At 38.8% G+C, this 134,595-nt stretch overlaps 1 protein-coding gene and 2 pseudogenes across 2 annotated transcripts; 1 reads left to right on the top strand and 2 right to left on the bottom strand.

Annotated features, from left to right (window-relative positions):
* Positions 1-16,554: 16,554 nt before the first annotated feature.
* On the bottom strand, positions 16,555-17,481 carry LOC137763850 (small ribosomal subunit protein uS5 pseudogene; annotated as a pseudogene).
* A 28,056-nt stretch (positions 17,482-45,537) lies between these two features.
* On the bottom strand, positions 45,538-132,606 carry EGF (epidermal growth factor). Of its 2 annotated transcripts, XM_068543304.1 has the most exons (24): positions 132,026-132,606; positions 110,947-111,146; positions 108,712-108,893; positions 108,070-108,297; positions 106,602-106,804; positions 93,101-93,226; positions 91,892-92,014; positions 89,458-89,580; positions 88,454-88,579; positions 87,217-87,353; positions 84,038-84,186; positions 79,546-79,650; positions 78,072-78,295; positions 74,625-74,792; positions 73,769-73,918; positions 70,895-71,014; positions 66,610-66,726; positions 65,422-65,547; positions 61,778-61,900; positions 59,985-60,129; positions 54,625-54,792; positions 51,444-51,561; positions 48,583-48,688; positions 45,538-46,627 (listed from the first exon to the last, which is right to left on the bottom strand). In XM_068543304.1, exons 1-24 carry the CDS (start codon positions 132,150-132,152, stop codon positions 46,377-46,379), a joined length of 3,645 nt encoding a protein of 1,214 aa, XP_068399405.1. In that variant the 5' UTR covers positions 132,153-132,606; the 3' UTR covers positions 45,538-46,376. The 2 variants fall into 2 exon arrangements, with proteins under 2 accessions (XP_068399405.1, XP_068399406.1); XM_068543305.1 differs by lacking the exon at positions 66,610-66,726.
* LOC137763849 (large ribosomal subunit protein eL30-like) lies at positions 90,127-91,020 on the top strand (annotated as a pseudogene).
* Positions 132,607-134,595: the final 1,989 nt, after the last annotated feature.

Below are 134,595 nucleotides of genomic sequence, written 5' to 3'. Positions count from 1 at the left end.
TTTAGGCTTCAGGAGTCAGACCTGGGGGGGGGGGGAGGACCAGGGATGGCTGCACAGAGACAGCCTGAAGGGGCTGGAGTGTGTCTGTGGAAGAAACCTGGGCCCGCCAGAGAGGCAAGGTGCCACTGTTGGAGCACATGCAAGGAGAGGGGTGGGCCCACCATAGGACCTTCCTTCCCCCTGCGCATGCTCTCAGGGAACAGGACACTGCCTACAGGAGCTCCAGGGGTGCACATGAGCTGCTGCTGCCATCATGGGTTCCAGAGGTAGGCACAGGCCACTGCCTTTGAGAGACTCCTGAGCAGGCACCAGTTGCTGCCCTCACCACCTGAGGAGCGTGCACAGGCCGCTGCCACAACCACTGAATGACCCACGAGCAGGCACCAATTGCTGACCCCACCCAGCACAGGCCCCGGGAGCACGTGCAGGCCACCACACCTGCACACTCCCTATCAAGGGGATAACAGCCAGCACACACTGAGGAAAGAGGCAGCAAGCATCCAAACTAAAAGCAGGCTTCTCGCCAAAAGTACTAAACCCACACAAGTTATGCAGGGATGCTCGCATATATAGTCTTCCAAGACTACAGAAGATAATTATTTCTCCTAAACTCACAGAGTAAGAGAAATACGAGTAAAATGAAGAAGCAGAGGAACCACTCCCAGTTAAAAGACCAGAGAATTCCCCTGAAGGAACAAACAATGAAACAGACCAATTCAGTCTAATAGACAGAGTTCAAAAAGGAGGTAATGAGGCGAGGAACCAAGACGGCGGAGTAGAAGGACGTGCTCTCACTGCCTAGTGTGAGAACACCAGAATCACAACTAGCTGCTGGACAATCATCGACAGGAAGACACTGGAACTCACCAAAAAAGATACCCCACATCCAAAGACAAAGGAGAAGCCACAGTGAGACGGTAGGAGGGGCGCAATCACAGTAAAATCAAATCCCATAACTGCTGGGTGGGTGACTCACAGACTGGCGAACACTTATACCACAGAAGTCCACCCACTGGAGTGAAGGTTCTGAGGCCCACGTCACGCTTCCCAACCTAGGGGTCCGGCAACGGGAGGAGGAATTCCTAGAGAATCAGACTTTGAAGCCTAGTGGGAATTGATTGCAGGACTTCGACAGGACTCAGGGAAACAGAGACTCCACTCTTGGAGGGCACACACAAAGTAGTGTGTGCATCAGGACCCAGGGGAAGGAGCAGTGACCCCAGGGGAGACTGAACCAGACCTACCTGCTGGTGTTGGAGGGTCTCCTGCAGAGGCAGGGGGTGGCTCTGTTTCACCATGGGGACAAGGCCACTGGCAGCAGAAGTTCTGGGAAGTACTCCTTGGCGTGAGCCCTCCCAGAGTCTGTCATTAGCCCCACCAAAGAGCCCAGGTAGGCTCCACTGTTGGGTTGCCTCAGGCCAAACAACCCTCCTTCAGGGAGGGAACCCAGCCCCACCTATCAACAGTCAAGTGGATTAAAGTTTTACTGAGCTCTGCCCACCAGAGCAACAGTCAGCTCTAACCACCACTAGAGCCTCCCATCAAGCCTCTTAGATAGCCTCATCGACCAGAGGGCAGACAGCAGAAGCAAGAAGAACTACAATCCTGCAGCCTGTGGAAAAAAAACCACACTCACAGAAAGATGCACAAGATGAAAAGGCAGAGGGCTATGTACCAGATGAAGGAAAAAGAAAAAAACCCAGAAAAACAACTAAATGAAGTGGAGATAGGCAACTTTCCAGAAAAAGAATTCAGAATAATGATAGTGAAGATGATCCAGGATCTCGGAAAAAGAATGGAGGCAAAGATCGAGAAGATGCAAGAAATGTTTAACAAAGACCTAGAAGAATTAAAGAACAAACAAACAGAGATGAACAATACAATAACTGAAATGAAAACTACGCTAGAAGGAATCAATAGCAGAATAACTGAGGCAGAACGGATAAGTGACCTGGAAGACAGAATGGTGGAATTCACTGCTGTGGAACAGACTAAAGAAAAAAGAATGAAAAGAAATGAAGACAGCCTAAGAGACCTCTGGGACAACATTAAATGCAACAACATTCGCATTATAGGGGACCCAGAAGGAGAAGAGAGAGAGAAAGGACCCGAGAAAATATTTGAAGAGATTATAGTCGAAAACTTCCCTAACATGGGAAAGGAAATAGCCACCCAGGTGCAGGAAGTGCAGTGAGTCCCATACAGGATAAACCCGAAGAGAAACATGCCAAGACACATAGTAATCAAATTGGCAAAAATTAAAGACAATGAAAAATTACTGAAAGCAGCAAGGGAAAAACGGAAAATAACATACAAGGGAACTCCCATAAGCTTAACAGCTGATTTCTCAGCAGAAACTCTACAGTCTAGAAGGGAGTGGCATGATATACTTAAAGTGATGAAAGGGAAGAACCTACAACCAAGATTACTCTACCCAGCAAGGATCTCATTCAGATTCGATGGAGAAATCAAAAGCTTTACAGACAAGCAAAAGCTAAGAGAATTCAGCACCACCAAACCAGCACTACAACAAATGCTAAAGGAACTTCTCTAAGTGGGAAACACAAGAGAAGAAAAGAACCTACAAACAAACCCAAAACAATTAAGAAAATGGTAATAGGAACATACATATCAAAAATTACCTTAAACGTGAATGGATTAAATGCTCCAACCAAAAGACACAGGCTTGCTGAATGGATACAAAAACAAGACCAATATATATGCTGTCTACAAGAGACCCACTTCAGACCTAGGGACACATACAGACTGAAAGTGAGGGGATGGAAAAAGATATTCCATGCAAATGGAAATCAAAAGAAAGCTGGAGTAGCTATACTCATATCAGGTAAAATAGACTTTAAAATAAAGAACGTTACAAGAAACAAGGAAGGACACTACATAATGATCAAGGGATCAATCCAAGAAGATATAACAATTATAAATATATATGCACCCAACATAGGAACACCTGAATACATAAGGCAACTGCTAACAGCTCTAAAAGAGGAAATCAACAGTAACACATTAATAGTGGGGGACTTTAACACCTCACTTACACCAATGGACAGATCATCCAAAATGAAAATAAATAAGGAAACAGAAGCTTTAAATGACACAATAGAACAAATAGATTTAATTGATATTTATAGGACATTCCATCCAAAAACAGAAGATTACACTTCTTCTCAAGTGTGCATGGAACATTCTCCAGGATAGATCACATCTTGGGTCACAAATGAAGCCTCAGTAAATTTAAGAAAATTGAAATCATATCAAGCATCTTTTCTGATCACAACACTATGAGATTAGAAATGAATTACAGAGGAAAAAAACGTAAAAAACAAAAACACATGGAGGCCAAACAATACATTACTAAATAACCAAGAGATCACTGAAGAAATCAAAGAGGAAATCAAATAATACTTAGAGATAAATGACAATGAAAACAATGATCCAAAACCTATGGAATGCAGCAAAAGCAGTTCTAAGAGGGAAGTTTATAGCTATACAAGCCTACCTCAAGAAACAAGAAAAATCTCAAGCAAACAATCTAACCTTACACCTAAAGGAACTAGAGAAAGAAGAACAAACAAAACCCAAAGTTAGCAGAAGGAAAGAAATCAAAAAGATCAGAGCAGAAATAAATGAAATAGAAACAAAGAAAACAATAGCAAAGATCAATAACACTAAAAGCTGGTTCTTTGAGAAGATAAGCAAAATTGATAAACCATTAGCCAGACTCATCAAGAAAAAGAGGGAGAGGACTCAAATCAATAAAATTAGAAATGAAAAAGGAGAAGTTACAACAGACACCGCAGAAATACAAAGCATCCTAAGAGACTACTACAAGCAACTCTATGCCAATAAAATGGACAACCTGGAAGAAATGGACAAATTCTTAGAAAGGTATAACCTTCCAAGACTGAACCAGGAAGAAACAGAAAATATGAACAGACAAACCACAAGTAATGAAATTGAAACTGTAATTAAAAATCTTCCAACAAACAGAAGTCCAGGACCAGATGGCTTCACAGGCAAATTCTATCAAACATTTAGAGAAGAGCTAACACCCATCCTTCTCAAACTCTTCCAAAAAATTGCAGAGGAAGGAACACCCCCAAACTCATTCTATGAGGCCAACATCACCCTGATATCAAAACCAGACAAAGATACTATAAAAAAGGAAAATTACAGACCAATATCACTGATGAATATAGATGCAAAAATCCTCAACAAAATACTAGCAAACAGAATCCAACAACACATTAAAAGGATCATACACCACGATCAAGTGGGATTTATCCCAGGGATGCAAGGATTCTTCAATATACGTAAATCAATCAATGTGATACACCATATTAACAAATTGAAGAATAAAAACCATATGATCTTCTCAATAGATGCAGAAAAAGCTTGTGACAAAATTCAACACCCATTTATGATAAAAACTCTCCAGAAAGTGGGCATAGAGGGAACCTACCTCAACATAATAAAGGCCATATATGACAAACCCACAGCAGACATCATTCTCAATGGTGAAAAACTGAAAGCATTTCCTCTAAGATCAGGAACAAGACAAGGATGTCCACTCTCACCACTATTATTCAACATAGTTTTGGAAGTCCTAGCCATGGCAAACAGAGAAGAAAAAGAAATAAAAGGAATACAAATTGGAAAAGAAGAAGTAAAACTGTCACTGTTTGCAGATGACATGATACTATACATAGAAAATCCTAAAAATGCCACCAAAATACTACTAGAGCTAATCAATGAATTTGGTAAAGTTGCAGGATACAAAATTAATGCACAGAAATCTCTTGCATTCCTATACATTAATGATGAAAAATCTGAAAGAGAAATTATGGAAACACTCCCATTTACCATTGCAACAAAAAGAATAAAATACCTAAGAATGAAGCTACCTAGGGAGACAAAAGACCTGTATGTAGAAAAGTATAAGACACTGATGAAAGAAATTAAAGATGATACCAACAGATGGAGAGATATACCATGTTCTTGGATTGGAAGAATCAATATTGTGAAAATGACTATATTACCCAAAGCAATCTACAGATTCAATGCAATCTATATCAAATTACCAATGGCATTTTTTATGGAACTAGAACAAATCATCTTAAAATTTGTATGGAGACACAAAAGATCCCGAATAGCCAAAGCAGTCTTGAGGGAAAAAAAACGGAGCTGGAGGAATCAGACTCCCTGACTTCAGACTATACTACAAAGCTACAGTAATCAAGACAATATGGTACTGGCACAAAAAAAGAAACATAGATCAGTGGAACAAGATAGAAAGCCCAGGGATAAACCCATGAACCTATGGTCAACTAATCTATGACAAAGGAGGCAAAAATATACAATGGAGAAAAGACAGTCTCTTCAATAAGTGGTGCTGGGAAAACTGGACAGCTACATGTAAAAGAATGAAATTAGAACACTCCCTAACACCATACACAAAAATAAACTCAAAGTGGATTCGAGACCTAAATGTAAGACCAGACACTATAAAAGTCTTAGAGGAAAACACAGGAAGAATACTCTTTGACATAAATCACAGCAAGATCTTTTTTGATTCACCTCCTAGAGTAATGGAAATAAAAACAAAAATAAACAAATGGGACCTAATGAAATTTCAAAGCTTTTGCACAGCAAAGGAAACCATAAACAAGAAGAAAAGACAACCCTCAGAATGGGAGAGACTATTTGCAAACGAAACAATGGACAAAGGATTAATCTCCAAAATCTATAAACAGCTCATGCAGCTCAATATTAAAGAAACAAACAACCCAATCCAAACATGGGCAGAAGACCTAAATAGACATTTCTCCAAAGAAGACATACAGATGGCCAAGAAGCACAGGTAAAGCTGCTCAACATCACTAATTATTAGAGAAATGCATATCAAAAGTACAATGAGGTATCACCTCACACCAGTTAGAATGGGCATCATCAGAAAATCTACAAACAAAAAATGCTGGAATGGGTGCGGAGAAAAGGGAACCCTCCTTTTTTTTTTTTTAATTAATTAACTTATTTATTTATTTTTGGCTGTGTTGGGTCTTCATTTCTGTGCGAGGGCTTTCTCTAGTTGCGGCGAGCGGGGGCCACTCTTCATCGTGGTGCGCGGGCCTCTCACTGTCACAGCCTCTCTTGTTGCGGAGCACAGGCTCCAGACGTGCAGGCTCAGCAGTTGTGGCTCACGGGCCCAGTTGCTCTGCGGCATGTGGGATCTTCCCAGACCAGGTCTCAAACCCGTGTCCCCTGCATTGGCAGGCGGACTCTCAACCACTGCACCACCAGGGAAGCCCAGGGAACCCTCTTGCACGGTTGGTGGGAATGTAAATTGATACAGCCACTATGGAGAACAGTATGGAGGTTCCTTAAAAAACTAAAAATAGAAGTACCATATGATCCAGCAATCCCACTACTGGGCATATACCCGGAGAAAACCATAATTAAAAAGACACATGCAACCCAATGTTCATTGCAGCACTATTTACAATAGCCAGGTCATGGAAGCAACCTAAATGCCCATCGACAGACAAATGGATAAAGAAGATGTGGTACATATATACAATGGAATATTACTCAGCCATAAAAATGAACGAAATTCAGTCATTTGTTGAGACGTGGATGGATCTAGAGACTGTCATACAGAGTGAAGTAAGTCAGAAAGATTAAAACAAGTATCATATATTAACGCATGTATGTGGAACCTAGAAAAATGGCACAGATGAACCGGTTTGCAGGGCAGAAGTTGAGACACAGATGTAGAGCACAAACATATGGACACCAAGGGGGGAAAACCGTGGTGGGGTGGGGATGGTGGTGTGCTGAATTGGGTGATTGGGATTGACATGTATACACTGATGTGCATAAAATTGATGACTAATAAGAACCTGCAGTAGAAACAAACAAACAAACAAAACAACAACAAATACTAAACTATCTTTGGGTCATTTGTATGGAAATATGTTAGTATAAATGTTTCAGACATTACATGAAATTTCTAAAAATCTTATATGTTCTGGTATAATGTTATAAGTCATAATTCTAGTTATTAATTTAAAATGCATATCTCAGAAATAACTAAATTTCCTTGTCAATTGCATTATAATGAACTTTCATCAAATCTTTAACTGTGGTCATTTTTAAGTCTTTTGTCATTTACAGACAGTTCTGGGTGTACTCTGATGCTTTTGCAAAAATGTTCCTATAAAAGGGTTTCATCTTCAAGGAATTCATGGAAAAGACTCTGACAAGTACAGGTTTCTGGTAACTGACTATACTGCTGAACTGAATGAATAAGCATTTTCAGAACTCTAATGGAAAACTGATGAATTCATAAAAGTGCTAACAATAGATCAAGATAAAAAAAATTAATTACATGGGGAACAAAAAAAGGAGGTAATGAAAATACTGAAGGAATTAAGAAAAGCTATCAACATAAATGTAGATTACTGTAAAAAGGAACTAGAAACTGCAAGGAGGAACCAAGAAAAACTAGAAAATTTGTTTTGCTGAGATGAAAGCTGAGCTAAAGGCAATGAATAACGCAGAAGATCAACTAAGTGATCTGGAAGACAGAATAATGTAAATCACCCAATCAGAACAGCAGACAGAAAGCCAAATGAAAAAAATGAAAGCAATATAAGAGGCCTATGGGATAATATAAAGTGTGCCAATCTACACATAATAAGGATTTCAGAAGGATGAAAAAGAGAAAAGGGGACTGAAAATGTATTTGGCTCGGTGGTTTGTGACCACCTAGAGGGGTGGGATAGGGAGGGTGGGAGGGAGGGAGATGCAAGAGGGAAGAGATATGGGAACATATGTATATGTATAACTGATTCACTTTGTTATAAAGCAGAAACTAACACACCATTGTAAAGCAATTATACTCCAATAAAGATGTTAAAAAAAAAAAAAGAAAAGAAAATGTATTTGAAGAAATTATGGCTGAAAACTTCCCAAACCTAAAGAATGAGACAGATATCCAGACACAGGAAGCACAGAGTGTCCCAAACAAGATGAACCCAAACAGACCTGCACCAAGACACATTACAATAAAGATAGCAAGTTAAAGATAAAGAGGATTGTAAAGGCAGCAGAGAAAAACACAGAGTTAGTTACAATGGAACCCCCATAAGGGTATCAACTGACTTCTCTACAGAAAAACTGTGGGCCAGAAGGGAGTAGCAAGATATATTGAAAGTCTTGAAAGGGAAAAGTATGCAACCTAGAATACTCTACCCAGCAAGATTATCATTTAGAATAGAAGGAGAGATAAAGAATTTCTCAGACCAGCAAAAACTAAAGAATACAGCAATACTAAACCTACCCTAAAAGAAATATTGAAAGGTCTTCTCTAAATAGAAAAGAAGCAAGAAGATATAGGAAAGAGGAAATCACAGGTGGAAAGTAAATCACTTAAATAAGCCAGTATACAGATCAAAAGAAAAAAATATATTTGTGAAAGTGATGATAACAAAAGGAACAGCAAAAGGATAAACATAAAGATGTAAAAGAGGACATCAAAATCATAAAATGTGGAGGAGGAGAGTAAGAAAATGTAGATTCCTTTTTTTTTTAGAATGTGTTTGAGCCTATATGACTATCAGTCTAAAGTAAGCAGATATAGGAAGGGGTTAATATACTTGAAAAGCAGGGTAACCACAAATCAAAAACATACAATCGATTCACAAAAACCAAAAAGAAGAGAATATAAGCATAAAATGAAAGGAAATCATCAAACTGCACAAAGAAAAAGAAAATGAAAGGGACAAAAAAGAAACATAGAATCAACTGGAAAACAAGGTTTAAAATGGCAATAATTATCAATAATTACCTTAAATGTCAATGGACTAATGTTCCAATCAAAATACATAGAGGGGCAGACTGGATAAAAAAAACAAGAGCCTACAATATGCTGCCTACAAGAGACCCACTTTAGGGCAAAGGATACACATAGATTAAAAGTGAGGGGATGGAAAAAGATATTTCATGCAAACGGAAATAAGAGGAAAGCAGGGGTTGCAATATTCATATCAGACAAAATAGACATTAAGACAAAGGCCATAAAGAAATATAAAGGACACTATAAAATGATAAAAGGATCAAGAAGAGGATTTTACACACATCAACATATATGCACCTAATATAGGAGCAACCAAATACATAAAACAAATACCAACAGACATAAAGGGAGAAATTGTTGAGAATACAATAATAGTAGGAGACTTTAACAATGCACTCACATTAATGGACAGATCTTCTAGACCAAAAATCAGTAAGGCAACAGAGATCCTAAATGATACAATAGAAAAGTTAGACTTAATTGATATTTTTTGGACATTACATGCTAAAAAAACAGAATATACATTCTTTTCAAGCGCACATGGAACATTCTCTAGGATTGACCACATACTAGGGCACAAAACAAACCTCAACAAATTTAAGAGCATAGAAATTATTTCAAGCATCTTCTCTGACCACAACAGCGTGAAACTAGAAATCTACCACAGGAAAAGAAATGAGAAAAAACTAATTACATGAAGACTAAATAATATGCTACTAAAAATCCAATGGGTCAACAAGGAAATCAAAAAGGAAATTAAAAAATATCTTCAGGGCTTCCCTGGTGGCACAGTGGTTAAGAATCAGCCTGCCAATGCAGGGGATATGGATTCAAGCCCTGGTCTGGGAAGATCCCACATGCTGTGGAGCAAATAAGCCTGTGCACCACACCTACTGAGCCTGTGTTCTAGAGCCCACAAGCCACAATTACTGAGCCCATTAGCCACAACTACTGAAACCCAAATGCCTAGAGCCCATGCTCCACAACAAGAGAAGCCACTGCAATGAGAAGCCCACACACTGCAACAAAGAGTAGCCCTCACTTGCCGTGACTAGAGAAAGCCTGCATGCAGCAACAAAGACCAAAACTAAATAAATAAATAAATAAATTTATTTAAAAAAATACCTTGAGACAAATGCCAATTAAAACACATCCATACAAAATCTATGGGATGCAGCAAAAGCAGTTCCTAGAGGGAAATTCATAGCGCTACAAGCCTTCCTCAGAAAACAAGAAAAATATCATAAAAAACCTAACCTACCACCTATAATAATTAGAAAAAGAACAAACAAAATCTAAAGTCAGCAGAAGGAAGGAAATAATAAAGATGAGAGAGGAAATAAATAAAATAGAGATTTAAAAAACAATAGAAGGGACTTCCCTGGTGGCTCAGTGGTTAAGAATCTGCATACCAATGCAGGGGACACAGGTTTGATCCCTGGTCCAGGAAGATCCCACATGCCATGGAGCAACTAAGCCCGTGCGCCACAACTACTGAAGTCCGTGTGCCCTATAGCCCGTGCATCACAATTACTGAGCCCACACGCCACAACTACTGAAGCCTGTGTGCCTAGAGCCCATGCTCTGCAACGAGAGAAGCCAGCACAATGAGAAGCCTGCACACCACAACGAAGAGCCTGCACACCCCCGCTCACTGGAACTAGAGAAAGCCTGCATGCAGCAACAAAGACCCAACACAGCCAAGAATAAATAAATAAAATAAATAAAAATTTTTAAAATCTGTTAAAAAAAATAGAAAAAAGTCAATAAAACCAAGAGCTGGTTCTTTCGAAGGGTAAACAAAATTAACAAACCTCTGGCCAGGCTCACTAAGAAGAAAAGAGAGAGCATCCAAATAAACAAAATAAGAAACGAAAAAGGAGAAATATCAACCAGTACCACAGAAATACAAAAAAGAATACTATGAACAATTATATGCCAATAAATTTGACAACCTAGAAGAAATGGACAACTTTCTAGAAACATACAGTGCACCAAAATGAATCAAGAAGAAAGAGATAATTTGAACAGACAGATCACTAAAAGTGAAATACAATCTGTAATTAAACAAAAACAAAAAAACAAACAACAAAAACAGAAACAAACTCCCTACAAGCAAAAGTCCAGGACCAGCTGGCTTCACAAGTGAATTCTACCAAACATACAAAGAAGAGTTTTACCAATCCTTCTCAAACTCTTCCAAAAGATTGAAGAGGAGGGAACACTCCCAATGATATTCTATGAAGCCACCATCACCCTGATACCAAAACCAGACAAAGATACCACCAAAAAATAAAATTACAGGCCAATATCTTTGATGAATATAGATACAAAAATTCTCAACAAAATACTAGCAAACTGAATCCAACAACACATAAGAAAGATTATACACCACAACCATGTGGGATTCATCTCAAGTTCACAAGGATGGTTCAACATATGCAAATCAATCAATGTGATACACCACATCAACAAAAGAAACAACAAAAACCACATGATCATCTCAATAGATGCAGAAAAAGCATTTGACAAAATTCAACATCCATTCATGATAAAAACTCTTACCAAAGTGAGTATAGAGGAAACATACCTCAACATAATAAAAGCCATTTATGACAAGCCCACAGCCAATAAAATACGCAATGATGAAAAGCTGAAAGCGCTAAAATCTGGAACAAGACAAGGATGCCCCCTCTCACCACTTCTCTTCAACATACTATATTTAAAATAGATAATGAACAAGGACCTACTGTATATCACAGGGAACTCTGCTCAATATTCTGTAATAACCTAAATGGGAAAAGAATTTGAAAAAGAATAGATACTTGCATATGTATAACTGAATCACTTTACTGTACTGAAACTAACACAACATTGTTAATCAACTATACTCCAATATAAAATAAAAATTAAAGGAAAAAAAAGGATAGGAAAAAAAAGTCAGTCAGGTCTACTTGATCCAATGTGGTTTTCCTGTGTGAAACTCTAAAGCTGTGTTTTTGTTCCCCCTCACTGAAAAGACCATATGGCCTTCATTGTGTAAAGATAGAATTTTATCCATCCAACTCTGTTTTAGCAGAAGTATAAATTCAATTACATTTGATAAAGATAAAAAGGAATCTTCAAATTGTCCATTACACAAAAATAAAATAAAGGACCCTTGTGCTGACTATTTAGCCCATGAACAGAAGTAAAATGTCATGTACATTATGGCAATTTCTACAGATTACAGCTACCATGATTTTATGTGTTACATTTTATATGGAAGTAGAATAAACAAAATTGCAACAACAACAAAAAGCACTTTGTTTCCCTCCATATTTCTCATTGAAATATTTGAAGTACAAAACCGGTTATGGCCTAAGAAGCCTTGTAATATTTGACAACACTAGTGACCACTGCTGAAAAGGTTTGAGATTTTTTTAAACAAACAATCAAGAATGGATTAATTTGATACTAATTTTATCACAATGAAGTTTTTAGTGAAAGATTCCCATTATCAGATTTTTTCTAATTTGTTACTGCTGATAACACAAAGGTTAAAATTTAAAAAAAGAAAAATGAGCAGAAGAACCAAATAGACATTTCTCCAAAGAAGACATACAGATGGCCAAGAGGCACATGAAAAGATGCTCAACATTGCTAATTATTAGAGAAATGCAAATCAAAACTACAGTGAGGTACCACCTCACACCGGTCAGAATGGCCATCATTAAAAAGTCTACAAATAACAAATGATGGAGAGGGCATGGAGAAAAGGGAACCCTCTTACACTGTTGGTGGGAGTGTAAATTGATACAGCCACTATGGAGAACAGTATGGAGGTTCCTTAAAAAACTAAAAATAGAACTACCATATGACCCAGCAATCCCAGTACTGGGCATATACCCTGAGAAAACCATAATTCAAAAAGAGTCATGTACCAAAATGTTCATTGCAGCTCTATTTACAATAGCGAGGACATGGAAGTAACCTAAGTGTCCATCAACAGATGAATGGATAAAGAAGATATGGCACATGTATACATAGAATATTACTCAGCCATAAAAAGAAATGAAATTGAGTTATTTGTAGTGAGGTGGATGGACCTAGAGTCTGTCATACAGAGTGAAGTAAGTCAGAAAGAGAAAAACAAATACCATACACTAACACATATATATGGAATCTAAGAGAAAAAAAAAAAAAAAGGTCATGAAGAACCTAGGGCTGAGACGGGAATAAAGACACAGACCTACTAGAGAATGGACTTGATGATGGGGGGGGAAGGGTAAGCTGTGACAAAGTGAGAGAGTGGCATGGACATATATACACTACCAAACGTAAAATAGATAGCTAGTGGGAAGCAGCCACATAGCACAGGGAGATCAGCTCGGTGCTTTGTGACCACCTAGAGGGGTGGGATAGGGAGGGTGGGAGGGAGGGAGATGCAAGAGGGAAGAGATATGGGAACATATGTATATGTATAACCGATTCACTTTGTTATAAAGCAGAAACTAACACACCATTGTAAAGCAATTATACTCCAATAAAGATGTTAAAAATAAATAATAAATAAATAAATAAATAAATAAATAAGTAAAAAGTCTACAAATAACAAATGATGGAGAGGGCATGGAGAAAAGGGAACCCTCCTACACTGTTGGTGGGAATGTAAATTGATACAGCCACTATGGAGAACAGTATGGAGGTTCCTTAAAAAAGTAAAAATAGAGTTGCCCTATGATCCAACAGTCCCACTCCTGGGCATATGACCAGACAAAACTAATTCAAAAAGATACATACACCCTACATTCATAGCAGCACTATTCACAATAGCCAAGATATGGAAACAATCTAAATGTCTATTGACAGATGAAGGGATAAAGAAGATGTGGTATATATATACAATGGAAAATTACTCAGCCATAAAAAAGAATGAGATAATGCCATTTGCATCTACATGGATGGACCTAGAGATGATCATACCAAGTGAAATAAGTCAGAAAGAGAAAGACAAATACCATATGATATCATTTACATGTGGAATCTAAAATATGACACAAATGAACTTATCTATGAAACAGAATCAGACGCACAGACATAGAGAACAGGATTGTGATTGCCAAGGAGGAGTGGGGGTTAGGGAGGAATGGACTGGGAATTTGGGGTTAGTAGATGCAAACTATTACATATCGAATAGATAAACAACAAGGTCCTACTATATAGCACAGGGAACTATATTCAATATCCTGGGATAAACCATAATGGAAAAGAACATAAAAAAGAATGTGTATATGTGTATAACTGAGTCACTTTGCTCTACAGCAGAAATTAACATAACTGTAAATCAACTATACTTCAGTAAAAAATAAATAAATAAATAAACAAATTGGAAGGGAAGAGGTAAAATTGTCACTATATGCAGATGACATGACACTAAATAGAAAACCCTAAAGACTACACACAAGAGCTACTAGAACTGATAAATGACTTCAGCAAGGTAGCAGGATACAGGATTAACATACAGAAATCTGTTGCATTTCTTTACACTAACAATGAAACATCAGAAGGGGAAATTAAAAACAATCCCTTTTAAAATCACATCCAAAAAAAAAAAAAAAACAGAATACATAGGAATAAATCTGACCAAGGAGGTGAAAGACTTATATGCTGAGAACTATTAAACGTTGATAAAGGAAATTGAAGATGATTCAAAGAAATGGAAAGATATCCCATGCTCTTGGATTGGAAGAATTAATATTGTTAAAATGGCCATACTACCCAAAGCAACCTACAGATTTAATGTGATCCCTATTAAATTACCTATGACATTTTTCACAGAAATAGAGCAAATAATCCTAAAAAGTATATGAACCACAAAAGACCCAGAGTTGTCAAAGCAATCCTTAGGAAAAAGAACAAAGCTAGAGGCATAACCCTTCCAGACTTCAGACAATACCACAAAGCTACAGTAATAAAGAAACATTTGTGTATTGGCACAAAAACAGACATATGGAGCAATGGAACAGAATAAGAGCCCAGAAATAAACCCACACACCTACAGTCAATTAATCTTGGACAAAGGAGGCAAGAACATACAATGGAGAAAAGACAGTCTCTTCAGCAAGTGGTGTTGGGAAAGCTGGACAGCCACATGTAAATCAATGGAGTTAGAACACACCCTCACACTGTACACAAAGATAAACACAAAATGTCTTAAAGAAGTCTTTAAGATAGACATGACACCATAAAACTCCTCGAAGAGAACATAGGCAAAACATTCTCTGACATAAATCATACCAATGTTTTCTTAGGTCAGTCTCCAAAGGCAATAGAAATTAAAGCAAAAATAAACAAATTGGGCCTAATCAAACTTATAAGCTTTTGCACAGCAAAGGAAATCATAAACAAAATGAAAAGACAACCTACAGAATGGGAGAAAATATTTGCAAATGATGCAACTGACAAGAGCTTAATTTCCAAAATATATAAACAGCTCATACAACTCAATAACAAAAAAATCAAACAGTCCAGTCGAAAAATGGGTAGAAGACCTGAATAGATATTTCTCCAAAGAAAACATCCAGATGGCCAATGGGCACATGAAAAGATGCTCAACATTGCTAATTATTAGAGAAATGCAAATCAAAACTACAATGAGGTACCACCTCACACGGGTCAGAATGGCCATCATTAAGGGATCTACAAGCAGGAATTAACACAACATTGTAAAGCAATTATACTCCAAGAAAGATGTTTAAAAAAATATATATCTACAATTAACAAATGCTGGAGAGGATGTGGAGAAACGGGAACCCTCCTACACTGTTGGTGGGAATGTAGGTTGGTGCAGCCACTATGGAAAACAGTATGGAGGCTCCTTGAAAAACTAAAAATGGAGTTGCCATATGATCCTGCAATCCCACTCCTGGGCATGTATCCAAAGAAAATACTAATTTGAAAAGATGCATACACCCCAATGTTTATAGCAGCACTATTTACAACAGTCAAGACATGGAAACAGTCTAAATATCCATCAACAGATGAATGGATGAAGATGTGGTCTATAGATACAGATATAGATAAAATGGAATATTACTCAGCCATAAAAAAAGAATGAAATAATGCCATTTGCAGCAACATGGATGGACCTAGAGATTATCATACTATGTAAAGGAAGTCAGGCAGAAAAAGACAAATATCATGATATCACTTACATGTGGAATCCTAAAACTGATGTAAATGAACTTATTTCCAAAATGGAAACAGACTCACAGACATAGAAAACAAACTTATGGTTACCAAAGGGGAAAGCAGTTGTGGGGGGAGGAGGATAAATTAGGAGTTTGGTATTAGCAGATACAAACTACTATATCTAAAATAGATCAACAACAAGGTCCTACTGTATAGCACAGGGAACTATATTCAATAACTTGGAATAAACTATAATGGAAAAGAAAAAATTATCACTCTTCATCAATTCAGGCAATTTGGGCACTCTAAAATACAATTTATGTAGGAAACTATACAGGTAAGGTAGGATAAATCCTTAATTCTTTCCTTAAATGATGATTATCAGAGTATCAGCCTGGTACAGCAGTGACTTCCAAAGGTGCCAGATGAGTTTTGAGGTTCTTTTTTCCTTTCGCTCTCTTCTTTTTTTTGTTCTTTATGAACTCATGGATTTTTTTTTTTTAAACTAGCTTCATTCACTTTATTTTTCCTATAGAAAACTATGTGGTGGCTACAGCTGGAGCCTGAGTCCTCTGCACGGAAACTCTGGTGTGGGTCTTTACAAGATGGTCAGTGAATTCCTGATATGGAGACTTGGTGAACACCGTCTCTTTCCAGAGGTCAGGAGTGAGATAACTGTAGGTCTTGGAAATGGCATCAAAAGTGGCCTTGGAGAAGTTGCCCAGCGTGGCAGTGCAGGCCCTGGCAGAGGTGTAGCAGTCGTCAATTCGAGCCACCATCAGTAGCTTCTTGGGCACAGGGGCTGAGACGATGCCAGTGCCCCTGGGGGCAGGGATGAGGCGCACCAGCACAGAGCCACAGTGGCCAGTCACCTTGCAAGGGACGGTATGGGGCTTGCCGACCTTGTTCCCCCAGTAGCCTCGTCGCACGGGGAAGATGCAGAGCTTGGCCAGAACGATGGCCCTACAGATGGCAGTGGCTACCTCCTTAGAACACTTCACACCCAAACCAACATGTCCGTTGTAATCCCCGATGGCGACAAACGCCTTGAACCTGGTGCACTGGCCAGCACAGGTCTACTTTTGCACAGGCATGATCTTCAAAACCTCGTCCTTGAGGGATGCCCCCAAGAAAAAGTCAATGATCTCAGATTTCTTGATGGGCAAAGAAAAGAGATAGATCTCCTCCAGGGGCTTGATCTTCATGTCCCTGACCAGGCGGCCCAGCTTGGTGATGGGGAGTCACTCCTTGTCCTCAGCCTTGCCTCCGCGAGCTCCGTGGCCTCGGCCCCGGCCCCGACCGCGACCCCGGACGCGACCGCGGCCCCGGCCCCGGACGCCGCTGCAGAAGCCTGCGCGGAAGCCACCGCAGCCTTCCATTCCAGGGCCCCCGAGGCCTCCGGGGCCTCCCGCATCACCGGCGTCATCTGCCATTTGGTGTTTTTACGGAAAAAAAAGCAATGAACTCATGGATTTTTATATTTTCCACATGTGTCAACCAATTGTAGTCATTATTCTTTTTTGGCTGCTCAACTTATCGCATCTTTAGGCAGTGGGCACCCTTTAGAACGGCTGCTATGTCCCTTTGGCGTGTCCTCAGACATCTCTGAGAGCTTCCTCTCCTTTGGGCAGAACAGGAAGTCCCAAGCTCACCTGAGCTTTTCCTGACCCAGACCCAGAATCAAGCATTTCTCCAAGGAGTCATAGTTTCTTTTAGTGGGGGAAATTTCCAATTTTTTCTACTCTAAAATACCTACATTTCAAAATGAAGCTGAATTTAACTACATTATCAAGTTGAAAATCAACTTGTTTCAAAGACTAAAAACCCACTTACGTGCTGCTCACGAAAGACATTTTAATTACTATCACCAGGCACACACAAGTAAGATTATCAAAGCACTTTGGGCATTTCCTCACTGGTTCTGCAATATTCCTGTTAAGTTGGTACAAAATAGTTTATCCCCATCTAACAAGGTGAGCTGAATAGAAAAGCAGAAACTTAATTGTACAGAATATTAGAGGCATGTAAACCTTAAGGCATCAGTTATGTTCTCACTATTAACAAAAACCTAGTCAAGACTTTAAAGAAATTGTACAAAGCGGTCAAAAACTATTATGCAAATGATACTAACTGGCAGTTATTTAATTAAATGTTAGTTAAGTAACTTAAAAGAAGTGTTTTGATCATAATTTAAACATTTTATTTCACATAAAAATAGATCAGGATTAGCCAGGGATGTAATGTACTGGCTAGAGCAAACATTTATTTGGTCAGTAAATATTTATGTGCCTAGAAACATGGGACACTAACATATAGTCTTTTGGGCTGTGATGTTTTAAATTAATTTTTAGAGATAGGATACTTTTCCTGTGACTTTAAATCAATCACAATCGAACTATTCCACAACTGTCAAAGGTAGGATTACAGTATCATGATCTCTTCAAAAGACAGACATATGAAGAGGAAATTGGCCTAATTTCCAGAGATATCAAATCCCTTGAGGTCCTTGGCATTTGATAATCCCTTGTTTTACACTGTGGTTCGGGTTAGGTTTTCAAGTTATAAATCTGGATTATTCTTATTTTGGTTGCCAACTTGTCATTATCACCATCCCAACCAGCCCCAGCCACCTCATTGTCAGGCATCTATTGTACTAAAGAGTAAATTTGAGCCAAACGTATTCCTCCCCGAGGGCGCTCTCTGGATGAATGGCCCAGGAGACTTCTAATAGGACAATTTCACTATTGGATTCTGCCTCTTTGTCAGCAAATGCCTTGTCACCAGAGCTGTTACTTTTCAGCTTCTTCAGGTCACAGGGCACCATTGTGGAAAGGGCTCTGTTCTGGAAAGCGAGCATCCTAGGTTCCCTTGAAGCCCCTCCTTGAACCACTGTGTGTGATCCTGTGCAAGTCTCTGACCCTCAGTGATCCTCAGATCCCTCATCCCCAGATGATCTCTGAGGATCATGTTGACTCCAACTTTTTCCCAATTAAAGTTACACACGTGTCTCCAAATTCCACATTGGCAAAGAGAAATACGTTCAAGGTTAGATCCAGGCTACTTCATTTGCATCACTGCACTTTGGTTCTTTTTAGCTGGTACAAACTCAATCAATACAATGAAGTGGAGAATTTAGGAAAACAGGTGAAAAAAAGACAAAACAGTAATTGAGGACTTAGACACCATCATCAACAACTTGACTGTTTCAAAATAGATGGGTTGACAAATAGGATTGACTGAATTCACCAGAAGATAATCCAATTCCTCACTTAACTTTTTTGCTGGGACACTGTCTCGCTTCAGTGTAACCTGAATGATGTAAGCCTATAAGTGCCTCCTCCTGGTTATGCCCTTGGAGGCTGTGTAGCAAAACAGTAAAGAGCGTGTGCTCTGCAGTTAAACTATCTAGATATAAATCTTACTCTATCACTAATTAGCTATGTAACCATAGGCAAGTTACTTAACCTCTCTTTGCCTCAATTTCCTTATCTATCAAACATGGTTAGTAAAAGTACCTCCCTCATAAGTAAATACATTTAAGTTCTTAGATACTGCTTGGTACAGCCTGAGCCCTCAGTAAATATTAGCTAGTATACATCAAACCAAGCTACCATTCCTGACCTAAAAAAAAGAGTTTTGATTTCTTTCAGCATATCACCATCACCCTTCATCACCCATCGCCAAAAGCTCATGAGCCACTACATTTTTTACAGATCACACAGCACCTGTGGGGACAGTTAAATTTTCAAGGCAGTCCAATAGAGAAACCATAACTTCCAAATATTTCTGGAACACTTTCTTCCCGTGAGTACCTATCCAGTTGCAAATCAATCAAACCCCTGCTGGACCAGTATTGCTCTCCTGAGAGCTGTACAAAAAATTCTCTCTCCTGGCAGGGGAAGCAATCCACCTCTTTGGCATTTTTTTCCCTGAAAGGTCGTATCTACTTGTGGTCTTAGACTTACACTGAAATGTGTAAGTCTCCCTTTTAACAAGATTCTTCAGCCCACTCCTCCTATACCACAGACCTCAGCAGCTCTCACTTCTAATACTCACAACCAATGACTTGAACAAAGATTGAGCACTTCCTGTCCCCATGATTGCTGCAACCGGTATACTATTTTCATAAGAAAAATTTATAAATGGGTTTCATTAAATGCAAAATTTCCCCTAAATTCCTTCACGTCTGCCGAATGTGGGAAGAAAATTAAAGTTACCTTCAGAAAAGTACTTTTTTTCCTTTTCTGCCATGAGGACTAGTCAGAGTCGCTTGAAACCCTAAGAACATGCCTGAGACTTATTTGCTTGTCAATTACAAATAGATTCACATTTATAGTTCCATAGATCACTCTGGAAGTTTCCCAGCAGCTTTCAGAAAAACAATTTCTCAGGTGTTTACATGAAATGATTGAGGCAAAATGGATTTTTCTACCCAAAATGTAAATTAATTCTGGTTCACATATTGAAGCGTGTATTTTGGTAAATATATAATGTGATACTGTATCCTTCTTAGCCAGCTGTAAGCAGGAGACAGTGGATTAATTCACAAACTTGGAAACCTTTGCCTGGATTACAGCTGACCAAAAAAAAAAAAAAAAAAAAAATGTTTTCTTACCTCAGAAGCCAGCAGACAGACATGCTTAGGAGAGGAGTGTCAGGGGAATGCATTAGGAGGCCTGTGGGGAAAAAGAAGAGAAAAATTACTACCATACACCTTTTTATTAACACTCTATTTAATAAATTCACTTGCTTTTCCCCTTCAAATTAAAAGGCTTTTCCAGTTAGAACATTCCGGTCTAACATTAAGGAAAACATCGCCTTTAGCAAAAGGAAAAAAACTACCGTCAGCTTCACATCAACCGTGAAAGGGAAAATTTTTCCAGTTGTAAAACGACAAAATGCTCTTCAATAATATCATCCATCCTGATAATAACGACAGCCGTGAGGGAGGTTGCTGGCGCCCCACTCTCTCTACCACCTGGAGCGCCCCTCCCCCCAGCTGCTGTGTTAAAAGATGATTCAGGAAAACAATGTCAGTGACACAAACAACGTCATGACGCAGTCAGTCTCCACTTGAAGAAATGAAAATTGGGTCAGAAGGCGGGAAGCTTTCAGAGGATAAAAAATAAAGAACAAGGAAGAGACAAATAGAAAACACCTGATTGGCAGGGGCCACTAGTCAACCTGGTCTGGGGTGAGAAAGAACAAGGAAATAAGTAGAGTCCGGAGTTGGCTTGGCGTTAGGGGATTGGCTGGCTGGATATACTGCATTTCCGGTCAGGCGAAGCATGTACAGGGACACACAAGTTATCTAAGTGTCTGTTTGCTGATGTGGCACCCCAGGAAGGAGTGGCTCCATCTTGGGCCTAGAAATTCAATTCAACAGCTGACAGCAACTCACCGGAGAACTGCCCACTCTCTCTGCGTGTGTACTGGGGCTGTGGGCGTGGGCACAGACAACGCAGACCGCCATCAGTTACCGACTGATGTTGAAACAAAAGATGGGCACACTCACCCCAGGGCGGGTCAGTCCTGCAGTGCAATTCCTGCCCCAGCTCTTCCACAAGGGAAAGCTGGTCTCTAGCTTACATCACACCCTTGTTTAGTTTTTCCTCTCTGCCCTATCCCTGATTCCTTTACTCCTCTTCTCCAGAAAGCTTTCTTCCAATAAATAACCTGAACAAGAAACTGCACATCAAGCTCCTTCCAGGGAATCCAACCTAAGCGGGGTGGTATTGCATTTGGTCCCAGGAAGCAATGCTGAGGGTGGAACGCTCTGCATCCCTACCTGGCCAGTTGGAAAGGAGGCTCACGTCACTGGTGGGAGGTGGAGGGCTGCTAGTTCCCAGCTTGGTGATTGCTAAGACCTTTACCCGTGGAGAACCGGGTTGGGATTTGGGTGGAAAGCGGCGCATTAACTTGTTCAATGAGACAGGCATTTAGGGTATGTGGGAAAGAGTAACTGTAAGGCCTGGGGAATTTAAAGAAGAGAAAGTGACTGGCAGATGTATTAATCAACAGTTTAAAGCAAAGTATGAGAGCAAGAAAAGAAGGAACCTCTGGCAGCTTTTTACAATGACCCTCATCTCCTGCAGCTGGAAGACTTAATGGTAAGAACAGCAGAAGTTGAGAGAAGGTTGGATTCCCAGCAAAGGCCAAAGTCAGGGCCTTGATGGGGAAGAAGTGGGAGCCTGAGAATTGGCATGGGGATCTCTGGGTAGATGCACTTGAGAACCTGGACAGACCCCCCCTCCAGATTCCTATGAACTCCCGGGGCTTGCGGTGGAGGCCCCTCCCCAAACACACACATTCTTACTTGAAGAGGTTTGGCCTTCTCAGCTGCCTCACTGCTTGCCCTTGTCGTGATCTGCCCCCCGCATTTCCTCTTGGCCATCACACCCACAATTAGGGTCAAATCTCAGCATAACCAACCGAGGAACTGCTGGGTTTGCCAGGATGGAGGGGGATTGTCTTCCCAAGCACCACAGGGCCAGGCTGACATGAATCAGCAGGAGCCAGTGGATGCTGGCGGGGCAGGGATGTGGATGAGGGAAGACAGGAGGGTGTGGAACAGGACTCACCCTGTTCAGGGTGTTCGTTCAGGGTTTCCACGGCTACTTTCCGTTCATTTGAGAGACATCACTTTATTCCTGGGGTAGCAAACTGTTTGGTCAGCATGATTTTTCTTATACATGTAGTTTGTGATTTGAATGTTTTTATGCAGAGCCCACAACTCCCTAGTCTGTTATATGCGGTGGAATTATATGGTCGTGTTACTTCCCTGGCCCTTGAAGATATTTGTTAGTCGTCCTGCTCGTCTCTCTGCCCCTTTGCTTTCAAGCATCAATTAAAATTCTCTTTATTGCTTTTTGAATCCCCTGAAAAGACTTATTGCCTTTCTTTTAACATCTCTGTTTATTTACCCATTTAAACCTGGCTGTTTGTCTTATTATATTTAAATTCTATCACAATTTAACTGTAATTAATTCCTTATTTATTCATTCTTATCCAAACTTCTAATCCTTCAGATTGCCTTCCAAAACATCTATATATTATCTACTGTTTGTGTGTGAACTTGGTTTTCTGTCATTTGTCACATATGTATTTATAAAATGGTATATATTACAATAAACATGAAATTTTTCACAATCTATTACAGTGGGAAAGATAATTTCCCACTAAAATGTTTGTGTTAATTAACAATTGATTGATCATATGCTATTTACCAGACACCTTGCTTAAATGCATTATATCATAATCCTCACAACAACCCTGTGAAGTAGTTAATATTGTCTCTGTTTTACAGATAAGAGAAAACAAGAGAAAAGTTAAACAACATATTCACTGTCACACATCTAGTGATTGAAAAAAGCTGGGCTTGAACTTGATTAACCTGAGATCAGAGCTCCTGCTCTTAATCACCACATTGTTCTAAAATTCCAGTTACTACCTTATAAATGTCGACTTATTCTAGAAGAGACTCTTAAATCTCAGTTATAGCCGTAAAAATTTAACAAAGTTTGGAAAGACACCTATTTCGCAAAATAGTTTGACAGCTTTTGTTTGCTATTTTCCAAAACATGCAAATAGAAAAGGAAAAAATACTTCTAAAATGGCGTAAGGGAACAAAGGAAATTCCCAACTCCTTTCTTTTAAGTTCTCTGTCCTTGTTGGCCTACTTACTAATTCTTTTGCCTCATAAATTCCTCTGCCTCATATTTACTCACAGGGATTAAAACTACAGAATGAAAGGCAAAGAGTCTCATGTGTATCTAACACAAGATAAGGTGCAATCATAAGAAAACTTACAATTTCCCATTAAGCCTGCCAGCTTTTAGATAAAGTTTAGCCTCTGACACACGACCAAGAAAGACTCACCGGCTCCAGCTCCAGCTCACGGCTCCAGCCACCACTGCCTTGTTCCCCTTCCTTCAATCATTCTGGTATGTTCTCAGTTCTTCCAAGGAGTCAGCTGCTGCCCATCCCAGGGCCTCCACGTTCACCTGTTCTTGTGGTCAGAAGTGGTCTTTCTACCTCTCGCGATGGCGTGTACCATGCTCACACCATGCCTCCTTGAGCTGTGTATGAGCAGGCAGTGCCAGTCCTGGGTGATTAACCCCCATTCAAGCACCCTCCATTCGTCACTCAGTAATAGGCACAATCCTTGGTACCTAGATTTTCTCATTATCTGTAATTACTCTTTGAGGCACATGAAATGTTAACAGGAATAAGTACAATTATCCAGCTTTGCAATGAGAAGCCATACTTACTGACACTGTGGTTAGGAAGTCACTGAATATAGATGTGGTCATCTTAGGCTGAGTGCCAGTGCAACCAAATGATCGAAAGGCACCTTTTCCAGATGGCTGGGCTGATTGAAATCAGATGATTACATCATGTTTTTTTACTGCATATTTGTCCAGGAATATAAGGGAGTATTGTTATCAGAATGTTATCAAAAAGTGTTGAGGATTGGAGGCACAGGTCTAGTAGTCTGAGTAGCAACAACTGAGAGAAGTGGACTGAGAAAAGAGAAGGAAAGGAAAGCAGATCTCTGATCTCCCCATCCCACGGGGAGTGCCAGGGAAATACCTACGGAGGGTAGATTTGCCCGAGAATCCTACCCTACCCCTCTCCCCCATCCCATTCTGCTCCACGGAATCCAGATGACCCTGAGAACGAAGGGTCTCCTCCTGGTTCCCACGGCTGCTACACAATAAACTGATTGGCATCATTTCTCTCTACACCTGCCTCCTGATCTGTTGGGGGATTTCATAAACCTCACTCTGGCAGTGTCTCCATGTAGCCTACACAAACAACCTACAGAAGTTTCAGCGGAGAAAGATATTTACGTAAACACAGTAAAGCCTCCGAATCTCAAAGAAATTATCTTGCAAAAATGTGCCCTTGATTATAAAAGATGTATTCATCAGGATCCTCACAAATAATAGAAACCGAGCTCACGATGGCTTAGGCGAAAAAGGTACTGATTAGTCCACAGATGGTAAGGTCCGATCAATAGAGCTGGAGCCAGCTGCTAAAATGTCAGTGATCTTTCTCCGTCTCTGTCCCTCTATGTCTCTCTCTTTCTCTCCCTCCCTCTCTCACTCTCACTCTCACTCCCCAGTGCTGCATTACTCTTTGTGGGATTCCGGTCTCTGGCAGGCTCTCCCCAGGGGGTGGCAAAATGACCCCCAGCTGCACCATCATTATGTCTTATCAGCTTCGCATCTCTGGCAAAAAGAGAGGGAGTAACTCTCTCAAGAGCCCCTGCAGAAATCCCAGGATAGAGTATGATTATCCTGATTGAGATCAAGTGTCCATCTCTGGGACCAGTCAATGTAAACTTAAGGATGAGAAATGCTGATTGGCCAGGCCTGGATCACATGGCCAGGAAATGAGCTCAGCCCCACCTAAGTTGAGAACTGGGAAAGGCTGTTGCCCAAAGAAAGAGCAAGAAGGAGAAATGAGCCCCAGGCTGATAATAAGAGAGTGCCCATTTCTGAAGGCACAGGGCTTTCTGCTTTCTAGAGGTATCTACTCCCCTGCCTCATTCCTCATTTGGCCTACAGGAATCTTTCCCTTCTTTGGGCTGATTGGTTCTCCTACAACAACAAAAATAATAGTAGCTCACCCTTATATGATACTTACTATGTGCTATTTACATGTTTTTATTTATGTATTCCTCACAGCTTCATATGAAGTTGTTACTATTACCACCCACATTTTATAGATGAGGAAACTGAAACACAGAGAAGAAAATAATTAGCCAGCTTTACACAGCTAGTAAGTGGTGGAACTGAGGGGCAAGTCTAGCAGGCTGGCTCCAATGGGTACTAATGTCTACCTTGCTATTTTGCCTTTGTAATAGTTTTCTTTTGTTGCCATTTTATACAATTAGACTGCTTAAAGCATGGTTTCAAAAGCAAGGGTGATGCTGAAATCTTTTTCACTCCAGGTTTACATAGAATTCTAATCTCAGAACTCAATGACTCTGTAGTGGGTAAAGGTAATTGAAATGTCTTAAAGATTTTTACATGTTGAGTTTTTGACTCGATCCAAAAAAAGAAAAGAAAAGCCTTGGAAATGGAGGAAGTCTGAAAAAAGATCCTCTATAACAGTATTTCTTAAGCTTCACTTATTCACAAATTTTCTATATCCATACACCACCTCAACTATTATTTACTTGGTATTTTTATTGAACTTGATCTTAAATTGACTCACTATTTATTGGCCCTGACTCCAGCCTGAAGTACCTGAAATCATGGAATTGGTGTTCTAATCGTCTTTTTCCTAAAACATATTAAAAATAAGCACCTGGGAAATCAAATTACAATGAGATAACACTCATGTCACCAGAAAGGGTAAAATTAAAAAGACTGACAATAGGACAACCAAACCACTCATGCATTATTGGTGGAAATATAAAATGGTACAAGCGTTTTATATTTTTTCTAAAGTATAGAAAAAATCTGTTCCTTATAAAACTAAAAGATACACCTAGCCTATGACCTGGCAGTTAGAATCCTACCTGGGAGAAATAAAAATATATTTACACAAAAAGACTGGTGTAAGAATGCTCATAGAGGCTTTATTCATGATGGTTAAAAGCTGGAAACAGACAAGAGAATGGATAAACTGTGGTCTATTAACAGAATATTATTCAGCAACATAAGGGAATAAACTACCAATGTGCACAGAAAAACGAATGAAGAAAAAAATTAAGCTGAGTGAAAGAAGTCTTACACAAAAGAATACATATCATATGATTCCAGTTAATTGAGGTTCTAGAATAGGTAAACTCATCTATGGTGAAAAAAACCAGAACAGTGGTTACCTGGGGATGAGATCGGGACAGAGATGAAGGAGGAACAGGCATAAGGGAGCCTTCTGGGGTGATGGTACTATTCTGTATTTTTACAGGAGTTTGGGCTACATAGGTATATGTATTCATTTTGTCAAACTCAGTCAATTTTACTAATATAGAAAAATAAACTAAATAGATAATCAATAAGGACCTACTGAATAGCACAGGGAACTCTACTCAATATTCTGTAATAACCTATGTGGGAAAAATCTGAAAAAGAATAGATATGTGTATATGTATAACTGAATCACTTTGCTGTACCCCTGAAACTAATACAACATTGTAAATCAACTACATCCCAATATAAAATAAAAACTTTAAAAAATGCAAAATCCCCCAAAAAAAGAAAAAGAAAAAGAAACTATAAACAAATATTGAACTCATTAATAACCTGCATGCAGAAGGGTTTTAGGGGAAATGCACCAGTGTCTGCAATGCATTAAAAATAAGATGAATCGATGGCTCCATCAAGGGGTGGCTAGAAGGTTAGATATGTGATGAAGCAAGTACAGTGAAATGTTGATGGAGAATCTAAGTGGTAGGTTTATGGCTGTTCGCTGTAAAATTCTTTCCAATTGGCTGCATTTTGAAAATTTCCATAATTAAATGTTGGATGAAAAGTAAATACCTAACCGTTAAAATCAACTGTTCACTTAGCTACCACTTGAAAGCACTTCATCTCCCTCCAGTGGTACATGTTCAGAGCCTGCAAACACTACTGGAGCGGAAACTTGCTTTTTCTTGACATCTAGATTTGCAAAAGAACATTCTTCCAGCTCTGTTTAAGCCTACAAAGCTGAGTGAAAAAGTTGTGGTTCAGGTTCATATACATCTCTTCACTTTTAAAGTCACAAATTACACATTTTCTCCTATTTGTCTCAATTCCAAGCTTTCCTGAAACAAAGGAACAACTGACTAAAATTTTGTAAATGAGCTCTATTCTCCTTCAGGAAGGTCATTCTTTAGGAAAAGAGAGGGATTTGGCTTTTGGAAGTCTTGGTCACTGAACAAATATGTCTCTAATTTAACAGCATGATGGAAAAAAATGAAAGCTGACCATTATGGAACTTTGTAAGTTTTATAGGTGCCGCCACTTAAACCATTGCCTGAGATACAGTTAAAGTTTCAGTTATAGTATGCAATTATCAAATATTTGAATCCAATAGCAACCCATATCAATAGTGATTTGGACTAAAATATATTTGTGTGACAAATAAATGACTGTCATTCACAAGGTTTAAACAATAGTCCTTAATCAAAAGAAACTGAGAACGCTAGAACAGCAGAGCAAGCAATATAAAACAAATTAGAATAGAAGATTTGGAGCTAGGCAGAATAAACAAAATGATCATTTTTTAAGCCATGACAATTACTATCTTGATCAAGAAAAGAAAAGCACTAACGACAAATATTCAGCAGTCTGAAAGAGTTTGAATAGCTGTTAGCATAGATCAAATTTGTGTAGAAAAAAAATAGCACATGGGCTTGTTACTTGCTATGGTATCCAAAAAAATTCAATTCCTATAAAATGCAGAAATTGTTCTAATTAGGCAATTATAATGACTCTGTTTATTAGAATTGTAATTCAAATGCAAGCTTCTATTTTACATAATCTAGCACTAAAATGAATAAATTAATTGCTGTTAGGAAAAAAGAAACCCAGAGTGTTATTTGCTTTATATCTGTGTATATGTGTGTAAACTAATAGAGGGTAGGAATCAGATCAATGTTTCTTCTTCTTATAATATCTACATGAAAGTTATACTTATTAACTACCTAGATGAGATCTACTCTTAGACAAACAAGTTTAACAAGTTTATTTGAAATTTTAAAAAAATGACAGTGATGCAAAAAGAAAAATTATTGAGCAAACATTAAGACTATAAGCCTTCAAAACTGCCTTCTAAGGGAAGAGGCAAACCTCTGTGGCTATAGCCAAAGATAAATTACAGATCGCTAAAAAAAAAAAAAAAAAAAGGACAAGAGAGGATCCTGCCAAGAAAACCAGAGTAAGGAAACTATGGATTCTGTCTTGATCTCTCCCATTTGGTAAAATGGAAAACTCTTGTTGAAACCGTGTGATGAACAGACGCAACACGAACATGGCTGGGACCATGCATAATGCAGTGGTACAGATGCTGATAGATTCACACAAAGATACTTCCATTTATTTTTCATGGGCTTGAAAACTGAGCTCTACAATGGTCCCAGGTGAGTGTATTTTTGGCTTAACAAATCTCCCAGAGTACTTTGATTTTCTTTGCATACTAAATGAAGCTATCCATCATGGGTATGCCTCTTAATTGGCAAAATCGAAGACATGGAAAGGAAGCCAAGTTTCTGATTAAATTAATGTGCCCATTTGCTGAATTATAGAAGACCTCTTGCAAACCCCAAATGGATCATGTGGTTTTTCTAGGACTAGTTTTTTAAAACTGAATGAATGATATGACCAACTCTGACAAGCCAGGCTTGAAATGAACAGCTATAGGGTTTCTTCCTAGGTTCCCCAAGGTAGAATCACTTCGTTACTCTCCCCAGTCTCCTGCCAGAGAAATTTCTCATTATCCTGTCTCATCATATCCCCGTCAACCCCTCTCCATTGCACACTCACTCAAGTACTTCAGTCTCTAGAAACTACCTATGTACTTAAAACTAAAGAAATATTGAAGCTAATTGGACTAGGTATCACTATCATGGAGTAAGCATCTAGATTAGGCAGTAAAAGTAATAAAATGCTGACATGGTTCCCAGTATCCGTAATGTGGGGAAGTTGGCATCCTTCATGGTCTGTGGGTTCGGGTGTCGGGTATAGGTTTTAGTTCTGAACCACAATATTTCCCCTCTAGACATCATTTGCACAGTTTGGAAATCACACTCACAGATCCCTGGAAGGGCCATACAGGCCCACCTGGGGAAGCTATTGAAAAGGGACATTTGACCATTTGTAATTGCAAGTTTGCACCTAGTTCAGGGCCTGGTACAAAGATAAAGAATGCAACGTAAAGGGTTCCGTTAAGACATCTGATTGAGAACAAGTCTCTTTTCTTCCATCTCACTGAAATGACAGACGAATAGAATCTAAAATATAAAAACTTATTTTAAGAAGATAATTCATAATTTTTTGTCTTTTCTGGAATATTTTAACTTGACAGAAGCCTCAGACATCAGAAACAAGTTTAACTTAACTCAGTCTTGATTGATTTGCTACTCAGAGTGTGATCTGTGGGCCATCAGCATCCACATCAGCTGGGAACTTGTTTAAAATGTACATTCCTTCTCCTAGACCTACTGAACCATACTTTGCATTTTTGACAAGATCTCTGTGTGATTTTGTGGACACAAAAATTTGAGAGACACTGAGCTGGTTGCTGGGGAGGTGGGTACTTCAAATGAAAAGTTGTACAGAACTTGGGCTAAGTTGGTTTCAGGGCACACTGGAGCAGAGGAAAGCCAAAGTTACACAGAAACAGAAATGGCTGGAAGACGCCATGTTGTCAAGGGAAGAGGAAGAGCAGAGCGGAGAGAAGCAGAGACGAGAGGCCCTGGGACAAGGGACTGAGAGAATTATACCAACTCCTTACGTTCCTGCCCAGTCCTCAGACCCAGCAATCTCTCACTTCACATCTTGGATGGATGCCCTATGATCTGTGGCAACTTTACATTTAATGCTTCGTTAGGGCAAGTCTGGTGCTAATCCCTGATCATCTCTGTATGATTTCCCTGTGTGGTGTAGTTGCTATCAGAACTAACAAGATTCGGGAAGTTGAGTGCAAAAAGGGAAATAAATCACTTAGTTCTCCACAGGATCTGGGCCACATCTGGAGTATGGCGCTCAGTTTGGACATCTCATGTCAAAAAGGATCCTGGCACCTCTGGACTTCCCTGGTGGTCCAGTGGCTAAGACTCCATGTTCCCAATGCAGGCGGCCCGGGTTCAATCCCTGGTCAGGGAACTAGATCCCACATGCCACAACTAAGAGTTTGCATGCCGCAACTAAAGATCCTGTATGCCGCAATGAAGATCCCGTGTGCTGCAACTAAGACCCAACACAGCCAAATATATAAATAAATAAATAAATAAATAAATAAATAAATAAATAAATAAATAAATATTTAGGCGGGGGGGGAAAACAGGATACTGAGGGTACTGACACCCTGGAGTCAGACCTCCAAAGAGGCATAGTCTGAACTACATCTGAAAATATAATCGGTAGAGGAACGGGCAACAAAAGCAGGGGTATTTGGCTCCTGGTAAAGAAGATTCTCAAGATACGTCTTGAAAAAGGAGACACTATTTTCTAATATTTTAAGGATTAGATAAAGAATTGATCTTTCTAGATGTCAGAGCCAGCCCAGTGGGTGGCTGTAAACAGCTCACTGTAAGGAAAAATTTTCTTACGACTCCGACGGCATTACAAGCTGTCTTTTGAAGTGCCAAGCTCCCTGTGACCACAAGTCTTAAGTCGAAAGCTGAAGCCAAAAGACCCTCTTCAGAGACTGGGGAGAGAAAATTCTACTTTGAGCATGGAACTAGAAGACCTTTGAGATATGTTGTATCTCTAAGATTGTCCAGTTACAGGGCTAGAATTATAAAGGCTCTTTTCCCTCATCTACCCTTGAGCAGGTAGAGTGACTGCTTTAGTGATCTGAGTGATCACCGAGGTCCAGATTTTTCTATTTGCCTTATTTTCTAAGAACTCTGCTGAGTTTTATGGCAGATTTTGAATAACAAGATGGTAACAATTGTGAGGGAATAAAAAGTCATTTGGAGTCCAAGAGAGAAATTGAAAGAAAGCTATGAGTTTGGAATGAGAAAGGAACAAAAGCTGGTTCCAAGAGTTCTAATATGGCAGAGGGTTAAAAAAGCTGTTAGAGGCAGAGGACCTTGAAGCTTCTGCTTTCTCGCATTTGTGATCTTTATTTCCTCTCTATTTTAATTGCTTAAAAAATTATCCCTATCAACTATCTCACGAAGGCAGGAAGTACAGACATTATCATTATCATTTCCAGCGCAGAGCAAACATAAGCAAGCAATGCTGTATGAATCTGTTGAGTAATTTAGCAAACACAGAAAGTTGCACAAGGATTTGAAAAGCAGAATTTAAAACTTAAAGTTAATGGGAAATCCTAAACGACAAATTGCTAAAGGTCAGATTTGTTAATAGAAGAATGAAGCAAATCAAAGCAGCAGAATTTGAATGACTCTTCTCATCATACTTATGAACATCACTTTTTACCATCCCCAACCAAGTAATTTCTTATGAGACTCCAAATGCCAACTTTTTATTTTTCTATATATTGCCTCCTAGTTTGTACACAGCCTTTCTTTCCTCATAACCTCTGTTATCTCATTCCTCTTTTTTATACCTCTATTTGCCCAAAGCGTTCAGTGTGTGTGGTAAACAGCATTCTCTGCCTCTCTTCAGACTTCCAACTGTGGAGGAAAATTCCCAGCTCAGAAACATGTTAATCCGGCATACATGCTCCATGGCTTCAGGGATCCAGAGTTCAGAAGACCCAACCCAGACAAATGCAAGGAATGTGAATAATTCCGCTTTGGAATCCACGAAGTGCTCAGTAAAATTTAGGGACAATATCTTTTGTGGTCTTTTCACCCTTTTTTTTTGGCAACTGTGAAACGCACATTTTTTTCACTTTTATATTATGATATATGGGTAGTTTACGGAGAAATAATAACAATAGAAATACCTATGTACCTACTACTAAGACTTAGAGATAACACATTACCAGGACCTCAGAAGCCTTGGATGCCCATCACTGAAGGTCTCCTCTCCTAGTGCCAAAGACAACTACCCTTCGGAATTTTTTGTCAATGATTCCCTTGCTTTTCTTTATAAGTTTACCATGTAAGCCTACATCCACGAACAATATACTGTTTAGCTTTACCTGCTTATAACTTTATATAATGGAATTCTTTTGTACATAAATTTTTCTTCTTTTCTGTTTAAATATTGTTTTACAGATTAATCCACTTTCATGTGCGTAGCTATAATTCACTTAACTGCTCTACGGTATTCCATAATAAACCTATACACTGATTTTTTATCACGTTACTGTTGATGGATATTTATATGGGCTCCAGTTTTTTTGCCATTGTAAACACTCTTGTATGTGCCTTGAGATATATTATTGGTGTAAGAGTTTCTCTAGGATATATACCTCAGATTAGAATTGCTAGGTGGTAAAATATGAACAATGTTCAAATTTGCTTGGTAATGCCAACATGGTGATACCAATTAACACCCCACCAGCACAGAGTACTGGTTGTTCCACACTTTTGGACAAAACTTAGACAGGTCTGACTTTAAAATTTTTGCCAATGAGTGTGAAATGATATCTCATTGTGGTTTGATTTCCCGATTACTAATGTGATTAATCATTTCTTCATGTGTTTTTTTTTGTTCGTTTTGTTTTGGTTTTTTTATAAATTTATTTACTTATTTTATTTTTGGCTACATTAGGTCTTTGTTGCTGCCCATGGGCTTTCTCTAGTTGCGGCGAGCAGGGGCCTCTCTTCGTTGTGGTGTGCGGGCTCCTCATTGAAGTGGCTTCTCTTGTTGCGGAGCACGGGTTCTAGGTGCGCAGGCTTTAGTAGTTGTGGCACATGGGCTCAGTAGCTGTGGCTCACGGGCTCTAGAGCACAGGCTCAGTAGTTGCAGCACACAGGCTTAGTTGCTTCACAGCATGTGGGATCTTCCCAGACCAGGGCTCGAACCCGTGTCCCCTGCATTGACAGGCAGATTCTTAACCACTGCATCAACAGGGAAGTCCCTCTTCGTGTGGTTTTTGGGGGCATATTTGTGTTCCCTCTTCTGCCTTTCTACTGCATTTTCTTTCTTGTTCCCTTTAGGAAGTATGTATATATTCTAGGTTTATATCATCCTTTGTCAGTTATATCTATTGCAAACTTTTCAAAGTTACATCCTGTATTTTTACTCTCTTTGTGGTGTATTTTGAGGAACAGAAAAGTTCTTAATTTTAATGATAATTTATTGATATTTTCCTTTTTGAGGTCTTAAGAAATTTTCCTTTAACCCAAGGTTATTAAAATATGCTCCTATAAATATTTCTAAAGGCATTCTAGTTTTGCTTTCCACATTTAAGTTTATATTCTACCTTAGATAGATTTTTTTTTTGTAAATGTGTAAAGTAGGGATCTGTTTCATTATTTCTGCACAGTTAACTGATTTTCTCAGGTGTACTTGCTGATTCTCCATTCTTATCCCACCGATGTGCATTACCTACTCTATCATCTTTCAAGTTTTCATGTATGGGTATTTTATATTCCATTTGTCCATTGTTGTTATATTTCTACAATGACACTACACTTCTTAGTGGCTATAGGCTTATGATAATTTCTGATACCTGCTAGATCAAGTCCTCCTATTTAATTCTTCTTCACGGGTAACTTCTGTTTTGTAAATAAGTTTATTTGTATCATATTTTAGATTTCACATGTAAGTGCTATCATATGGTATTTATCTTTCTCTTTCTGACTTACTTCCCTTAATATGATAATCTCTAGGTCTATCCATGTTGCTGCAAATGGCATTATATCATTCTTTTTTATAGCTGAATAATATTCCATTGTGTGTGTGTGTGTGTGTGTGTGTGTGTGTGTATACAACATCTTTATCCATTCATCAATTGATGAGCATTTAGGTTGTCCATGGATAACTTTTGACTTTTCATAAACAGCCTATATTCATTTAAATTTACCCACATATTTTCCCTTTCAGTTGGTCTTCTTTTCTTATATTTTCATGATTCGACCTGGTATCATTACACTTCTGTCTGAAAAATTACTAGTATTTCTATTGGTGCATGTCTTCTTGTGTCCGATTTTCTGTTTTTGTTATCTAAAGTTTTAATTTTGCCTTCATTTTTAACAATATTTTTTGCTGGATGTAGAAATCTAGTTATTTTCTTTCAATACTTTAAATATATTATTCTATTTTCTTCTGCCTTACATCATTTCTGTTATGTCTTTTGAAATTATGTTTCTTATTTCTGAATGCTTTAAAAATGTTCTTATTTTTGTTGTATTTAAGCTTTTAAATATTTATCTTGTTTAATTTGGTAGCATTTCTTTAATCTGGTTTATTATTTTTCATCTATTTTGGAATATTCTCAGACATTATATCTTCAAATATTGCTTTTACTCCCATCCTCTCTTTTCAACCCTTCTGGAATTGAATATATATATTTGGTGTGTGTTAGAAGTTTTTTTGTGTGTCTCATGTATTGTGTTTTTTGTATTTTTCATTTTTTCTCTTTGTCTTCATGTTTCAGTATAGATATTTTCTATTGACCTAATTTTCTAGTTCACTAATTCTCTCTTCCGCTGTGCCTAATATGTTAAACCCATTTACTAAGTTCTTTATTTCAGTTACTGTAATTTCCAGTTGATTATCTTTAATAGATTCAAATTCTTGCTGAATTCTTTTTTCTCAGCCTTTATATTCTTCAACATGTAAACCTAAGTTAACTTTAAATCCATGTCTAATAACTTCAGTAATTGAATATCCTATAAGTCTGTTCATTTTGCCTGTAATTCTTTTTTCCTCTTCTCCTGGTTTTTGGTCAATTGTTTATCTCCTGGGTTACCTAATAATTTTTTATTAAACGCCAGACATAGCATATAAAAAATTGAAGAAATAATCAGGTTTTGAATAATGTTATGTTCCTATACAGAGGGTTCACTTTTTGCCTGTAGCAAAATTAAAGTTAAGATCACTTTAATCCTATTTGGGAATGAGCTAATTTGAATCTGTGTTTCTTTGTGAGAGCTGGACTGTTTCTAGTTAGCTCTTTTCTTAATCCTATTTGGGAATGAGCTAATTTGAATCTGTGTTTCTTTGTGAGAGCTGGACTGTTTCTAGTTAGCTCTTTTGCCTAGGGTATAGCATTCAAAGATCCTTTATGAAAGCTTGCATTGGTTATCAGGGCCACTCCTCTTTGGCAGGCCCTAAACTCTGATTTTTTTCTCCTAGCCCCATAAAACTGTTGAAAGCTCTGTTAAACCTTTCTTCATTTGACTGCTATTCTCCTCTTATCCTTTTAGTCTTCTGTTTATAGGTTGGCAAATGCCTCAAGAAGAAAAGTAACAATAAATGTCAGTTTCATCTCTTTGCATTTTCCATTCCTTCTCTCCAAGATTTAACCCTTCAAATTCTCACTGCCTTAGTAGCTCTCTGATGCCTTCAAATAGATTGTTGTTTGTATTTTATGCAATTTTCTAATTATTCACAGCAGGAAATTTCTGATATGCTAGATTTTATAACTTTCCATTTAAATTTTAGAATCAGTTTGTCAAGTTTTACTTTAAAAACATGAAATTTTTATTAAAATGTTATTGAATCTAAATATCTGTTTGAGGAGATATATTAAGACCTCCTATCCATGAACATGGTATATCTTCTTTCGGGTCTCTTTTGTATCTTTTCATCAAGTTTTAAATTTTCTCCAACATAGCTTGGACCCTGTTAGATTTATTCATGGTTACTTCATATTTATACTACTATTGTAATTAATATGTATTTTAACTATATTTTCTAATTAGTATTACTGAGGTATAATTTTGTATTACTTCTTGCAATTTAACTGTAGATTCTTTTGTGTTCTCTATGAACAACTGTATCATATTAAAATAATGAGAGTTTAAGTCCCTTGTTTTCAATCTTTACATATTTTAAAAATTTAATCTCATTATTTTTGGAATATTATGGTGCTGTCAAATTACTGTCTACAACGTCTAGTGCCAGGTTGACTGGAAGTGATGCTAGTAGGGCATCCTTGGTTTGACTCTGATCTTCAACATTTCACCATTAACTATAATGTTTGCTGTGTGGGATTTTAGCAGATTTTCCTTCACCAAGTTAAGGGATTTCACTTTTCTTTGCATTTTGCTAAGATTTTTGCCATGCATGGATGTTAAATTTTATTGAAAACCTTTTCTGCATTTATTATTTTTTTCTCTTTTTATTTGTTACTGTTATACTTATTGGTTTAAATATTTAACCAAATTTTCATTTATTATATAATTGCCATTTGGTCATGATATGCTATCTTTTTAATAAATTGCTGAATTCATTTGTTAGTCTTTTGTTCAGGCCTTTTACAACTATACCCATAAATGACTTTGGCTTGTAATCATTCTTTCTTGTGCTATACTTGTCTACTTTAGAAATAAGTGTTATATTAACACCATAAAATGAGATAGAGAGTGTTTTCCTTAAAAAAAAAGACTTTGTTTTTTTAGAGCAGTTTTAGGTTCACAGCAAAATTGAGAGGAAGGTACAGGGATATCCCATATGCCTCTTGCCCCCACACATGCATAGACTTCCCCATTACTGACAGTCCCCACCAGAATGGTACATTTGTTACAATTGATGAAACTACACTGACACATCATAAACACCCAAAGTCCACAGTTTACCTTAAGATTCACTCTTGGCGTTGTACCTTCTCTCAGTTTGGAAAAACGTATGACATGTATCCCTCATTATAGTATCATCAGAATATTTTCACTGCTTTAAAAATCCTCTGTGTTCCACCTATTCATGTCTCTCCCTTAACCCTTGGCAACCACTGATCTTTTTATTGTCATCATAGTTTTGCTTTTTCCAGAATGTTGTATAGTTGGAATCATACAGGTAGCCTTTTCCAATTGGCTTCTTTCACTTAGGAATTTTTTTTAAGGTTCCTCCACATCTTTTCATAGCTTTGATAGCTCATTTCTTTTTAGTGCTAAATAATATTCCATTATCTGGATTATCACAGTTTATTCATTCACCTACGGAAGGATATCTTGATTGCTTCCAAGTTTTGGCAATTATGAATAAAGCTGTTATAAACACAAATGTGAAGGTTTTCGTGTGGACATAACTTTTCAACTCCTTTAAGTAAATACCAAAAAGTTGATTGCTGGATCATATGCTAAGAGTATGTTTAGTTTTATAAGAAATAGTCAAACTGTCTTCCAAAGTGGCTGTACCATTTTGCATTTCCACTAGCAATGAATTAGAGTTCCTGTTGTTCTAAATCCTTGCCAGCATTTGGTGTTGTCTATGTTCCAGATTTTGGCCATTCTAATAGGTAAGTAGCAGTATCTCATTGTTGTTTTAAAATGTAAATTAAAAATTGTGTGGATCATCTTTTTATATGCTTATTTGCCATCAACGTATCTTCTCATTTTCCTTTTTTATTCTATGGAAGTATTTGTATAATATAAGAATTAGCTATATCTTGAATATTTGGTTGAATTTTACTGTTATGTCAGTTAAGATTAAATCAAGGAAGCAAACAACTAGGTATATGGAATAAAGAATTTATTACAGAAATTAGATCTTACCTAATTGCAGGAGGAGCTGGGAAAGTAAGATCCAGAGAGGGGATTTGGACGGTCCGAGAAGTCACTGATCAGCACTCTTGATGCAATGGAATGCATGGATAAGGTGAAGTTTACAGAGAAATCTGCACACCAGGCACTCTTACCTTTCAAGTGGTAGCTGAAGCAGAGCTGGTGGGGAGGTCAATGGAAGACGTCTGCATCTGTGTCTAGTGGTGGAACTGGGATCACTGGTGTGCATCAGGGTCAACAGTCAGGAAAAAGAGTTTAACACCAAATAAGGGAGAGAGAGAACAATCTGCAACCTGGCAGCAATCACTATGGGGAAGAGTGAGGACTCACTGGCACCTGTGCATCTGTCTTTCACTGCATCGAACCATGATGACCAACTGTATCACAAAAACATACAAGGAGGAAATTCTGCGAAACAGTTCCAGTTTACCCAGTTGATACAATGCAAAGCTACCAAATATGTAATGTTTAGTATTTTCCTTGTGGGAAGAATTTTAAATTTTTAAATTTCTTTAATGGGTTTAAAACTATTTCTTTCTCTGAAAGTTTGGTAAGCTGATTTTTTTTTCCCTAGGCAATTGTCCATTTGGCCTAAATTTAAAATTTTATTGTCAAAGTTATTCATACGATTTCCTTTTTTTAAAAAATCATGACCATGTCTATAGTTTTATGCTCTTTTCATCCATAACATTATATAGTTGTTCATTATTTTTTTCCGATTAATTTTGTCATAAATTTGTTAAATCTTTTTCAAACAACTAACTTTTGGCTTTTTAAATTTTCTTATGTTTTTTCTTTATTTCATTAATTTCTGCTCTTTATGATATCTTTGCTTATACTTTCTTTGGATTTACTCTGCTTTTTAAAAATTTCTTCAGTTGGGTGCTTCTTAACTCACTAACTTTCAGTCTTTTTTCCTATATAAGATATAAAGGTTTAAAATTCCCTCTAAATGTCAGTTTAGTTATATACCATAAATTGTGGTATACAGAATTTTCACAATTGTTCAGTTCCATTATGATTATGATTTCCATTATGGTTTCATCTTTCACCCATAAGTTATTTAGGAGTGTTTTTGTAATTTCCAAGCACTCTCATTATCACTTATCATTTAACTCTAACTCAATTTCATTATGGTCAGAGAATATGGTTTATACCACCACATTCATGTGGTCTTTTGAAACTTGCTGAAGATACATTATGGACTAGCAAATACTAACGTTCATGAATTTCTATGTGTACTATATATATCCAATTGGAAAAATTATACTTTAAAGTCTTCTATATCCTTACTAATTTGTCTCCTAAGTTTATTAACTACCAAAAGTAGTATGGTAAAATCTCCTACTGTGATAGTGTTTTCTTCAATACTTCTTGTAAGTTGTCAATTTTTTGCTTTATATATTTGAGGCAGGGTATTAAGAGTACATGATTTTAGAATTATATTTCTGGCAAATTGAACATTTTATCATTATGAAGTAATTTTTATCTCTAGTAATGTATTTTATTATTCATCTTCACTTTCCTTCAGTTTTGGACATAATCTATCTTTAAGAATAAGTAAAATGGAAAGATTATCTGCCTCACTAACTTTATAGTTTGGGTGTGAGAATTAATGAGGTTGAATAAGATAATGAATACAAAAATCCTTATTAAATTACAAAGCACCATGCTACAGCTGAAACTAACACAACATTGTAAAGCAATAATACTTAAATAAAAAATAAAAAGAACTAAATCATTAAATAAATGAATGAATAAATAAATAAATAAAATTAAAAGCACAGTGCAAATGTATGATAGAACTCTGGAGAAAAATATTTTAATAACACAGATACAAAGGCTTTTTGACCCCAGTGCAAACTATCATATATACCCACATCTATGGGACTAGGTAGCTTAAATGAGATTTGGGTATAAATGGTTTAAAAGCTCAGTCACAGTCCAGTCATTACCATAGTTTTTATTTTTTATTTTTTTTAATTTTTAAATTTATTTTTTTTGTGTTTTCAGTTTAATTTAGTTCAAAATATTTTCTAATTTCCCTTGAAACTTCCTGTTTGGACCATAGGTGATTTATAAGTGTATTGTTCAATTTTAAATATTTAGGGATTTTCCTGGTATTTTTCTACTTTTGATTTCAAGTTTAATTTTTTTATAGTCATAGGACATCCTTTGTATGATATATAGTTGACCCTTGAACAACAGTTTTGAGCTGCACAGGCCCACTTATATGAGGATTTTTTCCAATAAATGCATACAATATTATTACATCATTCATGGTTGGTTGAATTTGCAGATACAGAACTTTGGATACAGAGAACTGACTGTGAAGTTGTATGTGGATTTTTGACTGTGTGAGGGGCCAGTGCCCCTAATCTCCATGTTATTTAAGGGTTAATTATATATTTAAAAAAATTTGTTAAGGAAATGTGTGGCCCAGAATATAGTTTATCTCAGTGAATGTTCCATGACCACTTGAAAATAAGGTATATACTACTGTTATTGGGTAGAGTGTTCTGTAAATGTCAGGTTGATCAAGTTGGTTGATAGAGTTGTTCAGGTCTTCTATAGCCTTACTGATTTTCTGTGTACTAATTCTGTCAGTTACTGAGTGAGGAGTCTTCAAGTCTCCAACTATAATTGTGGATTTGTCTATTTCTCCTTTTAATTTCATTGGGGAAATGGTATTTCCTTATCATTGAGGCAACAGGTATAAATACTAAAAGCAGGTAATGATAGTGAAAAATTTGCAAAGTTGTTGTTGACAGAGATCAAGTGGTTCTAGAACTCTAATTATACATTTTCTTACTGATCATTAGAAGCTACCACCTACATCTTTTGTGCTGCTGTCTCCAGCTCTAACAAATTAATAAGCATTTAAAACTAACGTCCACATTCTACAGTGTATTTCTGCTTGGCTTAGCAGCTGCCAACAAATGTTAGAGAAATATCTCACTATAATATACAAGGGGGTTATTCTTACAACACATGGGATATTTAATTACCATCTGAGATTTTTCAGTAGAAGCCTTATGATAGTTTCTCAAGGACCTCTTCTGTTTATAAACTTCCTGCCTTTAAAAAATAGATAAAAACAAACAAATGTTTTTCGCAGTTCTATCAAGGCACAGATAAGCTGCACAGTGTTGTCTCATACTAATATAGTCAAGAATTAATATTCTCATTAATTTCTTTATCCAATGCATAAAACTTGATGAATAAATGACCAACATGTCCCCAATGTAAATGTCTAAGGTAGTGATATTAATGTAAAAATGAAATTGAATGTTTAGTCTGTCTTGATATTTGTGCATAATGCCTCTTAAAATTTTGACCCAGGGGTTTAGGGTTCTGCTCTTTGCCCCATCTTCACATGCCAATTGCCTGGATTAGAAGCAGAAAAAACAAGGTCACCATAATGTAAATTAATGCTATTAAAACAGTGGTCTCAGGAAAGGGCAAAATAATAACTATAATAACACCATTTAATTTTATGGTAAGCATTATGCTAAGTACTCTACATGCATTATTTTATGTAAAAATCACAACAGTCCTCTGACAACAGTACTGTTATTCTCCCCATTCTACAGATGAGGAAATTGAAGCTGAGAGAGATTAAGTAGTTTGAACAAGGTAACAAAGCTAGTTAAGTGACTCAATGGGATTTGAATTCAGTTTTATTGACTTCAGAGACCATCTTCATAACCACTACATTCTGTATTGTCATTAAACGTACCCACACCACCTCCTCTATCTGGAATCGATGTATCTGCACTCTGAGAATGCAGCTGAGAAGAGTAAGGAAAAAATAAAAGGATGCAACATGTCAAAAGTTTAAGGGCTGGGACTTCCCTGGTGGCGCAGTGGTTAAGAATCCACCTGCCAATGCAGGGGACACAGGTTCGATCCCTGGTCCGGGAAGATCTCACATGCTGAGGAGCAACTAAGCCCATGCGCCGCAACTACTGAAGCCCGCACACCACAACTACTGAAGCCCACGTGCCTAGAGCCCGTGCTCTGCAATAAGAGAAACCACTGCAATGAGGAGCCCACTCGCCACAACTAGAGAAAGCCCACACACAGCAACGCAGCCGAAAATAAATAAATAAAAATAAATAAATCTATATTAAAAAAAAAGTTTAAGGGCTAAAACCTAAGTACTTTACATAGGAAATGTACTTACACTCTCCTTCAGGACTATACATGTACTCTTATTTTACTTACAGTGCTAACTTGCTTGGTAATCTGAACGCCAAGTTTACAAAACAGAAGCAACAAGGAAGGTGATAAGGAGCATCTATGGAAGGTAATTGATAGAGTCATGAGAGCTGACAGCTTAAAAGTTCATAAAAGGAATAAAAAAATAACAGGTTAAAGTATTTGGACTCAAGTTCTAAGGATCTTTGTATGCAGCAAAGAAGCTCTGACTCTCACAAAACTGTAACATTATATTATGCCTGGTGTGTAATGAAGTTCTTACGTCATCAAGAAAATGTGTAATTATGTGCAGCGTGTTTCATAGAGTGGTAGAAAAAGAGTGCTATCTTAAATTGATTTTTTTTAGAAAAGAATATTTGGTTTCTAAAGCAGTAAGGCCTTGATTACCTCAATACCTCAGTGGTAGAAATAACACCTTAGTTTGTGTTGGTGTTGCTGTTACTTTAAGTTGTTTCATACAAAAGATGCCTCATTTCAGAGCTAAAGAAACCAGGGTGCAAGCACCTGCCTCACTGTCCAAATGACTCCCTAAAATTCTGAATAATACAGTTTTACTATACTTTATTATTTTGGCAGGTGAGTGATATAAATGAAAAATAACAACCCAAATAATTCAGGCATTAATCTGGGATTGACAACTCTTAGTTTAGAATGCACTCTGAAGGCTTAATTGTTGAGTAAGGCACATCATAATTTTCTTTCTGGCCCACCAGAAATGGAAATTGAACTATGTCAGAAGGGTCAAATATTCACTGTAGAGGAGAAAAAATAGGAAATGACCACCAGCTAGGAAATTTTCCTGTTTGGTAATTTATGTGCTTCCTAAATTCTCCGGTTCAGATATGTGAGTAATTAACTAAGGATCCATGTCCATCACATTATTTTCCTACTGAGCTACGTTGTTGTAAGCATATGCTACTAGCGACAGAAATCCTGTCAAGTTCCAAATGGGGAAGAACTCTGCTTCAGGTGTGTCTGGAGTGAAAGAGCTCAGGATGAAACAATGCAGAGAGGGTTTCTCATTTAAGGATTAAAAAAAAAGAAGAAAGAGAAAGTAAACAACAACAACAAAACGTTGCCTGTCACAGCTGCTTAAATTACCTAGATATTTTCCCTTTCTCCCAGCCTTTTTGTTGGTTTGTTTGTATGTTTTTAAATAACTTATTTAGTGTTTTTAACACATTTTCAATGATCACACGATAATCATTTATTCACATGAAGAGGATATCAGTTGGAAATCAAGGTTAATAGGTGGAACTGGAACCATACGGTTTCAAAAGATTAGAGTATGCTAAGCCTTCTATTAGGTGCTAGAAAAGAGGGCAGAATGCTCATGTTATGTAGCAGGTGACATTTAGTCAAATAGGATCACAATCAGGCATTGTGCACAATGAGACCATGAGATTTAGGAAATAAAAATATTTGAGGCACTTCCCTGGTGGTGCAGTGGTTAAGAATCTGCCTGCCAATGCAGGGAACACGGGTTCGAGCCCTGGTCCAGGAAGATCCCACATGCCTCAGAGCAACTAAGCCCATATGCCACAACTACTGAAGCCCGTGTGCCTAGAGCCCGTGCTCCGCAACAAGAGAAGCCACGGCAATGAGAAACCTGCGCACCGCAACAAAGAGTAGGCCCAGCTCGCCGCAAATAGAGAAAGCCCGCGCGCAGCAACAAAGACCCAACGCAGCCAATAAATAAATAAATAAATAAATAAATGTATAAAAAAAAATTTTTTTGATTTGCATTTTTTCCAGACTGAATATCTTAGATGAAAGTGCTCTTTTAAAAAAATAGATTCTTAAAGGAGAATATTTCTGGTAAAGACGTGGGAGCCTCAGCAAAGGAAAACTCTTTCAGGGTGACTTGCTAAGGACACAAAGTGTGTTTTCTCTCTACTTTGACCAGGGAGACAGTGTTAGATCCTGATCAAGGACACAGGGTCCCAGTTTATGAGGTATCAGATTCACTGGCACAGCTTGAAGACAACGGTTCAAAGCTAATGCTATGTTATGGGCTATTGTGGTCTCATGTCATCACTTTGGTTATTGCTGGAATCCTAAAAGAGGTGCTAAAATACAAAAATGTAATCTAAACATTTAAAGCTTCAAAAATGCTCACTTTTGGAAGAAGAAAAAATATTCACACTTACAAATATAATTTTCCCATCACTGGGAGAATTATGACTACATTTTTTCTGAGGTCAGTTAACTCATTAGAAATAAAAGACCGGGGCTCCCCTGGTGGCGCAGTGGTTGAGAATCTGCCTGCCAATGCAGGGGACATGGGTTCGAGCCCTGGTCTGGGAAGATCCCACATGCTGCGGAGCAACTGGGCCCGTGAGCCACAACTACTGAGCCTACGCGTCTGGAGCCTGTGCTCCGCAACAAGAGAGGCCGCGATAGTGAGAGGCCCGCGCACCGCGATGAAAAGTGGCCCCCACTTGCTGCAACTAGAGAAAGCCCTCGCACAGAAACGAAGACCCAGCACAGCCAAGAATAAATAAATTAATCAATTAATTTTAAAAAAAAGAAATAAAAGACAGATCTTCTGATCCTCCAGGTTATCAACTATCAATTAAAGCAAAACTGAATACAGAAAAATCTGAATTAACTCCACCACGAAATCTTTACCAAAACTTCTAAGAAGTATCTACTTGAGATGTGCTTCAACTCCTTTTCATGCTGACTTCTGGTGTAACCAAAGTCCAAGGAGTTCAAGAGAAAGGAAAGAAAAGATAAGCAAAGGGACTAGTTAATGCGTAAACTGAATAATCCAAAGCCCCAAACAATCCACAGTTACAGTATTAGGTTGTGTAATTTGTAGTAACAGTGTCTTGGTTGCAAGAATGATATTTAATTGGAACACTTTGTGAAATTTTACTTTTTAACGTTAGAGAGAAAGATTTCAAATATGATTTTTTTTGTAAAGTAACAATAGCAAGCTTAGAATATCACTTTGCTTCAACTCTAACATCTCCTTAAACCATAATTTATTACTTAACCAGGTGTACAATAAAATGTTTAATGCTGATTTTATTTAAATAATTAGAAGAAATTGATTGCTGTCCAAAATTAAAATAAATCAGGCAATTTGCTTACAATCTCATATTTTGAAAATAAGTAAAAATTCTGTGCAAACATACAAAGGGATAATTTACCATTTTCATTAGAGAAAAAATTATGTGGGGGAAAGAATAGTAATGTCAGAAACACAGAAGTCTCTTGGGTAATGTTTTAAAAATTAAATGTTTTCATTCAAAGATTTTTAAAGAAAAAATAAGCCATCCAATTTGGAAGAAATCAGGTTCTAAGTTAGTACATTTTTCATTAATTTATCAAAATTCATTCTGCAAAATTACCAGCATGGACCACACCAATGATAAGTTAAATGCCTACTGATGTACTATATCAATAACAATAATTTTAATATTCTAACCATTTCATAAGATTGAGCTAAATGTTCTGTCCAGTTAAGAGAAATTACTTTATAACTGACCCAACCTGTATGATTGATTGTTTTAACCCCAAATTTCTTCTGGGGCTGCAGGAAAAAAAAAAATCTGTCTGTATTGAATATTGAAGACAACACAGTTTACAAAGCACTACTTTCCCCATTTTGGTTTCTAATGAGTTACCCAGTGATTCTCCAGGTTACTTTTACTTGAAAATCTGCAGTGAGACTGCTTGAAGGAAGAAGCAAAAGCACAATACGTATTTGTCTCCGACGCTGAGTAGGTGATTAGTTGTAGAGATTGTAGAATGAAAATCTGTATTTTTTCCTCTACTTTTTGAAATGAAGTATGACTATCCATCAATACAGTTTGTTCCTCTTGATCTTACTTTTAATTCCAGCTTTCACTGAGTCAGCTCCATTTGGTGTGGTGGATCCGGAGCTCTTTGTTGCCACAATGGGTAAGCTGACGGGAGAGAATGGGACTTCTCAACTCCCCCAGTAATAGGCCATGCCCCATAGGAGGGGAGATGAAAGCTACACTTCATTCTCTGGTGACTAGAGCCTTTATCACTGGATGATGAAACACAGCATCCTTGTTCTGTGGCCATATACATCTGGGGCTCCTTTCTCCATGATGTTGGTTGCAATGACCCTATACAAGAGAAAAAAGACATTTCAGTATTCACATCACTCACAATGTCCAGCAAGACAGACCTTAATAGTAGTGGCTGGAGAGTAGGCCTGAAATATGAGACACAAATGAACCCATTTTCAAACCATTCTGGACCCAATTTTTTAAAAATTAAAATAGTTTTGGTTAGTAAGATGATTCAAAGGACTGTGCTACCTGACGTTGCTACTTAGCTTTCTCTGTGTACCTCCTCTGTCCCCATTTGGCCCATAAATGACTTGAGAACAGAGCTCAGGTTTTAAATGCACTTGCATTCCTATCCCCTAGCATGATACTCTGCACTTAACTTGCACTAGTTGATGTTGGCTGAGGTCAATGAATATGGTTCTATGGAGGCACCACTAGTGTAGCCTGTGGCTTAATGGGTTTTTCCAGGGTAGAGAAAGAATTGGCTCAGAGCCAATCTTGATCTTTTATCTCATTTCCCACTCTACCTCCCCACCTCCAATCTCCACATGCACTTTCACAACAGGCATTTATGAGATGGCTGGACATGACTGGGGATATGATCACTCATATTGGGAGACAGGTATTATGAGTGGCTCATAGAGAATGGGTCAAACTGTTTGCAATAGAATGAGTAAAAAGAGAGAGATTCTAATTTATTCCTGAGTATTCAGCTGAGTCCTTAGTTCTTGTCTGAGTTTAACCATACTCTTTTAATTGTGCTACTGAATATCTTACAAAATTACATTATATACACCTCTAAAGGAGATTATCTTCATAACAAAGAATTATTTGCTTTTAGCTCCTCAAGAAAAAGTACTATGTAAAACAAAATATTCCATTACATTCAAAAATGCTACTAATAACAACGAAAACCCAAGCAACTTTTGAAAATGCTAAATGTTTTCATTATCCCGATTAACAACACTTGTAATGATATATATACATATATATAATATTTATTGTAGTTTTAATATTCAATTCTGAAGTATACCTTAATATCCAGAGCCTTCCTCAAATTAGGAAAGAAAGTTATACTGAATTTGGGTTACGTGGCAACACATGTATGAGAGGGGGATTTGGAGTGAGTTTTTTCAAAACAGGAAGCCTATGTTCTCTCTACGAGGAAGTCTGAGGAGAAGAGAACGGTAATAAGCATATTTATGAAGGGCAAATATCAGAAAATATAAGTGGGGCTGAAGCGCCTCTCATTAGCAGAGGAAGTGGTTTTGTTGGCTCAAAGTTTCTCTGAACCTTTCTGAAGGTTTATGATACAAAAAGCATATTCAACGTTGTCCTCTGAGTTAGGAAATACAACTATGATATCTGAGACCCAAGCCCAAGAAATTTATCTTAATACAACTCTTGACAAAAGTACTATGTCGAATCATACGTAACTCCATTTCTACTGGAAGCAGATTGAGCTCCAGAACAGCCTGAAAATGTGGGTTGATTTTACAGCCCCTCTCGCAGGGGTCTGGCTGGATTTCACAGACGGCCAGGCATCTGGTTGAGGGCTAGCTCCTGATAAGACTTAAATACTCCCAAATCCCTAGGAGAACCCCCAGATCAACTTAAATTCACAAGAATCCTTCCTTCTAAAACATGGAACACATTTTCTTGGAGCCACTTGCAATTTCACTGGAACCATACCTACAGCTGCCAATATCGATCCCGAACCCCAAGAATGACCTCAAAACCCAATCTAAATCAAAATAAGGAGTGACTCGTTGTGTGCTTGCTTAAGGGGACCTAGCAGACTGCTATGTGACCAGAGTTTTGGGTGAACATGGTAACCTCAGGTAAACAGGAATCTAGTCTAAACACATTTCTCTAAAGTTCTATGGCATTCCAATACAGCCAGCTGCTTACACAGCTTATACAATTTCACTGTTCACTGTTTCTGTGTGTAGATGAGACTTTTCACATTCAGGGAAACATTCAAGATCCAGGTAAAGATAATCATTCACCAGGCTCCAGGGAAGAAAACTGGCCAACATCTGCCACCAGGCCATCCTTGAGGGCTACAGGTTGACTCCCATTGCTGAAGTTTTGATGTTCCTTTATAACCACAAACTGCAGCAAACAAAAGGGAGAGAGAGGACATTGTTAAAATCCATAAATTATCTCAACATACGTTAAATAAAATCTATGGCTTCATGTCCACCTTATAGAAGGTAAAAGCCAAAAGAAAGGCCCTGTCAAATTTGTCTCTCTGGCTAATGAAAGATTCAGTTTTCAGTTAGAAAGCTTCTGTTACTCTCTATTAAAGCACCTAGCACTACCCATACATGAATCCACAAGTGTTCTAAGCATTGCCCACAGGCCAGACAAATAATATCTCGCACATGTATGTGCTCCAACTTTTCAAATATGTGTGTGTGCTTAATTAGGAAAATTCACTTAAACATGCTATCAAGTTCTGAATAATTTGGGCTCATTAGTGGGTAATAAGAACTAATAATGCAGCTACTATTTTGCAGGGATCCATGAAATGTCTTTTCATGCTTGAACAGCTTGGGAACCAGAATTCTAAAAGGCAGGCTCAGAAAACAACATTATTTCTCTTTGGTCAACAAAATGATTATTTTTGTCATTGTTTGTACTGTCCACATTTGATTGGGCACTTGCAATGCAGGCTAACCAGAGTTCACTGGCTCACATTCACACCAGATAGATTAGAGATTAAAGCAGATCAAAGATAAAAGGAGAGAAAAGAAGTGACCCCATGCCCCAGGATGAAGGATGCAGTTTGGTGACGTCCTTCCTTGCCAATCAGTAACCCAGCAGAGAGACTGCCCCAAGGTTCTGAACCAATGCTCTACTGGTTCAGAAATGTACCCTCCACATAATGAGCCCATAGCTCAGAAATACAACGAGGAAGAGAGAATAGAAACAAATCTCCTTCGTCATATTTCTCCTTGAGAAAAGTATAGGAATCAAAATGAGTAGAGTCGATTAGGGAGAGAAATGTTGGTGAGAGAACGGTGGGTCCTCTGAACACGTTTTCATTTTCTTATTTTCCACAACACTAATCACCCTTCGCCACCTCCTCCTCATCGATGGTCTCCCACAGTAACTCATTGCAAAACGAATACATGACCCACTGTTTAAGGGCACATGCCCATTTTTCTGGCTTAAGTTAAAATCCAGCCCACTGCACTGCCAGTTTTCCAACCACATGCCTCTCTGCCAGAAGAACATAGGTTCCGGGATTCTGGCCTGGGTTGGGGAAGGCAGCTGATGGAACCAAATTTGTTTCTGCTGCTTCTCCTCCTAGTTTGGGTGTTCAGCTCTCACCCACTCCCACTGATATCTGCAGCAGCCGTTGGTGTCAACGACAGTTCTGACGGCTGGGAGACTGAGCCTCTCACCACAGCCCTGAGACAGCATGCTGCTCATGACAGCAGCAAGTGTTTTTGATTTTTTAAGAAATAAGATACAGATTGTATTTCTCCTTCTCTCCCATGATTTAAATAAGATGAACTAAACTTGCTACCCAAAACCCGAAGGAAGTACCGTACAGGCTGACAATGAGATCTGGAAAATTAAAGAGTCCACAAGTCATGAAGCTTCAAAGAACTGAGGACATTCTATAACTAAGTCCACCCAGAACCACACACTTAGGGAATCTCCAGAGACAGGAGGGATCTTAGAGCTCATGTAATCCAAACGCCTTGGAGTCCTGGTGAAGAAACCGGGGTTCAGTGACTTGCTGAAAATTAGCCAACTGGTTAGAAGAGTAAAGCCAGAATTCACATTTCTTATTGTATTTCTGTACTCAAGTTCCACCAAAAACTAAGTATACACTGAATGCCTACAACAGGCAGAGACAGATGGTCACTTGTTAGTCAAAAGCATAGCCACAGGAAAGCTGTTCTCTGAAATGCACATGAAGTAGAGGCTGGGGAGTGGGAGAAGTGATGTGGGAAGGACCCCAAATGATGTCTTTGCCCCTTGACAACCTCTCCCTAATAACCTTTTCCCTATGTGCCCACAGGTTTCAATTCCCCACGGACCTGCCATATAGTCCAGCCTCTTCCACGACATATACCACAAATGATACCAACAACACACACTGAACCAGTCAAGCTATCTCTGATGGGATTCTGAAAAATGGAAATTCCAGCAATTTCAAGAGAGCCTGTCCCAAGTCTGCCCTCTAGTGTTCTAAGATCAATTACTGAAGTGGATGATCTATGAAGCATTTTGAACTTCGCAATTACTATGCTTTTTGGAAAATATACAGGGTTGCCAGATAAAATACAGGATACCCAGTAAAATTTGAATTTAAAATTGAACTTTCAGTATTAGTATGAATTTAACTAGGTGTCCTGTATTTTTATTTGCTAAATCTGGCAACTGTTTTGCTGCTGAAATTTAAGGACTTAAAATGTGTGTGAGAAAAGAAATTTTAACAAAATTAGGAGCATAATCTTGGGTTTTTAAGACATCCATCTGAAAGGGATCGCCTAAAAATGGGGAAAGAGTTTTCACAAACACATAAAAAGCTAAGTTATAGCAAGAAAGTACATGCTAGAAAAAAGATCCCATAAATGTCTCGTGCATTCCATTATGGCACTAGTTTAGCTTATCTGATTACTTTAATTTAGGACACAGTTCCCCCACCCTCACTGCCCACCCAGGACCTCCCACTTGTTGTGGTGTTAGGTAACATTAACACCAGCTGGAAACTATAATAGATTCCAGTCTCTCCGAACTCAGTGAAGAATGAGAAAAAAATGAACTGGGATTAACGTAAAGCTTTATTGCTTTACATTTCTTGCTTCATGTATTTAATTTCTTGCTTCATGTACTGTGGTCACATTACCCAAGGTTGGGGGCAAGAGGACATCCCAGCCTCGTCATCTGCAGGCCTGACACTGCTCACATCTCTGCTCGACTCGTCATAAGGATTCTTTGGATTTTTCGATAGCAGCTTCTGAGTCCTGCCATAGAGCCAAAATATCAGACAATCTCAAAACAAAATAAAACAGTAGCCTACTCAGTGACGGTCAAGGACAACTACTTTTGCTACTGAAATGTAGGTACTTAAAACGCATGGGAGAGAAGAAGTATTAAGGAAACTAGGAGCCTAACTTTGGGCTTTAAGGCATCCTTCCCTGCATTATTTTCCAGATGATGCTTCACTCTTTCCAAGGTACCGTGACAAGGGGTAGGAGGGCATGGGGTGGGCGGGAAGCCATGCATTCATTCATTCATTTATTCACGGACGTATCGATTGAGTACTAACTATATCCTAGGCCCTGTCCTAGTACTGGAGACATAACAATGGAAAAACAACACAACAAAATCTCTACCTAAGTGGACTTAGAATTTGTGGGGAGGGAGTGCCTATGGAAATAGTACCACAGCAATTGTGCGACACACACTATATTAGCTTCATTTTACAAGTGAAGCCAGGGGGACTGGAAGATAGCAGTGATGAACCCAAGGCACACAGCTACCAAGGGCAGCCCAGGAGCCGGGTCACAATGCTGTGCCAACTACATATTGGCACCTGCCATCTACCTCTACAAGGATTATATCACGAGCTGCAGCAGCTGCTGACCTTCAACACCCCCTGAAAGGAGTTGAGTGCGGAGATCAGGAATGAGGCACTCTGTGCTCTGCGAAAAACTGGCAGAACAGGTCCTTAGATAATTAGATATTCTCAGGAAAAGATTTTATGAGCCCAATTCTTGCGTCTCCTTGTATCTAGCAAAGCACTAAAATCCTTCATGGTGACGTCTCCTCCTCATGAGTAGCAGTAACCTTCACGAGACTAGCAGCAACCTTCTGCAAAAAATATGTGCTTGATTGCCTGTACTCCCCCTTCACCAAAGTCACATATATACTGACCTTGCCCCCTACCTCTTTGGAGCAGTTTCTCAGAGCCATCTGAAATGCTGTCTCCCGGGCTATAGTCCTCATTTTGCCCCCAATAAAACTTAACTCATAACTCTCACGTTGTGCTTTTTTTTTTTTTCAGTCGACAGATGCAAAGCCTAGGCTCCTTCCAGGTCTATGCAAGGCATGGTGTCATGCCCTGGGGGGAGGGGGTGAAAGGGAGGGAGACCTAACATGAAAGTGGGATCCCTGTCCTCAAAGCACAGCCTTGAGAGGGAGAGAGACAGGTACATCACATACTGAGCAGCCATTTAAGGGAAGCCAATGAAGGAAAGGTGGTGGGGAAGACCACCAGCCAGCCTCAAGATTCCAAAATAGTGCTGCTATCTCGGGGCAGATGGCATCTTAATTCCCTCTAGAAGTGTAACCCTCAGTCAAACAGGCCTGTCTGACCATTGGAGGAAGGGCAATAAGGAAGGTAAGGGCTGCTGTGGAAGCCCCATTCCAGGAGCTGTGAATTCCATGAAACAGATGAAACCCCATCAGGAAATAGTGTGGGTTATTATTTTTAATCAAAAGCATCAAGGAAAAAAATTGAAGTGGTTAATGTAAACAGTTCCAAATTTGCAAGTTATAGTTTGTGACATAATACTTCCTGTTGATTTTTTTACAAAGCGGTCCTTCCAAGAAATCGTTTTATTTTTTTATTTTTATTTTTTAAAGTCTTTTTTACTGAATTTGTTACAATATTGCTTCTGTTTTATGTTTTGGTTTTTTGGCCGCAAGGCATGTGGGATCTTAGCTCCCTGACCAGGGATCAAACCCGCATCCCCTGCATTGGAAGGCAAAGTCTTAACCATTGGACCGCCAGGGAAGTCCCCAACAAGTTTTATGAAGTAATAATATGACAATAATTTTAAAATTATTTAGTTCCACAAACAATCTTTTCAGAGATACACAAGACAAATAGTTGCGGACAGTCAATCTAGACCAAACAGGTCAGACTGACACAAAGGGAGGAATAACTGATTTTAACTCTTTAAAGAAAATTGCTAAACACACCTAACTTACAAACCCAATGCTAGATCTGTATTTATTGGTGTACATTAGTGATGTGGCAATATTTAAACTGGCAGTTTTAGTTTGAACTTAGCAGCATATTACTTACTATGTCATAGTCCATAGAATAAGAAAAAATACCTAATAATTACAGTACACTTGGACTTGTTTCTTCCTTCCATTTTTTTCTACATTATTTGCCAGTCATTTACTTTCCTTCTGGCATTCTGTCCAATGGGATGAAACGCTGATTATTCAATAGTCTTCCTACAAATATCCAAGATATTGATTGAACACCAGGCTAAAAAGTACAATGGTTACTGATGAACCCCTGAATTAAAATTTCAAGTTTTTGCCTGGGAATCCTGTGTCTCAAGATAGAAAAGGATTTGGAACATGTGACTCCTTGGGGAAGATTACAGTTCATGGAAAATCATAACAATAACGAAAAGCATTTATTAAGTCATATATGCCAGACAAACTACAACAGTGCATAAAATGCTTTTCTGTTTTGAGGATAGCGGAGGATGCTGTCTTACTTTTGAAGAAAGTGGAAAATGAGCAAACAATGTGATGCCCATTTCTTCACCCTAATGTAGTGGGGTTTTTTTGTTTTTTTTTAAAATAAATGTGTAAATATTATCGTTCCACAGTTTTAAACTTTTAACTTGAAATGATTCAAAACACAAAGTCCAAGGACCGGAAACTTCCTTCCAAGTTAGGGAAGATAACTGAGTTTCTTGAACAGAAGTTAATACTTTGTGGGAAATCAACTCAATGGATGGCACCCATGAAAAATTATAGTCATACAGGCTGGGGATGGCGTGAGAGGAAGCACATGATGCTAAAAGAAAAAAAGTGGAATATAAAAACGTGTGAGGTTAAATAACAACCCAGGAAACTATATAGGTTTATGAACAAAGACTGGAATGGAACAGTAAAAGCACTGATGTTTTAGAGCAATGAAATCCTGGACCATTTTTTGTTTCCATTTACTGTTATTCCAGTTTTTAAATGAAATAAGTGTGTAGAAGCAGCTCATCTCAAGAAGCCCCTGGGAGGGGCTAGAAGGAGGTTGAAGGTTCCAATGGAAGCAAAGTCACCTGTATCTCTGAGCCCCGCACAGCCCCAAGAGCAGTAGCAGGACCAGCACCACCACGCAGACGGCCACCGCGGCGGTGCTCCGCTGCCGCCCGCGGCCGGCATGGCGCAGCTCCCACCACTTCAGGTCTCGGTGCTGACACCGCTCCCCGACGTAGCCAACGACACAGCTGTGACAACATACAAACAGAGGTCAGCAGTGAGCCAAGGCCGAAAACGCTTATAGTTTTGCACTCAATATCCAGCCGTCTCTCAACCTCTGCATTTCAGCTTCAGCTCTTTGGACATACGGAAAATCCATCAGGGGTCAGTTGAAAGCACTCTAATTTACAAGTTAATGCAACACAGACTTCCGCCATTGGTCTGTCGGCCCTGGGATTAATGGGGGATTATTTGCATACCGCCTCTATAAGGCACTGCAGAACATTGATCAAAGATCAATTTCTGTTAGGCTAAAATCCTGTGAAGCTTCCTCTAAGACCAACATAAAGCAACCCTGCCCTAAGAGCCAAGGGAGTTTTCGAACAAATGTTCAGCCAGACTGCAATGAGTATAGGTCAAAGGAAGGAAGAATTCAAAGCAGAGTCTTTCACTTGAGACCAGGTTGTAAAAGAATGTTGAGTAGTCTCTGAACTGGAAGCATAGACTAGTCTGCAGAGGAAACCATTTTTCCTCCTTTTTTAAAATCACAGACTCAGAAGGACTCGGTGGTGACACACAAGCATTTGCCTACTTCTTCAAGGGAGAAAAACTAAGTGGAGGAAAAGAGGCATTCACCAACATCCTGCTGTTTCATTAGTGAAATTGTTACTGGAATTACCAGTGGGCAACACAGGCTGCGAACCTTTAGATGAAAGTAAATGAAACAATGCTGCCATCTACTGGGAACACATGCTTCCAGAAACTCTCAGGATCTTGGGTAGAACTATATTCTATTATTCTTTGCAAGATCATAAACTTTAAAAATATTCTATTAGAATTTTTGTGTCGCTCACTTGTTAGGAATTTCTTCACCTTGGCCCTGGATCCACTCTCTGTATATCCATGTCCCCACTTTGTTCCAAAGGGAGGTAAAGGAATGAATACACAGAGAACTGATACCAGTCCCCATGGGGGGAAGAGGCAGCAAGGCAAAAGCATTAGACGAAGCATGCATCATGGATGAAGTCATGGATGAAGGCCCAGAAGGTCTCAAGTCTAGTCCTAGTTCTACCTGAGTTGGTTATAGGAGCTTTGGCAAGTCACTTTCAAAGACAGGAGGGAAAGTAACTAGTGTTTGTTATGCACCTTATGTTTCTGATATTGTACTAGGCACTTTTATTCATTTTATTTTTGATGGCATATTCCCATTTTATAGACGAGGAAAGTGAGACTCAAAGGAGTTAAGTAATTTTTCACACAGCTAGTGAATGGCAGGTTTGATTCAAATGGTTCTCTGATTTCAAAGTCTGTGTTCTTTCTACTACATTGGGCCACTTCCAAAAAGAGTTTTAAGTTCCATGCACCTCTGAAAAACTATTCTTCTAGAAGTGATCCTACCAGAGAATGCAGGATCTGAGTGTAGGAAGCATAAAGGACCATCAGGTTATTCCCGGCTTTCCTGTATGCTGTTTTAATTCTAGCTGTCCTTGGTTATAGACGTTTACTATCAATGCCTAGAAGCCACTTTTAAACTGTTTGATATTAATAGGCCACATCTCCAATCCTTTCATAGATCTTAGGGTCTCAAGGAATATGCCAAGCACGTCACAAAAGAACTGGGAGCCAAGGAGGCTGCAGTATCAAAGCCTCTCAGCCTTATAAGGCCCAGAGCAATCAGCCAGCATTTCACAAGGGCAGGCCATGCTCCACTAGTTCTTTCGGTTTGTTTTTTTTTTTTTTAAACATCTTTATTGGAGTATAATTGCTTTACAATGGTCTGTTAGTTTCTGCTTTATAACAAAGTGAATCAGTTATACATATACATATGTCCCCATATCTCTTCCCTCTTGCATCTCCCTCCCTCGCACCCTCCCTATCCCACCCCTCTAGGTGGTCACAAAGCACTGAGCTGATCTCCCTGTGCTATGCAGCTCCTTCCCACTAGCTACCTATTTTACATTTGGTAGTGTATATATGTCCATGCCACTCTCTCACTTCGTCCCAGCTTACCCTTCCCCCTCCCCGTGTCCTCAAGTCCATCCTCTACATCTGCGTCTTTATTCCTGTCCTGCCCCTAGGTTCTTCAAAACCTTTTTTTTTTTTTTTTTAGATTCCACATATATATGTTAGCATACGGTATTTGTTTTTCTCTTTCTGACTTACTTCACTCTGTTATGACAGACTCGAGGTCCATCCACTTCACTACAAATAACTCAATTGTTTCTTTTTATGGCTAATATTCCATTGTATGTATGTGCCACATCTTCTTTATCCATTCATCTGTCAATGGACACCTAGGTTGCTTCCATGTCCTGGCTATTGTAAATTGTGCTGCAATAAACATTGTGGTACATGACTCTTTTTGAATTATGGTTTTCTCAGGGTATATGCACAGTAGTGGGATTGCTGGGTCGTATGGTAGTTCTATTTTTAATTTTTTAAGGAACCTCCATACTGTTCTCCATAGTGGCTGTATCAATTTACATTCCCACCAACAGTGCAAGAGGGTTCCCTTTTCTCCACACCCTCTCCAGCATTTATTGTTTCTAGATTTTTTGATGATGGCCATTCTGATCAGTGTGAGGTGATACCTCATTGTAGTTTTGATTTGCATTTCTCTAATGATTAGTGATGTTGAGCATCCTTTCATGTGTTTGTTGGCATTCTGTATGTCTTCTTTGGAGAAATGTCTGTTTAGGTCTTCTGCCCATTCACAACCCTTTTTTCATGAAACATTTCACAGCACCGTTATTGGGAGAACTTGGGCTGAAGAAGACCTGCCCCATAGGGTGTTGGGTTGGTTCAAAGCCAAACCAGAATGAACGGTGACCTCTTCTGTGCTCAGGAGGTTTGGGGTCCTCTGAGAATCCCCAGAGCGGGGGATCTGTGAGGAGGACCTTGGGTGTGGAGACTTCCAGTTCTCACATCCTCTGCATACCCGGGGCGGCCAGGGGGTCCTGCATCTGAGGGGAGCTTTTGTTGCCTCCAAACAAGGAAGGAAGCATATTCCTTTATTAACGTGCTCACAACGTTAAGAACACTCTGTGTGGAATGATGCCTGTGAAGTGTTTCTAATAAAAGCTGGACTGGGAAGCACTCCTTAAGGATGTGTTATTATGGAATTAAAAAACTACAAGGTGAGGTCATTGGGGGGCAGAAGGAGGGAAGGGTTGGACATCTGATTAAACCACACTTTTATTAAATATAGAATTCAAAAACAAAGTTATGATCCTGATTAATGGGAACTCTGGTGATATTTTAAATGTTGCTTTTGATTAAAGGTCCTTAAATTTAAGTGTTAGATCCAGCTTAATTGTCATTTTGTAGCAACTCGTGTTTGAAACATTATTAGGGGAGTATAATATATTCATCAGGATTTAATGACAGAAAGGAAAGCAGTGTGCTAAAGAGTTCACAAATCATTTAATGAATTGCTGCTATCAGGTCCAAATGAAATTAACGTGCTGACTGCAATAGGCAACCCTGCAGTACCCTTCTTCTTATTATAATGTCCTTTTTTTTTTAGCATCTTTATTGGAGTATAATTGCTTTACAATGGTGTGTTAGTTTCTGCTGTATAACAAAGTGAATCAGCTATATGTATACATATATCCCTATAACCCCTCCCTCTTGCGTCTCCCTCCCACCCTCCCTATCCCACCCCTCTAGGTGGTCACAAAGCACCGAGCTGATCTCCCTGTGCTATGCGGCTGCTTCCCACTAGCTATCTATTTTACATTTGGTAGTGTATATATGTCCATGCCACTCTCTCACTTCGTCCCAGCTTACCCTTCCCCTTCCCCATGTCCTCAAGTCCATTCTCTACATCTGCGTGTTTATTCCTGTCCTGCCCCTACGTTCTTCAGAACCATTTTTTTTTTTAGATTCCATATATATGTGTTAGCATACGGTATTTGTTTTTCTCTTTCTGACTTACTTCACTTTGTATGACAGACTCTAGGTCTATAATGTCTTTAATAACCCGAAGTTAAAGTATCAGAGAGAAACACAGACCATTGCTAGGACACTTGTTTTCATAATTTCATTATCTGTAACAACAAGAAGCCATGAACAGGTAAAAACAATTTGATTCTTATGATCAAAATCAAGGATGATTAAGTACTAAATTTATCTTCAGTTAGAAAATCACAGCATGAAATATGAATATGAAAGCAGATTTCTATTAGAACTGAGTCATTTTTGCTAATATTCATGAGCATTTTTCACTGTTTGTGTCAGGCTGACGTGATTTATAATGCAAGGCCATATACTTTGTCACAGAATATAACTTATTCTTCTTATAATTTAGACTATGTTTCTGCTGATTATTAGTGATAAAATAATCAAAGCCTCTAAGCTTACAGCATCTATTTGTGAGGATCAAAGTATTTCATCATTCCTTCACTAGGCACAGAGAAAATTATCAATGAGTCAGGAGTCCAGCCATAGGAGACCTATTCATTTTTCAGTATCTATCAATTCTCTCAGATTGCCTTCAAATTATGAAAGTAATTAAAAGTAAGATTTGATACAAAACTAGATCTTCTGGGTGTGGTTTTTACTAAAAACTGAGGGGCATGGTTTCTGAGTGAGTGTGGTGGGAACACCTCGTAGTTCCAGGGCTTCCTTGAACCCTCTCTTCAGGTTGACACTTAGCCCACCGAAACCAACACGGGGACAAAAGCAGAGCAAAGGCAGCCATGGCTGCATCCAGCAGTTGTTACCAAACAACAAAAATGTAAATGCCAACTATTAGGAAGTCAAGAGGGAAAAAATATGTTAGTTTTGAGCATTGAAGGCAAGAAGTCCAGTGTGAATATATATAACACTTTTTAAAATTCAGAAACATAGCGTTGGTGCGCTCCATCTATTTGGCAGAAAATACATCAAAGTTTTAAGAAATTCTCTCAGTTTAATTCCCAGCCTGTACCAGTAGTAACATCAAGTTATTTAAGTAAGAGGGAAAATAACCAGTTCCTTACATTTAATATTTATCACTAGCACCGGGTTAGGGGCGGGGGGTGGTGAAATATGCAGGAAAGGTGTAATACACACACACAATTTATATATGTAAATATAGGGTTACATATATAAATTATATATTTTTCCCTATGGAAAAGCCTAATTATAGAAAAATCTCAATATAAGTTTTCTGAATCTGCTAAAAGTTATGGGCTGCAATATCATATCTCTGTGCCATCAGAAAAATAGCTTGACTTACTTGCAGGCATAGCTGTCGACTGCTTCAAGATACATACACACACCGCCGTGGAGGCAGTACCCATCATGGGACGGGGGACATTCGGGGTAAATATTTCTCACAGAAGAGCGGCCATCCTCCCTGGGATGAGAGGGTGGAGTCGAGTCTAGAAGAAGCAAAGGCATTTCTTTTACTTTCTGAAGTGATTGGGGTCTTTCAGATATCAATATCAGGAAGTAGTTTCTGTGAACAATTTGTGAGATAGAACAATAGGTGTGATATAGGACAACAGTTTCACTTTCTTAACCAGACCTCGTGTCCTTCACCATGGAACCAGCCATTCTTTCCTTAGGTTCAGCATTATTTGACATAAAGCATGCTGGAAGCTGTAAGAGAATGGTCAATCCCAAGACCATATGAATTCCGAGTGCAGATCTCATTATAAAAGCACATCCATCATCCAAAAGCACACGCTGTGTGAAACAGCAGTTAGCTTAAGAGCGTCTCACTGAACAACAGTATCTCTTCATGCCTTATAAACCACCTACCACTACACAGTCTACTACCCCTAGTTTCCTGGGAGTCTCAAAAATTTCTCCCACACGAGACTTTCTTCTAAAAACTATTTAAGTTGCAGGGGAGCCCTCAAAGACAAGACTAGCAACTTTGACAGAAAGGAAATGTTACCATAACAGAGGGGACGCCAAAGTGGGGAAGTCCGTTTCATTGAATGGCTTGCTGCTCTTTAAAAGGAAAACATTAGGGTGTGTAGCTGACTATATAAATATTAGGAGTCTTTCAGTACCTTTAAGAAGAGCAAATTATTTGAGAAAATAACATGCTAAAAAAACAGAGACCCGAGCAAGTGCAGAACCTTCCTTTCTCAGGATGTTTTCTGCTTGCAGAGCTGAGACAGGTAAATAGCTGGCAGTGACTTAGCTGACCCTGGCTTCTAGGGTCTGTGAAGCCAGCTCCCCTTCTGGGTGCTGATGGTGAGAAGATACTGCTATTATGGGGGAGGGTTCAGGAAGCAGGAAGCGACCATTATTCACATTTTTTAAAGTTCTAATTCAGATCAAGAAATACTGACTTTTTTTTTATAAAATTAAATGCAATTTTATTAAGAATTTCAAATTACATATGTCAAATCTCTAGAATGGAATAGAACCATTTTGAAACTGGAGAGATGGCATAGATGAACACTGATATCCCTTGAAACTCCAACTTTATTTAAAAAAACAATTCCTCTGCAAACCATATTCCCCCTTATATAACAAGACGAAATAGTATCTACCTCTTCACTTTGGCAACAGCTATTTCCTAAAGGAATGAAAAAAAAAAAAAAAGTAGTGATTTTGCTACTTCTTTCAGTTCATTAAAAACGGGATTATATCTTCAGATTAAAAATTTTAAGTTCAGAAAAAGCTTATTTTAAAATCCTTGAAAGTGATTCAAAATGCTAAGAGTCCGGACATCCTCCTCAACCTGTCTAGCCCTGCAGAGCTTTTCCAGCAGCCCCCAAAATCAACACTACAAATCAGGACATTAGCTGCATAGTTAAAGAGAACCACCTGTGTTCCCACCTTTATTGAATTGTGAATAATAAAAAAGGATTTATTCCAGATGCTATTAAATTAAGAAAACTTGGGCCATTTCACATTCTCAACCCCAGCATCAATCTAATCAGGAAAGTAAACTCACCAGCCTGATTGAACTGAATGATTTCTAGAAGCTCTAATGAAAATACACTTGGGTACTGATTTTTTTCAGAATCAAGTCCCTCCCCCTTGGATCTGGACCACCCACCCACCTACCAGGGCAAATCCGTCCAGGTTCAGACAAGTTGCCAGCACATGTGCAGGTGTAGTTTCCCTCCATATTTGTACAGGCAGCATTTTCCCCACAGGTGTGCACGCCCAGTTGGCACTCATCAATATCTGTCAGGAAAAGGGAGTAGGAAAGAGAAAAGTGGGGCGCAGAGGAGAACAGAGGGTCGTATAATTGGAAAACCCAATATTCTGGAAAGGGAGCATCTTCAACTTCTGTCGTGCCATATGTTCTCAGAGCTCTATACATGTTTAGATTCAAAAATTCTATTATAAATGTTGGAGAGAGAGATGGACTGGGCCCCCTGGCTGCATGCCCACGCAGGTAAACTCCTGACACGGGGCTGGAAGTTTTCCTACTGCTTGGAAGGAAAGGAAATTTCCCAGCACATGTAGCTCAGTGGGAGAGTTGGAGATGGTAAACTATCTCTAGGTAAACATTTAGTAGTTCAGATCATATCAAATTCAACATTTTTGCCTTTTTTTACATAAATATGAACGAAGTCATCACTTTTTTTCCCAACTACCCATCTTTTCTTTTCTCGGTTACCACCACCCTAACCTTTAGGTCCTTCTCTTCAATTTTCCATTGCTGTAAGAGGAGCAGCCTTACAACATTCCCTGCATCCCATCTCTCCTCCATTTCTCTCCTAAACACCAGTGCCACGTTAATCTTCCCGAACCACATCTCCCGTCACTGCACCACTTGACTCAGATGCTGCCAGTAGCTGTCTGTTTCCTAGAGCTGTGCTGCCTAATATGGTAGCCATCGCCATATGTGGGTATTGAGCACCTGAACTGCAGCTAGTACACACTGAAATGTACTGTAGGTGTAAAACACACGCCAGATTTTGTGGACGTAGTACCAACTGTGAAAGAACATAAAATACGTCAATAATTTTTATATTATAGATAACTAATGAGAACCAACTGTATAGCACAGGGAACTCTACTCAGTGCTCTGTGGTGACCTAAATGGGAAGGAAATCCAAAAAAAGAGGGGCTATACCTATACGTATAGCTGATTCACTTGCTGTACAGCAGAAACTAACACAACATTGTAAAGCAACTATACTCCAATTAAAAAATGATATTAATAATTTTTATATTGATTATACATTAAGCTGTTAATATTTGGGATATATATTGAATTAAATAAAATATTATTAAAATTAATTTCACCTGTTTCTTTTTGCTTTTTGTAATGTAGCTACAAAAAATTTAAAGTTACATATGTGACTGACATTATATTTCTACTGGATGGTGCTGGTCTAGAGAAGTAAAACCCCAATGCCTGACTTTCAGATTCTAGTTTTCCACAAATGTAACTCAACTTACCTGTTATAGACTGAATTGCATCTCCCCAAAATTCATATGTTGAAGCCCTAACCCCCAGAGTGACTATATTTGGAGACAGGACCTATGAGGAAGCAATCAAGCTTATATAAATTCATAAGAGTGAGGCCCTAATCCAACAGGATTGATGTCCTTCTAAGAAGAGGAAGAGATACCAGAGGTATCTCTCTCTCTCTCCCTCTCTCCCTCTCTCCCTCTCTCCACAAGCCACAGAGGAAAGGGCATGTGAGTGTGGAGCAAGAAGGGGGCCGTCTGCAAGCCAGGAAGAGTCCTCACCAGGAACCAAATCTGCCAGCACCTTAATCTGGGACTTACGGCCTCCAGAACTCTCAGAAAATAAATGTCTGTTGTTTAGGCCACCCAGTCTACACAGTACTTTTTATGGTAGCCAGAGCAGATGGAGACACCACCTCGCCAGACTCAGTTTTTGTTCTCCTTCACACAGTATAGACACACAGTCTATACTTAAGGCTCTAGGCTTTTCTCTACCCCCCCTCCCCTAAATAAGACCTGTGATATGTTCATGCCTGGGATGCTCCCCACTCCTTCACATTTCTGCATAATAAAAATGTACTTATGCCCCCAGTTCCATCCAAAATGACACTTCCTCCATGAAGTCTTTCCCAATACCTCAAACAGATATGTCTACCAGTTCTGAACTTCCACTTAGTTTTTACTTCTCTTATGATGCATACCTTTCTTCACCACTTATCACAGCTGCATTTCTTTTAGATCATATTCTCCATGTAAGCAAGGACTGCCTTCCTCATCTTGGTATTCCTCACAGATCCTAGCACTGTGTCTTTGCACTAATAGGGGTCAATTAAATATTTGCCACATTGAATCACTAACCTTGAATAGCCCAAAGGGAGTCTTTTTTTTTTTTTTTAAACTGACATCCTACTGTAATCTCTATGAACTATCACCTTGAGAATGAGCGAGAAGCAAAAACAATGATGTACTGTTGGCCGAGAAACACAACTACTCTTAAGAATAACAACAACAGTTTTATATAGCACTTATTGTGTGCCAGGCATGGTTCAAAGCACTATATCTACTACCTCTCTATATCTACTGTATATACATGGGGCTGGGGGGCAGTGCGGAGAACAAGAACAAGCTCAGTGCTTCCATGTGGCCCGAGACGCCATGCCAACCAGGCAGGCTGGGCCATGACACTCTGCTCCATGGAAGGAGGTGGGTGAGTAACAGAGTGAGAATCCAGAGTATAATGAGTTTAAACATCCAAGAAAGTATACCTTCCTTTTTCTTCAAAGTGAATTAAATATAAAGCCTGTTTGTCTAAATTATCTATGAGCCTGCTTAGTTAGAGCAGTGACATTTTCCCAATTGACAGCCAAATATGTGCTTAAAAGAGCCTTTACAGATGTCTGTGGACTCCACAAAACTAATCTGATAAAGGTCTGATTTAAACCAACCAGATCCAGAAAATTTCATCTTTAACTTCAACATGTGGGAGAAAGCAATGCCATTTTAGTTTGTTATCAAGGTATCTGCCCTTCACAGTGAAAAGATTTTTATGTTTTCAGAAGGAAAGGAAAACGCTGAAAGAGACATGTTAAAGCCCCATAAAACTTGAGATAACTATTTTACTGGGCCAAGATGGCTTCAGGCAGGTCTTCACTTGTACGGTGACGTTGTGTTACACCTGGAATGGTACATGACATCCACTAAGTGAACTCCCAACCCAGCAAGCCACACCCAGACCTTGGCAGAGGATGGTGATTATGAAAGAGGTCCTAATCATTCCTTGCTTGATTCTAAATGTCAACGGCTTGAACTTATCAAGAGCCAGCCGGTGAGCCCTTTCACAGAACCATGCTTCCTTCCCATTACACACAGCCGTGCCTCCAACAAACCCACATCAGCTCTGCAGTTCACCACGGTTCAATTGCCAAATTCAGTGTCAAAGAAAATGCTGTCCCGTTCCCCCCATGATGGCTCGAGGTGTGGAGTTATCAACGAGGCACTGATGTCACTCAACCCCCGGAGAAAGAATTAGAAAGGCAGAGGGGAAAACAGCCTCTGCAGAGTGTAGAAGCTGACTAGTGTGGTCACGGCCAAAGGGCACGCAATTGACTATTTACCAAAAACTGAAATATGTCAGTTTGAACAGATCACACAACTCCTCTTTTAGTCTTAACATGTGTGTCACCGCAATTCTCTCCTGTCTTTTCTCGGCCCGCCACACCCAGTGTTTGGTGACTCTCCAAGGCCTGCCTTCACCGTTGGCCCTCCGCACACAGCTCTCTTACCGAGGCAGTGGATCCCATCTCCCTGGTAGCCTTCTGAGCACCGGCAGACGTGGCCACCTTCAGTATTGATGCACTTGGAGGAGGTGGGAGGGCAAACTGAGATACCCATCTGACATTCATCTATATCTGTGGGCAAAATGATGAGCTAGTGAAATACACAGGCAACCCTGGTATAAAGGAAAAGAGTAGGAAAGGATAGTATAATCGTACATACAATCATCCAGCCATTGACAGGTACTGCTTGCAAATGTGATGCAAACCCTGCATCTTGGATTTAAAGTTCATTTCTGAATCAATTTTTACAGATTTCTCAGTGCTTGACTAGCTAAGTATGTGTAAGTAAATCACTTTGTGCCAGAGTTTCAGACCATAAGAACATTTACAATAACGGCTATCAATGTAAAATAGTAACCCATCCAGCAAAACCTATTTAATAAACTAAAACTTATGACCTAAGCCTTTGGGGGGGAAAGCTGTGTTTTTATTGGAATCGGGGAGTTTATAAATTTGACTTGAACTCAGATTCATGCTTTTAAAGCTAATTATAAATTCTTCTCCCTGGGGCTTCCCTGGTGGCACAGTGGTTAAGAATCCGCCTGCCAATGCAGGGGACACAGGTTTGAGCCCTGATCTGGGAAGATCCCACATGCCGTGGAGCAACTAAGCCCATGTGCCACAACTACTGAGCCTGTGCTCTATAGCCCATGAGCCACAACTACTGGGCACGCGTGCCACAACTACTGAAGCCCGCGTGCCTAGAGCCCATGCTCTGCAACAAGAGAAGCCACCGTGATGAGAAGCCCGTGCACCGCAATGAAGAGTAGCCCCCGTTCGCAACGACTAGAGAAAGCCCGTGTGCAGCAACAAAGACCCAACACAGCCAAAAATAAAGTAAATGAAATAAATAAATTTTTTTAAAAAATCAATTATATTAAAAAAAATTCTTCTCCTTAATGTCAATTGTCTATATTATGGAATCTTAATATAACTCAATGTAATATAACGATATGTTATATGTTTCTTATTTTCTATTCATCCACCCATTATCTTTTTAGCTAATATCAAATAATGTATTCAATCCTGAGGGTAACATAAATCCTTCTGGAGATTTTGAATCAGTATGATCTGAGAGAATGTTTCTGATTCACTATTTTCCAGATATTATGTGTATTTGGATTTTGCTCTCACCAGAACACAGTTTTCCATCTCCGGCAAATCCTTTCAAACACCGACACGTGACATTCTCTCCCTCTGAAACACACCAAGCCTGTGTACTGCATCCCAAGGCACCACACTCATCATCATCTGCAAACAGCGAGAACCCCACAGGATTATTTCCAGACCTCAGAGGAGAAAATGGACTTCAATGTTTTGCATTCTACCAAAAATTCCAGTACTTCCTTTCTCAAGTTCTGGGGCAGGTTAACCTCCAAATAGAAACACTGTGCTGATCTGTAAGCTATATCTATATTAAAGGATCCACAAACCATATGTTTCTGTTTACATGCTCTCAACAAATCTTTAGTCTTAAAGAATTATGTGGTGTTCAAAGACCCCCATGTGAACTTATTTATAATTTTTTAAAGCATTTGCAAATTTGAACTATACAATTTCTAGGACTAAATGGACTCAAACTTCAAAAATTGTATTGCTTTATTTGAGAATTCCCAACCGTTGTGACATACAAAAGGGGTCAATATATTCTTATCTCTCAAAGATACGCAACTAATATGTAGCAAGTAGATCTGTGTACCAACATGGCAAAGAGATTTAATCATAAAAAGATTTATTGTCAATTTACTAAAATTATGTTTGATATATAATAGAATATGTATGTCAAAATGTATGTTTATTATCAAGATTTATGCTGTGACTTGCAAACCTCAAGGCACTTTTTTTTTTTTTTTCAAATTTATTATTTTTGGCTGTGTTGGGTCTTTGTTACTGTGTGTGGGCTTTCTCTAGTTGCGGTGAGCAGGGGCTACTCTTCGTTGCGGAGTGCAGGCTTCTCATTGCGGTGGCTTCTCTTGTTGCGGAGCACGGGCTCTAGGCGTGCAGGCTTCAGTAGTTGTGGCTCGTGGCTTCTAGAGCACAGGCTCAGTAGTTGTGGAGCACAGGCTTAGCTGCTCTGCGGCATGTGAGATCTTCCCGGACTAGGGCTCGAACCCATGTCCCCTGCATTGGCAGGCGGATTCTTAACCACTGAGCCACCAGGGAAGCCCCACCTCAAGGGACTTTTACAGAGTCATGAACCATACAAACTAAATGCTGTAAATGGATCATTTCATTTCATACTCCAATGAAATGCAAATACCCCATAACACAGAGTTGCCTTTTGAGCCATAAACATGAGCAAGTTGTTTTTTCCTTTAGCTACTTGTGTATATAATCATTCTCCAAATGCCTCCTCTCTGTTGGAGTTGGGGTACCTGACATACCACAGTAGGATATAAACTATCTTCTGTCTTTTCACTGGTAAATCTGCTCATCTGAGTATAGAGGAGGTCAAGAAACCCTCCAAAGTTGCCCATAAATTAAAGAAAGTTAAATGATCTAAATAGGAGTCAGGTGCCATGTGAATGCAGCCATCGGGTAATTGCGTTTGATTTGCTTAGCTATTTGAGTGAGAAGATTTTTCTTGTGCGAACACGGGCCTTTCATGCTTGCTTGGTCACCTCCTGTCACTCATGACTCTTCGAGATGGTTGAGTTCAGACTAACTCAATTATCCATTGGATTCAGCATTTATCTGGAAGACTAGCTCCCAAATCACAAGGCTGTTCAGAGTGTATGGTGGACAGTATCAAATTACCCAAGACATTTTAAATCACTTGCGGAATTATCTTAAATTAACATATGATTCAGGATTTATTTGGTGACTTGCCAACCCCAAGGCAGCTTTGCATAATGAAAAGCAATGCATGTGCAGTTTCAGGAGGGATGAGCCATAGCCAAAGCTCCTCCTGCCACAAACTAGCTCCACAAGGAAGGCATGCTTATGCTTCACGTGCCTCTTCTCTAAGATGCAGATGGCAGTTCCCGTCCAGTCTACTTCACGTGGTTGTTGTAAGAACTTGAAGAAAAAGTGACTTTTTAAAAGAATCTTTTGAGAACTATAAAATATTATATTTACATATCTAGACAAGAATGATAAAGAAGAAGAGTATTGTGACAGCCTGAATCAGAATTAGCCTTATCACACTAGAAAAGACTCTGGGGTCTGTTTGTAAAGTTAACAAAATTAATTCATTTTGAAGTACCTACTATGTGCCAGATCCTAATGAGGGCCAAAAATACAGTGGTGGAGAATATAGACAAGGGCTCTGTTTTCTTACATGATTATTTACTGAAGTATAGGTGTAATAAGCACAATCAAGAAAAAATACTGGGTTCCAAGGGAGCTGAAACAGCTCTCGCCTCACTTGGTCAGGAGACTAGGAAAGGCTTTCTGAGAAAGAGCATATTAAGCTGAGATCTGAAGGATACACAGGACTTGGGGAGGTGGGGTTAGAAAGAGCCCTGTAGGCTGAGAAAACAACACCTGCATGTTACAGGCAAGGCCCATGTAATGGAAGCAGGCCATAGAAAGCTGGGGATAGAAGGGCACCAACTGAGGCTGGTGAGGTGGGTACAGGCTAGTTTCTCCAGGGCTCAACAGGCTAAGTTAAGAATTTTACATTTTATTCATGAATTTAGAAGAATTCGTGATTTTAGTGAATTTGACAATGAAACTTTTTATGATTGAATCTCTTTGCCATGTTGTACACAGATCTACTTGCTCCATATCACTCTGTGTCTTTGGAGAATAAAAAGATATGGACCTAAAATCTAACATAAAGTTTTCAAATTTTTTTTAGTATAGATACTTGTCTGAAATGAAATTTCACAACAAAATATAAATAAGACCCCTTAGCCTAACACAGGTAGAACTAAAACTTTACAGGCTAAGACAAAATAGAACACAATCCAGGGAGGGAAATATGAGGTAATCTTCACCAAGACAATCAATTTCATTTATTCCGCACGAGGCAGACTGCAGCCTCCAGGCATGAAGCCAAACACAGCCTGTCATATATGTATTCCAAATCTTTAGCCATTTTGTCACTCCCCCATGCCACCCACGTGGCCTAATATACTGTCTGTCATTCACCTTGGTCTTTGAGTCCCCCAAACATTAGCCTTTCAAAATATCCTCTATGAACCTCTAGGGATCCCTAGTGACTTTGAAAAGGTTCTCTATACTGCTAATATATATTATGTATATTGTTTTATTCTACCACATTGTCTCCACATCTGACTATGACCTTGGAGGCTGGGGCTATATTTAGCTAAGTATGGTATCACCAGCATTTAGCACGGTGTATGGTAAATAAATAGTCACCAAATGAATAATATTCCTAACATGACAATGTTCCAGTAATTCTTTTCTTGATATGAATTAATTACTTGGTCATAATTTTCAAAATCTTTGGTCGAGTCACTAACTTCACATATCTTAGTTTCCAAATCTGTAAAATGATAGATTGTGATAAGGGTCAAATTAGAGGATATACTTAAAGGACCTGGTAAACTCTAAAGCTCTGTAAATATTATTATTACTAAAAATATTCACCTCTTTGTATTTTATCAAAAATCACACTGATAAAATCCTATAAGGAGGGGTAAGAGGTCCCAGGGCCTTGAAAATTGTAGTTTGCCGACCACAAAAGTTGTGCTTAAGTGTATATAATGCCCTAATGTGGAGTTCTCAAATTTATTTTTAGCCACATACAGTAATAAAATTGTCTCACTCAGAAATATAAATAAATAAAATGCTTCAAAGCAGAGCTGCACTGATTGAAAGGCAGAGGCTTAGCATGAAGAAGAGGTGGGGTTTGCAGAAGCTTTAGGGCTGAGCTAAGCCCAGTTTGAAAACCACTAGCTTCATGAGTGAACACAGAGTATAAAAGAATTAGGTTCCCTAAAGTCGTTACACACTGAATAAATTATTTAGCCTTTTGGTGATAAATGGGCAATATATTATAGAAGAAAAAAAATCTAATATTTGCTGTTTGTGGACTTTCTGGAGCAGCTGAAGCAACCAGCCTATATGTGCTTATCAACTACCATCTGCTTTTCACACTGACGGAAGTAAAGCTAAATGGGCCAAACACCAAAAATACTAGGCATGGATGGGGATACACCCAAATCTGTCCTGGCCTATTTTTCACTTTTGTATCCAAGTGAGATTTCTTCAAAAAAGATTCAGTCCAACGACTCTCAATGAGTAAAGTTCATGTGCAGTCTAATATGGAGCCATCTTCCTCAGATAAACCATTCAGAAGAGAAGGACCAAAGTTTGAGTCCAAAGTCTGTCTTCACTAGCTTTGTGTAGATTTAGTCAACATTAAGTTAGAGAGTTCGTTCAGAATTTCTAATTAGTAGGATGGAAATTGTTGGAAACAAAGCTGTATTGGAGAACTCATTATTCATACCTGACACCATGATTTCAGCCACTAGCATATGTTGAGATTCTGTAATATTATCTTCAAGCTCTCTACTGCTGGGTAAGATGTCCAACGGTATTACTCCATTACTCAGATCTGCTCCACTACCTATTGAAGGCCAACAGATACAATTAATTTACCTTTTGTGATTCAAGAAATGTTTGAGTTAATTTGTATTTATGGCTGTTTGCTGGTTGTGAGTTCAGACTCTTTCTCACAGTCGGAGGATTCAGAAAAACTGCCAGGGTCTTGGTGGCTTAGAAAACCTTCTCTGCTACACCACACTCTCTCAGCTTCACTCCATGCACTTATAATTGAGGGTGGGAAGAGCCAGTAGGGAGGAAAGACAGGACCCTTCTCGGTACTGGCAAAAACAATAAAAGTAGAATACCAAAATCCTTACGAACATAATCAGCTCATAATCACTGCTCGCCATTACTGAGGACAAATTAGTGAGATGATCTCCCCAACCTGCTTTTCATATATACCCCTTCTCCTTTAGGCTGCTTATGACATTTATTTTAGCCTGATTTTGCCAGTATTTAGAAATGTGGAAGGGCATAAACAAGCTATAATTTAACATAGTCATGGAACCTATGCAACTCCCCAGAACATGGAAGAAATGGAACCCCTAAAACACTGTGTATTCTCTAAGTGTGGCCCATGGATCCCTGGGGTCTCACTGCATGGCATCTAGAAGGTCAAAACTATTTTCATAAAAGGCAAATAACTGTATTGTTATTTTCACTGTCAACATTGATACTGATGGGGCAAAAGCAGACATGGGTGAAAGTGTGGTGCTTTAGGGTGAATCAAGTCATGATACTAGTAGCATGTTCTCTACTGTGGTCATGTTCTTCACTGCCACATACACACACACACATGCGCACACACACACACTCCAGTTTCACCTTTAAAAGCCCATGATGGAGCAGTAAAATTACTAATTTTTGAAAATCTTGACCATGGACTACCTGGCTCTTTAATCTTCTGCGTAATGAAATGGGAAGCAACACATAAAACACTGTGCACACACTGAAGTTATGATGGCTGTCTGCAGGAAAGGCACCTGTGAACTCTCAGAGATATGAGCTAAAACTAGGCTCTTTTTTTTTTCATTGAACATGATTTTTACCTGAAAGAATGTTTGATAAACTATGTCATTAACATTTGGGGATTTGATATTTTCTCAAAAATGAATGAAGTGATGCCGTCACTTCAAGGAAAATTAGCTCACAGTGCTTGTCACCAGTAATAAAATTTAAGCTTTCAAGTGGAAAGTAGAATTCTGGAAAATTTTCCACAAAAAAATTTTAACAAAATCCAGACACTCAAAGACTTTTCTGATGAGTTTGATAATAATAATTAATGTTATTGTAGGTATATTAATGTGATATTTGGCAGACTTGCATAACTCAGTCAATCAATATTTTTAAATGACCAAAACATGATGCAACAAAATCATGCATGGTAAAAGATCCACTCAAAGTGCAAAACAGAACACTGGGTTTTAACATAGCAGAGGACAAGAAGTTCATTGATATGGCTTCAGATTCAACATAGCAACTAACTCTAAGAAACTACCACCTGTCTAGTTCTGATATATGTATAATATCAAAAGAAGATATACAAAAAAGTCCTCTGAAAAGGCTATTAAGCAATCTTCCCTCTTCCAGCTCCATGTGTGTCTGATGCCAGATTTTCTTCATAGGCTTCAAACAAAACAACACAGCAACAGCTTTAACAGAGGGGCAGATGGGAGAATCTGGCTGCCCTCTATTAAGTCAGATATTAAAGATATAAATGTAAAACAATGCCATTCTTCTTACTACATATTTTTGTTTTGAAAAATAGAGTTATTTCATTTCTTTTCATAAAAACATGTTCACATATAATGGAATATTACTGTAACTTTAGAGATATTAAAATTTTTAGTCTTAATTTCTAATATCATAAATCTTGATAAATATAACCCACACAAACAAAGACTCGAGTTTTTCAATCATTTTTAAGAGTGTAAAAAGGTTCTGAAACCAAAAAGATTGAGAACTGTTATCCTAAGGCAACAATTGATAGAAAGTTCAGAAAATCCAAAATATCCAATTCTGGTCCATGGATAAATTAATCCATTTATTTGCTGTCAATGTCACCTAACATATCATGCCTATTGGATAAATATGAATTTTTAAAAAACATCTAAAATAAAATTTAAGTTCTCTTTGGTATAAGATATCAAGAGATGAATCCAAATACACCTTACCTGTTTGGATGCACATTCAAGGGAAGTAAATCAGTACTACTGTTTACATGTCATATTAGATCTCTTCTTCCTCAAAGTCACGTTTAGTTTTTAAAAACGTGGATCACAAGCCTTGTCGGGCTGGATTCCCTACACCTGTCTGGTATCCTAAACTTATTTATTACAAAGGACTTTGCTTTTCATATAAAGACAGTCATGTGGCAGGGGGTTTATATATGACTACCTCTAAAATCGAGGCCATAAAACTTCTAAACAAAATGTCTTTGAACATCCCCTGAATTGGTAAAATACTGGCATTTATTTCCAAAGATGGGCTACTCCACCAAAAATGGGGGGCTGGAGCACTGGAACTTAAGACTTTGAATATTATCTTTTGTTCATTAATTTTACAGCTAGAGGAAGTCAATTGAATTTAGTTTGTAATGAGGAGGCCAAACTCATCAGAGGGAAAAAAAAAAAAAAAAGACAGCTTGGCATCGCTTAAAGCAAGGGAGCTTTTAATAATATAAAATATTAAAAATTAGCACAAGCATAAAAATCAATGTAGAACAATATTCCTGAGCTAAAGTAAGATAATTTGGCCACATAGTTTATCATATTACCTGCCAATATCTGATGGCCATTCAGAGCCACACACGTTTTTCCATCTGGAGCTTTCACAAAACCTTCACGACACGAACACTGAGCAGTTCCAAACCTCTCTTCGCAAATATGTTCACAGCCTCCGTTTCGATGTAAGCAGGGATCTGCTCCTAGCAGAGAGGAGGTACATTCACAGATGGGCTTGGAGATGAAAAGGTGTAAAATCAGTGTACAGCTTTGGGGGAAAGAAACTATCTAAATGGAGCTGTTTATATCAAGAGCTATTTCAGAAGAGTACCTATAAAGAGCCACTGGTTCTAAGATAAGCTCAGAATGTTATTACCTTAGGAGTATTTATTGAGTTTAGCCAGTACCTTTGTTCAAGAAGCTATTTGGGAAGATAGGACTCCTATTTCCTGACTCATAATCTAGTCAAACTGACAAACGGTGATTCAGAAAGAAGAGTTACTATGGGAAACTAAGTGGCTTTTCCATTTGCTTACCTACTCCTGGCTGAAGCTCACTCACTTGCATTCTCCGGAGGTGGGGAAAAGCCCAGTGTAGGCAGAAGCTTCCACTGCGGGTTTCTAAATCGCTCCCCCCACCCATCCCCGCCCTTGCCCTTAGTGCCTTTAACCCAAAAATCTTTGAAAAGGAGCAAATAAGTAAAAGCTACTCAGGAGAAGAAAAGCTGAGGTTGGAGGGATAAAGCCCAAACTTATTACCAGACTATCTTAGTTTAAACGAAATCCAAATCTCAGCAGATCTTAACATCTACCCAAATTAGTGAGAAGTGCAACACACACCCCCTTCCCTGCCGTCAAATGATTAAAAGAGTTGCAGATGCCAGTCAAAGAAAGACTGCGTCCAGTGTACCTGGTTTTGCCAATGGATGAACTACAACCAGTGATGAGGGCTTCAGCATGCTGCCTCGGAGACGTACCCTATTTTTGCCAGTCCTCTTGTTCACCCTTATTACCGATGGCATAGTCCAATCAGAGAACCACACATGATCCTCAAACACAGCCACAGCAAATGGGTGACCTGGAAGCAGTTCAGATCCATTATAAACATCTTGTCTTTGCCATGAATATTTTTGAAAGGACAAGGCCTGAAACAGATATCCAATTCCTACACTAAATCAATTCTTTAATACAGCTGCTAAGCAATGTATGAGCCACTTCCTTGAGCCACCTACATCAAGGAGAAGCCACATGATGAGGGAACCTCTTCTTAGAATGGGAGCCTGGTGGTATGAAGTCCTAGCAAAGCCCATGGTCATCCAGCATTCAGAGAGTGGGAGAATGTGGGTGATTGACATAATACCACTCATAATGGTATTATGTCAGGAATAGCAGGAATGTTTCTGTGTTCAGTGATTCTGTCACTATTTATAGACTAAACAACTTGACTGGGTAAGTTGGGTAAGTTATTTTACCCCTCTTTGTCTTAGGTTCCTTGTCTTTTGAATGGCAGTAATAAGTAGTAGACTAAATTTACAGGTTGCTGTAAATTGAGATTTTTACATTTAAAAAAATCTAAGGTAATTGAATAATAGCCTCCTCAAATTCCCATCTCCACCAATACATTTCCTTTCCTATCTCTCCTCTTAACTAAAATTAGTCCATTGACTGTGCTCCTGCCTTCTCTAGGACCTTGTTCTGTCAATTACTCCTTTCATTTACCTTAATTCTCTTCTATTCTCTTCATCTTACCAGCTTCTTTCCCTTAGCTGATTAATATGTTCAGGTCTCTCCTATCTTAATTCCCTCATCCCCTTGACCCCTCTAACTTCTTTTTGTCTCTTTCCTTCCCTTCTGAGACAAGTTTTTTGGAAGTTATTTATTATCTGCTGCTTCCATTTTCATGGCTCCAATTGACCCCTAAGTGGCCTCTTCTGATCCTACCTCAACTAAACCCGCCTCTCCATGCCACTGAAACAGCTCTGATAAGATATTCCAGTATTTAGTAAGCTGGGAAATGTTTTAATATACTATCTCAAGTGGTTAGAGGCTAAAGCTAAGGACCCCTAGGTTTGGAAGCTTTTATCACATCCAGTCTCATTCCCCAGGCCAGTCTTTTTGCTAATGAGCAATGGATTTGGTGGATTAGGGTGAATGCCTCCCTCTACTGGCAGCAAACTCAAACGATTTTTCCAGGTGAAATGAATCTCCACCCATCATTATTGACCAGGGCCATTAAGATTCATTTTGGTCTCTAGCCTTTGTCCCAAATTAAAGCCATAAACGCAGGAAGGGATTTTCTATATAGTTATTGTTTCGTTTTGTTTGCTGTGATAAAAAACGCATAATACAAAATTTACCATCTAAGCCTAAGACTTAACCCACAGTTTCAGTAATGTTAAATACATTGACATTGTTGTGCAACCAATTTCCAGAAATTTTTTCATCTTGCAAAACTGAAAATCTATACCCATTAAACAACTTCCTGTTTTTCCCTCCCCCTAGTCCCTGGCAAATACTATACTACTTTCTGTTTCTATAAGTGTGCCTATTCTAGATACCCTAAGTAAGTAGAATCATACAATATTGGTCTTCTGTGACTGGCTTATTTCATTTAGCAAAATGTCCTCAGGGTTCATCTATGTTGTAGTATGTGTCAGAATTAGCTACTGTTTTTCAACACAAACACCACACTAGATATAATCTTCCTTATTTTTTTGTTTACAGGGGAGCCACAGTTGAACTACCAGTAGATGGCACTGTAATGGTGGGAACGGTTATTTAGATGTGTACATACCAGATTATTTGTATTTGTATTTAATAGGAAGTTGCATTAGTCACAGATTATAGCAATACAAATTATTTACAAAATATCTCCTATGCTTTTTTGGTTTAGAATATGTTGTCTTTACATTCTAGTTAGGAATTTCCAAATCCCTTTATACCTCCATATATCAAAGCTATAACTTTACATTTATTTGGGAGATGTATTTTTTAACAATGTACGTCTCCCCTACTAGACTCCATGACTTCACAGGAACCATAATTGTTTTACTCTCCACTGTATCTCCACTTCCTATAATGGCACATGGATGATTAAAGTCTACAATTATACACAAGCTTATAATTTATTATGAAGTATGTCAATTTTTAAAGAAGCTTGGAAGTATGTAAAATTTTTAATTACATTTATCTTGATCTATTTAATGTAAAATACAAATCTAGAAATTCATTACCAAAGAGAAAGGGCAAAATAAATACCTTACATGGATTATTAGTTTGTTAGCTTCTTCCTAAAAGAGAAAGACCATGTTTTTTCATCTTCCCAACCAACCAGTTTCTAAATTCCCAAAGCATCTTTAACATCACCTTGGCTTTCTTTTGACATCCAATCTGTTACCAAATCCTCTCAGTTTTTCATTCACAGTGATTTTTGTAATATTCTAATCCTCCATTCTACTTTTTAAATGGCAATCTTCTAGCTCAGGCCTTTATTAACTGTTGACTGAACAATTATCATAACCTCCTAACTCATTTCCTTCTCTCCAAATTCCAATCCAACACTTATACTGTTACCTAAGTGGTTATCCTGATATACCAATATTATCAGATACATTTCCTGCTTAAGAATATGCAATGGCTCCCTAGTACGTTCAGAATTAATTTCAGTTAACATATGCTGGCAGTACTAACACACAAAGACCAATTTTTGCAGCCTTATCTCAAATGATAATGTTTTATCACCATCTATTTACCACATGGCCCAGTTCAAATACTGTCTTTGCAGATTCCCTGAGTCAAAATGAATCTCCTATGGCTATATAATGTCATAACAGTTTGTACTTCTCTTTTAACAGTTAGCATAGGCTACAGTGTTTCAAAACTATTTATGAAAATATATGACACCCCATGCAAAATCTGAAAATATAATAGGAGGGAAAACTGTATTAACCTTTGCACATGAATGGCTAAAGGTGATACTATCACTTGTGAAAATGACATTTGAGAAAGCATAAGAAATGCTAGTAGCTGAACAAGTTCTTATTCTTAAAGAAGTTTTAAAATATTTAATATTTTCATTCTGATTTTAAGAAATCTTGGCAAAGAGAAATGATTATGCATTACTATTTTTTATCCAATTTTCCAATGTTAAAGTAATCTTTGTAGCTCATAAATCTCTGGAGAAATCTGTTAGTCTGTTTGTCTGTATTCCTTTCTCACCATATGTTTAAGGGTGTGTGTGTTGGGGGGGGTGGTGAGTGAGTGTGTGTGTGTGTGTGTGTGTGTATAAACACATTTTGTATTTAACACTCATCAACACTCAATCAAGTTGAAGAAATCACCCATTCCAAAGCCTCACCTACATCGTTCTGGGCAAGTCTTTGGCGTTTTGAACCATCCAGATTGGACATTTCAATCACAGACTGCTTGGCATCGCACCAATACAACTTGTCAGTTAAGTAATCAATTGCTATTCCACTGGGCCAGACCAGATCCGAGCTAGCTATAACCAGTCGGCCAATGCCTTGAAGGGAAGAACTTTCAATTCGTGGATTAATCCCCATCTCAGTCCAGAATAATCTCCTTTAATCAAGAAAGCATACAACAAATAAAACTTGCAAGGAAAAAAAATTCTTTTATTCTTTCATTATTAAAAACATCAATGAAAATCACTTTAGGATAAACTAAAGTGGTACACCAAGGAATACAGAAAGAGAAAGTATAGCACTGAATATTGGACACATAATTTTCAAAAGCAAAAAATTACCTTCTCTATGTACAACAACTTGGACAGGAAATGCTGAATTAAGGCTCAGATGATTGGATAAAAAAGGAATTGTTAGTTTAAAAACTTGTAGTATATTATTAATCAAAAGTGTTTGAGTGCATATTCTTAAATTAACGTTTCATGCTACAAAAGGCAATGGAATCTTGCTAGCCTGTCCCTCTGCTATGCATATGTAAAACTTGCTGTATATGTAAAATTACAACGTAAAGGGAAGAGCATATTTATCTATTATCCTGTTGTATACTATGTACTCAGTTAACCTAGTCAGTTTTAAGTTCTGTAAATCAGGTGCTGAGGCACATTTTTTGAATTCAGTATGGTTCAGTATCTTTTCACTGGCTTGTTTAGAGACGGTTACATTCTCATTGTTTTAATCATGTGGCTGGCTCCAAATTAATTATCTATTTCTACCAGTTTATTATTTCCCACAGACCATCACAAAATTTCCCTTATAAATAAAATAGGATGAGCTTTTATCCTTGATTTTTTTAACTAGGAAGGAGTTAGTTATTCTCCTTAATTTAATTCTCTAAACTTAAACCAACATTTGTCACTAATTCACAACTAACAACATAGAACCTTCTAATATTTCACGATTTCTCTTTCCTCTTCCCTAAATCTAGGAATGACCTATCACTGGAACTCATGATTTTTCTAAATAGAATTCATAAGCCATGCAATCCAAATATCATCCTCTCTCAAGAAACAATATAGTTTTTAAAGAAAGTACATAGTGTAAGGGGCTTATGCTTCATTGATTAATGAATTACAACCCACTTCTTTTCAAAAAGAAATTGAATTTGCTTAAAATGAAAGGGTATCAAAACAATAAAGTTTTCTATAGGAAAAACAAAAGACATTAAAAGGATGAGGAAGTTATGCTAGCCATACCATTTCTGAACATTTGAACAAATCTCATGGATTTTCTTGGTTTCTGATTCCACTGACCACCTGAGGTCTTAAGACAAAGTTTGGACACTAGCACATCAAACATAAACTGTCCTATGACCTCCACAGAAAGGGCCTTATTTTCACAAATACTTACTTGGCCATTGGATGAACAGCAAGTCCTCGTGGCTGAGAGATGCCCTCCTTAATGATTATTTCACGATACTTCCCATTTAAATCACTCCCTTCAATGAGAGATTTCCTAAAATGCATGTAATATAAAGGGGCTTGTTATATCAACTTTACTTTTTAGACAAAAATACTTGTTTTCCCTGTTGCTTACTGAAAAGCAAAATAGGCATTCTAAACTCCCCTATCACAGGTGTGCACATGAACACACACACGTCAGGAGTAACACATACGCAAAGTCTATTGTTTTTTTTTTTTAACACAGTGTTTAAATTAGTTTCCCAATATTTATCCCAAGCAATTAAAATACACCATGAAAGGATAAGGTAAGAGGGTTCTGTGTCAGTGGCCTGGCAGGGATAAAGCCAGGAAGTGCAAATGCCACCATCCCTTTCTCTTCACAACCTCCCAGCTCCTGGAGGAACCAATAAAAGCCTCAGCCTGGTGTTCACAGATCACAGGGAGGAAGGAGAGTAGACCTCGAAGGGCCACAGAGACAACCAACACGAGGACAGCAGGAGCAGACTTACACTGACTTTAATTTTCTTCCATCTGATTCTAAGACAAATGGGAGTACTGAAATACTCTTTGCTACTCTTTACATTAAAAAATAATAATAACTCTTTGGAATCTGGCAGGGGAGAAAATTCTTGCTTTCTAATTTTTCCATTTATTTGTCAAACAAATCTTTATTATCAAATAGACACCTCCTCAGCACTTAGTGTGTGTCAGGGATTGACCTAAGCACTGGAGATACAGTAGTAAACAAAACCCGGCTCTGTCCTTAAAGAGTTAGAGATCAGCTGGAGAGCAAAGGTGAGGGAGACCGAAGGGAGGGGAGAGGGAGAGGGAGGAGGATGGGCAGGAGAGGAGGGAAGAGAGGGAGAGGGAACCGTAATACAGAGCCTGTACCAAACGCGACTGGCAGAGTCGGTGCAGGTGGCTGGCTGGAGTGCACGGTGAGCCCCAGCAGGTTCCCTGAGCAGGCAGGACCACAACAGAGGAGATGAAAAAGAACCTCCCTTCCCCACCCCGTGCCACCTGCTCGCCCCATCTCCCTACTGCAAACTAGAAAGTACAACTATCTTTAATCCATTCGATAAACATTTGGAAAGGCCTACTCCTCGTTCTTGCAGGCAATGTGTGCAACAGGCCTGCCCAGAAACACAGGGCAAGCCCAGTCCCTCCTCCCTGTGCTACAAAACACTCAGGAGACCTTCTGCAGGTGGCTTGTTCAAGTGCCCTTTCTAGACGGGGGCCGGGGCTTGATCTATTCTTCCTCATGGGCCATATGCAGGAGGGAGATAAAGGTAAAATTGGCTCAGGGCCTGGGCTGGGTCAAATCCACTTTGCAAACTACCAACTCAGGGCAGTGGATAATTTGAAATCATTTATACCCCAGCGCCACTTTTAAAAGATAATTTTATTCCCAGATGAAGTGGAAGGTATTTTTGAACTCCATGTGTCAAATTCACTCCGTCACAACTGTCACTGTGCTTGTTCCCTTGACGGAAGGAATTCTGAAGCCACTTGCTTGTGACCAGGGGAAATAAAACTGTCAGTTCTGATTTCATTGTTACATCATCTCTAAATTCTTACTGTTCTGAGCAGGAGTAAGGTGACGAGAATTGAGATCGACATGAGCTCCTGACTCTGGAGCTGTCTCGGACAGGATTGCTGGAATTTACTCTCAAAGCTCCCCAAGGCGGGTCACCCAATAACACACTTTTATCTGATTCAGCCACAAAGCACATCTTGAACTCCAGTGTTGGTCATGAGACAGCAAAGACAAGGGCGGACATTTGGGTTCACGTGAGTTCAAGCATAACCCTTAATCTAGTGGAGTATCTTTCTCTTCATATTTGTTATCTGATGGGTCTCAGTGCCACCACTGGGATCCTCTAAACCCACCCTATTTCCAGGGCAAGAGTTGTCCATCCAGAACCCTAGAGGAGTGATTTTTTTACCTCATGGTAGTTTTTGTTACCTCAGAAAGATGAGCAAACAGATATATTGTTTCCCTCTTGATTCTTTTAACTAGGCATTTGACTTTGGGAGTCAGGATTCCTTAATACTAAATAATAGCACTGCCAGTAGAATTATCAATCTGCTTCCTTCCTACAGTTAGATGTTAATTTGAATCTGTCTTTTCCTAAGCCAATGTAAACTGTAAGCATCCATTCTGGTTCTTTTACTTGGTTAAGAGTTACTATATAATCTAATATCACAAGCTTGGAATCCCAGTTAGTTAAATCCAATTTCTAGCTAATATTAAGGTTTTCAAACTATAAACCTCTAATTTCCAGACAAATTAAAGGTTTTCTCTTAGCAGCTGCCGAGGGCATGAGAAGGGCTTGTTATTACTCAAGTCAATGAACTAGAGAATTTGAGGTCTGGTCCTCCAGGATACGGTGGTGCCTGTCTATCTTCTGAAGGCATTGCCTCAGCAGTAGGTACTATGGTGCTATTAATCAAACACGTAAAATTAGAGGTGCCGTGCAAATGTGGGAAGTATGAGGAGACCCAGCATCCTTAGAGGGGTCAAAAGTGGCAGACACCTGCTATCTTAATCAACGTTTCCTAGAACAGCCGTGTACAAGCTCTGTTATTATGCGCAGCTAATATTTTAAATGTCCTTTTAAGTAGGTTCAAAACAGAGAAGGCCATTATTAAGATTTTTAGCATTGTTATAACTGAAGTTGACTTTCATTTGTTATGTGACTCTGGATCGAGGACATTTAACTGACCCTGGTTGTAGAGGGCAGTATGTACTATGATTATTAAAAACATAAGCTTTGGAAATGGTCATCGTTGAGTTCAAATTCCAGATCCAGTACTTGCTGGCTGCTTGACCTTAGGAAAGTTATTTTACCTCTTTGATTCTCAATTTTTTAATCTTTAAATTGGGGATAAGAAGACTTACCTTTTGGGGAGTCAATATGGATATAAAGCTCTTAGTGCAGTATCTGGTGCATTTCAGTTATTCAATAAATGAATAAATACCCAAAGGATAAAGGAATGGAATGAAGGTATGGTTAAATGAATGAACAAATGAATGAATGAATTATTTAAAATATACTCACTCTGGTTATAGAAATGCCATATTATTGGTAACTGGGCACCACATCATGCATCTGGCTCATTTTTAAAATCCTGTTTGTTTCCCATGGGTTATCCAGACCAAAAGAGATTTTCTGGGACATAGAAAGCCTACCCTCAAGCATATAAACCCCCTCCCTGGGACTTCTTCCTCTATGTTGGGACCACTGATTTCAGAGGTGAAACCCTAATTAATTCTCTCTTCTTTTACTTTAACAAGGTTGCAGAGGTGCCAGAGGTTTGGGTCGGCCACCAGGTCACTCCATAGCTTTAAGTCACTCTAAGAAAGTATCTCAGAGCATGGAATCTCTAACCGTCTTCTGGGAGGTACTCCGTGGCTGGCTCCTTCTTGCTCAGAAGCAGGAAGTGGGCTCTCATTAGCACACACAAGGGATGCAGCCGCTTCCTTCTTCCCCCTTCTCCTACCCCATTCCTGGGGCTCACAAGGCCACACACGCGCACACACACACACACACATACACACCAAGTGCAGCAGTGCTTCCTGCAGCCCCAAGAGCAGTGTGCCCAGAGGACAGACACACCACAACTTCTCTCTGGTCCTGTTGTTGCCCATCAGAGGGAAACAGACCATCTCTCCCACCTCATGAGGACTTTGCTCACAACTTCAGCGTGAAGCTCTTCGTGCTCACTTAACTGAGAGCCAACATGTGGGTTCTAGCAAGACTTGTCACTTAAATGTTGTGCAACCTTGAATGAATCACTTAGCCTTTCTGAGCCTTCGTTTCCCCACCTGTAAAATGAAGGGGAAGTTGATCCCTGAAGCCCCTTCCAGAGCCCCCTCTGGGAGCATCCATCCTTCATTTGGCAATTATTTATGCATGACCTTATGATATTTCTTGTACTGAGATTTAGGCCAAGCATTGGTATTAGTTTTCCCTGTGTACATGTGTCTTATCTCCCTGGCTAAAGTGTAAGGTGACTGGAAACATGGAGCGCTCCTCACGCTCCTGTGTGTCTCCCATGCTACCTGGGAGAGAGCCTGATCCATAGCAGACGCTCCAAGAATGCTTGTTGATTATATCCAGACAGGTTTTGTGTTTCCCTGATTACAACCAATAGCCTGAAATGCAAAAACACATGCTGCTTTCTTGGTCCTCAAAATTTGCCCATGGATACAGTCTGTGATGAAAGATACAGTCTCGATTAAAAGGAGGAATGTCCTGTTTGGTGGTGGGGAGGGGGTGGAGGGACTGTGGACAGCACTGGGGGCATCTTTCCTCCGATCCCAGTCAGGTGCCCAGCAATATTTTCCTGCGTTCAAAGTGGAGGGTGAGGCCAGCTGTATTACCTATCCAATCACTCCCCTCCCATGTGGCTTAAAACTGAAAGAGGAAACCTACCCTCTGTCTGTCCAATAGAATTTACGGCCAATCCAGTCGACAGCAAGACCTTCTGGCACACCTATTTCTTCCTCAATAAGCCTCTCTCGCTGGGAACCATCCATATTTGCTCTCTCTATCCACTTTAGGGCTGTATGGGCAAAGTATATCTACAAAAGAGAACACAGGCATTTCAGTTTGATTTGTTTAAAAACTTAATGCGGAATATATACAAATGAGGTTAGTAAATCTTTATATTATACAGTACAATAGTTAAGAGCTGGGCTTTGGAGATAGACACACCTGGAACTGAACTCCACCTCAGTTGCTTCCCAGATATGTGTAAACTTAAGCAAGTTTATCAGTGTCTCAGAGGCTCAGTTTCCTCATTGGTAAAATGGGGATAATACTATGAAGCGCATTAGTTTTATATATATAAGTTCTTAGCCTTGTGCCTGGCACATATTTCTATTGCTATGGGTAATGTGCTTATCTTTGATCATTGGTCAATAACAAAGCCATCATACTTGAACTCTAACGGCTTCTACAGCCTGAAAGGGAACAAAGACGAGCAGTTTAATGGGGGCTGCAAGCTGAGCTTTAACTTCTACTGCTTGATCCACAGGATTCCACTTCGCTGCAAGTCAGGAGACACAGCTTCCTCTCCCAGTTTTGACACTTATTTGTTTGACTGCCTTGGTTAAATCATTTTATTTATTTATTTATTTTTAAATTAAAGTGTAGTTGATATACAATATTATATAAGTTATAGGTATATAATATAGTGATTCACAATTTTTAAAGTTTGTGTTCCATTTATAGTTATTATAAAATACTGACTATATTCCCTGTGTTGTACAATATATCCTTGTATCTTATTTTTTACATAATAGTTTGTACCTCTTAATCCCCTCCCCCTATATTGCCCCTCCCCACTTCCTTCTCCCTACTGGTAACTACTAGTTTGTTCTCTATATCTGTGAGTCTGCTTCTTTCTTTTTATATTCACTAGTTTGTTGTATTTTTTGGATTACACATATAAGTGATAACATACAGTATTCGTCTTCCTCTGTCTGGCTTATTTCACTGAGTATAATACCCTCCAAGTCCATCCATGCTGCTTCAAATGGCAAAATTTCACTCTTTTTATGGCTGAGTAGTATTCCATTGTGTGTGTGTGTGTGTGTGTGTGTGTGTGTGTGTGTGTGTGTGTGTGTGTGTGTGTGTAGGTACCACATCTTCTTTATCCATTCATCTGCTGATGGATACTTAGGTTGCTTCCATATCTTGGAAATTGTAGATAATTCTGCTATGAACATTGGGGTGCATGTATCTTTTTGAATTAGTGTTTTTGTTTTTTTCTGATATATACCCAGGAGTGGAACTGCTGGGTTATATTGCTGGGTTTATTTTGAGTTTATTGAGAACCCTCCATACTGTTTTCCACAGTGGCTGCACCAATTTACATTCCCAATAACAGTGTACATGGTTAAGTCATTTAATCTCAATTTTCTCAGCTATAAAAATGACAAAGTCAGACTAGGTATTTGCTAAAGTTCCTTTCATCTCTAACTGTAGATAATTTCATTTTAATTAATAGATTTTGTCCAACAGAACATACCTTGAAGATGCAAAGTTCTTTTTCAGTCTAGTATGCAGACTATCAAACAGGTACAAGAATAAAAAATTGCTATGGGTTAGCTGACAATTTAATGATAGCATATGTGGAATATTAACTGTGAGTGCATATATGTACATAAACCTATCATCAGTAATGAGAATATTCATAAAATGGTAATTAAATAAAGGATTATCATCTTTCTGGATAAAATAGAAAAGGTTCTATTCCATAATACAAAAATGGGCACTTCTTATATTAAAAAATACTCTGCTAGTGCTCTGCTTCTCAAACTCAAATGTGTACATGAATCACCTGGGAATCTTGTTAAAATGCAGATTCTGATTCAGTGGTCGTGGTGGAGCCTGAGAATCTGCAGTTCTAACAAGCTCCAGGTGATGTTGATGTCACTGGTCTAAGGACCACAGTTTGAGAAGCAAGAAAATGAGAACATTGACCAGAGAAATGAAAAACCATGAATAAGCCACATGACTTAAAGTTCATTTTAGGTTTCCTTATTCACCTGGTTGTAAAAACTACTGACTGTGTGGGAAAAAAACTAATTTGGTAATAAATGAATCTTGAACTGATTCTATTAATTTTTTCCTGTTAATGTAATTCTTCTATGGAGTCAAATAGATTCAGTTCATAGGAAAAAAAAGAATTGTTTGCTAGTATTTAATTACAAAACTTCTATTTGCAAAAGTAGTTATATTTGGCTATCAATCCATACCAATTAAACACGGAATCAATTTGCTTCACTCTGCCTCTTTTGGCCATTTACCAGAATGCTTCAAATCAGGAAGAAACAAAAGCACAAGGTTTAAAATTCTAGGAATTAATGTACCATCTAGTAATAACTAAATCATTATGGAGGGAGATTAATAACTAAGTAACTTCATAATTATTGGCTGATTAACCTCCAGAAGACACTGTAACATATCATTTCAAGCACATTCTAACCTAGCATAAAGATAACAAGAAATTAAAGACCAAACAGTCAGCTGATTGGGTTGATAATTTAGAAATTCTAATGTTTATACAAAAAAACTTCATGTAAAATTATTATATAAATAACGTTGTGTTAGACTGCCATTCACACATGAGCTGTAAAACTTATGTTTCTTGGTTTTCATGGTTAGGAGGTCACTGAATTTCCTCCCTTAAGGACATGTATTGAATGCAAATTAGTAATCCATACTTCCTATGCTGCACCTCAACCTCCTATTTCTCCCAAAACACAAATAAATAAAAACCTATTTATGGTGCTCTTCCTGTGTGTATGGCACTGTGCTAGCTTCCTCTTCTCATTTCCAAAGAGGAAACTAAACTTCAGACTCTGTTCAAATTATCCCCAATAAAATGGCTGAATCACAGCAAGGAACCAGGTAAGGTTATGATAACAGAAACATCCTTAAAACTTTCTCAAGTGATGTTTTAATATCTACATTTAAATTTTTCTTTGCCTAATTGTTCTGAGCTTAGCAGAGGATTTTCAAGTAACCCAGGTCATCTGTTAGGATAAAATCCTCCACTCTGTCCTTAAAGCACAGCCACATCTGTTCAAGCAGCAAAATCATACCTTATTTTCCACAGGGTCATGATCTAGGGCAAAAACCATTCCTATTTGCTGGCTGAGCAGGATTCCATAATCTGTTCCATCAAAATGCACGTGTCGAATATCTTGAGAATTGGCAAACAGCAAAAACGGTGGTGGTCCTAATAACCAAATTTAAATGTGGTTGCATTTAAAATATGCCTTGGAACCCAAAAGGCACTTCTGACTCTTCCCATTCATTGTACCCTCTTCCTTAATTTCTGCAGTACTTGTTTCTTAATTTCCCACCAGTACTTTGTAGGTTAAGAGAGGCAAGAAGACTTCCTTTCCCATGAGGTGACATATGGCCAGAATTTCATCACTGGTTTCCTCCCTGTCTAGGTGCCTGCTTTTAAAATACAAATTACTTATAGAAAGAGACAGTATTAAGTAACAAACATCTTAACTAAATGATGTAAGTCTTATGCTCTGTAATCTCCTTGATTCACACATATTGAAACATTAATATTAGCAGATTGTATTAATTCATGTCCAAAAAATACCCTTCTCTGGTCTGGACACTTTTAAAATGGAGGTATGATTATGTGAGTTAATAACTAGACCCCTGATAATTTTCAGAGCTCAGATTATGCTATATTAACTAAGGCCCTGAGAAGTTAAGAGTACTGGGGTCTAAGGCAAACTCTGTAGGCGCATCATTATGTTATCCCAGGTTACAGGCATAATGAACCCCAGGAGAGATTAAATCAATTTGGCATAAATCTAGGATTTCCAAGGCTGTTGAAGGACATGAGATGTAATATTAGAAGATGAAAAAATAGTTGAAGCACACAACTTTATATTAAATTTTGTCATGAAAAGGACAGAACTTGTCAAAGTATTACGATTATTACATTCACCAGAGAGATAAAAATCAAATCAATCAACAAATATTTATTAAATGCCCCTTAACTATAAATTGTTTTAAGACTATTCTGGTTATGACTTTCACATATACTGGAATGCCATACCTGATGTTATAGTAAATCTTTGCTTAATGCTAATTAACTTCAAAATGTTCCTGAAACACAGAATTGTTATTTATATAATATTAATTTATGTTATTTATACTTATAATGTGATTTGTTTTCCATTTCCAAAATTTAAAAAATCAGACTTTCTATGCAGAAGCCAAAAGCAATTTAACACTTTCTAAATAAAATGTTGTTTTTCACATAATCTTTTTTGCAGAGACCCACTTTCAAATGTTCACAGCACTAACCTGAGGCTGTACAGCTCTTTTTGTCCAGTTGTAGGTCATACCCCGGAATGCAGCCACATTCCCAGGATACTGGGCTGAGAGGGATGCAGAGCTGGCTACATCCACCATTATCGGGAGATGAACAACCTACAAAAAATAATTCCTTGGTAATGATGCTATATTATTAAAAATATATCAATTTTTCATCAAAATATTAAGATGAACCAAATATACGTTGCTTTTTAAAACCATTTCCACAATCATTCATACTGTCACAATCAAGCTTATTTTTCAGAGATTAGGAGGAAAATGTCACCATACTCTACTTCCCTATAACCAGACATCTTTAGTGTTAATCCTTCACATCCCAATGACCCTTGTCTTCTTGTTCTATCACTGAATTTGTGAACAAGCACACTGGCAGCTGGCTGGAATAAAAAATGCATTTTGATGAGTTTGGCAGCTGGTCTAATTCTTCCTAGTGATTAATATATTTTTTTCTCTCTCACATTTTTGGTCTGACTTCTTTTGCTCTTTTTATTTAAAAAAATGTCACACATAACTCTTTGCTAATTTTGAGTTATAGCCTTCACTCTATATGCTTAAGTCTCTATGAAGATAAAAGTAGGGAGGTATTCATAGGTGCAAGGAACAGGCTAAGCACTCCACATCCACCATCTTGTTTAATGCTGGTCACAAATCCTGGAGGCAGGTATCATTAACCTCTACAGATGAGGAAACTGAGACCAAAAGAGGGCAAGTAACTAGTCCAAAACAACACTGCTAGTAACTGGTAATGCTATCTCAGGGCTGTCTAGCTTCAAAGCTCTTGCTCATAACCACTACACTATGCTATCTAAAAACAAAACACAAAAATCTTATTTAAATCAATATGTTAATCCATTATGTAAATATCTTTCAATGTGTAATGTTGGAAAACTTATTCTCCTTTGTCAGCAGATGGATTTTTAGGTGTCAGTTAGAAAATGAATGTTTTCAAACAAACGATAGGTAAATAAACTTACCACTACAGGTTTTCCCATCTGTCTCAAGCACTGAGCCTTCAGGACAGAAACATATGGGACCATCTGATGTCAGAACACAATCATGACTGCATTCAGACACATTGCTTGGGCAGGAAAGTAACTCTAATTAATGAAAAATAAGGTCAAGATTAGTGTTAAATCAGATTTATGGAAATTTGGTAAATTCAGTTGCTAACAAAAAAAATGATATCCTGAAAAGAATAAGTTAAATAAAGATTGAACATTTATGAATTGCTGTGGTAATGGAGATATAAAAATAAAGAAAAAGTTTCAAATCTAAAACAAATTAAAGAAGGACTTCTAATTTTGGAAAATGACTCTAGTTTCCTCAAAGTTATCCTAAATATAAGTAAACAAAGAGAAAAAAATTCATCATTTATACTGCCTTAACTGTAAGAATTGTATCTTGAAGTCACCAAATAGTTAATGAGAGAACATTCTTTTTATAAAGGTATTACAATTAATGATTAAAAAGAAATATTAGAACTAGATATCATCATTCAAATCCCCTGATGAAATAATGAATCTAGGAAATGAGTGTTAATGGCCACTACAACCATTCCCTGAAAGAAGACTGGGCTCTTTCTTGCTCCCAGCAGTCTTGGCAGCTGCTCTTGGTTGGGGGCAGTCCCACCCTAAGGCAGAAAAATGGTGGCCGAAAAGAAGACAAAAAAGTTGCTGGGCCTGATCAACTCTATGCTCCAACTCATTATAGAAAGTGGAAAGTAAGTGCTGCAGGTACAAGCAGATTCTGGAAATGTTCAGACAAGGCAAAGAGAAACTGGTCATCCTCACCAACAAACGCCCAGCCTTGTGGAAATCTGAAACAGAGTACTACACCATGTTGGCCCAAACTGGTGGCCACCACTACGGTGGCAATAATATTGAATTGGGCACAGCATGTGGAAAATACCAGAGTATGTATGTCACTGGCAAAGCCCACTGGGGTCCTCGGGAAAAATAAGATGGAATCTAGGTGATAAGATAAGGTCTAACCTCTTCTTTGGGCTTAGTCTCGTTTCAGTTGCATGTAGGGGGCCGTGTGCAGAGGCCTTGCGCCTAACACATGGGATCAGAGTTCCCAGCGCAGAACTGCTGCACCTGATACTGCAGCTCGGTGGGCCGTATGCAGAAGCACTGTGCTCGACTCCTCGATTCAACATGGCAGCGACAGCCATGTGCAGAGACCCTGCGCCCAGCACTGCGACCTGGAGCCTGAGCAGCACGCTTGTGTGTGCCCAGTGGGAACTCCGCCCCCTCCCAGCTGTGGAGAACCCTATAAAGCAGCCCTGCCCACGGCCTGTCAGGGGAGCGGGTACTATGGAGGGGAGCTCACATCTCTCCAATCTCTGGTCCAGTAATAAAGCTTTCCTTTGCTTCTGAACCAAACTCGGTCTTGTCCTATTGGCACTAGCAATGCCGGGCAGGAGGACCCTTGTGAGGACTGACTGGAAAGGGTCAGTAACATGCACACTGGCTATTATTGACCCAGGTGATTCTGACAGCATTAGAAGAATGCCAGAATGGACTGGTGAAAAGTAAATCATGCATATTTTTTCTTCAGGAAAACTGTCCAGAGTTTGTTTTTTAAAAAAAGAAGAAGAAAGACCATTGGGGAACTTTAGAACGGATGACAGAGGGAGAAACAACCAGATGTTATGTGTCTCCTCATGGAAGTATAAGCATACCAATGAAGTATTATTGTCAAAATTTCAAAGCCTAATCTGATCAAGCCTGCAGATCTAACTACAAGTTTGAGAAGGACAGTGACATCTTAGAAGTGTGTTCAGTAAAATCCAGAGTGTGAGAAACTCTGCAGGAAAAAAACAGTTTCTTCAGCAAATACTTGCAAGGGGAAAAAAAGAGGAGAGGGAATCTGTAGGATAAGAGAGAGAGGTATCAGCTAATATCAGTATAACACACAGAGCTTGTTTGGATACCTAGTCAAACAAATCAACTGTTGAAAACTTTTTAAGATAATTTGAAAACTGACTAGATACTTGATGTTATTAGGGAATTATTGTTAATTTTTTTAGTTATGATAATGGTATTGTGGTTATACCTGAAAACTGACTGGGTATTAGATATTAGGGAATTCGAGCTAGTTTTTTAGATGTAATAGTGTATCATGATTATGTTTTTTACATGCTTACCTTTCAGAGATATATAATGAAATATAATAAAATATGGATAAATAAACAGTAAAATATATAAATACATGCTTGTTGGAGGTTTTGATTTAACAGGTCTGGGATAGAGTCTGGTCATTCACATTTTAAAAAACAAACCAAAATAAAACTCCAAGGCACTCCTGATGCATACTATTGATCAAGGACCACCAACCCAGATCATAGCCACCTTAGAAACATCAGTGAAAATGGAGGAAATAATGCAATAAATACTTGTGACTTACGGTGACACCGTTTCCCACCAGGAAGCAGAACAAATCCTACAGGGCATGTGCAATAATAGGATCCAGGGATGTTCTCACACCCAAGAGTACAGCCATGATTCCAAAAGGCACACTCGTTGACATCTACACCATAACAACAGTAAAACAGTCAGATGGTTATTTTTGAAAATAAATTGTAGTTATCACTAATAAGTCAGCAAAAAGTAGGGTATCTCACACCTCTATCTGCTGTAACTGACCATGGCAAGACTGTTTTTGCTACTCTAACAAAGAGTGAAAGAAATTAGTTCAATTATCATGAAAGCCATGGTTTAAACTGTCACAGTTTATACTTTCAAATACAGATTTTCATATTAAAATTACTCTTGGGATAAAGTAGTACTATTTCCCCTGAAAAGATATAGCCATTTAAGGCAAGGACCCTAGAAAGTTCTTGACAAGGGCAGGACCTCCCCTGCTTTGCTCTTCAGCTTTCTCGATGCTGACAGGAGCCCTTCACCTGAATGTGGGAACATCCCCTAGCAGCTTTACTCTGGCTGAAACCCAGCCTTCCAGAACACTGTTCTATGCTATGGCTCTCGCCCACTAGTCCCACGTAAGCAGGGGACTGCAGTTAACAGGCAGATGCCAGGTTGACCTGAAGTCTCAACCCAACTAATTCCACTGAATGTATGTTGCAGCCATTGGATTCTTTTCATCGGTAACTCACTGGATGTCCCAGGAGAAAGGACATGGCATTTCTCCTTGGGTTAATTACATCGGGCCTGGAGTCTCACAATAGGACGAGCCCCAGATAACCAGGCAAGGTGCCGTTTCTCAGGATTCCTACCAAACAGTTATGTGATGAGATGTGGGAGTCACATACCCTTTGAGGATCTCATGAGAGCTACGGAACTACTCCCCTAAAAAACTTGACAATACTGACATTTTGCACACCGTCAAACCCACAGAGCTCCGTAGAGTCCACTCAGAGAATCCCTGCCTTATATCAATCCCTGAGTAGCCTCTGAAAGTATCTGATCTGGGAACACAAGATATAAAGGAGACCTGAAAGTGTTACAAGGGCTTTAAAATTGGGGAAAAAATAAAATTGCTTTTCTGGGGGAAAAAAGGAGGAAACTTGAAATTGGTTTCACATGGAGGTTCTGGATTGCCCACTGAAGACCAGCCACTGGCCCAGGTGGGCTGTGCTTGCTCACCACACATTACCTTCACAGTTCTTTCCATCTTGGCTTAAAGCGTATCCCTCTGCACACATGCACATATGGGACTTAGGCCCTTGCCCACACGTGCTGCTTCTGCAGTTACCTTTCCTCAGTTTGCAGAGTTTCTGATCTAAAAGAGAAGGCGGTTAATTTGGAGCGGAGGTGTGTTTTGACAGGGGCAATGCATGATCCCCTCATGGCTCCTAAGAACTCTAATCTTCCCATGACATCAGCAGGGATGTTGTCTCACGGAGGTGGCACTGCTCTAGGGTCGAACATTAGCCCAGATTACTCAGCATTCTGAAGCCCATTTATTTCTCTAGTTGTATCTCTCCTACAGTAGCTCTCGGGACAGGACATACTAATTACATGGAGATGTCATTCCTTGGGTTACGAACACTAAGCACAACTTAATAGCTTTTTCTTTTTGACCTGCTTTTATCAAAAGTATTTATTTATTTAAAAAATAAATAAGGCAATAAACAGAAATGCTGAAAATGAAATATCTGTTTAAGAAGCAAAAAAGGCTGCAAAACGAAGAACATCTCTTCTTAAGTATGATATTTATAGGTCAGATCTATATATTTATCTGTTTTTAGGATCATTATGTAAAGAACAACTTCTTTCAGACAGTATATACCACTGCCATATGTCTTATCCCCAAGTTTCTGAGTTTATTGCTGCCAGCATTCCATGTTTGACAAAATAGCCCAGGGCGAGTAGTAAAATCTGCTCAGTAAGGTAGGTGCTTGGATTAAATTAGCCAAATACATTGAACAACAAATGGCCAACTTGGTACCTTTGGTTTTCAAAGCCAGAGTCAAGGACTAAACTAGTAACACATATATCCCTGTTCGAATTTTGTTCCTTCTCATTTTTTTGCCAATTTTAATAATGACTTTGTGAAATGCTCTGGGAAATACAGAGGTAAGCTTGAATTTGAGGGCAGCTCTCAAGGTGCATGTAGTTATGGAGGCCAGAGCTCTGGCAATAGGTGACGGCAGGGGAAGAGGACTGGGGTCAGGCACCAGGAGACCTGGCATAGCTGAGATCAGTGAGAGCCTGTGAGTAAGGGGAGGAGCCCACTAAAAACACAGCCTTGCTGTGAAAGACACAAGAAACAAGCCAGCGAGAGCCTGAGCACAGTACTGCAAGAGGCTGAGACGGTCCTCCATGTAGGTTTGTTTCTCTGGTCTCTGCCTACTTAGAAAGGCGGCTCCTCACGCTGACTCTACCCCTTTCCTTCTACTTCAAGTTACTAAACACTTTTCTTGACCAACAAAGCATCGCACATTAGAAACATATTCTTGCCCCCTTGAAAATGTTTCTAATGTACTTTGAGACCAGCTGGAGGGCATGTCACCCTCTAGAGATTCTGATTTGATACATCAAGGGAAAGGAATCTGGAATGATTCTGACGCTGGAGTCTTTACACCACACTTTGAGAAACACTGGCCTAAAGTACTAATGGAATATCCCACTTTCACCTCAGTTATGTACGCCTCCTTTTAGCTAATCTATGTTATTTCTTTAGTTATTTTAAACTTGTTTATTCAGATCTCTTGATAGAATTACATGCACAATTATTTAATACTGTTGCAATATTGTCAACTAAGTCAGTTAAGATTTACACTGGATAGTTTTTTTATAATTAAAAAACTTTTTTTAAAAATTTATTTATTTTTGGCTGCGTTGGGTCTTCGTCGCAGCGCTTGGGCTCTCTCTAGTTGCGGTGAGCGGGGGTTACTCTTCCTTGCGGTGCGCGGGCCCCTCACTGTGGCGGCTCCTCCCGTTGCGGAGCACGGGTTCTAGGGGCACAGGCTTCAGTAGTTGTGGCTCGTGGGCTCCAGAGCGCAGGCTCAGTAGTTGTGGCGCACTGGCCTAGCTGCTCCGTGGCATGTGGGATCTTCCCGGACCAGGGAACGAACCCGTATCCCCTGCATTGGCAGGAAGATTCCTATCCACCCTACCACCAGGGAAGCCCTACACTGAATAGTTTTTGGATATTGATTCCAAAAATTTTGTTTCTTGTCCACGGTTTTTATGCCAATTACGCATGTTTAGTAACATTGTTTTTCATGTTCCTACACGCTTCACATATCAAAATTTTAATTAAGAAAATTAAAACCAAAATGACCCCAATTTTTAAAGTAAATGACTAAAGTCTGAAGCTCACAAATGTACTGTAGACAAAATGTACCTAATTCAAATTTCTAAAAAAGAGCATGTGATTGTTTTAACTGTATTTTTTATAATGTTTACAAATGAACAACAACAAAAATCCAGAAAAGCCTGATTAATAGCACCTTTTAATAGCCTTTCAATAGCACCAAAGTGCTACTACTTTCTTGAGGTAACCAAAAATTGAGAGATTATGCTTCCTGTAAATATCCCCTATAAAAATCTTTCCAAACCCAGTATGATAGACGACCACTGCATTAAGAATTGGGAAAACTGAGTTCTGTCTTCGTCCTGCCTTTTACATAAAATCACTTTATCCCTTTGACTTCAGTTTCCATGAAATAAAAGTGTCGAAGTAGATATTCTCTGAGATCCCTCACTTAAAAAAAAATTAGGGTTCTATACAGAATCATATGTTTGTTGTAAATTCCTCTAAATTTATACCTCTAAAGATTCTCAAACCTTAATACTTGCTTTTGATATGTTAATGGAGATTCAAACTGACTTACGGAGAAAACAATTAGTGTCTAGGGTACAGGAAATTGCTCTGTTCTTCATCTAGATCCAATGTTATTTATCTTTTTTTTTTGTACTTTTCTACTATCTCTTCCTGTTCTTCTGTGTGTTCTTATTATAATCATCAACATCATCACAATTATATATATATATGTATATATCTTTTTCATTAATCAGTAAGCTTCTGAGGATAAAACATGTATCCCATTCACATTTATAGTCCCAATAGCACCTAACCTGGTGCCCTTTACAACACAGGGGTGCTACAAACATCTGGAACACATGCACAAAAACCTGTGATCATGAAACCCGCAACTTAACTCCTTTATCTGGTTTCTCCTTGAATTTCCAGTCAACCTCAGAGTTAGAACTCAAATAGATGGTCAGTATTCTTTCCACTATACCATACTGATGATGGTTTTAATGATACTTATTAACAATATACATTACTATTCAATGATGAACATAGGCAGGAAAGCAATCACTATTCGTCTCTGAATGGCTGTGCTGATGATGTGACCCGAATTCAGACACTAAACACTTAAAAGGTCATTTCAGGAAGAGGCAAAACATAGAGGATTGAGGACTGTATTTTGTTTAATCTCCTTAATCTTCTGCTGTTCTTTAGCTTCAAATTAGGCTGAAGCTAGCACTCAGAATGCTGCTGCTGACCTCAGGTAACACCCCTCCCAGAGCCCAGCAGTGGAGCCTAATTACCTTTGAGATCAAATTAAAGCTCCTTAATCATGGAGTTTAATGTCCACCACCAACTACGCCTTCAATAACTGCCCGATTCACAAGCTCTCATGAGCTTTGCTACAGCCAAGCAAACTATAGATTTTACCCTGGCGCGGTTCTGAAACAACACACGTGGGATTCCCGAACCTGCTTCTTTCCACTGATCACACCTTTCTCTCTACCTCAAATTCAGTGTCAGACTCACCTCATCAACAAAGCCTTTCCAGTCTCTTCCATTTGAACCCATTCACTTGAATCATTCTTTTAAGTAAATATTTAGCACCTCCAATAGTTAAAAATTTGAATAACATTTTATAAAGCATTTACATTATCACATGTAATTTTTATAACAAGCCCTTGAGCTATGCAGAGCAATTATTGTCTTCCATTTTACAGATTAGGAAATAGTATCTTAAGGATCACATATAAGTAATAAGGGGTAGGAGTGCGACTCGAGCTCAAGTCTTCAATGACAGACCTCATCTCTTCAATGTATATATGTGTGTATGTGTATATACATATACTTACGTATATATATATATATATATAATATAATTATGGGTTTTTATAGAAATATATATATTTATATTATTAATATTATATATTAATATATACCATTATATACTGATACATAATAAAGTTAATATATTAACATATTAATATGTTATGCTATATATTTTATGTATAATAAAATATATAAATTATATATATATTTTTTTATAAATGTCTATGATTTTTGTTTTATTTATTTATTGTCTTTTTCATTAGTGAGTTCCCTGAATAAATGACTCCCTCACCTTCCCCAAAAAACTTCCCAAACTGTATAACATAGAAGTTTATTCTTCTTTGTTAATAGAAAATAAGAAGGAAGAAACAAGAATGGTTATTCTGTGCTATTGGAATTCCTAATTATAGTAAAAAAAAAAAAAAAAAAAATCACTTAGCCAGAACTTAGCTACTTGGTATCCTTATCCATCTAAACCTAAGAATCAGAAAGTAAAGAAATCGGGACTTCCCTGGTGGTCCAGTGGTTAAGACTTCTCCTTCCAATGCAGGGGGTGTGGGTTTGATCCTGGTCAGGGAGCTAAGATCCCATATGCATCAGTGGCCAAAAAACCAACACATAAAACAGAAGCAATATTGTAAAAAATTCAATAAAGATTTTTAACAATGGACCACTTTAAAAAAATCTTAAAAACAAAAAGAAAGTAAACAAATCAACAGCCTCTGAGCAGTTAAAAAATAAATGCCTTTTATTCTCAGATGCACCCCTCAGGCCCACTCAGTCTTTCCTTATTTCAGACCTATTTCTGAGGAGCTTGGCCAGTCCACAGCATGAAGATGCAAACACAAGGTGTGGAGGCCTCCTCTCCCATTGCTACCACCCCCATCCGCAGTGCATTCTCCACTAGCAGGAGTGGCTACATGATTCTGATGTTCTCTCTTGCTGAGCCCAGACACAGCCTCAGCCCAGCATTCTAGACCACCAAGGGTTAGTTACTGGTCATCTTTCCCACAACTAGAAGGCTTATCTCAGGGCTCCTCCTGGAGAAAGACGGCATAATCTGAGTGTGAAAATGATAATAACTGCAATGAATAAAAACATTTCAAATATTTTTTACATCCTTGAATTTATAAAGATGCTTTTTTTAAAAGAAGGTCACCTCTGGAGGATACACTAACCCTTTATTCTGAAAACAGATAAATTAAGGGAAAGATTAAATCAAGCATTTAATTTACCTTTCCTATAAAAGATGCTCCTCAGGGAAATCATGGAGCTGATGTGGAAAAGTTATTCAACTAATAAGCAGTGATAGAATGTCATTACTTCAAACCTCTAATGAAAAAATGCCTCTAAGCAATGACAATTAATAGCTTGTAAAGCCATTACACAAAGGCTGATAGGAAACTCTATAATGGACAGACCAGGCTGGCAACACCTGAACCACTGATGGATCTTGAACATCACAAAAAGAATGGAGACCCAGCCACTGCATGCCCTCTGGCGTGGTCACTAGGAAGCATGAGGTACTACCTGCAGTACCACCTATAAAGTACTCTTGCACAAAATCTGAATCTGATAAGGCGTCTAGGCTAAAACTACCAGTGTATAGGAAAAACAGAATCATGTTAAATGACACCATGGGGATAGAATCTGAAAAATCCAGAATGTGGGAAATTCTAAGGGACAAGTGATCTGTGTTCCTCAACAAATGAATGGCAGGAAAAAGTCTCAGAAAATAAAGAGACCACAGCCAGGCATATGGAAACCAGCAAGAAGCAAGAGACAACAGCAAGAAAGATAGAAAATTGATAAAGAGCCATTCCAAGTATTTAAAAGGCACTTCACATGGCAGCCATTTGGTGTCAGGGCAAACCTGCATTAAAAACGCAGCTTTGCCTCAAATCAGTCCTATTCTTGCCCCAATGACGTGTATCTTTGTAAATGTGACCCTCATCATTAAGAAAATGTCAATATCTATAAATATGTTAGGAAGTACAGAAATCCATAATTTGCTAAGATTTCTGTAACAAATAACAGAGCTTTGGGTGTTTGAACTGATAATTTAAACTATATGAAAACAGAATATAAGTGTAGATGAGGATATGGAGAAATTGGAATCCTTGTGCACTGTTGGTGTAAATGTAAAATAGTACAGCCGCTGTGGAAAACAGTATAATGGGCCTTCAAAAAATTAAAAGTAAAATTACCGTATGATCCAACAATTCACTTCTGAGTATACGTTCAAAAGAATTAAAAGCAGCATCTCAAAAAGATATTTGCAGACCCATGTTTGTAGCAGGACTATTCCCAATAACTAAAACATGGAAGCAACCCAAGTGTTTATCAAAGGATAAACAGATAAGCAAAATGTGATATACACATGCAGTGGGATATTATTCAGCCTTAAAAAGAAAAGAAATTCTAACACATGCTACAAAACAGATGTATCTTGAGGACATTTTGCTGAGTGAAATAAACCAGTCACAAAAAGAGGAATATTGTATGATTACACTTATATGAGGTCCTTAGAGTAGTAGTCAAAATCACAGAGACAGAAAGGAGAACGGTGGTTGTCAGGGGCTGAGGAGAGGCAGAAATGGGGAGTTCTCATTTAATGGGTGTAGAGTTTCAGTTTTACAAGATGATAAGATTTATGGAGATTAATGGTGGTGATGGTTGCACAAAAACTGTGAATGTACTTAATGCCACCTAACTGTACACTTAAAAATGGCTAAGATGATATATTTTATGTTATGTGTACTTTACCACAATATTTACATTTTAAGAAAAAATTATGTGAAAAAAAGATTCATATATCTAGGATGATTCTTTTCTAGAGGTATCCAAAAAACCAAGGTTTTACAGTAGAAACCCCAGCAATGACATAATCAAAATGAATTAGAGTCCCACCTGGGCAGTTTTAGCTACACTAGTCACTTCCATAAGCAGGTACATTTCTAGGTGGAGACAGTTCTCCTTCAGGAACTCTCAGAATTAAAGAAATTCAGCAACATTTTTCTGCATGAAATGAATGCAAAGTATTTTAAACAGTGTTGATGACAGATGTGCTTCATTTTCCAAAGAAGACGCTTTTGAAATTCTCTTATGAGCTTAAAACTAGAATCTACATTTTAAAGAATCACAGAAGAAAGCAAAATTGTTTGCACCTTTTACAAAAGAACATCTGTGAGCAGTAAAACTATAGTTGCAAATTCTCCAAATGTTGAGCTTGAAATAATGCCATTAACACTGTATACAAAGAAGTTCCCACACTGGCTCTGAGATTCCTATACAGTCTGCCCTTTGTATCCATGAGTTCCACATCTGCATATTCAACCAACCGTGGATCAAAAATATTCTTTAAAAAAATTCCAAAAGTTTCAAAAAACAAAATTTGAATTTGCCTTGTGCCAGAGACTGTTTACATAGTATTTACATTGTATTTACAACTATTTACATAGTATTTATATTGTGTTAGGTATGATAAGTAATCTAGAGATGATTTAAAGTATAAGGAAGGACGTTAGGTAATATGCAAATACTACACTATTTTATAAGGGACTAGTGCATCCTCGGATTTTGGTATTGGCCAGAGTCCGAACAAATCCCCATGGGTACTGAGGGACAGCTCTAATAGTATAGGTGTCAGGGCAGCCAGGAGAACACTGCTGCCTAATAAATTTAATCATGACAACAGAAATATGAGATCAAGTCTGTGTCTCTTTTCAGAGCGCCAGAGAAGGAGTGTGTGTGTGTGTGTGTGTGTGTGTGTGTGTGTGTGTGTGTGCTTGTGTGTGTGTGAGTGAGAGAGAGAGACAGAGAGAGAGAGATTGATTTTCTGAGTTCCTGAAGTGGAAAACATTTTTAAAAGAGAAAAAAATAAGGTTTGGATCCCATAATCTGTGCAAACTGAAGCTTTTAACCACCAGCAGGCCATGGATAGACAAGAATATGCCAAATGACAGGTTATCCCAAAACAATTAAGGCAAACCTAAGATAGGAAACTATAGACAACAGTGAGAGGGTAGCTGGGGAGGCAGCATGGTGTCAGTCTGCCTGGGTTCAAATCTCAGGTCCACCCCAGTGTGACCTTGAACAAGCAATTGTGACATCTCTGAACCTCAGCTTTGTAATCTATAAAATGGTACTAATAATCATACTTAATTTGTAGGGTTGTTGTGGAGATTAAATGAGAGAATGTAGGAGAAGCCCAGAACAGATCATTCTGCATCCAGTCAATGGTCATGACTATTATTTCTAAGAGCAATACGACCTGTGCCATTTTTCTATTTCCTATGCAGCAGCCCATTTGACTCCCAGATCTATTATTTCTAGCCCAGACCTTTTTCCTGAAACCTAGACCACTTAATGAAAAAAGAAAAAGACTGAAGCATAAAAGAGTCTAAAAGACTCTGAAAAAGACTCTCACTAGAGTTAAGCTGCAAAGATCTGCTGCAGAGAAAACTGATTTAAAACACTGGGATTTATTCATAACTATACAAAAGGGAGCAGGCTTGCTAAAGACTGTCTGGCCAAGGGTGGGGGCTTACAACATGGAAGAAAGGCAACACGTATTCAGACATTAAATATCTTTAGAACTTGTTCCTCGTGGTATTATTTAGCAGGGAGAGGGTACCAAAGGGTGTTTTTCTCAGTCTTTTTTCTTTCCAACTGTGGTTTATTAAATGTCCTCTAGGCACTGGGAGTACAATGGAGAGTTGTATTCTGTGTCCTCATAGGACAAAGGAAGTTGAGGAAGACAGACGATTACGGCAAAACATGATAAGTGCCCTGTGACAGGGGAAATCTGCTATTTTCTGCAAATAGCTACTGAGGCTCTGAGTGAGGAGGTCAGGGAAAGTGTTCCTGAAAGAAGTGATATTGGAGCTGTTTCTCAGAGGATGAAGAGTAAGCCACTGCCGAGAATTAGAAAGAGTGCTCCCAGGGAGTTCCCTGGTGGCCTTGTGGTTAGGATTCAGGGCTTTCATTGCCATGGCCCAGGTTCAATCCCTGGTCGGGGAACTGAGAGCCGCAAGCCGTGCAGCCAAAAAAAAAAAAAAAAGTGTTCCAGAACATGCCGAAAGGCTGGAGGAGAGAGCAAGCGTGCCTCCCTGGAGGAAATCAAATCTTTGAGGATGGCTGCAGCCCAGACTTTAATGCAGAAAATGGTGAGAGTGGAAGCGGAGAAATGAAAGGGGTACCCCGTGAACTGGTTAGATAAAAAGACTGGGTTTTATTATTGGCAATTGAGAGTTGACAACTGATTTTAACCCAGGAACGACATGATTGGGTTCTTCGTTTTGAAGGGTTATACTCCCTGCAGCATGGAAAAGGGAAGTGGGGGACATGAATTAAGTGGAGGCCAGGGATAGAGGGCTCTGAGAGGGGCCCAAGTGGTTAGATGGTAGGTAGTGGAATTGTCAGGAGCTGGAGATTGATTTCATTGCGTTGGAGTGAGAAAGAGGGAGGAAAGGGCAACTCCTAGATTTCTGCCTGTCGAGGTGGAGGTAAAATGCTACTCACCAAAGTAGGGACACTGGAGGGAGAGGAGCTGGGGAGAAGGGAGGGGAAAGTGAGTGGGTCAGTTATTTCCTTTGTTCCTGAAGCACTTGCAAGAAATCCAAGTAGAAATGCTCAGAAGGCAGTTAAACACGTGGGCCTTGAGAAGGAAACCTGTGCCGAGCCTGAATGTGCACATCCAATGTGGCCCCAGCAGGACCCTGATCCTGGAGGAAGCAGACAGCAAGAGGAGGCACCAGAGTGACTACTCTCAGGAAATAGGTCAGAATCATCAGAAAACCAGCCTGATGCTCAAACTGTGGCTCTACTACCTCGACCTGGGCTCATCAATCTGCTGCATCGAACTCTATAACCAGCCAATCCTAATGGACAAGCCGTGGACCAACAAGGACTTGTTTAAACTGATACATTAGTCTTCCTTGTGGAGCTCTGTGGCTTTGCCTTTGTAAGCCCCACCCTTGCCCTTGGTCTTCATCAGGGCTGCTCCCTTTTGTATATTATGAATAAATCCCCAATGTTTGAAATCACTTTTCTCTGCAGCTTAGCTCTCACTATGCCTCAGGCTCCCCCTCCCCCTCTTCATTTGTCTATATCTCAAGAAAGAGGTCTGCACTAAAAATAATATATTCAGGAGTCAAACAGGCTACTGCATAGGAAATAAAATAGAAAAATCCCACAGGTTATACGGCCCTTAGAGATTAACAGTGCACATAACCGTCTGAGTGGTTCTGAGAAATCACTTGAGAAAAAAACAACCTGCTTAACTTTATTTAACCCAGTCTGTCTAAATCATCTGACCCTAAAATGTTTCTTCCTTCTAAATAACCCTTACAGAACTAATGTTTGGAGAACATTTTGATAAATGATAGTTTAGGCATTTTTCATGAGGTAAGTTTGTTGGTCCTCTTATTTGTATAAATACATATATTTTATAACAAAAATAATATCAACCAAGTTACATGATTTTTCTCAGCTATCTCCTCACTGAAGTAGTCTCACTACTAAATGCCTTGCAAACCAAGGTACTACTACTATTCACTCTGCCAGAAGAGCTACAATTGTAAGCCTATTCTTCAGCAGGAATTAACCAGCCTCCAGAGAAGTACATCTTTAAATGTGAAGGCTATCAGGTACTTTGAGAACCTGATGGAAGTTAGGTACCATCTCCCTGGAGGGACAACTGCATATCTTCCTCTAACATATGCAATCAAGGGCTTCACAACCCTACATCTCAGGTGAAGAATTTCTGCTGTACATGGCACTAAAACAATTTAAACCTATTTGATGATAGCCAAAGCAACAGTACTCTTGAAATCAAAAGTCCTTTGCACTTGGACCTCATATGAAGCCCATCCCTTGATCAATAACTAAAGCCAGTATCTCCAGTGCCAACTCCTTCTAGATTCCAGGTTTGCCTGTAGCTCTGCAGCTGGCCCCGTCTTTCCAATCAAATTCTAATATTTGCCACATTGTTTTATAGTGCATTATTGTAGATTTTCTCCTGAAATTCCTGCTTTCAATATCCTATTTGAACTCCCCATCAGAGAGGCCAAGTAATAGTGAAGGACTCTGAAGAGCTTACCTGTTTATGGTAGAAAGAACACTAAAGTGACAGACAGGAATTTTTTCCAGAATCCATCATTTACAAGGTGTGTAATCCTGGAAAAGTCACTCTATTTCTCTAGGCTTCATATTTTTCAATTACGAAATGAGTACAATAATTGAGGACCTTTCTGTCTCACAATGTTGCTGTGACAAACCAATATGATAATGCCCAAGAAAATACTTTGGAAATTACAAGGTTACATATAAATGTAAGATATAGTGATGATGATGATGATGATATCCCTAACTACTATGAATAATTATTTATTCATAGAATTATAGTTGTTGGTTCTAATTTTATTGTGAGTCATCACCACTCGGACAATAAGTTGTATCTGAGCTTGAGTCGAAATTTCCCATGTAAGGTAACTGGCAGTCTATCAGATCCACTGCCTTTATGTGCGGAATATGGTCACCATCTATTTTATAGTCTTGCTACTTGGTTGTTGTTCTTTAATGTTGTGCTCAAGCCACAGGTGAATTGTTTACCACAACTCTTGCTTGTTAAATTCAAATAAGTGAATTAAAAAAAATAACTTGCCTGAACAAATGCTTCATCTCTAGGAATTTGTCCTTGCAGTTTCTCATTTCTTGCATTGAAAGTATGGTCATTACACAAGTTAAATTATAGTTTCTATCTAAGTTTTTTAAAGAAATAGATTAAAAGCATTTGGACTATTAGTTACGTGCCTGAGGATATAAGAAACAACAATGTCAATTCCCCCTAGATTCTAACCTCCCTTTGACAGTCTCACGCCTGTTCTCTGTTCAGTCCCTCCAGCTCTCTTCAGGAGCTATGTCGAGGGCAGGTACAGACCCATTTATACACTAATTGTGGGAGGGAATCTTAGTCCCTACCATGTCCCACATTATTACCAAATGCTAGTGGCATCCAACAGGCAGAAAGAAGAGAAAACAAACAATTCCATCTTTATTTTGAAAACTCACAAGGCTAGTTGCAGATGAAATTAAATATATTTTAAAGCCCTCTTGAAATAGAATTTTTACATAAAGGCAGATGTTAGTGTAACATAATTTATGTGGTATATAAGCCATATCAAGACAGCCTACCTAAAAAAAAGATTATATGTGAAGGAATTTGTATGACTGTTAGCATAACTGACGTCATCTTGGGCCCTTACAGTTTCTCCTGTCCTTCTGCTGACCCTACGCAGGACCGTGCTGTGCAGTGAATCACTTCTCTGTCATCAAGGGCTTTGTAGGTAATAATCATAAGGACCAGGTAGCCTCTATACTCTTTTAGTCCCCAAACAATGATGAAAACCTTCCCTGACATATTCCTGGCACCCATGAGTCTAGTGACCCATTCATAAATGCTGTTTCCAAGCACGTACCCCCATACCCCAGGTTCACTATAAAATTGTCCCAGTGGCCCCTCGGCAGTGCAGAGTACAGCTGTGAATGCTTCCAGATCATTGTCTGCCCCATTCCAATCCCACCCTGTACGTTACTCTATAATAAATCAATCCACTGATTATACGGAGCTGTCTGCCTCATTTTTCGGTCTTAAGGTGCTTCCTCAGTTCAGTGGGCACTTTTCGTTCCCTTCGTCCTTCAACAGAATTCAGAGAAGGCTACATTTGAAAGGAGAAATCTGGGACTACGACTAGATTCAGTTAATCCAGTCATTTTACTAATTCTTTCTCAATAAACAAATAACCACTGAATATAGGGTGGTTTACGTCAATCTGTCCATCCGTCAGATATGGTCCCTGCATGCATGGCATTTATAATCAAGTGGCAGAGAAAATCAAAAAGAAAGCCAAGTGGTATGTAATTCCATGTTTGATGAGTTCAGTGAATATCTATCGAGAGAAAGATAGGAGGTGAAGGGGCCTACTTTGCTCGGAGGACCGGAGAAGGCCTACCTGAGGACATGACAGTTAAGCTCAGAACTGAAGAGAAGTCTAGGCAGAGAGAAGAGTGACTGCAAAAACCCGAAGGTATGAAGGAGCTTGGCATGTCTGAAGAACTACAGGAAGACTTGTGTTAGAGTCCAGTGAGGGGAGGAGGAAAAGATGCTGGATCAGATTGGTCAAATATTGATAGGCCTGGTTAAATGTTAAATTTTGATCTAAATGCAAAGGAAAGCTTTTGAAATATTTTAAGCAGGGGGGGTTAACAGATCAGATTTACTATTTAAAGGCAAGAGGAGAAAACAGAAAGATTAATTAAGTAGCTGCTACAATAGGCCAGACAAGATATGCTGGCTGTTTGGACTATGGTGGTGGCAGCTGGGGGGGCGGGGAGTGGACATTTGAGATGTATTTAGGAGGTCGAATGGAAAGGATTTGGCGGTACATTGGAAATTGAGGGTGAGGCAGTGGGAGAAATCAAGGATGACTCCTAAGTATCTGTCTTGAGAAAGTAGGCAGGTGGGGGCTATGCCAGACCCTGTTTGAGGTCAAAGATGACTCACCAGGTACCCAAGGATCACCCTCTGCCTTGGGCTGTACGAGTGGATGCACTACTTTAATTCCACCAGGGGGTACAAGTGATGGACTGAGGTTAATTTTAACCATATTCTTCCCAGTGTGCTTGTTAGCTATCCAAATTGTCTTCTTTTTCCATGTTGAATAGAAAATACGATCACCAAAAAGGGACATCGCAAAAAAATTGTGCCTAAAAACAACAGGAAAAACACATAAAGAATGGCAGAACATTTCTTCTGGGCTTATTAAAGTTTCACTTCATTTCAATTTATTGTCTGAATTTTAATCACCTAGGTTTTCAATTGTTTCTCATTTAGGGTTAGAAACAGATATTAAGTTTAAATTTTTCTTTATGTAGCCACAATCTTAATTAATAGGATACGATTTTTAGCTCCAGATCCATTGTCTCATTCTTTGGCCTCTCAGCACATAAGTGTGGTGAAAATAAAATAGGGAAGAAAACAGGAACAGGATAAGTGTGGACTTCAGGTTGTGTCAATTTTGCACACCTAATTGCTGCCTCTTGCCACAAGCTAGAGTCAGTTGCTGGCAAGATAGCAAATCAAATGAAAGCCAGATGCTTCACAAAACATATGACATAGTAATTCCAAAAAGAATAACTATAACCAGCATGTGAAAATTTATTATATGCCAAATACTCTGTTAATTATTTTTATTTGTGTTTCTTTACTTAATCTTCACAATAATCCCAAGAAATAGGTCCTATTATTATCCCCACTGTATGGCTCTCAGCATAACTGATGCCATCTTGGGCCCGTACAATTCCTCCTATCCTTCCGCTGACCCTACCCAGGACTGTACTGTGCAGTAAATAACTTCTCTGTTGTCAAGGGCTTTGTAAATAATAGATATTGTTTAATAATCATTAGGATCGGGTGGCCTCTATGCTCTCTTAGTCCCCATAAAATGATGAAGACCTTCACTGCCGTATTTCCAGCACCCACAAGACTTAGGAATAAATCTTGACCGAGGAATGCACTTCCTGTTTCCAAGCACATATCCCCATACCCTAGGTTAACTGTAAAACTGTCTCAGTGGCCCCTTGGGAGTGTGGAGTGCAGCTACAAATGCTCTGGATCGCTGCCCACCCAATCCCACCCTCTGAGAAAGTTACCCTATAATATACTGATCCATTGCTTATACGGAGCTGCCTGCCTTGCTCTTCAGTCTCAAAATACCATTTCAGTTCAGTGGGCACTTTTTCTTCCCTCCCTACTCCAACACCCACATTAAAGGAAACAGGATGAGAGAAGTTGTGTAACCTGCCCAAGTCGCTCACCTAATAAATAGTCAATCTGGGACTTGAGCTCAAGTTTTTGGACTCCAAAATCTGTACTAAACCACCACACCAGTTTAGCTGACAAAAGTAAAATTCATTTATCCCACAAACTTCAAATGGCAATTGTGTTATTTTATACCGAAAGCAAAACTTACTGTGTGCGATGTTTGCTAAAATGGACGGAACCTCCATCGTAATCACAGGAACAAATACGAGAATTGCTTCTTTCTCTATGGTACTGAATCCAAAAGAGCCGTTTATCAAGCACATCCAATGACACAGCTGTTATTTTCTCTGATGTCTCTAACAGAAGCTTCACTTCCACACCACCGAGATCTGCTCTGTGAAGGCTGCCCGCCACCTCTGAAGACCAAAACATAAACCTGAGGGCAAACACATCACGTAGACACATAATTGAATGTAAGGTCACTGAAATGGCTGACTTCTCTCAGTTTTTCAGTAATCCCCGGATGTCTGCACGGGACGAGTTTGACTATTTTGAATGAAAATTCAATTCAACAAATATTTATTGCCCTGTTATGGCAATTCCGTGTGATTTCAAGTTAGAAGGAGAATTACGCTTCTCTAGCAGGAAACCATGGTAGTCAAGAGTGCTACTGGTAGAGCAAGCCTGCCTTAGTTCAAACCCAGGCAAACGCCCTATTGAAAATGGTGTTTGTGCATTGTAAAAGAGAGTCTTGGTCTCAATCAGGAGGTCTCTTTAAGTCAAAATGTTATGATTCCATGAATTTCAGATTTTGAAATATATTTCAATGTCCAAAACCAGCAGAATTTACCTTTCTACTGGATCAACTGCTATATTTGCTGGATATTTTAAGGCGCTTAAGAGAACACGGGAATTGTTTCCTTTCATATCTGTTACTGTAATGATTCCTTCCTGTTGATTTGACCAAATAAGTTCTTCATTGATCCAATTTACTGCCATTCCTGAAACATTTTTCTCTATCTCGCATATTTTCTGTAAAATCAAATTTTAAAATTGTTATTAATATTTCCCCATTCACAACAAAATTGTTTTTATTGTTATGTATCAAAGTTTATTCTTTTAAGTTCTTGTCATTTTTGTGCATTCCCAAAATTTAAATGATAAACTAGTCATAGATACCATGCCATTATTCAGATGCAGCAATATTCATCCTCCCATGTGAATATTTCTGGGCATAGTATTTGTATCACAGCTTTGAGATGAAAATTTATTCTATATTTATTGAAATTAGGCAATCAGCCATAAAGTATTAATAATTTCAACTATAGTAACAGTGGAATTTCCATGCTACCTTAAGGTTAGTTTATTCAATTCCATTTGCTAATGGAATTTTCCAGGTTCTCACCTGAACCCAATTCCAAGCTTTGCTAAATTCTGGCAAGATTCCCTTGGAGTTTGTGCATAGGGGCATGAAGTAGATTAATTTCTTCTGGCCCCTCTTCCTCCCTTTATAAAGGGACCTTCCAGGTCCCTCCCTTTCTAAAAGTCCTCATTGCCTTCAGGCTCTGTCCCCAGGATCTGAATAGCAGGGCTTTTCTTTATGCTCTCTCGTGATAAAAACAACTTAACCAAACCTCAGTTATCTCCTAGTTCCAGCATGTGCAGGTAAACCGGTCCTCTAGGTGCATGGAGGGTGAGAGATTGGAGGAAGCCCCGATTTGTACCATGGCGGATTTCTGTGGTGGAAATATTCCCACAATCACTGATTTTCAGCTACCAATGTGAAATCAGCAAACACAGAGTTAGGCAGAAATCAGTCTCAGGAGTCTTTGCTATTCCTACATCCCATACAAAGTAATCTAGCCAATCCATTTAACTAATTGCTAAGATATTAGTTCACCCTGGTAAATTGTTTGCCTTTTAATAGTTGTCCTTTATAAACAATGTTTTAACCCGAAGCAGGGACTAATACTAGTGGATTTTAGGCTTCAGGCCAATCCTTTCTTAATGACTTGCCACAAATTCCACAACTATTTAATGCTTTTTCCTGTTCTCTGACAGGAAACCCTCCAAATTCTTAAACTCAAGATTTTGAAACTAGTCTACAGATGGCTGGAGAGTAATGAGTAGCCATCTTTGTTAAAAGTGAGATTAGTAAGTATTAGAGATGTGATAAAACAGATTAGTGCCTAATTGAAGGCTTTAAGAATAATTGGAGGGAGAAAGTTATGTTAAAAAAAAAAAAAAAAAAAAACCCAAAAACAAACAGCAAGCACTTTGTGTTGGGAATAAATGCTTAAGGTTTCTCTGGCCACCTGCTCTCTGTAATCCATCTCCCAGGAGAGACCATTCCTGCTGGGACTCATTTAAGGGTTCTACTAATTAAGAAGAAAGATAAAAGATCTTTTGTATGTGACTGAAGCAAAATATTTTATACCTATCACCTGCTTTATTATTTTTTTTCCAGAGTGCGAACACCTTGAGGATAAAAAGAAAAAAGATTTTCTTCCTAAATATTAGGTCCAAAAACCCATGACAGAGATTTTAAACAGATGAGACAGGGTTTCTCCACCTCAGCGCGATTGACATGCGGGGCCTGGTAATTCTTTGTTGTGGGGGACTGTCCTACATATTGTAGGATGACTAGCAGCATCCCTGGCCTCTAGCACATCTTCTCTTCTCCCCAGTCCAGTTGTGACAATCAAAAATATTTCTTGACATTGCCAAATGTCCCCTGAGGGGCAAAATTGCCACCAGCTGAGAACCACTGGAGTAGAAAATAATCATGTAAATAATCTGTTTTAACCATAAAATGGTGATCTGGCTTAATAAACTTACATCTTTTCAAAATTACATTGAAATCCTCACTTTCTCCTGTTGGGGACTTCTGAATATCAATGCCACATGCATGGGCTTGTTCAGTAACATGATACCACAGATGCAGATTAAATAAACACCTACATATGCCAGACGCATATTTGCAATGTAATGTAATTTTCATTTATCTATATGTTATGAATTTGCTATATCATATTTGACAGCCTGTTCAAAAATCCCTCAAATGCCATGGGAAATGGTACTTTACCTCTTGCCTTGTCCCATTCAGAAAAACTCTTTGCAAAAGTTGTCTTTCTAGATCGACCCAATAGATTCTTTCTTCACTGTAATGAAAATCCATGATCATGGATATGCCAGCATCTGCCACCAATTGCTCATGATTAGTTCCTTCTAAGTCAATCCTAAAGATCCTGTTTCCATGGGAGAAAATTAAGAAGGGTGCAGGACCTGCATGGGAAGAAAGAAACCAAACAGTATGTTTTCAATGATATTTTATCTGATTAAGACAAAATACTTCCCCATGACAAATAGCACAAGCAGAATTAATTTTTTAATTTTTTTGGTTGCGCCGCATGGTACAGCATGTAGGATCTTATTTCCCCAACCAGGTATCGAACCCGTGCCCGCTGTTTTGGAAGTTTGGAGTCTTAACCACTGGACTGCCAGAGAAGTCCCCACAATTAATTTTTTGAGTCCTGCTTTTATATTTTAAATAAATACCATTGTTTAGATAATAAAGACTTCCTGTAGTTGTTCACAATTAACTTTGTAAATCATTTTCTCCACAAATTGATTGTAAGAAATGAACATTGCCAAATTATGTAAAAAGAAATATTTGAAGAGAAAGACACTTTCTAGTTTAATAATGTTATTTTTATGTTCAAAAAGAAACTACCTACTGTATTCTATTGTAAAGAGGGTCTGTATGAATGTCAAATTTCATTATGTGAATTGGAAATAAAATTTCAGATATTACCGTTTTGGAAATGGATCTCCCTCCTCTAGTCTTACCTTATGAACAGAGCATCCAGGTTACTGACAAAGAAGAACATAGTGAAACCTAGAGGTCTTGAGCGGAATCAGGAAAAATTGAAATGATGTCCATGAAAGCTCTGAAATATTTTGTCCCTGTTAACATTGCCACATAAAATTTACGACTCCCAGTTAAATTTGAATTGCATGTATATTGCATGGGACATCCTTTACCCTAAAAAATTATTCACTGTTTACCTGAAATTCAAAATTCAAGTAACTGAGAGCCCTAAACTTTTATTTGCCAAATCTGAGTGGTGGACCTCAGTGGATCTCTCGATTCCTACAAGGCCTTGCCCTGTATCCTAACCCTATGCCTGGGGTCCCGTCCTGTTCCAGGTGATGACCATCTACCCACTCAGACTCCCAAGTACTCAACACCTGCTTGGGAACCTGATACCTCTCTTTGGAAATCTCAGCAGAAATTATTGGCCGACTCCACATAGAGCTTGCCTCCAATGTTCCAAGACGATGTCAGGGGACCGTGTCATACTCTGCAGCCACGGTTAGCAAGGGTTAGTTTCCTTGGTCTTTCCTGACTGAGGATGAGGAGGCTTCTGCCATTCTGCCTTTAGATAACTATACCAGTTAACCACTGGGATGAGTGGGGGATTGGAGAAGAATTCTAACATATTCTCACTGCCCTGCTGGGCTGACTCCATTCTGTTTTAATATTAAACCTTAATAACTTAATGTGACATAATAAATGTGTTTACTGTTCTAAGGATTTCAAATGATGATGAATTAACATCCTCTTACTTGGGGATTATGTTCTAGTCAGAAACATTAGCTCCTCTTTAGAGAATATATTGGAATAGAGATACAAGAGAAGGGAGAAGTGTAAGATCGTGAGAGTTTTGAAATAGGTGCCTTTATAAATGTCTAAAAGAATTGGCTCAAATCACTCTTCCCATATCCTTTCCACAGCACAAGACCCCTGGCAGAGATGTGTAGGACAGCCCATTCTCCATTGCCATTCTAGCTTTAGAATCAGAGGTATCACAGGAGAAATGGAAAGGGCATTAAACTGAGAGCCAGGAGGCCTGGTTTCCAGCCCCGGCTCACTAGTTTCTCTGGACATCTCACAGGACCTCCCCAGCCCATATCAGAGGACTACCGGGGAAAGAAAATGAAATTATAGATATGAAACTATTTCATTATTTGTGAAGCACTACACAAATATGATTTGCCATTACTTATTCCCACAACCAAGGTCTCACTACGTAGGGTTGTACCACTGTTCAGGTTTGAACCCGTGGACTAGAATGTCGTTATAACTCATTTCTCTTATAGCAATGTATCATGGAGAAAAGGAAGGCATAGGAAAAGACACCCTAAATAGACAGCTACTAATCTGTGGGCCACAGATTGCTGCAGGCCTGTGGATTTGTTGCCAGGAGTCCTCTCTTTGAAATGTGTATCATGCATCCTGTGTAAACTGAATAGATGTGTCAATACATGTTATTAATTTTCTAATGCATTGATACATTGATGAGATCGATAAAACATTTGATTCATTCCAAAGTACTACTAAATAGGTTTCCAGGTTAAAAAAAGGAGAAAGGAAAAGCACTCTAAACATTTTAGACAGAACATAGCATAATGCTTTGTACATAGTAAGTACTCAAAATTTTTTCCTAAATCAATAAATTAATGAAGAAATAATTGTATTTTTTAATTTGTCTGGGCTTTTTACCAATATGAATGAAGACATAGACACTAGCAGATCTATCAAATTAATAAAAGCAGAATCTATCCTATGGTAGTTATTTTACTAACAACAACAATAATAATAATAACAAACTTTCACATCCTGGTCTCATTTATCCTTAATATAACACCACAGGCTAGATAGGCCAGACATTACAGTCAATGAATCAAAGAGAAAAAATAAATCTGAAAAACACTTAGATCCATAAAACACAGACCATAGCATTAACTTCGATAGCTTTTCAAAAAACAAATATTTATGAAAACACTAAGTATGAATAATGAATAAATTTTATCTTCAGATTTTTCTCATTCACAGGTGAATCCTAGCATCCAGTGTTTTACCATAGCTCTCAGAACTAGAAGACCCTAGACATTACCTAGTTCAGTGTTTCCCAAAACTGTTTGTTCAAAACAATCACACAGGGTGCTCTGTGCGTGCGTGCGTGCGTGCGTGTGTGCGTGTGTGTGTGTGTGTGTGTGTGTATCTTTTGCAGATCCCTTCCCTGGAAATTCCATTTCAGTAAGTCCGGGCTGAGGACTAGGAATCTGTTTTTTGAACAGACAATCCAGGTGATTCTTATATCTTGGTGAATTTGGAAATCATAGATCTAGTTCAGATGAGGAAATTCAGCGACGCTTCCCAGAGTCCCACCTACAGTTAATGGTGGAGCTGGAATTAGAACCCATGTACTATCCTCCCAATGCAGTACTCTTTCCTGCATTGCTCTGGGTTATGTGTCAAGACATTACAATCTTCATTTTACTTCTGTAACAGATTTTTATTCCACCTCCCTCAAAACACCATTCCTACATTGTCAGCATCATTTTGTGTAAACCAGGGCCTGGGATGAATATTTGTAAAAATGAATTGTAATATGATTTAAAAGAAAGTTAAAGACTTTGAGAATTAGGCCTGGTGAAATAGTCATTAGACTGTAGGACACTGGAAATGATAAATAAGTTAGTGTTTTTTCAAACCTGTCAAAGACTCTATAAACACTGGTGTGTGGTACAATCTGTGGATATGTCAGCAGGGTGTGTATGTTTGAACAGCTAAACTTTCCCATGTCAAAACCCGCAGCATTTACTTTGGGTGCAGTTCAGTGAGAAGGAAGTGCATAGAAAATCAAACATCATGTCTAAGGAATACAAACCCAAAGACAGCAAACAGGTCACAGCAAATCAATTGGAACCTCTGACTTCTCAACCTGGGGATTAGTAGGGGATCTTCAGGAATTAGAAAGGAGTCCAGAATGTTTGGAGCACATTGAAGATCTGGGGCCTCCAGAGCACAGAGATCAATTATAAAAAGCAGCTTTTGATTGAAAGGGGTGGGGATGTGGGTGGCAGAAACAGAATATTTCACAACCATCACCCCTTCATCTGCTCTGAGTCTGGAGAAGCAGCTCCACCCAGGTAAATGAGAAGAGAAATTGACTGTCTCCTTTGGGCCTTGGGGGCAAAAGCTCGTGGGACCTGGTTAACACATCAAGGATACTGGCAAGCATGTTAGCAAGACATGCCAACGCTTAGTCTTCTCAGGCCAACACTGCCACCTGCCCTCACCGCCACAGGTTTCCTGCTCTAAATCTGGAGGCAGACTGAAGAAGGCTCACAGGACAAAAGAGAAAATGGAACTCTGGACTTTCAGGATTCAATGACACTATGAGAAAAGAATGTAGATTTAAACTGACAGGCCTGATGTAAGAAAGCCTGACACCTCCTCACCTGCTCCTACCTAAGCCCCTGATAGGAGTCATTTATTCCTACCTCCCAAGGGGCTGACTTGAATAATATCTGGGTTTTATGAAGTGCAGAAAGTTTTATTTCACTCTAAAAGACTATCCTCATCTTCTTTTTCCCAATTCCTTTTCCTTTTCCTAAAAGGGCACACATTTACTTTTTGAGCAATCACGGCTTTCTTCTCAGCTTACTCATTAGGGTCAAAATTCAGGACAGGTGAGATAGAAGCCAGGTGACTCAGAAATAATACATTGAATACAAACAGCTTATACAACTCAATAACAAAAAAACAACCCAATCAAAAAATGGGCAGAAGATCTAAATAGACATTTCTCCAAAAAAGACATATAGATGGCCAAAAAGCACATGAAAAATGCTCAACATCACTAATTATTAGAGAAATGCAAATAAAAACTACAATGAGGTATCACCTCACACCGGTCAGAATGGCCATCATCAAAAAATCTACAAACAATAAATGCTGGAGAGGGTGTGGAGAAAAGGGAACCCTCTTGCACTGTTGGTGGGAATGTAAATTGATACAGCCACTATGGAGAACAGTATGGAGGTTCCTTAAAAAACTAAAAACAGAACTACCATATGACCCAGCCATCCCCCTACTGGGCATATACCCTGAGAAAATCATAATTCAAAGAGTCATGTACAACAATGTTCATTGCAGCACTATTTACAATAGCCAGGACATGGAAGCAACCTAAGTGTCCATCGACAGATGAATGGATAAAGAAGATGTGGCACATATATATAATGGAATATTAGCCATAAAAAAAATGAAATCATGCCATTTGCAGCAACATGGATGAACCCAGAGATTATCATACTAAGCAAAGTAAGTCAGAAAGAGAAAGACAAATACCATATGATATCACTTATATGTGGAATCTAAAATATGACACAAATGAACGTATCTATGAAACAGAAACAGACTCACAGAGATAGAGAACAGGCTTATGGTTGCCAAGGGGCAGGGGGCCAGGGAGGAGGGAACAATTGGGAGTTTGGGATTAACAGATGCAAACTATTATATATAGGATGGATAAACAACAGGGTCCTACTGTACAGCACAGGGAACTATATTCAATATCCTGTGGTAAACCATAATGGAAAAGAATATGAAAATATATATATATGTATAAGTGAATCACTTTGCTGTACAGCAGAAATTAACACAACATTGTAAATCGACTCTATGTCAATAAAATTTTTTTTTAAATAAGAAATCATACATCTAGAAAGGTGAGCCAGGAGATGTGAACTTAAATTGCTACCAAACCAAAATTGGGTCCTCTTGCCTGTGCACAGTAAAGCCAATCTACAGACACCAGGTTGTGATTTGAAGGAAAGTGCAGCGTTTATTGTAGGGAGTCATACGAGGAGTCCAGGACAGCTAGTGCTCAGAAACCTTGGACTCCCCCATGGGTTACAGCAAAGCATTTTTAAAGGAAGGTGAGGGAATGGCATCCCAGGCTGTGTGATCAGCTCGCGCACAATTCTCTGATTGGTTGATGGCGAGGTAACGGGGCGGCGTCACAGGGGTTAACTATATTCATCCTTAGGCTCCAACAGGTGTGTGTTGGGGGCAGTGCTGTGTGCTCACGGTCATCAAGTAGTTAATTTCTTCCATTTGGTGGGGGTTTTAGCATCTGTAAAACAACTCAGGAAACGTGCATCCAATACTGTTATCTAGGTCCTACAAAGAGGAGCTGAAGCAGAGGGGAGGGGGAAGGGGTCTGTCGTGGGATGGCCCCATAGCGTCCTGCTGGGTTACAGAATCTTAATTCTGTAAGGAAAGCTCTGAAAAATGTGAAGATTGCCACCCTAGTCCCTGCGCGGTGGTAGAAATGAGTCATCTGGAGCAAAAAATAGTCCCTTCCTCACCCACATTCTCATTATCAAGCTAAAGAGAATCCATTACCAGGTCCTCAGGATAGTAACTGAGGCTAGCAAATTCTAGAAAATTAAACTTGTTCTTTTCAACAGAGCTGCTCAGAGTCTTTAATGTGCTATTATACACTTTGATTCTCCAAGAAGGTGGGTGGTAAATACCATCAGAATAGTAACAGCCAACATCTTGAGTGCTATCTCTGGGGTAGCACATTAAATGCATTATTTGATTTAATTGGGTAATGTTAGGAGGTAGATGCTCCTGGCATCTTCATTTTATAGAAGAAGAAACTGAAGTTTAGAGCCGCTAACTTGCTACAAGTCACATGTCCAATAAATAACCAACTGGGGATTTAAAGCCATGTCTTTCTGACCACAGATTTAGCTTTTAGACATCATGCTTATCCCAAACTGAATTCATCAGGAACTCATTGTTTAGCGTCTTGTGGTTCAGCTCCGTCAAGGAACCCACTTCAGGAAGCTGACCAAAAGGCTGGATTCTCTGCATCCATCCATGTTCCAGGAACTAATTAGAAAGTGGGTCTCTTTCAGTGGATTCCTATAATTACATCACCTGGATACTTTTATATCTAATTCTATATGTTGCATCCCATATATAATGTATTCCCTGGGTTCCTTGACTCATGGCCCCTTTCTCCATCTTCAAAGACAGCAGTGTATCATCTTCAAATGCCTCTTTCCATAGTCTTCTTTCTCCTTTGACATTCTGGCCTCCCTCTCTTAAGGATGCTGGTGAGTACGTTTAGGATCCACCTAGATAATCCAGGATAATCACCCCATTTCAAGATCACATTTGTGAAGTCCCTTCTGCCATGTAAGGTCACATTCACAAGTTCCAGGAATTAACACATAGATATATTTGGGGGCCATATTCAGCCTAAAACAGCTAACAATGGTGAACATCTTTTCATGGATTTATTTACTATCCTTATATCCTTTTGTTGAATATATCTGTTTAAATCCTTTGCCCATTTTAAACTAGGTTATTTATTTTCTTATTATTGCATTTGAAAGGTTTTTAAAAAATATATGTTGCATACAAGTCCTTTGTCAGATACCTGCTTTGCAAATGTTTTCTTCCAGCACACAGCTTGTGTTTTCATCCTCTTGACATTGTCTATGGCAGAGCAAAAGTTTCAATTTTGATGAGGTACAATTTATAATTTTTTTCCTTTGTATATCATGCTTTTGGTGTCATTTCTAAGAACTCAACTCCAGGACATAAAGATTTCTATGTTTTCTCCTAAAAGCTTTAAACTTTTACATCTTAAATTTAGATCTATAATCTATTTTGAGTTAATCTTTGTATAAGGTGTGTGGTTTAGGTTGAGATTATTTTGCTCGTGGATGTCTAATTGATCCAACATCATACGTTGAAAAGACTATCCTTTCTCTATTGAATTGTTTTTGCACCTTTGTCAAAGATCAAATGACCATATTTATGTAAGTCTATTTCTGGACTTTTTCTAGTCTGTTCCATTAATTTATGTGTCTATCACTCAGCTTATACCACAGCTCACTATCACTTTTTTTTTTTTTGGCCGTGCTGTACATGGGATCTTAGTTCCCCGACCAGGCACTGAACCCGTGCCCTCTGCAGTGAAAGTGCAGAGTCCACTGGACTGCCAGGGAATTCCTCACTATAACTTTTTAAAAACTCATAATAATGCAGTTTTGCAGAACAGTGAATGCTGCCAGAAGGTTCCTGTGCTGTAGGTAATCCTTCATCTTAAGTAAGCATGTTTATCCCTCAGCTTGTCAGCATAAATTATGCTCAATTTTATTTAAAGACTAATGTTACCATACTAAAATGCATTCCCCAACATTAAAATATTTTTCCAGATGTCTCTTACAAACACACACACACACACACACACGGAAATCACTATCTTGACCTGCCCTCTGAGTTTTGCCTCTGTATTTTCTACTTTCTGCTGGACATTTCCAGTTGCAGATGTCACACAGCCCCAAAAGTCCCTCTGCATGTTAAAAATTGAGTTTATGCAACATTCATTTGCATCTATTGAAAAGATTGAATTTAATATAGGAGTTCAAAAATTTGGTTTAAAGTTCAATATGTTTTGATATTCAGTCTTTGATAACTGTCATAGACAAAATAGATATTTCACAATTATATCTATATCAAATATAAGAAATGCTTCATTGGCTATATTTACAAAGTCACAAAATATGCTTTTTAATTACATCTATCAGTTATTCACAAATTTTATTGAATTCGACTAGCAAATTTCTGCCTTCCTGTACTTTAATCAGTAAATGCAAACTAACCAGGTGTTGCATTTTATATTTTTAGCAAGTGGAATTGGAAGGACAAAAATTCTTAATTTAGAAGTTTTTAAAAACAGTTTGGAAAACTCTGTTTACAGGAATTTTTTTAAGAATTCAGACATGAGAATTTTTTTTTTTGTTTTGTTTTTTTGTTTTTTCAGAGTAAATCAGTAAATTGCACTGTGTACCAGAGGTCAGATAGGTGTCACAGAAGAAAAAAAGAAAAAGAGGGGTGGGCAGTAACAGGATGGGTGGAGCAGGTTAGAACTGTGGTCAGAGAAGGCCTCATGGGGGAAGTGAAATTGAGAAAAGACAGAAGAGCAGGGTGGGCCAAGTAGATACGTGGGGTGAGAGCCTTCCAACCAGAAAGAAGAGCCAGTGCAAAGGCCCTGAGGTAGATAAGAGAGAGTTTTTAATAAGTGACATATTGACATTGATTCAACAACCAAATCACATGACAATAGAAACATTTCCAACATCATCAGTTTTCAAACCACTCTCTTCATCATAAATTTCCTACAATCAGCAAGTCACTTTCTCACTCGTTGTTAGAATGTCACCTTTAACTGGAAGGGATAAAGTTCTGTTGTTTTAGTTATTTTTTGAGTAGCACACCACTGACACCAATTTATCATCACAGAAAAGGTAAAAAAGTTTGAAATACTTGTCCCTTTTAAAAAGAAAAATATGTAACATTCGATTATTGTCATAAGTGCTTTGCTTCCAGATACTCTGCAGGAAGCATGTGGGACAAATATTTTCATGGTTACTCCCCATTCAATACAAAGTATTATAAAGAATCTAGTTTAGTCTTGTTTTTATAGAAATAATGACATCAGTGATGCCCCACTGCACTTTGTGCAATTCCAGTTTCAGTGATTTTGCTGCCCTGATTCCCTGTGAAACTGTGGAGACTGTACTGTAGGGTCTGCTGTCATCTCACCCAAGAACGCTTTTTGTCGATGTGGCTCCACTGCCACTGAGTACATGCGTACTATTTTTTTTCACAATATATTTGTTAATATATAAAGAAGTCATTGACTACTGAGAAAATTTCTTCTCTGATGCATCTTTCTTTTATTGGCTTATAAAAAAGTATCTCAGTTCTTTGTGCATTTCATTGTTGAAACAGAGAGGCAAATACAAGAGTGGCTAAGATCACTGGCACTGGAGACAGAATACCCATGTTGACTCTTTACTGGCTCCACTATTACTTATAATAGCTGTGTGACTTTCAGCTCATTACTTAACCTCTCTGTGCATAGGTTCCTTCACCTTGGAAATGGAAATGATAATAGTACTTCATAGGATTATTATGAAGACTAAATAAATTCATGCCAAGACCTTAGCATTTTCCCTTACATATAGTGAGTTCTCAGTAAATGTTCACTCTTAGTCTCTAGAAAATACCATAAGCTGAGATATAGCAGAAACACCTTTACTTTCACTCAAACTGTGTAATTTTTCTAATACTTACTTCTTTAAAATTTCAGTAATGCCTTCTGTGAAGTTTTCAGTAGTATTTGCTGACAAAAGAACACATTTAATCTGTCGCCATGTGGTTTCCCATGTATTACTTTAGGCATGTTTTACCAGAGCAGGGAGCAGGAAGACAAGTATTTCACTAATAATGTGAGGCTTTACCTTTTTTTTTTTTTTTGGCAGTCCAGACTTGTAAGGGGAGTTTATTTTTACATTGATGATTATAACTCCTGTTTCGAGACCACATTAGCCCTAATGACTGAAAAACTTAGGCAACAGTCACAAAAATTTTGTTATTGCATATTTCAACTTATAGAGGCTTTACCATTTTTGCTGTAATGTCAGAAACCTCAAGGGAGCCTTCTAACTTTTTATCAGTAAGCTTACGGTATGTAGTCTTGCATATCATAACTTTGAACACAACTGTGAAAATCATAAAGAGTTCATCTTCACGTTCTGGATACTTATTCTTAAACATCTTGCTTGTCCTGATGGCTTCATTAGCTAACATTTTGAGGCAAATTTGCACTTGTTTCGAGATTTATCACTAATAACGGTAGTAAGCATAAATCCATTTTTCAGGCTTCCTTCTTGTTAATTTCTCCTTTTTGTCAAATCTAAATGTTTTTATCCCTTATGCAGCCAACAAAGAGCTCATTCTGAGAATAAGGGGTCAGTGCTGTTCTTTCCTCATTATCTCCTTGGGCTGCATTATTAGCATTGTCTGCCATCTTTACTTCCTTCGCAGGAGGGTTTTTAAGTCACTTGTTAGATTTTGTAAGAGTGAGCTTTGATAAAACCAACTAATATGGTCCACAAGGCATCAGGTAAACTGCAGCCCACCCACACGTCGCCCTCTAAGCTGAGACTCTCACTGTCCCTCAGGACACCCTGGGCATCTGGATCAGTGAGGTCATCACTGTCGGTCCAAACACATAACTGATGTTCAATAAATATTTGTTGAACTGATTTGAATTAATTCATTGGTATAATCGGTGTATTTATAAAAGGAAATCTCAGTCCTACTTTCAAAGCGCTTTCAACATAGAGAGCTAGTAAGAGACTTTCCCTACACTAACTTAACATTATTAATACTTTTCAATAGAAAGAAGTAATAAAATCATTACATTGGTGGGTTTTCAACATCAGTTGTGGGAGGTAACATGTGCTTGGTATATGTTGTAAAATGAGTTGAGGGTCCTGAATTCCAGTTCTCTTAGGAACCTGGTGAGTTACTTCATCCCTCTGGATTTCAGCCTCTCATCTGTAACACGAGGCAGTTGGGCTAGATGATTTTGAAGGTCCTTTCTATTCTAACATTTATCAATTCCTAACCTGCCTGTCTTACAGAATTCAATAGTTTCCTTGTTTGCCGTATTTTTGAAAGAATCCTGAGCTTGTGGTAAATTCATAAATAGATGTTATTCATCTTAACCCCTATTTTCTGTGAAATGTTTCCATCTCTCTGCTTCTCTAAACTTCAAATACCAAATCAATAATGTGTCATTATGAGCTCTAATAAAGGAAATAAAACAATAACCTAAAGCAAACAACCTGCCCCAAGTGACACCAAAAGCTCAACTCTCTGAAAGGAGTCTACAAAATTAATCAATTGATTAAATCTGTAAAAATTTTATTAAATGTACAAAATTTGGTGTTGGTCTCATTTATAACTAACACAATTATCTTCTCCTTTTCCTACCTTTACAATCATGTTCCTCATATTGCAAGGCTAAACAAATATTCGCCTATAGATACTGAATTCTGAATGTTTCTAGATGAACAGACAGAAAGAAAAGAAAATGAAGAAGTGTTGGAACTTAGATGTTTCCTGAGTCCATTTCCATTGTTCTTATTATACCACCCTGACCAGTGCTAATTTCTGGGCCCTAGCTGTAGGCATTGCTATATAAATACAGAGAAAAATACTTCATATAAGTTTCTTGGAATGTTGAAGGCAAATGTGACAAACCCTAAGAATAATTACTTAGAAAAATTAATTAATTGGGGATTTTGTACCATACTTTATCATCAAGGATAGTAACAAATCACAGAGAATACCCTAGATGATTGTTAGGACTTGGCTCATGCCAAGAAACCAACTTCAGATTTCTCTAAGAACTGTTGAACATCTGAAGAAACAGGTATTAGAAAAATTACACAAAGCAAAGGTGTTTCTAATATGTCTTAGCTATGGTATTTGGTAGAGTAATAGCTAATATTTACTGAGAACTCACTGTGTGTCAGGCAAGATCCTAAGCACCTTACACGAATTAATTTATTTAGTCTTCATCACAATCCTGTGAGGTAAGTATTAGCAGCTCATATCAGCTACATAATTGGACCTTGTCCATTTCAACAGCTAAGGCCTATCAGAACCTGCCAGGCATAGTGCACTCACTAGGCGTGAGAGACTCCTTCATGCAAAGCAAGGCAACAAGCAAGTGCGACACTAGAACCACCACCTGTCCAAAACAGCTCTAGTTTTTCCTGGGACAAGATCAATCCACTCGTGTAAAGCACCAACCACAATTCACTCTGTCTAAAAATATATCCTCTGTTTGAAAAATGGCATTTTATTCTGTCTACTGGAAGGAATAAAACCTGGTCATTTTATACGTATCAACATAGTCTGCTTTAAAGAGGGATATCCATGCAGATGGTGCTTCTATTTAGCTTTCTGTTCCAGAAGATAACACATCAATGTTGAAAGACAGTCTCCAATCATCCTCTCATGAGCATTACTGGGTACTTTTCAATTGCATTAAGATTCACGATGGAAAGTTTTCTTCACATACCTTATTTTTTTCCTCTTACATGAAATTTTTGCCATGATTCATTAGAATAGCCAAGAAATATAAAACTTTCAGAAACTTTTTCAAATGTTTCCCAAAACATAATAAGACTTTTGAACCACTTAGAGCTTTTAAAATTCTCAACAACATTGCCTGAATCTAAAAGATATACATTTCCACACACCGGGTAAATTGACATTAATGATAGTAACCTTTGCAATTTCCTTGCAAACCAAGGAAAGATTAAATTCCTGTAGTAAACAGAACAATTGCATGCTTCAGGGGGAAGGAAAAAAGCACCAGAAGATCCCTGGTAGCTTCTGCCCCTAGGCATGTTTTGAAACCTCATAAGGGAAGGACCCAAAATGCAGAGGATGCGTGTCAACAGCCATATATTATGACAGTGTTGAGTTTGACTGGGTCTTCCATCTTTGACCTGTTCATACAAGGATAGTTTATGGAAGAAGAAAGATCCTTCTTCAAGCTTCTGAAATTTTAACCAGAAAAGCATTGACGTGAACAAAATAAAATACTATTTCTCAACTGACACACCATGTGCTAAAGAACAAGACAGCTGCCATGAAGTTGTTAGGACTGTCTGTGTATCCTAGCAACCAACTACCCACAAAAAGAACCACCCCATTAGTGAAATCCACTTACTACACACAAAGTTAGTCCATAGCACCCTGATAGGTGCCTCGGAATGGAGGAAGAAGGTAGTGCCTTTCTCTGAAAGGCTTCGTCTATCCTACACTGGAGGGCACTTTGCAAATAAATCAGTGCCCACCATGAATCGCTGTCATTCTCACACAAACTCCAGTGTACTAAGTATCCTGGGAAGTACTTGGGAAATCCAGACACTGAGCGACATTAGCATGGCCAGGCTTGGGAGAATACGAAAATCAAGGTCATAAGTGAAAAGAGATGCACACACCAATTCAAACTTCAGACTTAGAAAGGTCAAGAGGTGATGAGAGCAGAAGTTCCTGCCTTGCATTTGGCTAAAATGACTGAAGTTTCTATACATTAACTAATTTCCAGCATCAAAGGAAAGTTTTGAATGATGACGTTAAGGAAAAGATCTCCTAAAGAAAGACATACATGTATTTACATGTATTATTCCACAACTGCCCTCAGAGGTTAGTTACATTGGCCATGTAAAATACAATGTGTTTTCAAATATGGCTAGATCTTTCAAGAAGTATAAAGGTCTCCTCTGTTTAATGTAATTTTTTCTTCTTCTACACCTGACAAAAACATTACATATCCTTTCAGGCCTGGATCTCAGTCATCTTCTTGTTGTGGGTCCCAGCAAATGGGACAGCTGGGGACATGACTGGAGTGATGGTATGCAAAGCTAATATTTGTATTAACATTATTGTTAATAAAGAATCCCTACAAAATAAATCTGCATTCCTGGTTCACCTAATATCCAGGTAATACTCCCTTCATGATGAGTAGTATTAGCGTTCTGGATGAAAGTATTCACCTGTAGGCAAGAAGTAAATAGACAGTGGGGACAACTATATTTCAATGCTCAAGGTTTTCTTTGTTGCTGTTGTTGTTTTTGTTCCTGGTTCTTTCTTCAAGTTAATTCTAATTCTAACATTAGAAACTATAACACAGTGAAACTAACATTTTGTTCCCTAGCTCTAGGATTGCTCAAATTTGGAGTTATTACTAAAACTTAACTAAACTGCTTTGTGGAATTTGAGAATTTCTTGAAAAATACTGAGAAATTCCTTGAAAGAAAGTACATTGTTTAAAACTGACTTGGACATTCTGAAAAAGTTCTCCAGCTATTGCGGCTAGCTACTGAGTCTTTAATTTTTTTCCTCAGAACAGGTTTGCAAAACTATTTCATTAAAGTAATTGCTGAAATATCTTAGATCAGGCAATTTACACATATTGGAAAGTTACAAGTTTTCCGATTTTTCTCCACTACAATCAAAGTGACTAAAAGGTTAAGAATGTTGAACAGATTTTAGAAGACGAGTTTCCCAGGTAAGGAATTTTTGTTTCCTTTCATCTGAGGTCTAATGTTTGATTTTTTAACTGTCTGGATTAAGAGACAATATATAAATTAATCTAAATAAATTAGTACAATCGAATCTATGGGTCAATGATAAAAATAAGAGAGGAGACATCGTAATTGCTTCATAATCCAAACAATTTGATTCTCCTAATAGCAGACCAATGACTGGGGAATATTCTGCCTCTCTCATCTTCACCCACTGGTGGCTCTCGTCCGTCCTCCTCCCATTCCGGCCACATCACTGTGGAGTCACAGTGTTTGTGGAAGACAGTCCCTCCTACCTACCATTCTACCATTTCACCTGAAACGTGGGACTGGCCTTTTGCTCATTTTCCTCAGCGCAAGTGAGATCAATCTTTAACTTTTAATCAGATCTTCTTTAATGACTAGTGATTAATAGAAAAGAAGAACAACCCACCTTACAATGGCTGGCCAAGACCAGACTTATGAAGGTCTCTTTTCAAGGCAGCGCCCTACCTCACTTCTGAACTGTGTCCACCGGACCAGAGAAAGGGCTCCCCTAACCCTGGAACTCCGCAGCCCCTTCCTAGCCTGAGAGTTCAGGAAAAGTCTCCGCTTCACGTGGCATTCCCACCACCTGGTCTTCTCTTCTGTCTCAAACTTAACATTCCCCCATTGTGGAAAGACAAGCGAAAAGATTGGTTTAACCTGTGGCCAGAATTTCTCTTCTGAGAAACAACTGTTTTGTTTTTACTAAAACAGTCCACTGTACTATTTAGAAATTGTTTAAGGTATTTAAATTCTTATTTACAAAGAGAGGCCTAGGTTATGATCAAGCAAACAGAATTGGAGGAGGAATAAATCTACAATGGTTGCCTGAAACAGACGAAGGAGGCCGAGAAAAAGAGGAGTAGGTGTAGATCAAGGTCACTGAGGGAGAAACAGGGGTGGCTAAATGTGGAGAGAAGCTGGCGCTCAAGAGAGGATGGTGGGTAAGGCTTTTCCACACAAAACAATTATTTAAATTTTAAGTACAAGAATGAAAAACATTTTGTTCTAGTTGTTTGATGTGCTGGATCAGGATGTGACCATGACTTATTTTTGCCCCAAGCCTTCAGTTAAAGTTTGTACCCTCACAGCCCAAGGCACTGGCTCTTTTGAGAAGTGAAACAGGGTGGTGTGGGTGTGAGGTAATGGAGTGTGGGAAAGGGACAGCGCGTGAGGGAAGCAAGGCACAATAAATTCAGTCAATAATTCAGTGGAAGGGGCTTCCCTGGTGGCGCAGTGGTTGAGAATCTGCCTGCCAATGCAGGGGACATGGGTTCGAGCCCTGGTCTGGGAAGATCGCACATGCCGCGGAGCAACTGGGCCTGTGAGCCACAACTACTGAGCCTGCGCATCTGGAGCCTGTGCTCCGCAACAAGAGAGGCCGCGACAGTGAGAGGTCCGCGCACCGCGATGAAGAGTGGCCCCCGCTTGCCACAACTGGAGAAAGCCCTCACATAGAAACGAAGACCCAACACAGCCAAAAAAATAATAAATAAATAAATAAATAAGTCAGGAGCTCTAAAAAATAATAATAATAATAATAATAATAATTCAGTGGAAGGACCAAGTGGACACAGAGCCTTTCCTTCCACATCACCATCCCCGCCCAGCAATCCTCCAGGATAGAGGACGGGGACAATGAGTTTCTCCAGAACATGAGATAGAGACACAGACCATTTTTATTTAAAAATCCTAAGATACTATGACCCCAGCAGGCCATAGAGGAATTTATGAAACTCCAACCCATTCTTAGGGATGTGGTCTGTTCTTCTGGCCCTTATGGCAGAATTTCAGCACAACCCTACTTCAGGAGGGATCCTGGGGCGCTAAGTTAACCAACTGGGGAGATCAATTTTTATTTCTACAATTACATATTCTGAAAAAAGTCATTCACTATAAATAATTCCCCTTTACTTTAAAAAAAATTTAGCAACCTTTTTGCTTTTCTCTTCATGCTTAAGTGAAAGGAGCTGAGCTAATAAGGAAGAAGGATGAAGCATTTATTCCATCATTTTACTAGTTCTCTGAAACAGTCTCTCCCAAGTAGGATGTGTACCACTTAGAGATTGTAAGATGGTTCATTATTGTGTGGAAAGAAAATGTTAGAAATGTTACGTGTTGTATAATGTTCATAATATTAGTATATATATTATGTAAGTAACTGATAAATAAACAAATGTGTATTGGGAGCGTATGTCCACATTTAAACTTTTTTTTTTTTTTACAGATGGAAGGGAGTTTGGAGACTACTGATGTTTAAAAAAAAAAAGCCCAACCATTTATTCTATACAAGGAATTATTTCAAATGGATTTTTTATGAAGGCAAATTTGTAGATGATAAAGATTCTGAATTTACTTAAGCCAAATTACTAGTCCATTTACTTTTGATGGGAAACAATTATTTGCTCTACTCTGAAATAAGCAAATAAGTCTCGCCTTCCAACTTCTAAATTGAATGTCAAATAAAATGGACAAACCCCAACTAGACCAAAAATGTAAATTCATTTGAAGAGCTAATTTATCATTCCTTTATATGCCCTCAACAACTTTACAAATCTTAGGGAAATTGGTTCCAAACATAAGGAAAAATACATAAGAAATTTAAATACTTTCAAGTGGCTTGTTTTTTGCTGTTGTTAAAATCCCTACTGGTAAGAAATCTAACAAGCAGACTTACTTTGCACTCAGTGGAATTTTTTATCAGTTGATGTCACAGAAAGACAAATATTGGAGCTGCAGTTCCACAAGGGCACTCACTCAAACCAGTTTGATACAGTTCTGGGTTTTTAATAAACATTTCTTTTGAGCACAGAAATACAAGTTACGTATGTTGAAATTATTTTGACTACAAATTGTAATGTTATAAAACTGTCATTGGGTTTTATCAATGTGGCATTTTTCCATGTGTAAAAGAAATTCAATTATTATAGAAGAAACTAAGCCATATTTAGAAGATACTACTACTATTCCCACCAATAAAATAATGTTAACAACAATAAAAATATTAATAGCAGCTAAGACTTATTGAGTGCTTATTACATGCCAGGCTCTGTTTTGTGCACTTTACATGTATTAACTGAGTGGCCCTAAACCCAGGCTGCCCATTATGCCTGTTGAAATCACCAAGGGAGAGTAACAGAAAAAGATGCCCAGGTTCCACCTCCAGAAGGGACTCTCACTCACTCACACCGACCAGATGTTAACCCCATTGGTGGTTCTAATGTACAGCCAGCATTGAAAACAAATACTTTAACACAACCCTGACAACAGTCCTTGGAGGAGGGAGTAGTTATCTTTATTTGATACTGAGGAAAATGACACACAGTTCACAAGCAGCAGAACTGAGATTTGAACCCAGGCAGGCAGTTTCCAAAATTTAAGCTCTTTAGCACTAAGCTCTACTCCCCCTCAAAGACCACAGACCACTGAGTATTTAGGTGATGCTTTTATTCACGTGGTACGCATAAAAGATCATTCCTGTAATTTCTTTGCAGTTAGATTTTTTTGAAAAAGCTTTTGCGTAACTCTGGCTGAAAAAACAAACAAGGTTTTGATCATGGAGTTCCTCTGGTTTGCACTTGACTGGGAAGCTGACCAAGCCTTAACCGGTGCTGAAATCAGTGATTTCACTGTTTACTGCTAAAAGTGATCTCCCCAGTTGGCTAACTAGTGCCCCAGGATCCAGCCTGCAGCCAGCTCTCTGAGGTTTGACCTGTACTCCTTCTTCACTCTATTTACCAGGGAAGTTCATATAAATAATGCAGGTACAGACATAAAACAGGAACAGTTCCTTTTCAACTGCTATTTCTCCTCCAGGGCAAATAGGCTTGAAAGTTCAGAAGCCACTGGCCAGCAGTTTTCCTTACTGCTCTCCTTATGTATTGTAGTTCAAACAGAAGCTAACAGAATACACAGTTGATGTAAAAAAAAAAAAAAAAAGCAGGAGGTGTAGGGGAGGGAAGAAACAAAGAAAATCCAGTTGTGTTGTTATTACTTGTTTTCTCTGGCTCACAGTCACATGCAAGACAACATTGCATAAAGTTACCTGAATCAGACCACAAAGCATTCTTCCTGCTGGGTCAGGCTGGCTACAGGTTGTCTGTCTCAATGCCAGGGGCAAGGAATAAGGCAAGTAGAACTTAATTAGAGGAAAAATAGATGATGGCACCATATCTATTTAGAGAGGAGAAATACTATCCTCTGAAATGCATGGGGCATAGGGTGTGACCCAGGCAGTTATCAGCTAACAGGAGACGTGGAGTATAAAGTAGGGGTTTTAAACCTGTGACTTGCGAGGAACAAGGGAGCAAAGAGACAGAGTCACAAAGTGGCATCCAGACATTCCACCCTCCGTGGGGTCTGTGCCATGTCACTGCAGTGTTCAAGTAAGGCATTTTGTGACAGGATTTGATCAAAGAGATTCAGCCAAGATATGGAGCCCAGAGGACGTTTATTGAGCACAATCTGCTAGCCTCCGTGGCAGGTGCACTTCCCGTGTTATCTCATGGAATCCACACAACAATTCTGAAAGGGGGCATTATTATTTTTCAGCAATATTCCACTGTAGCTCAAGTATTAAGTAGGTAGCATGGATTTGAAATGAGGTATGTTTGCTTCTAAAACCTCTGTTCCTTCCACTCCGTGACACAGTCCCCCTAACTCATTGTCTCTATCCTGGGCTTCAAGTTTATTTCTTCAACCAGCCTCAGTGAAGGCACTTCTGAGCCACTGGCGGGGGGGCGGCAAGAAGCATGAGGTGCAGACTCACTTGCTAGCAGGGATTGGGTTGTTCCCTGAGACTCTAAAGCCATGAGTAAAAGTTCATTTTCGTATTATTTTTGCTCTCTCAGGTTCTTCTTCTTGAGTGGCTCCCACTATCTCCCCTCATCCCATGCAGATGGCAGTGCCTGACTCTGGTCACTTGCCAACTACTTCCACCCCAAAGCGGTCCAGTCCACTCGACATGACTATGTTCAAAGCTATGTCTCCAACAGCTGTGTAACAGGCTCATGAGGTCAGTTTTGTCTTTTGTCATTCCCTTTTCATTGCTATTCTTCAGGGCTTTGATTAGCAGACCAGGGAAACACACTCTATTCATTCAGCAAGAATTTATTGAGCATATACTACAAGAGCAGAAATGTTCTAGGTGCTGGGGACATGGAGATAACTAGAACGCAGTCCTTCCTTCCAGTACCCTAGGGCTCTGCTCACCTGTTCCAGTAAATGCTGCCTGGTGACAGGGCCCTGACTTCCTCACTGGTAACTTCCTTTACGGGACGGCCAGGACAGGAGCCCAACGACAGCTGTTTGCCTCAGAAGTGTTCCCTTTATTTCCACTATTTCGTGCTATATTCCAGAGGCTTCTCTTCTGGAAAATTTACTGTATTTCCTTCAATCTACCTCTTTTTGGGAGCTAGCCCTCTTCCCAGAAGGGCAAAATGCCAAGAAAGGAATATCAGGGCAGTTCATGGTCTGTCATGGATGGAAATGTCTAACTTGTTGGAGCAGCAGGTTGGAGACCCACCCAAGGATTACATTAAATGAATCGAGGAGGGGGCAGGGGGAAGAGACATTTTTTCAGGCAAAGTCCTTACTCAGGATTGCTATTTTACATTCAGTAGAATTCCCACTCACTCTTGATTAAAAACCCATTTAATATGGGAGGGGTTGTGGCATATTAGCGTTTCTTAGCAGTTCCCAAAATTACAATGCACCTGTTACTAAAAACTGGAGCTGCGTCAGAGCTTCAGAAACAGCAGTGAGGGAGAATGGGAGGCGGTTTAACTTGAAACTTAGCTTAACTTTCACAATGATAGAATCACATTTGTTCCCAATTCCCTTCCCATTTTTCACTGGTTTTTAGCAGCCTCTGAGTTCTTAAAACAAATTTATCCGAAGGAGGATATTTTTTTCTTCATGGCTTAGAGACAGTCAAAAAAAAAAAAAAAAAAAAAAAAAGCCATCTGTTTCCCCAGTTTCCCGTGTAAAGCTAATCAACTAAGTATTTAATCACTCCTCATGTCAGAATCAAGACGGAGGTTTACGTGAAACGTTCAGCTAGTTAAAAATGAGACCTATTCACTCACACACACAAGAACAATTTGAGAGCCGTGAATTTTTATAGTTAGCAGCAGATTACCTCTAACAGCCAGCCTTAGAAAACAAAAAGGAAGCAAATATACACACCCAAAGACAAACCAAAAAAAAAAAAAAAAAAATGCCCACGTATACAAGACGGAATGAACAGGTATCTGAGGGCAGTTCCCGGGAAGACGCGAACTCCTTTCGATGGGGTTACTTACCCACACAAGTAGAATTCCCGTCTCCCGAGGGAGCAGTTTCAGGACAGCTCCAGCGCTGCAGTGCTGAGAGGCTAACAAAACCAAATTTAAAAACTACCGGCAACAGAATGATAAGGAACAGCAGCATAATCTTGACGGGCTTGAACTCTCAATAGAAAATAAGTTGACTTTGCTTGAGCATAGCCCGAGCAAGGTGGGTATGTCTGACCCCCAGTGTGTCCACCCGGGTTGGCCTGCAGCCCTGGGGCATCTTTTCCTCTGGCTGCCCTGTTGCCCTCGAGCTCCTTCTCCTTCAACTCAAGACAGCGTCAAAATGCAGCCTGAAGGGGACACTCCAGGGAAAGATTTCTTTATCTAAGTTTTTGGGAAGCCGTAAGAAATACCTGACACCCTTATGACAAATTTCGCGGAGTTTAACTGCCATGCACTGGAGGCCTGCCGCGGACTTCACTGTGACAGGCAAAGCGGCAGGGCCAAGGCTAGAAAGAGGAAAAAAAAAAAGGAAAGAATTGGTGGAAAGTTCCAACCACGACCCTTGATGAGGCTGAAAGAAGAAATATGGACATATGATTCCTCCCCAAACGCGGTTTCTCTTTTTGAAAAGTAGAGTAACTCCCCTTTCCTTTTTAAAGCTTTTTGGCTCCACCCCTCTCCTTTAGCAACACTTGAGTGAGCCTCTGTTCGCAAATGCGAATGTGGGCAATTCCAGCTACAGGAAAGCATGGACGGTTGCCAAGGAGGAGATAGCTGGCTATTCACCATAAACATTCCGGGCAGAACCAGGGGGAGAGCAAGGAGGGGGCTGGGGACTGCTCGTGATGTCTTGGAGGTACCTGCTGAATATTGGCTACTTTTGAAAATCTGGAAGGATGGAGACGAAGCTAAACCATGTTGTATAAATCAGTGGTGAACAGCATTGCTGATAATGCAGACTTTAGAGCAATTGATCACTCACCTGAGCAATATTAAAGAAAAATGACCTTCAGCTCATTATTTGAACGAATGTCAACACCGGTGCACATTCCTGGAGCTTAATCTTTCTCCCTCCTGTATATTTTATAGCGGAATTTGAAAGATTATTCTTTCCAAATCAAAGGGAAATCCCTGACGCCAGATGAAGAGCTACAGTATGCACAGACACCTTTTCTTTCAGCAGGACCATAATAAAACATCGTGAGGGGCCAGGAGTGCAGGGAAAGGAGGGGATTGTTATCATAGAGCCGTGTTGGAAAAAATAAGCTAATAGCACAAAATCTGGGAAGCATTGGAAATCCAGCATAGCTGAATGCTGTTCCTTCTCAGATAGTTTAGGCTATCTTTTCACATCTCAGTGATAGAAAATAAAAGCTGCAAGTGTGGAATAGCTGTCTGCTCGACCACTTTCTACTTGGAACAGCAGCAGTTGTTTCTTCAGGAGTGCACCCAGGACCCAGAAATATCCAGCTCAGGCAAACCATTTACACCAGATTTGATGAACAATGGAAATTTCTGCCAATTTATTTCATCCTGGAAAACAAGCTTTCATTTAAGTTGCCCAGAGGTAGTGTTCCCAGTGTTAGTCAAAATGTAGATAAAGCGATAGTCACAAAAATAACAGTCACGCTGGTGAACACCCCTTATGGAGAACGGGAATGACTCCAAGCCTTTTACTCATGTTTAATTATGTTCTCGTCATTTTCAAACACTGGGTCACTTTTCTGAAACAGCTAAAGTCAGGATTCCTCTGATTTCAGCCAGCCTCTGCCAGGCAGCTCTGACCCCTTACAGGAGAAACAGACCCTAGGGGGCAGCAGAAGTCATGTGGGGGGATACATGGAATATTCCATTGCTTTCTGGACTCAGAGTCAAGACTCAGAACGAATGTCCTACAAATACCCTGCACTGAGTTACTAACCTTGTTAATGAGCTTCCCCTCCAGCAAATGCGTTGCCGGTGTCACAGGTGACAGCAGTAGAAGGAGCTTGCTTAGAGGACAGTCTATGTTAGTGGAGAAGAGAGAGGAGAATAACATGAACACAAATATGAAATAACCCACAAATATATTCTATTTGGATTTTGAATCTCTCATATTATTTTTGTTGTAAAAAATCTTGCTTTCCGAATTACATGTCACTTGGGCTAATGTGGTCATTAATGTTGAGCATAAGCCCCTTAGGAAATGACGGAGTCAACATGGGTATGGTAGATGCTGAGACTGGTGACTCATGTTAAAGGTCAATCCCAGCTCATCCAGAGACAACCTAAGGTTGCCCAGATGGCAAATACATAGGACAGGGGCTACCACCTAGAAAGGACATCCAGAGATATTTAATAAGTCCATATTCTTATTTCTAAATAAAACTGGACCTCTCCTGGACAAATGAACATCCTCCTTATTTTAAAGTTGCCTAGAAATCTATTGTAGCTTTATGGGTTTGAGCTGCCTGATACCTTTTAGTTTCTGGGATTGAGTCAAATTAACTAATTCATTGATTAATTAAAGAGCTCTATGTGATAGGACACTGTAGGGAATACAAGAAATAGAAGTCATGGTCCCTAAGTTCAAGACCTTGCTGAGGTTGATTAACCAC

This window comes from Eschrichtius robustus, chromosome 4 (assembly GCF_028021215.1).
Source record: "Eschrichtius robustus isolate mEscRob2 chromosome 4, mEscRob2.pri, whole genome shotgun sequence".
Lineage (NCBI taxonomy): Eukaryota > Metazoa > Chordata > Mammalia > Artiodactyla > Eschrichtiidae > Eschrichtius > Eschrichtius robustus.
This window is presented reverse-complemented; position numbering and strand designations above follow the sequence as displayed.

Bases quoted from the DNA above. Each gene is read 5' to 3' on its own strand.
- EGF (XM_068543304.1), bottom strand. From the start codon at position 132,152: ATGCTGCTGTTCCTTATCATTCTGTTGCCGGTAGTTTTTAAATTTGGT. The intron at 108,298-108,711 runs GTAAATTCTGCT...GTTTGCCCTCAG, and splicing joins GCAGTTGATCCAGTAGAAAG to GTTTATGTTTTGGTCTTCAG. The intron at 48,689-51,443 runs GTAATGTGACCA...TGTTTGCTGCAG, and splicing joins CCTCTTGCCCCCAACCTTGG to TTTGTGGTTATAAAGGAACA.